Genomic DNA, 144,179 nt, shown 5'->3' with positions numbered 1-144,179 from the left:
CATTTCCTAAATGGCTAATATGCGTGTACGCAACAATATGTTAAAATGCCGTTATGTTTATGTGCAAATAATTATGCATAATTAGATGTAATCAACCAATTTCCGTTGATAGCCGCTGCTGCCACGGTAACCCACAAAGGCTCAATGGACTTTATGTTGTGCTCGCAATCGCAATCTCTGGTGGCCACACATAAACCACAAATTGCTTGTTCCTCGTTGTTGTTGTTGCGTGGCTGTGATAATAGTTTAGCTTAGGTTTAATCAGTTGTTAAATGTTTATTGTTCTTGCTGTTGTTGTTGCCTAAGTTAATATGTCTGTGTGTATAGAAAGTGTCATTGGTATATAAATTACACTAATTCAATATGTTTCATTAGTGGTTTTATTCAGTCATGATATTATTTTACCACATATTTTCTGTTTAGTATAAAACTAAAAATATTATGTATGTTTGTAATTGATTTATTTTAAATACATATTTGTCATTTTCGTTACATTTTAAACAATATAAGCTTGCACAGTGGATAGATAACTCCAGAATTTGTGGAGAGTGTCGTAGTTTGTCAGATATGAACAACATATTACTTACTTACTTAGCTGGCCCATTACAGAACATTTGTTCCATAGACCGAACTAAGAAAAAATCTCAAATTCTCTCTGATTAGTGCTTCGCTTTCTGGAATTCCGCGCCTTGTCATCTCTTCATCCACTTGTTTGTGCCATCTTTTCTTTGGCCTGCAAATTCTGCGTGCACCGCCATGTGGCTCGAATTTATACGCCTTTTTAGCGGGTTCATCATCGCTCATTCTTATGATATGGCCTAGCCAACGCAATCGATGTATCTCGGTACGTTTAACTATAATGATGCAGTTGTATAGCAGATACAGCTCGTGGTTCATACGACGTCGATATTCACCGTCAACGCAGATTGGTCCGTAGATCTTTTGAAGAATTTTTCTCTCAAACAAGCCAAGCACTGCCTTACCTGCTTGCGCAAGTACCCAGGCTTCGGAACCATATATCAGCACGGGTAGTATCAGAGTTTTGTAAAGCGTTATTTTTGTTTGACGAGTTGTGGCTTTGTTTTTGAAGTGCTTACTTAAGTAAAAGTAGCATCTGTTGGTCAATACAATTCTTCTTTTTATTTCACAACTGATGTTGTTTGTTGTGTTTACGGCGGTGCCGAGGTATACGAAGGCTTTTACTACCTCAAAATTATAGGAACCATCTTCAACAGTTAGTCCGATCTCAATGAACGCATTGCGCGTCGACTCCATCAACTTGATCTTATCTTCGTTTACCGCCAGACCCACTTTAGCAGATTCTCCTTCGACCTTCATAAAGGTATCGGTTACTTATTTTACTGATCGTCCCATGATGCCTATATCATCAGCATAAGCAAGTAACATGTGGCTATTGGTGTAGATTGTGCCACTTCTTTTGACGTTTGTTACTCGTATAACCTTTTCTAGCAGGATGTTGAAAAGATCACACGACAGGTTGTCTCCTTGCCTGAAACCTCTTTTGGTACAAAACTCTTCGGAGAGGTTCTTTCGTATTTTAACTGATGATCTTGTGTCAGTTAGAGTCATTTTACAAAGCCGACTGAGTTTTGTGGGGATACTAAATTCAGACATGGCATGGAATACCTTTGAACGTAGTGGGCTGTCGAAGGTTGCTTTATAATCGACAAAAAGGTGGTAGGTGTCGATCTGCATCTCTTGGGTCACCTCCAGGATTTGCCACAGGGTAAATATCTGGTCAATAGTGGACTTTCCAGGTCTAAAGCCGCATTGGTATGGTCCAATTATTTCGTTGACCATGGGCTTTAGTCGTTCGCACAATATCCCTGACACTATCTTGTTAGCGATAGGGAGAAGACTTATGCCCCTATAGCTGGAGCATAAAGTCTTATCTTCTTTCTTATGGACGGGACACAGGATGCTCAGGTTCCAATCGTCGGGTACGCGTTCTTCCTGCCAGATGGAGCTAACTAGCTGATGCATACACCTTATCAGCGTATCGCCTCCGGTTTTAAACAGCTCAGCTGGTAGGCCATCAGCTCCTGCTGCCTTATTATTAGACAGCAGAATCGTATGCAAATGCATATATGGTTTAGGATGGTCGTAGAGAAAATCTGATTAGACAGAAACTCGTTTTATCACAAAATAAAACGAATTAGGCCCAGACATTTTTGCATATGGTGCATATTTTGACATATTTGCATAAAATGAGCATATGCAAATATATATACAAGGATTTGTGGTCTAAAAATCCCACCGAAATGGCTGAAATGTGGTACTAAGTCTTCGTTAGGGGTGTGAAACTTTACACCTGAAATTTGTCAGCATGGTTCCACGTCTTCATATCTCCCCCACAGAACGGTACCTGCCGATTTCCAATATTTTGAAGTTTGTGTCCTCAACATCACACTTAAATGGCTGACATTTTGTATTAAGTCTTCGTTGGGAGTATAAAACTTTCACCCTGAAATTTGTCAGTATAAGTCCACGTCTTCATATAGCCCCCATAGAACGGTACCTACCGATTTTCGGTATTTTAAAAGTTGTAGCCCCAATATCCCACCGAAATGACTGAAATTTGGTATTTAGTCTTCGTTGGGGATATAAAACTTTCCACCTGAAATTTCTCGGTATAGGTTCACGTCTTCATATAGCCCCCATAGAACGGTACATGAGGATTTCTGGTATTTTGAAGGTTGTGGCCTTAATATCCCTCCGAAATGGCTAAAATTTGGTATTACTCGTAAGTCTTCCTTGGAGTCATAAAACTTTCCACCTGAAATTTGTCGGTATAGGTTCACGTCTTCATATAGGCCCCATAGTACGGTACTTCCCGATTTCCGGCATTTTGAAGGTTGAGGCTGTGGTTATGCATTTCATTTTATTGACTTGTCTGAAAAGAATTTTAAACAGAAAAATTGTACATACAAACATGTCTGTACCTATTATTGAAATATTTTTTGCATAATTTAATTTTTTCAATACCATCTTATGGGATTGGATCTGTGGTATCTTCGTCGACTTCGTTTCTATTGGATACCAACAGTTTGGAAAAATCAGTTATCACATTACCTTGCTGGTCTCTACAGGAGGATGTGCCAGTTCCAAAGCCATCAGTTTGATGCTTGACTATTTGGTAGAATTTTCGGACTTCATTCTGGTTCCTGTACATCTCGATTTGTTCACACTCCCGCTTTTTCATCTCTCTCTTATTCCTGCGGAAAAGACGTTTCTCCTCTCTCCTTTTCTCCCGATACCTCTCTCGTGCGCTACGCGTTGATACTGATTGCAAAGTAGGCATATATGCCGCATTTTTCTCTTCGGTAGCAGCACTACACTCCTGGTCATACCATGGATTCCTTGGTGGAGGTCACTGGTATCCAAGTACTGATTTTGAGGCTGTTTGCATGGAGTGGGCAATGTTTTGCCATTCTCCTGATATGTTATCGGGGCGAGGAGTGCTTTGATTAAGCAGTTGGGCCAGTTGTGCGGATTATGCTGTGGCTATCTGTTGTGATTGCAGCTTACCGATGCCCAACTTCCGTGTTGTGTCTGTTCGCACTTTGTTTGCTACGTTCAATGTGGTACGTACCTTTGCTGCAACAAGGTAGTGGTCCGAGTCTATGTTTGCACCTCGGATCGGTCGTACATCCAACATGTTTGATGCATGTCTTCCATCTATCACAACGTGATCAATTTGATTTCTTGTTCTTTGATCTGAATATCGAGATGATTAAATCTGGTACTGCTAACTACCATGTTTTTTGCCGCTGCAAAGTCTATCAGCCTCACACCATTGTCAGCTATTTCACTGTGGAGACTGAATTTTCCGACTGTTGGGCCAAAGATATTCTCCTTTCCAATTTTGGCATTAAAATCGCCTAGTATAATTTTAATGTCATGGGCAGGGCAACGGTCATAAGTTTCTTCTAAGCACTCGTAAAATATATCTTTGGTTTGTTCGTTCTTGTCTTCAGTGGGAGCATGAGCGCAAATAAAGCTGATGTTGAAGAAGTTTGCTTTTAATCGAATTGCAGCGAGTCTTTCATTCACTGGGGTGATGCTGGAGACCAGATGTTTTAACCTCCGACCAACTACAAATCCGCAACCAAGCTCATGCTTTATGTCAAGGCAGCTATAATACAGTGCGTCACCTTTAGGTGTTGTTGTGACGCCTTTCCCGTTCCATCGTATTTCCTGTATGGTAGTAATGTCGGTCTTGTACTTTTCAAGTACATCTGCCAATGCGTAAAATGCACCTTCTCTATAAAGAGTGCGAACATTCCAGGTGCAGATTCGCAGATCGTGGTCCTTAAAATGTTTGCAGGGTTCGGTTTTTTCTAGGGGAGGGTTACTAACCCGTCGCCCAAAACCCAAGTTTTTAACGTTCTTATGGGTGAACACGCGGCACATGTTAGCTCACTACATTTAACGGGTGTTAACGGCAATTCCCCGGGTGACACCACGGGGAGGTCAGTGTCCACTTGAAATGAAAGAGGGACCAAGATAAATCCTGGGCTTTGCCATGTTAAAGCCGGTCAGGGCCGTTCCTTGGTATCTTTCATCCTCTACGTCATCGATTTTTATTTTCTGCACGCTAGGTCTGTATTTTTTCCCACTGTGCATCGTGATATGTAGTGAACACATACGCTCTATAGTGGACGTCTTTGGTCTCTTACAAATTTCCAAAAATCCCTATTTGTGTTGTTGTCAATTCAACGTTAAAAAATCAAACCCGCTGTAAGCATCATTTCCATATGACTCTGATGAATAATAGGAACTATGAATGAATGCACTTTATCTATGTGTCTACTCCGTAATTTTTTTTAGTTCGAGGTTGCATTGAATTTTCTTCCATGTGAAAACTTTTTCCTTTAAACGTGATTATTAGGGCTATAACCAAAAAAATACCACCACATGGCCGTGTAGAGCATGGACATCGATTATGAAATACGGCGTCAATTTTTCTCTACCGCGAAAAAAGTTTCCGCACCAAATGCATTGAAGTTCAGTAATGCATTTTTTAATTTTAGCTGTTATGACAACATATTTGCTTTTAATTAAAATTTTTATTTTTTTGTAATCTAATTTAAAATCATTATCAAAGCGTTCTGGACCAATTTGATCTCAAATCGCGCCATTTCGGAGCATTTTATGAATTTTTGACACTATTGCAGTTTTTGCTTTTTCTTTATAAACTCGTGAATTTTATGTTTATATTTTTTGTACCTACCGGACAAAAGAATATGGGGTCATTTGCAACGAAGTCGCGAAAGTTACAGGCTGTTTTTGTTGACTTTGCCTGTGAGAATCGTATATGTTTTTTACAAAAATGCAACACCAGTACCACGTGGGGAATTTTGTCCTAATAATGAAAACGCGTTTCTAAGATCGATTCGGTGAAAAAAGTTTCCGCGCCGACTGTAATTACTAAAACCCTTTTGATATTTTTTCTACTTATAATTTTAAATTTGCTTTGTTTGAATAAATATTCATAGAAAAAAATACAATTCTCACAGGCAAAGTCATTAAAAACTGTCTGTAACTTTCGCGAATTTGTTGCAAATGACACCATATTCTCTTGTCCGATAGGTACAATAAATATAAACATAAAATTCACGAGTTTATAAAGAAAAAACAAAAATTGCAATAGTGTCAAAAATTCATAAAATGCTCCGAAATGGCGCGATTTGAGAACAAATTGGTCCAGAACGCTTTGGTAATGATTTTAAATTAGATTACAAAAAAATAAAAAATTTAATTAAAAGCAAATATGTTGTCATAACAGCTAAAATTAAAAAATGCATTACTGAACTTCAATGCATTTGGTGCGGAAACTTTTTTCACGATAGAGAAAAAATTACACCTTTTTTCATAATAGTTTTTCATGCTCTACACGGCTATGTGGTGGTATTTTTGATATTTGCAAAAAAGTGCAAAAAGTTATATCCCTAGTGATTATATTCCATTAAATTTGTAATTTTCATGACAACGCCAACGCCAGCAACCTTGCTGTCAATTTGGAGTCTCGCTTGCTCTCCTTCTCTCGAGTTGCAATTCTACGTAAATTCGTATATTTAAGTATTTTAATTAATAAAAATCATACGCATACTAGAAAGAAAAAATAAAAACAACAAGCGCCCTGGCTATAAGTTGATGCTACGAATGTAGGGAATAACTACTTATGCGTTACAACAAGGGCGTAGAAAAACTATTTTCAAAAAAATTAGATCTCCTCCTAGTAGGCAACACCAAAAAATTTAAAACGAAAGTAAAAAATCCGCACATTCTTCGAATGAACATTTCACGGAATAACCTCCCACGTCCATGTTTTGGTACTCTGGAAGAATCCAACAACACAGCACAAGGTATGTTAATAATCATTAACTATAAAAGTGCAATGTTCTTGCAGAGTTCCTAATAAACGGCCAAAGGCTGAGGACAAGAGCAATTCCGACAAAACAACAACTACAACTAGGAATTGTGCATATTCACCATTGCAGTCACAAGTACCTCACGTACTTGAAGCTAGGACTTACTTTACACTGAGCACCACCAGTAGTACCATAGATGAGTGGCAGTAACAGAAACAAAACAACCGGAGATGATGATTTCGACCATGTTGTTGATGAGCGAGCAACCACTTGGACGAACGCTTTTTCATTGGAACAATAGAAATGCAAACATAACAGCTGTCGTGCCGTTGCTGCTGATGCTGCAGCTTGAATTCTGAATAGCAAAAAACGAAACAAAAAACATAGTTTCTGGCCAAGTTGGAAAATCTGTTACAAAGTTTATGAATGAATAAGCAATGCTTAGCTCGAAAAAAGAAGAACAAGAAGATATTACCGAGCATAACAAAAGGCACAACATTAAAAATCCGTTTAACAAGGCATTAAATGCCTTAACAAAAGGTCTGTTGTTCGTAGCATAATGAGTGTTACGGACAAGGTTAGGAGGCTCTGTGAAAGTATTAACATGTAAAAACGGAAAAACACATAAAATTGTTTAGAAGGAAAACAAAGAGATGACTATGATGATAGTTGGTAAGCATAACTTCCTGTGGCATGACAACTAACATGAAATTACCAAAGCAAACCACAAAGGTCTAAACGTTACAATGTGTTGCTTTCAAATATACCCTTTATATCCTCTTTCTGTTTTAGCACAGCAATTTTGCTAGAGTTCTCCACAGAAATTCTATTCCTCCATCTGCTCTTACCCTAATATAACCATTAACCATAATAGAGCAACAACTTATTTCCATTGTTTCAACAATTGAAGCCAGAACCCCCACCTACAATCTTCATTCTTTACACTCTTTCAACATGACCTGAGCTTATTTCATGAATACCCCAGACTGATAAGTTAATACAAAAGAGACTATTAATATAAAATAATGAGGAGAAGCTGTTGCCGAGCAAACCCCAACTGCGTTGGGACTACGGTCACATTGTATCTGCCATCACGTGCATTGTTGTCTTATACAACAACAAAAAAGGTAACATCGCCTGAGGGCACTAGAACTTTGCTGTTCTTTACCTCCCTTTTTTCTCAATTCTTGCATCTCCTCGTTTCCTCTTTAAACTGTTGTTTTAATTTCTCACTCGCTCTAGGAATTTTGCCATAAATCAAGTTAATATTTAATAGCGCTAACGTGTTAGACGGTTTAAATGGTTCTACAGCGGAATAGACGAGGATTCGTGGCGACAATGTTGGAATAGAGTGGCTATTGGAACCGAATGCAGAAACTTCTAGAGATGGAAGAAAAGCTTCTAGTCGTCTAATATGAACAGAAGAGCTGTTAAAAGTCTTCCATGGGCAGAAGAGCTTCCAAAAAATTCTATGGTCACAAAAGCTTCTTCTATGGACAAAATAGCTTTCAAAAACCTTTTATGAACGAAGAAGTTCCTAAGGGATTTCTATGAACAGAAAAATTTTAAAGGTTTTCTATGGACAGAAGAGCTTTCAAAAGCATTTCTAAGGACAGAAAACCTTCCAAAGAACTTTAGACCATCAAAACCTCTTCTAAGGACAGAAGAGCTTCTAACTGTATTCTATGAACAGAAGACATTCAATAAATCTTCTAAGAACAGAAAAGCTTCTAAACGTCTTTTATGTACAGAAGACCTTCTAATGGTCTTTTAAGAACAGAAAAGCTTCTAAATGTCTCTTATGGACAAAAGACCTTCTAAAGGTCTTCTAAGGACAGAATATCTTCAAAAGTTCTTCTAAAGACAGAAGACCTTCTAAAGGTCATCTAAGGACAGCAGAGCTTCCAAAGGTCTTTGTGGACAGAAGATCTTCAAAAGCATTTCTACGTACAGAGAGCCTTCTAAAGCCTTGGAAGGACAGAAGACATTTAAAAGCTCTTCTAAAGACTTTAGGCCTTCTAAAGGTCATCTAAGGTCAAAGACCACAAAAAACTCTTCTAAGGATAGAAAAGCTTCTAATTGTTTTCTATGGACAAAAGAGCTTCCAAAAAATTCTATGGTCACAAGAGTTTCTGAATATCTTCTATGGACAAAATAGCTTTAAAAAGCCTTTTATGAACGAAAAAGTTCCTAGGGGATTTCTATAAACAGAAGAATTTAAAGATCTATGGACAGAAGAGCTTTCAAAAGCATTACTAAGGACAGAAAACCTTCCAAAGAACTTTAGACCATCAAACAAAAGCTCTTCTAAGGACAGAAGAGCTTCTAAATGTATTCCATGAACAGAAGACATTCTAAAGGTCTTCTAAGAACAGAAAAGTTTCTAAAGGTCTTTTATGGACAGAAGACCTTCTAAAGGTCTTCTAAGAAAAGAATAGCTTCTAAATGTCTTTTATGGACAGAAGACCTTCTAAATGTCTTCTAAGGACAGAATATCTTCAAAAGTTCTTCTAAAGACAGAAGATCTTCAAAAGCATTTCGTACAGAGGCCTTTTAAAGGTCATCTAAGGTCGAAAGAACATTAAAAACTCTTCTAAGGACAGAAAAGCTTCTAATTGTTTTCTATGGACAGAAAAGCTTCCAAAGGGTTTCTATGGAAAGAAGGCCTTCTAAAGATCTTCAAAGGACAGAAGTTTTTCCAAAGCTCATTTAAGGACAGATGACTTTCTAAAGGTCTTCTAAGGACTTTAAGCCTTTTATAGGTTATCTGAGGTCAGAATACCATTAAAAGCTTTTTTAAACAGAAGAGCTTCTAAAGGTCTTCTAAGGACAGAACACCTTCTTGTGGTCTTCGGTAGACTGAAGATCGTCAAAAGCATTTCTAAGGACAGAAAACCTTCAAAAGCTCTTCTAAGACAGAAGGCCTTATAAAGTCAGAGGACAATTAAAAGCTCTTCCAGGACAGAAGAGCTTCTAAAGGACTTCTATGGAGATAACACCTACTAAGAACAGAAAACCTTCAAAGGCATATCTAAGGACAAAAGAAACTTCCAATGATCTTCTAAGGCATAAGACCTTCAAAAGCTCTTCTAGAGACAGGCCTTCTAAAAGTCATCTCAGGTTAGAAGAACATTATACGCTTTTCTAAGGACAGAATACCTTCTAAAGGTCTTCTATGGACAGAAGACCTTCTAAAGGACTTCTATGGAAAGAAGACCTTCTAACGGTCTTCTATGGAAAGAAGACCTTCTAACGGTCTTCTATGGAAAGAAGACCTTCTAAAGTGATTCTATGGAAAGATGACTTTATAAGAGTCTTCAATGGAAGGAAGACCTTCTAAAGGTCTTCTATGGAAAGAAGACCTTTTAAAGGTCTTCTATGGAAGGAAGACCTTCTAAAGGTTTTCTATGTAATGAAGACCTTCTAAAGGTCTTCTATGGAAAGAAGAACTTCTAAATGTATTTTATAGACAGAAGAATTTCTTAAGGAATTCTATAGACAGATGATCTTATAGTATTAAAAATCTGTCCTTATAAGTCTTTTGGAAGGTCTTCTGTCCATGGAAGACCTGTAAAAGGTCTTCTCCATTGAAGGTATTTTGTCTATAAAAGAGCTTCGGAAGGTATTCTGTTTTTGGAAGAGCTTTGGGAATTATTCCTTCCTTAGAAGGGGAGAGCTTCACAAGCTTTTTTAAAGAGGTCTTCTAACCTTAAAGCTCTTTAATTAGATGGGCTTTAGAAGGTTCTTTTGGAAGTTCGTCTGTACTTAGTAGACCTTTAGCAGGTCTTCTGTCCACAAAAGACCCATAGAATGTCTTCTAAGGAGTTTTTCTTTCTTTAGGGGAGCTTTTAAATGTATTCTGTCTATATACGACTTTTATAAGCTTTTCTGTCCTTAGAAGAACTTTGGAGGGCCTTCATTAATTAGATGAGCTTCAGAAGGTATTCTGTCTTTAGAGGAGCTTTTGAAGGTTCTGTGTCCTTAGAAGAGCTTTGGAAGGTCTTATTTTCGTAGAAGACCTTTTGACGGTTTTTTGTCCCCAGGAGACCTTTAGAAGCTTTTCTGTCCTCAGAAGAGCTTTTGGAAGAAGACTTTTAGGACTTCGGTACAAAAAAATTAGAAAAGTCTTCTATCCTTAGAGGACCATTAGAAAGTCATCTGTCCATAGAAGATCTTTAGATGGTCTTCTGTCCATAAAAGACCTTTAGGAGGTCTTCTTTCCATAGAAGTTCATTGGAAAGTCTTCTGTCAATAGAAGACATATGGAAGGTCTTCAGTGCATGGAAGATCTTTAGAAAATCTTCTATCCATAGAAGACATTTGAAAGGTTTTCTGCCTAAAAAACCTTTAGAAGATCTTCTTTCCATAAAAGACTAGTAGAAGGTCTCCGGTCAATGAAAGATCTTTAGAAGACTTTCTGACATAGAAGTTCCTTGGAAGGTCTTCTTTCCACAGAAGTCTTCTGTCCTTAGAAGACCATTAGAAAGTCATCTGTCAATAGAAGATCTTTAGATAGTCTTCTGTCCATAAAAGACCTTTAGAAGGTCTTCTGTCCATAAAAGACCTTTAGAAGGTCTTCTTTCCGTAGAAGTTCATTGAAAAGTCTTCTGTCCATAGAAGACATTTGGAAGGTCTTCAGTGCATGGTAGATCTTTAGATGAACTTCTGTCTATAGAAGACATTTGAAAGGTTTTCTGCCTAAAAAAACCTTTAGAAGATCTTCTTTCCATAAAAGATTAGTAGAAGGTCTCCGGTCCATGGAAGATCTTTAGAAGACCTTCTGACATAGAAGTACCTTGGAAGGTATTCTTTCCGCAGAAGACCTTTGGCAGCTCTGCGGTGCATAGAAGATCTTAAGAAGATCTTCTGCTTATAGAAAACTTTTGGATGGCTTTTCTTTGGAAGGTATTCTTATTTTAGAAGGATTTTGGAAGCCCTTCCTTCTTAGAGGAGCTTTAAAAGATCTTCTTTCCATGGGATATAATTTTCTGTCTTCAGATAAACTTTTGGAATGTTTTATATCCTTGAGCTTTTGAAGGTCTTCTGTAATTATATGAGCTTTGGAAGGTCTTGCTTAGAAGAGCTTCTTCTTTTCTCCATAGGAGACCTTTAGAAACTTCGAAAAGCTTATTTAAGGATAGAAGTTTTCTTAGGCTGTCCTTAGAGCTTAGAAGGTCTTCTGTCTTTACAAGAGCCTTTGAAGGTTCTCTGTCTTTAGAACTTTGGAAGGTCTTCTATTGGTAGAAGTGCAATTTAAGGTAGTTTGTTCACAGGAGACCTTAAGAAGCTTTTTTATTCTTAGCAGAGCTTTTTAGGAGATTTTCTGTCTATAGAAGACCTTTAGAACGACTTCCGTCTTTAGAAGACTTTTAGAAAGTCTTCTGTACATAGAATTCCCTCAGAAAGTGTCCTGGCCGTAGAAGAATTTTAGAAGGTCTTCTTTCCATAGAAGACCAATAGAAGGTGTTCTCTCTATAGGAGATATTTAAAAAGTCTCCTGATCATAGAAGACGAAAGAAGTCTTAAGTATTCTGACCATAGAAGACCTTTAGAAAGTCATAAAATCTTCAAAAACGTTTTCTATGCACGGAAGACCTGAAATTCCTCTATAGACGGAAGACCTTATGGACTTCAATGGACTTCTATAGACAGAAGACCTTCTAAAGGTATTTAATCCAAAGTAGACTATCCAAGGGCATTCTTCTTCCATTAAAGTGATACATTATATGGAACCGGTTATAAATTCCACAACACTTTCCTATGCCGCCACAAAACCATAAAGTTAGTTGAACGGGTGCATATTGCTGCAGTGATGTTGTCTAAGATCTGCCTCATTGCGCCTCTAACAATGTGGTTTTATTTTAATAATGGCGAAACAGCAACAGAATAAACGGAACTATTTTTTGTGCTAAAAAAAACATCACCACCAAACACCACCACTGACCCAAATTTGCATTGTGGACATTCTTAAAGGGCCAGACATCAAATGGCGAAACCTGAACAAAATGGAAAAACCTGCACAAAATCTGCTGTATTTTTTCTCAAGTTTGTTAGGATATATAGGAAAGGGTAATGAAATGTAAACTGCCAGTGGCGTTGACGCTGACGTTTAGTTATGCTGTTGGTGGCATTTGTTCTCCTTTTGGTGTTTAGCTTCTTCTCCCCCATTCGTGAACGTGTGACCAGAGTGAAAAACGTGCTACATTTACAACGGCGGGTTGATTTTTATTAAGTGACATGTTTCTTTCTGCTAAAATGTCACTTTTAACTTTTTGACTTGTGGTCTGGCTATGATGACAATGATGATATTGGTGATGGCGGTAACAGTGGCGATGATGACAATGATGGTTTACGCGACGTAATGACGTTAGCGGTTGTTTGCGGTAGTAAAGAATATTGCACTATTGGCCCCAGCATATATTGTCACCCCTTTCAATGATTTTTACACTAAGTCATGTCAGTTTATACGCTTCTTGGTGACAAATAATGATGTTGTAGAAATTCATTAAAAACACAACATTGTTCAATGTCAGATGCAATCATTTATGTGAAATGGAAGCCGGGCAGTGAATATGGCCACAACATTTTTAACGAAGACATAATGGACTTATCATCATTAGACATAAGTGAAAATTTGAAAGGAATAGGGAAAACGAATAGGGAGAATGTACAGAGAATCTCTTCTTTACGCAACTTAAGCTTCGGTTTTATAGTTATTAAAGGGCAAACATGATAATTTTGATAGTAAAATAAGCAATTTACCATAGATCATCTATATACCATCCCTATTGAAAATGCCTACTTAAAATAATTTTTAATGTGCACTCTATTATACTCTAATATTTTTTTTTAGAATTTATTCCCAATACTCCACATTTTATAATCTTTCAAAATATCCTTCAATCTTACAAAAATAATTTAAATCTTAAAAAATCTTTAACATATTTAAAAAACATTTCTGATATATTTTTGTAATTATTGTTCCCAAAAAAAGTATTTTCAAAACAGATATTTTTCCAATTGCATTTGAAACTTTTTGTAACAACTGAAATGAGGTTAATGGTCCATTTAATAGTTCCCAGAATTGTGTAACTCTAGCAAATACCATAATGAATGCACGCATTACGCTCTTTGACCATTAGTGAATATGGTTGTACTCGTATGTGTGTGTATATATGCGTATGTGTATACAACTATGAAAATGCATATTCTACAATTCCCTAGAATACGTTTCAGTTTTGGTATCGACCAAATTGCTTTAATCAGCAGCTCAATTACATGTGAAAAGTGATCATCGTCATCATCAAATTATACGTTTTATAACCAAAAATTACCATACACTCAGGATCTTAGCATAGGATGCAGATGAGGCAGCGGCAGTGTAATATTATGGCAACCAAACTCACAACACTGGAACACGCATAAATACACACATTGTGAGTTGTTAGATTTTCAAGGCAAAGTGGCAAAATACTTAACAACTGCTCTTTTAAAGGGATTATATATTGATGGATGGCTAATGCAGATAGTGGGTGGGAGTAATCTGCTAATAGTAGGAAATAGTAATTACATTATTCCCTTATTAAGTAAGCTTTATTTACTCTGAGGAAAAGTTACTTTTGACTTACTTTTGTTTTAAAATTATTTTCTGGATATAAGAGATTATTTAGAGATATCTAAAGGAATAAGACTTTAGTATGCCTACAAGAGAAGGAAATCCTTCTAAAACCAATGATAAATGACTATGAATCTACCGTAGGTAGACAGAAGTCTTTCGATGGTTAAATTTACTTTTATTGCTACTTGGAAACATATGCCTAAAAATGTCCACATCGATCATACATACATATGTATGTACCATAGTTCCCTGTAACATTCCCGCAGAGATTCAGGGAATACCAAGAGCAGACAGATTGTTTTTTTAAATAATTTGCAGGAGCTCGTCTAAAGAAGCTCTTCAAAAAAGTCCAATTTAAAAAATTGTCTTAAAAATTTAATTCAATTTGAAACAAATATAAAAATCTTACCTTCAAAATTATTTTTGAAATTTACAAATATTTATCAAAAATCACATAAAGAAAAGAAACAAATATTTTTAAAAATCCACGTGAAAAAAATTTAAAAGTCTGAAAACATATTTAAAAAAATCAATGTTAAAAAAATATTTGGAAGCATCCCCTTAGAAAAAATATTTTTAAAAAATCCACGCTGAAAAAATATTTTTTAATATTCTAATATTTAAAAAACACTTTGAATAATATTTTTGAAAAAATCACGTTGAAAAAATAACTTTAAATATTTTAATATTAAAAAAGCCACATTGAAAAATATTTTTAAAAATTAACGTTGACTTTTTCTTTACATCCACGTTGAAGAAATATTAAAAAAAAAATCGACGGTGACTCTTTCCATCCAAGTTAAAAAATATTTTTAAAAAGTCCACGTTGACTTTTACTTTACATTCACGTCGACAAATTATTTTTAAAAAATTATTTACAAAAAATTAAAAATCCACGTTGACTTTTTTTAAATCCATGTTGAAAACATATATAAAAAAATCAATATTAAAAAATATTTGTAAACATCCCCTTTGAAAAAATATTTTTAAAAAAATCCACGCTGAAAAAATATTTTTTAATATTCTAATATTTAAAAAAAAAACTTTGAATAATATTTTTATAAAAATCACGTTGAAAAAATAAATTTAAATATTTTAATATTAATAAACCACATTGAAAAATATTTTTAAAAATCAACATTGAGTTTTTTTACATCCACGTTGAAGAAATATTTAAAAAAATCCACGTTGACTCTTTCCATCCACGTTGAAAAAATACTTTTAAAAAATCCACGTTGACTTCTTCTCTACATTCACGTCGACAAATTATTTTTAAAAAATCCACGATGACTTTTTTAACATCCACGTTGAAAAATATTTTTAAAAAACCACATTGACTTTTTCTTTACTTCCACGTTGATTTTTTTTTATTTTTTTAAATCCACATTATTTTTTTAAATCCACATTAAAAATTTTTTTTTTAAAAATTCACGTTAAATATATTTTTTAATATTTATTATTATGTAATACTATTTATAATATTTTGAAAAAAAAAATATTTTTTAAATATTTTTACATTCCACGTTGGAGAATGCTTTTAAAAAAACTGCGTTGCCAAAATTATTATTTAAAAATATTTTGACGTTGAAAAAAATATTATTTTGACTTTTTCTTTATATCCACGTAGAAAAAATTTATTAAAAAAAATCCATATTGATTTTTTCTTCACATCCACTATGAAAATATATTTTTAAAAATCCACGTTAAAATATTATTAAAAAACAACGTTAAAAAATATCTTTAAAAAACTATTTTAAAAATGCTATTTAAAAAAAAATATTTACAAAAATCCACGTTGAAAAAATATTTTTCAAAAATCCAGGTGGAAAAAATATTAAAAAAAAAAATTAAAAATATCGCCGTTGAAAAGTTCTAAAATAATCATGCTGAAAAAATATTTTTAAAATACACAGGTGGAAAAATTTTAAATACCATGATAAAAAATATCCGCGTTAAAAATTCTTTTGAAAAAAACGAAATTAAGAAAATATTTTTTAAAAAATCCACCTTGTAAAAATATTTGAAAAAAATCATAAAAAATTATTTTTAAAAAGTTCACGTTGAAAAAATATTTGAAAAATATCCACGTTGTAAAAATATTTGAAAAAAATTATGTTGAAAAATACATATTTAAAAAAATCACATTGAAGAAATTATTTTTAAAAATTTACGTTGAAAAAAACTTTTAGAAATACAAGTTGAAAAAATATATCTTAAAAACTTGACTTTTTTAAATCCATGTTAAAAAAATATTTTTACAAAAATAAAAAAAATAGTATGAAATATCCAAATTAAGAAAGCATTTTTAAAAATCCAAGTTTAATTAAAAAAACGTTGTAAAATAACGTTTTTTTATCCAGGTTGAAAAAATATTTTAGAAAAATACAGGTTAAAAAAAAATTTATGAAAAACCTGGTCGAAAAAAATGGGTGAAAAAATATTTAAAAACAAATCTTGGTTTGAAAAAAAAATACTTTTAGAGAATCCAAGTTGGAAAAAATACAGTTAAAAAATCATGAAAAAAAATACTTGTGGCAAATTCACGTTGGAAAAATATTGTTAAAAAAATCATGTAAAATATTTTTGAAAAATCCACGCAGAAAAAATATTAAGAGACACGCTCAAAAAATATTTTACAAAAATATACGCTAAACATATTTTTAAGAATCCATGCATATTTAATAAATCCACGTTAAAAAAAATTAAAAATTCACGTTGAAAAATATTTTTAAGAAATCCACACTAAAAATATTTTTAAAAAATCCAAGTTGAAAACAAGAATTTTAAAAAATTCAGGTTGAAAAAATCTTGAAAAAAGTCCAACCAAATATTAGAATTGGAAAAAAAATATTTTTTTATTTTTATTTTTAAGAATTTTTTTTAAAAAATCCTCATTGAAAGCATGTTTGTAAAAGATTCAGTTTAAAAGCATATTTTTAAAAAATCGACGTTGAAGGAATATTTGTAAAAAATCCAGGTTGCTTTTTAAAAAATCCACGTTGAAAGCATATTAGTAAAAAATCCACGTTGAAAGCATATTAGTAAAAAATCCATATCTTTAAAAAATCCAAGTTTATGCTTTCAACGTATTTTGAAAATATAGACTTTCAAAAATATTTATAAGAATCCATGTTTAAAATAGTTTTAAAAATCGGCTTTAAAAACGTATTTTTAGAAAATCCTAGTTATTTTTTTTAAATTTACGTTGAATTTTTTTTTTTTTTTAATTCACGGTGGTATTTTTTTAAAAAAATCTACTTTAAAAATATTTTTAAAACATCCAAGTTCAAAAATATTTTTAAAAATTCCAATTAGCAAAAAAAAAAATAAAAGCTAAGTTAAAAAATATTTTTAAAATATCCACCTTGAAAAATATAAAAAAAATCCACGCTCAGAAAAATTTGTTTTAAAAAGCAAAAAATGCGATAAGCTGGGGCGGGCAGCAAAAAATAACAGCCATTTCTGTGAGATAATGATACTGAAACATTAAAAATACCAAAAATCTGGAGGTACCGTTCAATGGCGGCTATATCAAACGTTAGACCTGCACCGAAAAATTTCTGGGGGAATGCTTTTTACCTTCAGCGAAGTCTATATATTACATTTCAGCCATTTCGGTTCGATGATGAGTCTATAACCTTCAATAACCCAAAAATTGGGAGATACTATTATATGGAGACTATATCAAAACATGGAGCTTTACATCTCCATGCCATGCTCTATGAAAATGTCTTATATCCGAACGAAGACTATGAACCAAATTTCAGGTATTTATGTGAAAAAATTTAGATTAACCTTCAAAATATCGAAAATCGGATGGCACTGTTCTATGGGGCTCTATGGGAGGTTATATCAAAAGGTGGAGATGTGCAGACCATCCTATGCCGGAATGTCTTATAACCCCAATCAAGACTATACACCAAATTTCAACTATTTCGGTTGGATAATGTTGCTACGTGGAACCCATAAAACGTTTTGAATAATCATTATGCTCGCATAACCTTTTTTAGAGTTTTTTATTAATCTGAATGTCGTTAAAAAATTATCCTACTTTTTCAATGGACAATTTCTCTCTCTTAAAAAAAAATCGGCAGTGAATTGCAAATCTTTGCAGAAATCGCAAAACAAAACGTTTAAATATCTACATTTCATGAAATTGCCATAAAAAATTTCCTAGCAAACTTCTCTCCCCACATTTGAGCATTTATTTTGTAACATTCTCCATTTTCACGCCAATATCCTCTTCCACATAATAGTGCTAATTTGTTAGATATTGTTCTTTATTCTCTGCTCAGGGTTACTCTACTCACTCATTGGATTTTGTCAATGCACTACAAACGTATTTTTGTTTCCATTAGCTTCGATATTTGACAATCGTGAACTCGACAAAAAATATCCTCTACTTATTCCTATTCGTTTTGTTTTAAGTTTTTCAATTTTCTGTCTCAAGTATTTGCCATTTATATCCTTATTTCGTTTTATCTGTGACTAGCAAAATGCCCGCCACTTCGTATGCGGAAAGGATATAAAAAAAAAACAAATAAACAATATATAATATGGAAATGGCAAACACTGAAATTTGGTTGCACTAATACTAATTTTAATCAATATTTATTTTTATCTTAGTACTGTACGTACACCTTAAGTTCGATTTTCAAAAAGATCAGCCTTATCTCACCCTTACGCATTAACAGCGAGATCAACGTCGCACACCAATACACACCCAAACTCCAAAAAATAAAGATTCCAGCATTGCACGATGGGGCCAATGACAGGTTTTTGAGGCAACAAATCACTGGGGCAAGCTAGACCTTCCAAATTTTGTACAGATGTTTATAATGGGCTTAGAAACTAATATGCCAAATTTGGTTCATATCGGTTCATATATACATATAGCTGCCGTATATATGTTCGCCCGATTTCAAGCAATTGATGGACCAAACACGCAAATTCTGCCCAATTTTTATGCGATTTGGAAAATACCACGGAATTAGGACTACAAATAAGTTTGCCAAGTTATATTGAAATCGGTTCAGATTTTGATATTGCTCCCATATATATTTTCGCCCGATTTTAGGTATTTGGTGCACCAATCCCGCTATGTATGTCAAATCTTGATGAAATTTAAAATGTGTCACGGATTTTGGTCTAGAAACATTTTTGGCAAATCATATTGAAATCGGTTCAGAATTGGATATTGATCCCATATATATGTTCGCCCGATTTCAGGAAAATGATTGACCAAGCATGCAAATTCCATCAAATTACAATAAAATTTGGAAAATGTTACGGAATTCGGACTACAAATAAGTTTGTCAAGTTATATTGAAATCGGTTCAGATATAGAAATAGCTCCCCTATATACATATGTTCAAATTTCATGGTTTTGTCTGTGGTTTGTTATAAGTTAATAAAAAAGGTTCCAAATTTAGTAAAAATCGGCTAAGATTCCGCCACAAAAGCCAAAGTTTGCGATATATTTGAAATTATATATTATTATTATTATATACGTCTATTAAATTTTTCCGAAATCCAATTGGTAACATTAATGGGTTTCCGATTATTAGCCAACAAAAACAAAAAATTTCCATATTTTTAAGTATTACGACATCTGAAATCAGATTTTTATGAAAAGGCGCAGATAGGCGCAGCTAATTTTTTCACAAAATGATAGTACACATTAATACCTTTCACCACATATATATAATATCCTAGATCTACCTAGATCTCAAAAGTTATACTCCAGAGAACACATGGATAACAAAGCGAAATACTCCAAAAAAGACATAACATCTTAACTCAAAAATACATTTACCACACATAACATTTTTCTTATTTGTTAACACTATCTTATTTTACATACCCATTAAAGAGCTTTCCATGTTTAAAAAATATAAAAATGTTGAAATGTTCTTTTTGGCGCCTAAAATACTTTCACTACTTATTTATAATGAATGTCGGAAAATGATGCATAAGAAAATATGTCACCATTGCCAGATCAGTATGTCGCTATGTGATGTTACCAGATTGATTTATTTTTTTATTTTTAGTGATTCAGAGTGTTGGCAATCGAAATCCGTTATTACTTTTTTCAAATTGTTCACTTCAAAAATTGACTTTTTGCCTCGAAAACCTGCTATTGGCCCCATCGTGCATTGTCCCTACACCCAAAAACAAATTGAGTACCATTAAGTAATTTTCGTTTACTTATGGTACGTATTTTTCAGCCATACACGGACATTAATACAAAATAATTACAGTAAATTCCATAATAATTACAGTAATTCCAAATCTCAAAATTCCAGCTGTATCCGTGCGTCCAATTCCAAATTGTACCAAACTTAGTATCAAGTCAACTGTTCGTACCCATAGGTAAGATTTTCCAAAATTACCTCAATCCTTCACTTTAGCAGTAATCTTACTTCCAAATTTCAGGATTCAAACTCTATCCGTTAAACCAAATTAAAATTGTACTAAATTTAGAACAATTTAGAATTTTCGTACGAATTTTCAAAACTTCCTCAACGCAACAGGGCTACAATAATCATAATTTCAAATTGCAGGATTCCACCGCTATCCGTTCACCTACATACAAATTGTACTAAATTTAGTACCATTTAGTACTTTTCGTAACCATAAGTTTGCTTTTTCAAAACAACCTGAATCCTACTCTTCGACTGTAATCGTAATTCCAAATTTCAGGATTCCAGCTCCATAAATTCACCCGAATCCAAATTGTATCAAATTTAGTACCATTTCTTTCCCAAACAACCTGAATCCTACACTTATACAATACTATTAATTCCAAATTTCAGGATTCCAGCTCTACCCGTTCACCCAAATCCATATTGTACCATATTTAGTACCATTTAGTACTTCTCGTACCCATACGTACGATTTTTCAAAATTTCCTCAATACTACACTCCAACAGTAATCTTAATTCCTAATTCCAACACTATCCGTTTACTAAAATTCACATTGTACCAAATTTAGTGCTTACTGTACCCATAAGTAAGAATTTCCAAAACTACCTCAATTCTACTGTCCGGCAGTAATCTTAGTTCCAAATTTCAGAATTCCAGCTCTATCCGTTCACCCAAATCCCCATTGTACCAAATTTAGTACCATTTAGTACTTTTCATACACATAAGTAAGAATTTCCAAAACTTTCCGATCCTACTCTTCATCAGTGATCCTCAGCCCAAATTTAAGGAATCAAGCTCTATCCGTTCACCAAAATCGAAACTGTACCAAATTTGTTACTATTTAGTATTTTTCGTACCCTATGTACGAATTTCCAAAACTTCCACAATACTAAACTCCACCAGTAATCTCTCCGTTCACCCAAATCCCAATTGTAAAAAATTTAGTTCCATTTAGTACTTTCCGTACACATAAGTACTAATTTCCAAAACCACCCTCACATCTCAATCCTACACTTCAACAGTAATCTTAATTCCAAATTTCAGATTTTCAGCTCTATCCGTTCACTAAAATCCAAATTGTACTAAATTTAGTACCATTTAGTACTTTTCATACACATAAGTACGAATTTCCAAAAGTTCTTCAATCCTACACTCCAACAGTAATCTCAATTCCAAATATCAGGATTCCAGCTCTATCCGTTCACCCAACTCCCTATTGTACCAAATTTAGTGCTATTTAGTACTTTTCGTACACATAAGCACGAATTTCCAAAACTACCCTCATATCTCAATCCTACACTACAACAGTAATCTTAATTCCAAAATTTCAGGTTTCCAGCTTTTAACGTTCACCCAAATCTAAATTGTACTAAATTTAGTACCATTTAGTACTTTTCGTACACATGATTAGTAATTTTCCAAACCATTTCCTTTTAGAAGCACCACTTCCCAACCTTGATTTCCATACCAAATTCCATGATTCTAGCTATATCCGTTCAAAATATACAACTGGTACTAAATTTTAGTACTTTTCGTACACTTAGAGGTTGAATTTCCATAAACCCTTTGTTACATCTTTCTAACTCTCCATCAGTTACCCTCATTCCAAATTTCAGAATTCTAGCTCTTCCCGTTTGCCTAATACAAAGGGTACCAAATTTAGTACCTTATAGTACTTTTCGTACCTAGGTCGAATTTCCAAAAACCCAGCCTTATCTCACCCCTACACACCGACAGCAACCCACAGTCAAAATTTCAGCTTTCTAGCTTCAGCGGTTTCGTCTGGGCGATGATATGTCAGTCACTCACTCCCTCACTCACTCATCACTAAGCTCTTTTATATATATAGATATTCAATAGCTTCTTATGTGAATGGAGTAGCTATGCTAACCATTTTCCTAACTTAAGTGGTATTTAACTTCATCTTCATTCCACTCATTGAGAGGCAAAGAATGCTGGTGTTCAAATCAGCAATGTGTATTGTACTGCAGCCAAGCTGCCAGCTAGCAAGGGCAAGACCAGACATCTTAGTGAACAAATTGCTAAAAAAAAAGTCGGTCGTCTTCTTCATCTTGAGATAATACTCCGTTCCAAGCATTTTTTCACTTATCCATCCATGCAGTCAAACACTTTTAAAATTCACACATTACAAACTTTTCTAAAAGAAAATCTAACATCTAAAATGACACAAGACATTGATGGGGAGTACAAGACACGTTGTGACTATGATGACGGGACCAGCAAATAATGGTGACGATGATGACGATGAAGTTATTTCACTGTTTGAAATTGTGTCACAAATGCTGTAAAAAGCATACACACACCCACATTAACAAAAGCATGTGTTTTAAATGTGTTTTTGTTGGTTTTTTTTTACTCTTGAAGAAAGCAAATGAAGATGTCAATATGTTTTCTCCTTTTGTTTTCAATGAAAATGTTTGCTTTTGGTTATGGATTAAATGTGTGTTGGATAGCAATCACACACGTAACATATACATATGCATATGTTACATAGGATATTTAACCCATTTTCTGTCACTATCCCATTCCACCAATAAGTGAAAACGTAATCGTGGTAGAAAGCTAATCCTTGTAAAAACAATAAAATGGAAATATATCACCGATTTCGCATTTTTAAGACGTTTCTATAGCCATTGATCTTCGCAGGTGAATAGGAACGTGTAGAAATACCTAAATAATAATTGTATACAACCGTTCCAAATTTCTTATATTCCCACCACTCCGTGCTAAAATTGTTTTTATTTCAGACAACCTGAGATCTTTAGTTATTAGAGTCAGAACAAATACGGTTATGCAGTAATATGTGTGTTCGTTTACTCAAAATTTGTACAAATTGTTACTGTATGCTGTTCGTTTACTCTACAGTACAATGTAAAAGACCTTAGCCGATTGCAAGAAGTTACAAATTGTTCAGTAAACGAACACACCTAATGTCAATCCATGACATAACAACAAACCAAACTCTGCTCTTATGTATTAGGGCCATTATTATATGTTTTCTTTTACTATCCGATGGATTTGATAACGCTAAATAAACCAATTTAGAGGCATTAAAAAAATAATTATACCCTACACCACAAAGTGAAAAGGGTATTATAAGTTTGAAACAGTTCTGCCTCTCAACTGGTACCGAAGAATTTAATTTCAAGAAAACACTTTAGGGTGACGTAGGGGATGGAAGATACCAAGGAACGGTCCTGACTGGTTTTAACATGGCAAAGCCCCAGGATTTATCTTGGTCCCTCTTTCATCTCAAGTGGACACTGACCTCCCCGTGGTGTCACCTGGGGAACTGCCTTTAACACCCGTTAAAGGTAGTGAGCTAACATATGCCGCGCGTTCACCCATAAGAACGTTAAAAACTTGGGTTTGGGCGTCGGGTTAGTAACCCTCCCGTAGAAAAAACAGCCTACTATGAAAAAACGAAAGAAAAGAAAAAAAACCCTCTAATGTTGACGAACCCCGCAAACGTTTTAAGGACCATGATTTGCGAATCTGCACCTCGAATGTTCGCACTCTTTATAGAGAAGGTGCAAAGTACAAGGCCGACATTACTGCCATACAGGAAATACGATGGAACTGCCATACAGGAAATACGATGGAACGGGAAAGGCGTCACAACAACACCTAAAGGTGACGCACTGTATTATAGCTGCCATGACACAAAGCATGAGTTTGGTTGCGGATTTTAAGTTGGTCGGAGGTTAAAACCTCTGGTCTCCAGCATCACCCCAGTGAATGAAAGACTCGCTGCAATTCGATTAAAAGCAAAATGTTTCAACATCAGCTTTATTTGCGCTCATGCTCCCACTGAAGACAAGGACGAACAGACCAAAGATATATTTTACGAGCGCTTAGAAGAAACATATGACCGTTGCCCTGCCCATGACATTAAAATTATTCTAGACGATTTTAATGCCAAAATTGGAAAGGAGAATATCTTTGGCCCAACAGACGGGAAATTCAGTCTCCACAGTGAAACATCTGACAGTTGTATGAGGCTTAAAGACTTTGCAGCTGCAAGAAACATGGTACTTAGCAGTGCCAGTGCATCTCGATATTCATAAGGGCACCTGGCTGTCGCCAGATCAAAGAATAAGAAATCAAATTGATCACGTTGCGATAGATGGAAGACATGCATCAAGTGGGTTGGATGTACGATCGTTCCGAGGTGCAAACATAGACTTGGACCACTACCTTGTTGCACCAAAGGTACATACCAGATTAAACGTAGCAAACAAAGTGTGAACAGACACAACACGGAAGTTGGACATCGGAAAGCTGGAATCACAACATATAGCCACAGCATATTCCACTCAACTGGCCCAACTGCTTAATCAAAGCACCTCGTCCCGATAACATATCAGGACAATGGCAAAACATTGCCCACTCCATGCAAACAGCCGCAAAATCAGTACTTGGATACCAGAGACCTTCACCAAGGAATCCATGGTATGACCAGCAGTGTCGTGCTGCAACCGAAGAGAAAAATGCGGCATATAGGCCTACTTTACAATCAGTAGCAACGCGTATCGCACGAGAGAGGTATCGAGAGAAAAGGAGGGAGGAGAAACGCCTTTTCCGCAGGAAAAAGAGAGAGATGGAAAAGCAGGAGTGTGAACAAATCGAGATCTACAGGAGACAGAATGAAGTCCGAAAATTATACCAAAGAGTGAAACATCAAACTGATGGCTTTGGAACTGGCACATCCTCCTGTAGAGACCAGCAAGGTAATCTGGTAACTGATACAGATAGTGTGCTAAGGATATGGAAAGAGCATTTGTCCAAACTGTTGGTATCCAATAGTAGCGAAGTCGACGAAGATACCACAGATCCAATCCCAGAAGATGGTATTGAATGTATACCACCCGGCCAAGATGGGTAAAGACAGCAATAAAACGACCGAAAAATAATAAGGCAGCAGAAGCTGATGGTCTACCAGCCGAGCTGTTTAAAACCGGAGGCGACACGCTGATAAGGTGTATGCATCAGCTAGTTAGCTCCATCTGGCAGGAAGAACACGTACCCGACGATTGGAACCTGAGTATCCTGTGCCCTGTCCACAAGAAGGGAGATACGACTGTAGGCTCTAACTATAGGGGCATAAGTCTTCTCCCTATTGCCTACAAAATCGTGTCAGGGATATTGTGTGAACGACTAAAGCCCATTGTCAACGAAATAATTGGACCATACCAATGCGGCTTTAGACCTGGCAAGTCCACCATTTACCCTGCGGCAAATCCTGGAGAATACCCAAGAGATGCAGATCCACACCTATCGACTACAAAGCAGCCTTCGACAGCCCGCTACGTTCAAATGTATTCCAAGCCATGTCTGAATTTGGTATCCCCCCAAAGCTCATTCAGCTTTGTAAAATGACTCTAACTGACACAAGATCTTCAGTTAAAATAGGAAAGAACCTCTCCGAAGAGTTTTGTACCAAAAGAGGTTTCAGGCAATGAGACAGCCTTTCGTGTGATCTTTTCAACATCCTGCTAGAAAAGGCGATACGAGAGGCAAACGTCAAAAGAAGTGGCACAATTAACACCAATAGCCACATGTTACTTGCTTATGCTGATGATATAGACAACATGGGACGATCAGTAAAAGAAGTAACCGATACCTTTATGAAGGTCGAAGGAGAATTTGCTAACGTGAGTTAGTGGTGTAGAGTATCAGATGGTCGGCCCCGTCCTTTCTTACTTGTTTTTACATAAAAATTTCATCATCACTTTTAACTTTAAGTTAACAATAGGAATTTATTATCCATTAAATCTGTCGCATGTAAGTTAAACATCGTTGCTATTATAATCTTATTTACACTTACACTTAAATAATTTAAGCAAATACGCCGGATATTAAATTCAAATAAGAATACTAAATGACGCATCTTACTGAAACATATTTTTATGAAACCTATCAAAATAATCAGAAGGGTATTCTTTTTCTCCGCCATAGAAAAAATGCTTTCTAATCTGTCAAGTCATGCATTTAACGGAAAGTTGTTAGATGTTGGCAACATAGATGATGGCAATGCCACGAAAGAAATCAGAGTTGTTATTAAAAGTAATCAATGGCAATGATATGTATTACGATTTCAACGTCTACTTGTTCTAATGACAAAAATAAACTGAAAAGTATTTTAATGAAGATGTAAATGAAAAGATATTTGTGTAGTACTAAATATGTATGTATAATTAAACGAAGAATGATAAAATAGTGGAAAGTACTAAATTAATAAATCAAGCAGAAAACAACATTAACAAGTAAAAAAGCCATTTTGTTCCCTCCACCCACGAATTGTAATGAAATAAAATGGAATAATTAGTTTCGCTTATGAAAGTCAAGGCTTATTCGCAGAAGTAGTAGAATATGTTAATTGATGATAGAACTTGATTTTAAACAATGTTTAATATCAATGATTTTATACAATGTTTAATATGCATTGAGAATCCGAAAGACCAAGTAAGATTTCAGTAGGAAATCGCTACAAAATAACTCACATCGGGCGGTATGATCCATAGCAAAATATAAACCTATTTTTGAAAATTTGACATAAAATCTTGAAATATGTACATGAAATTGTATAATACCGTTATAAGAGGGCATGGACATATACCGACAATTCTCGGTTGGTATGTTTTATACATCTAGCAAAAACTACGAGGGCTGCACGAAAACTTTCTGGTCTAGCAACACCGCGTGTTGCTTGTTGCGTGGTATTTTTTTTTTTTTTGCGGACCAGAGGCTTAGCAGCCGGCAACCAAAAAAATGAAAACGGAAATGGTAACGGATAGAAGAGGCTGTGAAAGGTGATGCCAGGCACAAGGCTGTATTGCCTTAGGTTATCCCTAATAATGCACATATGGCAGGATGCAACTCTGGGGGTACCAATAGTCTATCTTAGGTCGAGGGTGCATAAAATAAAAAATAAATAAATGTCGAATTACACTGTGCAACAAAATTCAATTTTTTTTCAAAAATGATGGGAAAAATCGAGTAGATTATGAAAGTAGAGCTAAAAATATGAGACACGTGTATCGGCGTTTTAAAAGTTTACGTCGGAAAGTAACCAAAAAAGGCGGGGCAAGTTCCGCCCATTTTTAATTTTTTCAAATTATTCGAGTTAAGATATCTTTGAATCCTTGCATTTTAGGTATATAGTGTCTTTGACAACTTTAGAGAAGAGGATGTGGGAAATATTTTTCTTAATAATGTTAACCCTCATGCGGTTCGTCAAAGAGGTCTTTTTGGTCCTTTTTTGAAAATCTTTCAAAAACTCCTTTAAAATGTGATCATATCAAATCCAAGTATTCTACAAAATTGCTTGTCATAAAATGTTGCTATAGGTCTTAGAATACACCAAATCTGAAAATCTGAAATTGTCTAATCGCCAGAAACCTCTAAAAATGAAAAAAAACCTATCAAAATAATCAGAAGGTATTCTTTCTCTCCGCCATAGAAAAAATGCTTTCTAATCTGTCAAGTCATATAACGGAAAGTTGTTAAATGTTGGCAACATAGATGATGGCAATGCCACAAAAGAAATCAGAGTTGCTGTTAAAAGTAATCAACGCCGATGATATGTATAAAGATTTTAACGACTACTTGTTTAAATGACATAAATAAAATAAAATGAAAAGCACGAATAATGATAAAATAATGGAAAGTAGTACTAAATTAATAAATGAAGCAAAAAACAACATTAACAATTAAAAAACGCTTTGTCAAGGCTTATTCGTAGAAGTAGTAGAATATGTTAACTGATTAATATAAATTGATTTTAAACAATGTTTAATATCAATGAAGCTTCGATGTTTTCTATCTGAAATACCAAATTGCAGTCATTCCAGTGTATAACTTTCGAAACAATCGAAAGGTACCAACATATAGATTAAAACCTCGAAATATGTACATGAAATTATATGAGTCCGTAATAAGAGGGTATGGATCTATACACGCAGAAAAATGTATGTTAGAAATATGTTTGGATCCAAAAATTTGTTTGGGACTGGTTGCAAACAAATATATGCTTGCAACATTTTGTAACATATCTCAATTTTATTTGTTTGGGTACCAACATATTTTTTATGTTACAACATATTTTTTATGGGTGGAGAGAGGATATTTTTCAAAGTATGGAACACTTAAGCCTGACACCAACGATTAGTGGAAGATGAAAATGCTGCTTAGAACATTCGGGCTTGCGACAAATGTTGTATTTATATCAGGAGGAGGCATTGTGACTCACAAGAGAGCCCATGTGCTCTAAGTGAGCGTAAATTTGTTATCGCTCACAGCCTGTGTAGATGCTAACACGTTGTGAACAACAACAAATTTGCGCTCATTGAGAGCACAAGAGAGACCCAAAAATGTTCTCTGCCTCACTCTGATTTATATTATTATTCGAAGATTGAACTTGAATTAAGAGGATATTGACACATTTTTTTACTAGGGATTTTTAAGATGAAGGTTTAGAGGTTTAGAGTCTGCAAACAAACTAGAAAATATTTTTCAAACGCTGTGATCTTTCCTTTTTCTAAAGGACTTTGTCGGATTTTTCCAGCCAATGATGCTATTTAGGATTGATAATCCCTGTTCCATGTCTTTATTTTAACGTAAAGTCGAATACTGTCGCCTATATATTTTTAGTTGTTCATTCCTGATGGACACGCTATTTGTAACGTTGAACTTTTAAGGTAATTTGTAAATATATCGTTTTTAACAGAAGATTTACCAGATTTATACGGCACATTCCAGAAAATTTCATAGAAATCATTTCGCTAGTTTTCGAGATATAACATATTTAACAATGTGGTTGTGGTGAGTACTTTTGACCCCAACTAAGCAAATTTGATCGGGGACACAAATATCGTTGTCTCGCAAAAACTTTTCCTCATCTCGAGCGTGGCAGGGTCTTTAGACCTCAAATAATTACATATGTACGTAAGTTCGTATTTACAACCACCAATGTCCCACAAATTCATTTTCAAACCGATACTGTAGTATTTTTTAAAAATATAGCGTGTTTGCAAATAGTGCATTATATGCTGTTTATATTAGAGCTTTTTGGGGGGGATAACCTTCTTTTTCAGAATTTGTTTGACGTATATGTAATAAAATTGACATTTAAAACCCAGTGGGTTTGTTAAATCCGGTTATACATATATAAACTTACTATAAGAGAGGTAAGGATCTTTTGATTTTTTTCCTTTTTATGTCCTACGAGTTTTAAAGATCATATTTCATATTTTCAGTTGTCCCTCATAATGCTATTGACAGATTTTTCCAATATTATAGTTAGGTAGGTATAGATTTGTTTTGTTCATGCTTTATGTATTTTTTAATATTCCTTTTATATGAAAAAAGAGTGCCGTCTACCTTCATAAATCATGACTTTTACAATTTGTTGCGTTGCATTGTTTTTTCTTCGTCCATTATTTTAAGATGCTCTACCTGTTGCATTTTATTTTAATCAGCCACCACTATCTTTTTTACTCGTTTTCCCAATAACCTCTACAACTCCCTTACAAATCGGAGTACACATTGAGGAGCCACTGAATTGCTCAAACATGACTTGTTTACACATTTTCAATTTTTATTATCTATCCATTTCTTCCTGATCTTCGGTAGTAAACAAATACCCATCTAGACAAATAAAAACAAACCCCTTAATGGTGGCAACAGGTGACTTTTCCTAGATAAATTTTCTCTCAGAGAGTGAGAGGTATCTTTTATTATTCTTGAATTAAATTGTGAAGACGAAATTGCCCACAACAATGCAGTGTCATTCAAGTAAATCTCACATCTTCTGATGTGAACTGTCTAGAGAAAATTGCCTATAACTCTTCTCACTCATGTAACATTGTCTAAAACTCTGTTAAAATATGGGCTAACAAGAAAACACCAATAACAAATTGTTAAAAGGCAAACCACCACATGCCTTTGGCTTGAATCAGTGGCCAAGATAGTTAAAATCTGTTGTACCAACTCAATGGTAACTGAATTTAATTGCAATATGTACCTCACTCCACCGTTGACCAGACAAAGAGAAAGACGTTTACAATTTCTTGTGTTGAATTTTATGTAAAACACAAACAACATGAAAAATTCAAGCCATTGACCAATATTCAGCTAAGAACAAGTTTTCAACCAGACTTAAGAACAAGAAACAAAAAACACCATGCACATGGGAGAGCCCAGTTCGGTTTAAAGTTTAAACCAAAACAGAAAAAATAATTAAAGTGAGCAGAGAATGCCTGCAGAGAGTGGTACAAACATCATTGAGGGAGTGAATGTGAGTGACTTCAAGAAGGCAAGAAACCCAATGAATTTTTGTTCAAATGTGCACAGAGTCTAGCTCAGTTTCAATCCAATAAGACGTGGCGTGGCATAACGTTCGGTTCGTGGCTGGTATTCTTTAATAAAACGGCAGTAACAAGAAACGGTGGTCAACAGGAAATGTAAAACACAACGGAAAATCTGAATACTTTTAAATATAAAAAAATAACAAGAACAAATTGTTTCATTTAGAAGTGGATTTTTACTTTATTTCAAAACTACATGGATGTGTGGGAAACTAGATGGGAAAAAGTGAAAGTGTGAACTAACCAATGCAACAAAATCCCAAAATATTTCATCAAAGATACATTAATAACAAGTTTTTAAGGCATTCACTATAGCTGATAAAAATAACAAAAACTTAAAGAAAGAAGGGAGTGTTCACGCATGTGTATTTGAGTGTAATCAACAACAAAACAAGTTAAAACTTCAATTTTAATGAATTTGCTTACATGCTGAATGGCTGGCTTAAAAGAAAGTTCATAGCCGTAACCTCTTCTTTTATGAATCTCGTATTTTCTTTACTAACAATTTCTCAATGTCTACAACTCCAAATAATACGGTGCAGAGGCGTAAAAATGCCAAATCCAAATCAAAACACCACAATGACAGAGATCAGCTAATGAACTCTGTCGCCGTCGCTGCAGCCACTGCGACAAACGAAAGACTTCAATCGGACAGAGAAAGTAACAAGCACCATCGAAGTAGGGGAACAGAGAGACCAACAGCAACAACCACAATTGCCGCACTCAATATTATACAAGCCCGGGCCCAGAGCTTATGCAATGGTGGCGGCTTAATAACTCCATTCATCAATTGCTGCCGTGATGTAAATTGTTGTCTAAATACTAATACTTGCCATTCACATACCTGCCAAGCAACACCGGTAAAAGATGTTAAACGTTCTCGTTGCGATTCCAACTCTCATTTAGAACAACAGCTAACAAATGAAACCCCCAGAGAACCTAGTCAGAGATTAGAGAAATCCTCAATAGAAACTAGTGGAACAAAGAAAGTAGTATTAGATGACGAAACAGCAACAAAAACAAATGATGTTCCCTCAACCCAAGAACAACAACAACTAGAAACACGTGAAATTACACCCGCCAATGATGAGAAAGAAGAAGACGAGAAACGTTTCACATTAACCATCCATTTGGATCTTTTTACATGGCTTTTATTTACCCTGGCATTTGTAACACGTTTTTACCGGCTCACCTATCCACGTAATGTTGTTTTTGATGAGCTACACTATGCCAAATCAGTGGCCCTCTATATGCAGAACAAATTCTTCTTTGATACTCATCCACCACTGGGAAAACAATTAATTGCTGCCGTTGCTAATTCAATTGGTTATGATGGTAACTTTACAGCCACGAATATTGGTTCACCATATTCTCCAACATTTCCCCTCTTTTGGATGCGTCTACTACCCGCCTTTTGTGGTAGTATGCTGCCAAGTGCAGTTTATTTGCTCATCAAGGAAACGGGCATCTCACGTTGGGCCTCCCTGCTAGGGGGTCTTTTGATACTTGTCGACAATTCCATGTTAATACAATCACGTTTCATCTTGATGGAGTCCATGTTATTGCTGTTTTGTACTTTAGGCCTGTACTTCTTGATGCGTTTTCACAAGTCGGAATTTATGCATTTCGGTTGGTTGTTAAACGGTTTGGCTTCGTCGGCATTTTTGACATTTGCATTTAGTGTTAAATATGTGGGATTTTTCACCTATTGTTTGGCAATCTATTTGATTTTGAAATATCTGTGGGATCTTTTGTTGGATGCAACTAAATCGGGTAAGTAATTAAATTGAAAATTGTTATAGATATCCGAACTGAGAAGAGGGTTATGTTGCTAATAGTGTTGTATGGTGAAACGAGAACTTTAGTTGTAGTGTACATAGAAGACTTTTCATGTAGATTATCTGTAGAAAGAATACCTTACTACTGTAGGGTAGACGGCTTCTTGGGTAATCTACTTAGGAGTAGATGTCCCCTTTGGGTCGTCTACTGTACACCAGATGGCCCCTTAGGTCGTCTACTGTAGAGTATATGGTCCCTTGGGTCGTCTACTGTAGAGTAGATGGCCCCTTGTGACGTTTACTGTAGACCATATGGCCCCTTGGGTCGTCTACTGTACACCAGATGGCCCCTTAGGTCGTCTACTGTAGAGTATATGGTCCCTTGGGTCATCTACTGTAGAGTAGATGGCCCCTTGGGTCGTCTAATGTAGATTAGATGGCCCTTGGGTCGTCTACTGTAGAGTAGATGGCCTCTTGGGTCGCCAACTGTAGGGTATATGACCCCTTGGGTCGTCTACTGTAGAGTAGATGACCCCTTGGGTCGTCTTCTGTAGAGTAGATGACCCCTTGGGTCGTCTTCTGTAGAGTAGATGACCCGTTGGGTCGTCTTCTGTAGAGTAGATGACCCGTTGGGTCGTCTACTGTAGAGTAGATGACCCCTTGGGTCGTCTACTGTAGAGTAGATGACCCCTTGGGTCGTCTACTGTAGAGTAGATGACCCCTTGGGTCGTATACTGTAGAATAGATGTCCCCTTGGGTTGTCTACTGTAGAGTAGATGACCCTTTGGGTCGTCTATGATAGAGTAGATTGCCCCTTGATTCGTCTACAGCAGAGTAGATGACCCCTTGGGTCGTCTGCGGTAGAGTAGATGACCCCTTGGGTCTTCTACTGTAGAGAAGATGGCCCCTTGTATCATCTACCGTAGAGTAGATGTCCGCCTTGGGTAGTCTACTGTAGAGTAGATGTCCGCCTTGGGTAGTCTACTGTAGAGTAGATGGTCCTTTGGGTCGTCTACTGCAGTTATACCATGTACCCCTTGCTTCGTCTGTTGTAGAGTAGATGGTCCCTTGGGTCGTCTACTGTAGAGTAGATTGCCCCTTGGGTAGTCTATTGTAGAATAGATGGCCCCTTGGGTCGTCTACTGTAGAGAAGATGGCCCCTTGGGTCGCCCCACCCTCATATATACTGTTTACACCGATCATTTGTAGTCCTTGCTTCCTTTGCAGATTTTTTGCCTTTGTCGTTCGGAAATCTTCTCTTCCTTTGCAGATTTTTTGCCTTTGTCGTTCTTCTCTCATCCTTCTTCTTGTGACCCTATATTTTTGTACAACAAAATCTAAAGCTCTAATTCCCATTATTCTTCTTCTTTCAGATCTCAACATAACACTACAAGCCTTTACCAGTATCATTCTCTTCATCGTTCTGCCGGTTGCAATATATTTATCAATATTCCATGTGCATCTCAATACTCTGTACAAAGCTGGACCACATGACGCCATATTGACAAGTGCATTTCAGGCTTCACTGGAAGGAGGTTTAGCAGCAATAACACGTAATCAACCGCTAAAGGTTGCACATGGTTCACAAATCACCCTACGACATACTCACGGTGCTCTATGTTGGTTGCATTCCCATGCCCACGTCTACCCGGTACGCTATCCTGACGGTCGTGGTTCTTCACATCAGCAACAGGTTACATGTTATCCCTTTAAGGATGTCAATAATTGGTGGATAGTTAAAAAACCGAAATATGATGATATTGTTGTGGGTGTAAAACCGGAATATATACGTCATGGTGATGTTATACAATTGGTGCATGGTATAACTAGCCGGGCCTTGAATAGTCATGATGTGGCGGCGCCAATATCTCCCACTTGCCAAGAAGTCTCGTGTTACATAGACTATGGTATTAAGATGAAGGGAGAACTGCTGTGGAAGGTGGACATTACCAATAGGCATATTGTAAGTTTTTTTTTAAAGAAAGGAAACACTTACTTGGCCAACATGTATCTATAATTATTTCTTTTTTTGTTTGTTTTGCAGGAGGGTCCCATTTGGAAAACCATAAAATCTGAAGTACGTTTAATCCATGTCTCCACTGGAGCTGCCTTGAAATATACCAGCAGAACTTTGCCAGATTGGGCATTTAGCCAACAAGAAGTTGCTGCTGATCGTGATACTTCCGGCAAGGATGTCATTTGGAATGTTGAGGAACATCGCTATACAATGGGTAACTACAAAAATGGATATAATTTAAAAATTTGATTTATTGTTGTTGTTTCATTATTTTAAAACAACTAATTTATTAGTGGAACAAGTTTGGCATTCTTCGCCAAGGGGTAAGGCAGGGAAGACTAGTTTCGATCCACGCCACTGGATCTCATCAATTCCCTTGTTTCTTGTTTGTGGATATTCTCCACCGAAGCTATTTTCAATAACTTCAAAAAAAAATGTTTATACCCAAACATTAATCGTCAGCTCGAAGTATAAAGGTGAACATAGAAAAAACTTCAATGAGAAGTTTTTCCTTTGGCAACTAAACACAACCCCGATGAAAGTGTTTACGAAGCAAACCAAACCTTTTCCACTATTTAAAAAAAATTGTATCAACTATCCCAATAAAAAACGACGCCACCAATGTTCTATTTTATTTATTAAATTATTTATTTTCTTTTTGCTACTTACAGATTCAGATAGGACAGAACGTGAACGGAAACTCCTTAATGCCGAAATGATACCCATGGGACCAACACATCTATCCTTCTTCAGTAAATTTGTGGAACTCCAATATAAAATGCTCAAACACAATACCCAAGTGGGAAATCATATGTACAGTTCGGATCCCCTGGATTGGCCTCTCTTAAGCAAAGGCATTGCCTATTGGGTATCGAATAAAACGAATGCCCAAATTCATTTGCTGGGAAATATTCTCATATGGTACAGCTGCACTTTGGGACTTGTGATATACTTGGCATTCTTCTTTTTCTATTTATTAAGACGTCATCGTCGATGCTATGACATCGATGAAGCGGAATGGAATCGTTTACTCAATGTTGGTCACATTTATTTTATTGGTTATCTAATACATTACGTACCCTATTTTACCATGGAAACTACACTATTTCTTCATAACTATCTACCTGCCTTTTTGTATAAAGTTCAATTGCTATGCTTTGTGGTGGATCACATTGAATATCTGCTCAGGCATTTTTATGGTTCCTCAAAATGGATATTGAAATCCTATCGTTTGGCGGTGCTGACTTGGTTTGTGGCCGTTGTTGGTGTCTATATACGTTTCCTGCCCATCAGCTATGGCTGGAAGGCGCTAACACTACCGGAATTATTGAATTTACGTTGGAAAGATACTTGGGATTTTGTAATACATGCCACAATTCGTAAGCCAATTGTTCCCTAAAGTCTCCTAATGTGCTTAGGGGACCTCAATGTAAATATGCTATATGAATTTAGTTAGTCTGTTTTTTAAATGGAAGTGAAGATGTTTTGTAGATTATTTTCGAATGTGTGTTTGTTTAGCTGTAAATCATAGCTAACCCATAGTGGTAGAATTTTGGAGTTTTTGTACAGATTAAACAATTTTGTTATTAGAAATAAATGAGATTTTGTAAAAATATACCTAAATACTCTAGCATGTTTGTTTTAATGCTAATGAACAAGGGAGCCTTAAAATATTCCATAATTTCAAGAATAGATATATGTATGAATGTAGGTGTTATTCTTAGTGCAACTCCAACCCAATAATATGTGACATTGATTATAAAAACCTTTTTGATTGTCTTCCCAACTGATGCTCTGTTCCTTTACGTGCAAGAATCTTCAAGTTTTACCACTCTTTACTCGAAATGCGTTCCTTTGCTGCAAAGGCATACAATTGATATGAGAACAGTCAATTTACAACTTTTACTTCTTTTGCCAGTTTTACCATTTTAAAAAGTAGAGGAACAGATCATGAGTGTTCTCTTTAATTTAACTTAAATTCTCAAATAATTTGTCAGAAATTTTAAACTATGATTTTCTTTAGTTTTAACCAAAATGTATTTACACAAAATGTTTGTTTTGTAAACATAACCTTAAATTAGTAATATCTATTTTTAAAACAAATAAATGTTAATGCAAAAAATATTTGCCTCTTATTCTACACATACAGTATAGGGGGGAGGAGATGTAAATTTGTCCAACAGCAACAGCAGCATCAGGCGTTTGGCAACTGTCATTAAAAATAGAACGCATAACCTCTTTGAACATAACTTAGTCCCATATCGGAATCCGGGGGAAAGTCATTAAGCAATTTTATATACTTTTGGGTTGACCAAAATGAGAGATTCTGTAAGAAAATGAAATTTATTACATTTTAAATACTACAAGGAAAAGATAAACGATAAAGATAGGAACTTCCTTATAAACAACAAGCAAGAACGGCGTTAAGTTCGACCGGGCCGAACTTGTTATACCCTCCACAAAGTGGTATTGAAGTAAAATAGAATAATTAGTTTCCTTTCTTGTATGAATAAGACTTAATACTAAATTTCAGCAATTTCGGTAAAACAATGTGACGCACCGTTCTATGGGGATATTTCAAAATGTCGATCTATACCGACAAACTTCTGACGGAAAGGTTTTAGACTCAAAGAAGACTAAATACCAAATTTCCTATATTTCGGTAAGTGAATGTGGCTAAAACTTAAAATATACCGAAAATCAAGAAGTACGCTTCTATGGGGATATAGGAAGACGTGGATATATACTGATAATACTCTTCTGGAATATTTTATAACCCCATGGAACACTTAATAATAAATTTCAGTCTTTCGGTGGGATATTGACATCACAACCTTCGGTATTACGAAAATCGGGACGTACCGTTCTAGGGGGCTATATCAAAACGTGGACCTATACCGACGAATTTTAGTCGGAAATGGAGGTGGACCTGTACAGACAAATTTCTGGGTAACAGTTTTTATCACCAACGGAGACTTAATACCAAAATGCAGCCATTTTGGTGGAATATTAAAATCACAACCTTCCAAATACCGAACATCGGGAGGTACCTTTCCATGGGGGCTATATGAAGGCGTGGACCTATACCGACAAATTAAAAGGGAAAGTTTAAATAACAAATTTCAGCCATTTCGGTGGAATATTGAGGCCACAACGTTCAAAATACCGAAAATCGGGAGATACCGTTCTATGGGGGCTATATGAAGGCATGGACCGATACGGAAAAAGTTCTGGGGGAAAGTTTTATACCACAAAGGTAGACTAAGTACCAAATTTCAGCCATTTCGGTGTGATAATGAAGCTAAACCCTTCGAAATACCGAAAATTGGGAGGTATCGTTCTATGGGGGCTATATGAAGGCGTGGACCGATACCGACAAAATTCTGGCGGAAAGTTTTATACCCCTAAAGAAGACTACGTACCAAATTTCAGCCATTTTGGTGGGATAATGGAACTAAAACCTTAAAAATACCGAAAATCGGGAGGTACCGTTCTATGGGGGCTATATGAAAACGTGGACCGATATATCCCATTTTCAATACCAACTATCCTGCAAGTAATAAAAACGTCTCTACCAAATATTGACTCTCTATCTTTAAAATTGCGAGCTGTATCTTGATTTCAACAGACAGACGGACGGACAGACGGACATGGTTAAATCGACATAGAATTTTATGCTGATGAATTATATATAAACTTTATAGGGTCTCCGACGAATATTTCGATGTGTTACAAACGGAATGACAAATTTAATTATACCCTCCATATGGTGGAGGGTCATGGTAGAACAAGAAAAGGTAGCAGCAATACCCAGCTGACTGAACTGGGTTGTAGTGTTAGTGTCAAATTCCATTCGACATTTTATGTATTTATTTCTATGTTCGATGTATATTAGGGATATATATTTTTGAAGAACAAATTTATTCATCAGAAAAAAAACTATTTCCCATAAAGACGGCTTCATATCATTGACATGTAACCTCCTCCAGGTCCGAACGACATGCCGCACACTAAAACACCGCTTATAGAGGCGGTACAATATTTGTTAATATGTGTGGTATTTTGTTAAACTTGAAAAGAATAAAGCCCTAATAAACATGTGCTTTTTTGTTTTCAAAAGCAAATGATTGAAACATCTTCTCTTTTTTCAATGAATTACCAGCGACCCGAAACATTTTTGCAAGTATTCTACTTTCTGCGAGAAATTATGCATTTAGTGGAATGATATGGAAACATTCAAATTGAAAATCTAACGAGTTTTCATTCATGTTTTCCAAAATATTCAATCAAATGTGAAAAATTATTAGTTTTTTAAATTCCAATAATTTATAGACATTTCCTTGTTTTGTTTACATTTACGTTGACACTAAGGTTTACAAACAAAAACAAATTCCTTTGTGGTTGTTGTTCGAGTTGTATTTGTTGTAGTATTAACTTTACCTTGTATTTGTTCTACCATGGTGGAGGGTATAAAAAAACTTCAAAGAAACTGAAAATGGGCGTTACCTTTATATCAAAACGTGGACGTGGAATTTTTGATAAAATGTTTTTTGACCTACAGAGACCCTAAATGCCAAGTCGTATCTTATCTGGTCTGAAAATGTAGCGAAAAACACCAAAATACCTCAAATCGGCAGGTACCTTTATATGGGGGCTATATCAAAACTTGGACCTATATACATACTTTTTTGTAGATATGTTTCTTGGCCTCCAGGAACCACAAATGCCAAATTATAGCTAATTCGGTCTGCAAATGTGGCGAAAAACGTGAAAATACATAAAATCGGGAGGTACCGTTATATGGGGGCTATACCAAAACTTGGACCTATATACATAATTTTTTGTAGATATGTTTCTTGGCCTCCACGAACCCTAAGTGCCAAATTATAGCTAATTCGGTCTGCAAACGTGGCGAAGAACGTCAAAATACCTCAAATCCGGAGGTACCGTTATATGGGGGCTATACCATAGAGTGGACCGATATAGCCCATCTTCGAACTTGACCTGCCTATGGAAAAAAGACCCTCAGGTGCAAAACTTCAGCACTCTATCTCAATTATTGCGGACGCTAGAGTGATTACAACAGACGGACATGGCTAGATCGTCTTAGAATTTTATTCTGATCAAGAATATATATACTTTATAGGGTCGCAAATGATTAGTTCGATGTGTTACAAACAGAATGACAAACTTAATATACCCTCCATACTATGGTGGAGGGTATAAAAAGTTTAATTGGTCTAATATGCCCAGGGATGTATACACAGAAAAGTCCCTGATACATAAGCTATGCCAATTGTCACAATCAAAATAGTCCTGAGCCGTACTAGTACAAAATCGGCCCCAAGTAATGTGAACCATTTTACACCCTTTTATCCCCAAGTAAACGTCGAGGCGTCACTGACTATTTACTCTTAAATAAAATCACCACTTTAAAAAAACAACAGAAGCAAAAACAAACTTGGAACTAGTACAATACTATCTACAGGTTATGTATAAAAAGTCAACTGTTTACTGTTAATGGCACAGTGAGGCGTCTAAAGTGGAACTAGTTACTGCAACCCCAAGAATCGACGAGTTTCCGATGCCGAACTAGTTCACCTGGCAAGCGGGTACCATATATACAAAGAAGACCTCGTGTAGGAATCTTCTGCTCTTAAACGAATGTTTCACACATAGGTTACCTGTTAAGAGTCTTAAAGACCATCTATAAAGATTTTCTGCACATAGAATAACTCCTATATAGATTTTTATACATTTAAGAACTCCTATAGAATCCTTTTATACATAAAATAACTCTTATAAGGTCAACTACCAATTGAAGAACTAATATAAGGATCTACTATGCATAGAAGACCTCCTACATGGGTCTACTATACACACAAAATCTATTATCTCATATAATAAAAGCGACTTTATGCATCGGCGCTATAACTATACCCATCTTCTCTCTTTCTTTCTTCGGATTATTACCTTTTCAATTTCCGCTTCGAGACCAGACATTCGATAATATACACACAGTGTATGTGACCTCTTTTCACTTTCCAAATATCTCGTTAAGGAGTTTAGCAATGATTTATCCAAGTTTATGCAGTAACTAATATCTAAATGTTTTAGTACAGGACACAAAGATAACATTTCCAAAATGGCCACAGCTTCTAAATTTTCTGAATGTCTCAGACACAATATCTCCAAATGGGAAAAATTGCAATTTTCATATTTTGATGTAGTAAAATTGTAGTTACACAATGCCAAAATTCTTAATTTTTCCGGCTTCAAACAAAGGAAATCAACATTCCACGTAGAGCTTACTGGTAGAAAATGAAAATCTACAGCCAAACCCTCAATGCTGGGACCTTTCTCTCGTAATATGTGATAATATTCACGTGTCTCATATATTTTATAGTCATAAGTGTCAACGTTTCCAATTAACGAAACATCAATATCTTGATCAAGCAAGACTTTTAATTGTTTTAGTTGAGGCAGTTTTAGCACACATTCCAACACATCCTTCAAGGTGTTTAAATTCAATTTTAATACTTGCAAACTTGTACATCGTAAAACTACTTCTGGCATTAACCGTAGACAGCTAGTTTCGAAATTCCTTATATCCAGCACACGTAACTGTCGTAAATTCAGTAATATATCCCTGAGAGCATCATCCTCCATTTCCTTTGGTTTTGTTTGCTCATCGTACAAATGTAGTTCTTCTAAATTTTGGAATTTTGTTATATTCCTTCCTGTAATCGGTACAGTTATTTGGAGGTATTTCAAATTAGGTACTAATCTGCTCAGACATTCGATATCCTCGTCGTTGGGATAACATTCAGTAACATCATCATGAAATTCACATCTCACAACATTTGGCAGACAATCTATACCACATTCCTCCATTTCCTTGAGGAATACATTCAAGCAATCATCGATTATTTGCAGTGTATGGAATTCCTCGCGCATCAATCGCAAATAATATTCTAGGAGTTCATAATTTTGTACAATTGTAGGCAGGATGTTGTAGGCTAATGTTCGATGTTGAGGTTTCCTTGTCCATAAGCTAAGCATTAAATTACGAAAACGTCTACAACACCTGGCTATTTGAATTTGACTGGGTAGATCCTGTATCCATTCAAAAATGCATTCCAGGCAGTCATTATTCAGGTCATTTATTGAAGTGGAGATGGTAGTGGAGGTTGTTGGTGTCACTAATCTATGGTTTTCTGTATAGTAGATAGAAAAGGAAATTGAATGGGAATATAATCTTTAAGATATAAAATCTCCTGGAACAAGTTGAATGTTTTCATTAAGCTCGGATCGGGACCAAATTTTTTTCACAAGTAGGTCTCGTCACTCTGATCATAAATATATATAACATCTATTGGGGAAGCCCATACTTCCCGTGATATGGGTCTCTGAACTTCGCTAATGATATGATATGGGACCTACTGTTTATCGCCGAGGCCGAACGGCGTGTCTTAAGACTCCACTTGTGGAGAAGTTTCTTCAATGCTGAAATACTCACGAAATGTCGCCAGCATTGTATTTTGCCACCGTTGAAAAATGTTTGATGTTGCCTGGCCGGGGAATCGAACCCGCGACCTTCTGAGTGGAAGGCGGGCGTGCATACCATTGCACCACGGTGGCACCCAACTCATTGATATGAGAGAAGTCTCCTTTGTCCCGTACGGGATGTTGTGGAACAATGTAATGATAATATGAGTACTATTGTAAAGCTTACGGAATATACAATTATTAATACATTTTACTATAAATAGCCGGCATTCGGGGTTTTCCTATGGACAGGTGCAATTCTCGGGAACAGGAACATTCAGATTCAGATTACATTATTCACATCTTCAGATGCCCATATCTCGGGAAGCAACAAATGTTATATATATTTGTGAAAAAATTTGGTTCCGATTCGAGCTCAACGAAAATATTCAACTTAAGCCAAATCCTGATACCTTCTTCTTTATCCATTGTAATTGCTATGTTGTTTGTCCAATTACCAAATCGTCATTTCATGTTTTCTTTTTTTTCTAATGAAAAAGTCAAGACTAAACAGCTGTATTGCAAAATAAAAGTATTCAAATTGCATTGATGACACTTTACAAAAAAAAACTACATTTCATGTTAATTTAAATAATTAATTTGAATTTTAATATAGTAATTATTGATTTTTCAATTTCGTTTTTGTTAATTGTACCACAAATTTTCTGTATCTTTGTAATGTAAATTAAGAAAAAAAACCATAGTGGTTGATATCACAGCTGGAACTCATGTTGAATTGATAACACAATAGCAAACGCGATTTTAAAAATAATGAAGTTCATAAAACAACTGGACAATTAATATAAGATAAAAATAGCAAGCTTTAGTTTTATTTATTTATTTGTTGCAAGAAAGTTTTCGGATATTTCATTTATTGTTGTAATAATAATTGCTTCAAAGCCTAATGACCGTTACATAAAATACAACTCTTGCTGTCAATGCGTTTAACAAATGTTTGACATCGTCCACTACGACCACGTTCATTAATAAATTTAAACAATAGCCAACAACAACAAACAAAACAACCTATGTCCATATCTATGCGAACTATACGCAGAAAGATCATCTAGCCAAAAATTATTTAGTTATTCAGTGTGTTTAGAGAAGTGTTAACATAAAAAAAATTCTACTTGTAGAAGCAAAGTAAAAAATAAAGATTAATTTGCATAAAATATAAATAAAAACTGTGACATCATGAACATTTCTCTAAAATATATTTTCATATTTTGTTGTTATTAAAAATATATTTTTTTTTGGAAAAAAGAAGAGTTTAAAAACTTTTGCAAGAGACTGCATAAATGTGATTACCTAATTAAACAAAAATAAACAAGAGTTGATATATTAATAAACATCTGTTCTGCTCTCTAAATGATGAAGCTCATTCGCCAAGAAAAGTGAAATTTATTGTTGCATACATATATTTTCAATTTTCTCTTTTTTAATTTTAGTTTCGTTTTCAGTTTAAATAAACATCATTATCAATTATAAATCATCATTATCTACAATTAGCTATTGTACCAGCCGAAACGAAAAAACAAAACCTAACGTCTCTGCGTCTCTCCCCGAAAAAAGTTCAACGAATTTTTTCTAAGTGCTCTTAAATTTTTAAACGCGAGTGTAAACAAATTCTTTTGACAGCTTTTGTGAAGTTTCAAGTTTTGTGAGAGAATTATTTGACGTGTGAGAGAAATTTGTTTCTTTCACAGCTCTTTGATTATTTTTCTCTGTGTTATTTTCATTTTAATTTTCAAACTGGCTGTTGACGGTTCAGGTCTTTTCGATATGCTGAAATTTTTGGTGAGTTAAAATTTACGGAATTATGTGAATTTCTATCTATATTTTGTGAACATCTTTGTGCAGTGAATACAAAATACGTGCAATTACTATGGACATTTTTGCAAATAATTGATTTCTCTCTGTTCCATACACCCATCATCTCCCTCCTCCCTGTTCAATTCGTAGTTGTCGCTTTTATTTTTGGTTTTATGATTTCATTTCTGATTCTCCCTCCCTTATATTAGGTTTTTTGTTTGTTCCAACAGATTTCACCTCCCTCCAACAACAACAAACATAAAAATTATATGCTAATTTCGCAAAACAGAACTAGTTTTATTATATAATTTTTAAATGTGTGAGTTTTTTGTTAAATTTTTTTGGAGCGGCCACATCGAGGAAGGCAGATTACCATACATAGATGAAATGCGAGTTCAAAGGGCAAACAATAAAATCGAAATCTTCAAATACCGGCTACAACATGGAAATTTATATGGGTTTCAAATGAGAAATACGATTTTTTACATATGTATCTTAAAGATACATTTCTCATATCCATTTTGATTTGTTCTAGAAGAAATTTGGAAAGTGTCTTTATCATAAGTAAACAGGTGGCGAATATAATACCATTTTGACTGCAACGAGATAAGCAAACGCCAGCTGATTATGTTTTTGCTACAATTTTTTTATAATAATCACCCAACTAGCTGCATACCCTGAGGGAGGAGGGAGAAACATGAACAGAATGAGCAACTGCAATGAAAGACTAAGATTTGAGGCCACTCACAAACTGGTGTTGTTTTTTTTCGGAGATAGGTCTTCAATAATGCTTATTATTATGCCTATGAACATTGTTGCGGTAATATGCTCATCCTTTCAAGAAATTTTGAACTATCCATAAGAGAAAGCTTAATATCCACAAGCGCAGCAAAGTTGCTGAAACTATTGGATTTAAGAACCTTTCGATTGAGCGAAGGAAGAATATCACACCTTGGACAAGCTATCGGCACTCAGTGAAGGCAGAATTTGACAACATATTCTTTTGATGAGACAGGTGTAGATTCGCCCCCAGATTCCTTTGTTAGGACAATGTACTTTGTTTTTCTTTTTAACTTTGAAGTTGAGTCAAAATAGTTCTGATAAAACTGTTTCTCAAAAATGTTAAGGCACTGTATTAACTGTCCACTCACACACACATAAAAATAGAATGTTATTCCGTATTTTACTCCTTCAATTTTTTCTTTTAAATAACATTTTTTTTTTACTTATTTCAGTTAACGTTTAGTGCTGGTATCTACACTGGCATCTACATCAGTCAAAATTATGAGGTAATTTTTGTAATAATCCAAAAATCTATAGCCAATATTTAACTTTCATTTCTTATCCTTTTTTAGGTTCCTCGTGTTGATGAGCCCAGTAAAATTATAGACAAAATTAAAGAACTTGCCGATGAACATCGCAAAAAGTAATTAAAAATTTGTATTTAGTTAAAACAAAAATCGTAACATAGTACATAATAATAAAAAAATATGAAGTACCTACCGTAATGTGTAATCTTTTAAATATAATGCTCTGTTCCAGAACCTACAAGAAGCTACTATTTTTTACTACGATAAAATTTTTTCCTTTATGTTATCGGAAAAAATAGTAAGAATTAGTAGATTCTTGCAGTACTGGAACAGACCATAAATATGTATATTAAGGTCTAATTAAAAAATGAAGATGGAATTTCTTGGACGAACATCTGCAGCCCAATTTCAAAATTTAACTTCTAGGAGATTTCCCATTTTCACTATCTCGCCCATTATATATAAACTGGGAGAAGGATATTATGTCAAAGTTTCAATAGAAGTAGACTCTTGAACGTTCTGGTAATGAGCATAAGTACCAGCTAGCATTTGGTCTGTTCCAGTACTGCACATTTCTACACATTTTTACTATTTTTTTCGATAACATAAAGGAAAAATCGGTTATCGGAGTAAAAATGTGTAGAAATGTGTAGTACGGGAACAGACCAAATGTTTCATATATTAACTATAAAACTTTTAAGTTTTCGTTCTTATTTTGGCTTACCCTATTCGATAAGTAGTTTTAGCTTTAGTAGTCCCTCTTTCAAAAGAAAACATTTTGAAGTTCTCTATTGAAGAACTTAAAAAGGTCCAACTGTTTTCAGAAAGATCTGTGAAAGACCTTTAGAAGATCTTCAGCCCATAGAAAGTCTTTAAAAGTCTACGTCTAAGATTTGGAACTTCGTCCGTCTAAAGAAGACATTTAGAAAGTCTTCTGCCTATAGAAAACCGTTAAAAGTTCTTCTGTCAAATTAAGACGTTTTGAAGGGTCTTCTGTCAATAACATAAGGGACAGGGGAGACTCCTTTCATATCAATGAGTGCACCTCGGAATGTGTTAAGACACATGTATTGATATTTTTCATGGCTGAAGCAATCAGGAAATGCCAACAAAATTACTTACGCTGAGGGTTATATTTGTCACCGTTGATAATATGATATCGTTCGGCCTGAAAATCGCACACCAGATGTTGCGTTTTTTATATGGTCTGCTCCACAACCTGCAAGAAGCTACGATTTTTTACTACGATAACATTTTTCCCTTTTTGTTATCGGAAAAAATAATAAAAATTAGTAGATTCTTGCAGTTCTGGAACAAACCAATAGATGTATACAAATTAAAAAAACGGATGCACATTTTCCTTCTTAAGAGTGCCAAAAATTTTTAAAAGTAAAATAGTGTCTAAAAAATATAACTAATACCTAATAATTAGGTGGTACGTCCTATGCGGGATATCGACAATTTTCTTCTAGGAGGAATTAAACCCCTAAAGAAGACAACATTTTAACCAAATACTGGTCTGTTCTACTCTTTCTTCAAATTTATAAAAATGATTATTAGATGCCGGCAGAGTCCGGGGTGACTAGATACAGCCATACACCCTCAGCTATTACGTTGCTTCCATGACATATTGGAATTTTTCTAAATTAGAATTTCATCTTCAGATTATATTAGACCATTAAATACATACATATATTCCAACTGTTAAAATATTTATTAATAAGCTGTTTTTATTGTTTTCTTTTTTTTATTTTCCTCAGATCGCCGGCTGAGCAGCTACTGCATGATGTAAAGAAAGGAGCCAAGAAAATCGTAGATTAAATAGTGGTTTATGTTCGACACATGCTGGATAGGGTGCAGCTATAGGCATTAACTATGCCCGGTTAATTGTAATTTTAATAGTCAATTATTTTTTATAAAAATGTTTTTTATGTATGATTTTTGCCAATTTTGTTTATCGAATAAAAATAATGTAATATTTGACTGAAATAAATGTATGTTTTCTATTAATCTTCTAGTATGATAGGTAATTCCCATGGTGTAAGAAAGAAGGTGATACAATAATAGCAACCTATGTCTTCATTTGCTGTCAAAACATATTTTTAATCAAAAATAAATAACAAATATTTCGCTTCTATAAAAAATATCTGTGTACAACATCTTTGTTTAAGCTTCGCGAATAATATTTTAACGTTTACTTCTAACTTTTGTGGATATTTCGCGCAAAAAAAAATTGACAGCAAATAAAGACTACAACCTAACGTCAACTATTGGATCACCTTGTTAAATTCGCCTTGGGTAATTCCTTAAATACAATTCCAATGTGGCCCAAATTCCTTATAAATAAATGTTTCAAAACTCTATTGAAACAGCAATATACATATGTTCAGAAAATACTTATAGAAAGTCCTTGATTATAGCTTTCTTCAGCTAGCATTAAAAAACACATCTAGTTATAAAAAACATTCAAAAAATATTTTTGAATTTGTCTTTAACGGCTGCAAATTACTACGATTTTGCTTCAGAAAATTCAATATTTTAACGACGATAATCTTTTAGAAAGCTCCCAACTATAATTTCAAAGAAGATTCTTATAAAATCGATACTCCTTTAGCAAATATCCTTAAAGGGAACATCATATCTGAAAAAGCCTTCACCATAAATCCTATCCTGGTTTGTAATATTTATTTCCCTCAACGTTTTTTTAAATAAGAATTTTAGGCCATGTTTATATTAGCCTTTTGCAGGGTTAAGGGTTAAGCAATGGGATTGACATTTAAAACCCAGTGCATTTGTTAAATCCGGTTATATATAAACGTACTATTATTGTGTTATAGCTAGGAAACTTCTTCTTTGAATTACTTTAAATTATCGAACTTCCATAAAATCCCTTTAAGAATGTTAAATAATACGCAAAAACTAGCATACCATTAATTATGATTAATTTTATTTCCAAATGCCATAAATCGCATTCTATTCCATCTTCATAGGTCGGTCATTCATTAAAATAAATCATTATCTAAAACAATATTAGAAATGCATAATCCATACATTTACATTTGTTTTTAATAATATTACTAGCACTTATACATATATGCACTGTACTCCATTTGCAACATCTAAATAAATGATACCCCACCACCATAATACTCCAAGCGGGTTTGCGGTTCCACAAATGCCAGCCAATCGGATGCATGTGTCGGTAACAGGCCCATACTATTACATTTATAAAGCGCCACTGCAACATTTGCCAAATTACCCAAGAAGTAAACCAGTTTTTGACCAGTACCCTGTGCACCTTCAGCCATTTTCGATGTAACTTGGGTGGAGAACATAGCCTTAATGGGACGTATTAAACTCATGCCAATCATCATAATGGGAAAAATGGAAATTGTGTTGCCGGACATGTACATAATAAACAAATTCATGGGTATCTGTAAAGAAGGGAATTTAATAAAATGCATTTTTCAATCGATAATAAAAAAATGTTGTTTTGCATACCTGTTTCAATGGTCCCAATGCCAAATCCCAAGATTTTTTCATAACCAAACGTTGATCTCTAACAACTTCCGTTTGATTGACCATTGCACTGGGATTGAATCCAATAGGGGCAGGTAAATCGTTGGATTTGCTTAAGTACAAAATAGTTCAGTTAAATGTATTTTTTATTTATTTTATTCATTCTTACTTGTTGTTGAAGTCCAAGGACCATTTACTCTTCTTTGATGCTTGTTTTGACATAATTAATATTAGTTTTTATTTAATTAATTTTAATAAGCTAAAATATTTTAGCTCTACGACAATCAGCAAGTATTTTTTCTCATGCACACACTCCAAATGTCATACTATGACAGCTTGTCATTATCAGCTGTCATTTGTTTTGGCTTATTTTGAACATAATAAAAACAGCAGCGTACGACGCTATTTTAGATATACGTTCTACCATAAGTCTGTCTGGTTACTCAAAAGTTTGCAACAATTTGTACCAATTGTTACTGAAAGTTGTCTGTTAACTCACTTTGTCTCTGTTAACTCTCTGTTATTCATTGAGAACTTGCAAGTTTTTGCTGGAGAAATTTCTTCTAGCAAGAACTTGCAAGTAACCAGACACACATCATGGTGGAATAAGAAGGTGTTACATCAAATCCATGGTGGAATAAGAAGGTGTTACATCAAATATGTCAAACGTCAAATTTGCTCACAATAATGCATTACTGTCAAGATCTATTTATCATCTATTTCATCATGATTACTGTGAAATGCTTGTTTACATTTTGTATGTGATTTTATTCACAATAACGCATTTTGACAACTCGTATGAAGATCAGCTGTTTTGGCGTTACACCTTAGCTGTGTTCCTTTACTTACCTGAGGTTACCATTTGTTGCCATTTTTAACCTGCAAAGCGTTCCTTAACCCCGAAAAGTGGCAAAACTGGAAGCAATTTTTAAGAGAGTGAGAGAGGAGGGGGAATATGGCTTTCTCTTCTACCACAGGCCACCAGCAAAATTTCTGCAGGTAAAAAATGGCAGAACTGATTTTTCGACTTTTGTTTGACGATTATTTCACAATGAAGAAGAAAATGGACGAAAAACAGAAGAAAAAGTCGAACGCTGACAAAACTAAATTAAAAACTGTGAAATAAAAGACAAAAATTGATTTTTTATGTTTCTTTTTGAAATTGCTGCCGGATCTACCATTTTTCCGTTCCTTTACTTTTCTGGTAAAAATGTTCATGAGAGAGCAATTTTGACACTTTTCACTTTTACCACTCTTACCGTTAAAAAAGTAAAGGAGCAATGCTCTTATTATTCCACCATGGCACAATCATACAGGTACTCGCATCAGCCCAGCTGATGTACTGCAAGCTGTCAAAAAAGTTGTGGTAATTGAAAACACAAAATTAAGAAACAAAAATTTAAAAGAAAATTTGTGAATTTTTGGTGGATTTTTGCAATAATGCGTTCATTAAAATTATCTGCCTAACAAAATTTTGTTGAAAAAATTATAGCTTTGTTTCAGAACTAAAAAGTTTTTACAATTTTTACGACTTTTACATATTTTACCCCAAAACCCGTTCCCGTACACAAAAAAGTTGTGAAATGTTCACTTCTCTTTAAACAGAAATTGCGCTGAATGACGCCCTCTTTAAAAACTTTTTACTCGACAAATTTGAGCGTGTAAAAAATAGTAACATGGATGCCGGCGTCTGATTGGCTGGTACGCCGACTTTGACATTTGTTCCAGCTTTTTTGACGTTATTTCCATTTCTGCGTTCCCGAACTTTTTGAAAAAACGTTTGTGTGACAACAATTTTTCTCTCCTCTCTTTTACGAGTTTTACTATTAAAAAGTACGGGAACAAAGCTTATGTGAATCGCTTTATTTTTGGAAAACATTTTTGACATTTCACAGTACTGAAATGGTTTTTGTTGTAGTTATAAGCTGATGCATTGACCTGGTAATTGTGCCATGACCTTATTATTCCACCATGAGAAAAACCAAACCTACAGTTTTTACCATCAAAATAACTGTTTGGCGTCCACGTTTTTGAAGTCGTTGTTGTTGTAACCCCTACAGGTAAAGTTGTATTGAGGATGTAGCAGTCCTTGGACAAGGTGTTCCTTGCGTCGGTCCCGGAACATAGATCCAACTGCTGTGAAGACCGTTTTTGTAGTCGTTGTCGTAGGGTTATTTTTTGGTATGACGATAAATTTACGAGAACGACAATTTTGTTGTCTTATAAAATTAAAAAAATATATATAATTATTTTTTTAATTGTAAAATAATTCGTTTGAAATCATCTTTTGAACAAGAACTAAGAAATTGGCTTTGTTTGAATCGTTATAGGAGGACTCTAACAGATTTTCAATAGAAAGTTTGTCATCTGATAAAAACACGAAATTTGTCATACGAAAATGATTAAAAGCAGTGAACTTTTTATTTTAGTTATTTTCCAATATATTTCATTAATCATAGCCAAAAATTCTTTTGAAATTGATTTGTCCTTAGTCCCTGGCCACACTACAGTAATTTCACTGAAATTTTGATATGAAATTATGCGTCTCTAGATCGACGTCCACAGTAGAGTAAAATCATAAAATTGCTGCAGTGGGGAATTCGATTTAAGAACACCTAATTTCATGAAATTTTTTAATGAAATTCACGCTAGTGTGGACCGGGGCTTATTTTTGTATGCTGTCGTTAAAAAAAATCGGTCAAGACTCTGTTCTCGTATTTCAACGCCATACGTGATACGATTTATCGTATCAAAATATAACACAAGAAATCCGTCCTAGGAATGATGAATATGTTTCTTTCGATATTTTATGGATGTAAGATGCTATAAAATAAAAAAATGTTCGTATTATATAATTTTCATCATATAAAAATGTAAACTACGACTACGACTACGCCTACGACACTTGAACGCATACGACTACGCCAACCGTAATAACCCTGCGTTTACACATGACAGGACAGTTGAGTACATGTATTGATTGTCAAAAACCCAAAACTTGCCTGTGTGACGTAGGCGTCCAGACAACTTCAAAAACAGTTGTAAAATTATGAATGAAAATTGTCGATTTCTTTTCGTTTTCCTTTCACATATTTTGTTTTCTTGCATTCCAGTCATGGTGCAAGAAAGAACCCCTAGTTTCATGCACATATACAAAGCAACTGACAATACGGAAATCGGCCAGTGTGTAGTACACCTCCCTATCGAATACTAGTATGTTCATTGTAAGAATGCTAACCCCTTTCAGCGTTCATAAACGCCGTTCCTAACGTAAATTTCCCGTAAGTATCAGCAAAAAGGAGCGAGTGAGAAACCCCACGGGTCATTTCATAATTAGGCTAAAATCAGTCTCTTCCCAATTGCTGATAGCAAAACGAATTCATTCGAAGCTACGTGGCGTGTTTGGGGAGTCTTGAAGTCTTGAAGTATTAACATCGAGAATTTGATACTTAAATTTTTGACTCAAGCCACCTATCAAAATTAGTGTAACGAAAGCCACCAGAAGACTACTTCAGACTTAAAAAAATGATAACGAAATTTGCAAGTAAAACAAAAACAGTTTCATGGCAATTGTATCTCTAAACACCAATGTCTTGGATAAGACAATATCCTTGATAATCTTCCGTTATGTAGTATAAAATTTGAAAAGATTATTAATTTATTATTACACAGTTTTTTATTTAAATTTTTATGTTTCTTCTTTCATTTTTTAATTATATTTAAATATAAAGTATGTGTTGTAGTAGTTGGTTGTTTTTGTTGTATGTAGAATGTTGTTGATGTTACTCTGTTGTTTTGTTTTTAGCAAATAAAAATATTGAGTTTTTCTTATATATTTTTGCTTTGATACACAAGTTGTTGGATTTGTTTGGTTGGAAAAATCAAGCAATCAATCAATATTATTTATATATGTATATAGACACAAACGAACAATATATTTGGACAATAAGTGGAGAGTGTGAAATAAAAGAAAATAAGGGGGGAAATGAGACACGAACAACACAGGCGATAAACTCTCTCGGACGGGGTGGTGGTGTGTTGGTGGTATATGGAGATACAACGCGACGAGAGAAATATAAGAAATAAAACAAAACATACACAATTATTAAAAAATTTAAAATTAAAAATATATTATATGTATAGAGATAAAATTATACTTAGAAAAAGTGTGGTTTTTTATATAATTCCGTAATTTTTTATAGTTAATGGATTTATCTTTTTTTGTTTGCTTTTGTTTTAACATACAATTATTTTCATAGTTTTGCGTTTTCATTTCAATTTGTTAAAATGTTGCTTTTTGTTTTTTTTTCTTCATCATCTTACTGATCGAGCAAAAACAGACTACAAACGATGGATGTGTTTTTATTGGTTGTCTTTGTTGTTGTTTAGTTTTTCTTGTTGTCTTTAGTCTAATAATGTAATGAATGAATGAAAAAAGTGGTTGGACTTTTTTTCTTCAAATTGCTGTCGACTGATGTTGTGTTTTAAATTGGGATACACTCAAGAGAAAATAATTATTGGAGTCTCTCTCTCGGTTTTAACACACCCCCTCCTTTTCAAATGAGGGGGAGTTGTTTGGTTCGTGGTGGTGGATGGTATATACTGAAATTGGTTGTTTGACGTTATTTTGTTTTGTTTGTTGTTTTGTAATAACTTTATTTTCGGGTTTTCTTTCTTCTTTTATTATTATTAAATCAAAATTAATTATTTTGTATGTTATTTGTTGTTGTTGATTTTTTGTGGTTGTTGTTTTTGCTGCTGCGGATGCTAAGTTAAAGAAAAATAAGAATTTCATTTAGCGATTAGCGTTCTTAAGCTGATTGGACAACCAATCAAGACCCTCATATAGACCATCGCCGCTGGTTGCACACGTCGCCTGAATATACCAATTGCGGTTTCTTAGTGAGTGTAGGCCGAGTTTATCGGTGATTTCGGCTGCATTCATTGCATTTGGCAGATCCTAAAAAGAAGAAGAAACAAGATGAAATTTGATTTTAATTAATAAACATTAAGTTACGTTAAGTCACAGATATTATAACAAATTTTTATATTTTTTATATTGCTCTCTGTATTTATTCAAAGGAGGTTACAAATTTACAAAATTAAATGAATTCTTAGTATTAAAAAACTACTGTCGAACTTCTCTATAACGTGACACCCTGGGCACCGACGTTATAGAGAAAATTCTTTATAGAGAGACTATTTTGTGGGAGAATTTCCACTTGTGCCTTTAAAACAACTAAAAAAGTATTCCTTACAGGGAAGTTCGTTATAGAGAAGTTCGACTTTATTTCCTACAAACGTCCTAGAAAGGATAAGGGGACATCCTTCATATAAATGAGCGCAGTCCTATTATATTTTACCTGAATGATATGAAAACTAGCTCATTCTTATTGCCAAGCGGCATTACATAATTTTGACATCGAAAATGCCGCAGAAATTTTTGATGTTGCCTTGTCGGTGTATCAAAATGCAAGCAAAGCCACAAAAACCATATTATTGAGCTGATGTGGCTGAAGTACGCCATTGATTTTTTTAATTCAAAATGTAACAAACAAAAAATTGCTTGTTTTTCCCACAATAAAGCGAATTTAGAAATTGTACCCTTTTGAAATTTCATATCAAAGTAACATTTTTTTTGCTTGATTTCTGCGTTAAAAGTCTCCAAGTGAGTAGTTTTGGAATTAGTTATTCTATGGCCTATTGGAATGAAGATAGCCATAATGAACATAACAAAATATTTGAAAACGGCATTGATTTTACATTTCGCACAAAACACATTGTGTGAACATTTCCTATTGTTCATACGGCATTCATTAATTGTTATCTAGACAACATATCTTATCAAATGTATAGCAAGCAAGTGTACATACAGACACGAGATAAGATGGCATAATATCACAAAAAGCATTTTTTAATTATAATGTAATTGTTACTAAGAATAATAAAAGTGTTTTCATAGAGGAATCAACATACCTGTTTGTTTGCGAATATAAGTAAAACAGCATCTCTGAGCTCATCTTCAGCCAACATACGCATTAATTCTTCTCTCGCTTCACCAATACGTTCTCTATCATTGCTGTCAACGACGAATATGAGACCCTATAGATAATGATAAAGAAAAATATTAATTATAGATGCAAGAAGAAGTAGGTTCCTAGTTTTACTTACTTGTGTATTTTGGAAGTAATGCCTCCACAATGGACGAATTTTGTCTTGACCGCCCACATCCCACACTGTAAAGCTAATATTCTTGTATTCTACAGTCTCGACGTTGAAACCTATTTAGTTGGAAAAAAATACAAATTGTTAGCATTTTTCTTGTTTTAGTTATTTTCTAAACAAATTTTACATACCAATGGTAGGTATCGTTGTTACAATTTCGCCTAATTTAAGTTTGTACAAAATTGTGGTTTTACCAGCGGCATCTAAACCGACCATCAATATTCTCATTTCCTTTTTACCGAAGAGACCTTTGAACAGATTTGCAAATACATTCCCCATGTTTGTTGTATGCCTTTCTTTACTAGTACTGTTGTCGTCGAGTTTTTTACTGTTATTGCAATAATATAAAAAAGATTTTTCTTTTTTATATTCTTATATATGGAATTCTGAAGTTTATGTTTTTCTTTACAATTTTCTGCTGTTCCGAGTTAGCCGATGTAAATCCTAGCTCCACTCGGATATTAAGATCTATATCTGTAAAAAAAGAAAGAAATTTATATTAGTACAAGAATGTATTAAAGAATTTGTTTAGTTGTCCAAGAAATCTACAATTTATTGGTTGGCGAGAATTTTCATACATTAACGATAAGTAGATGGCATATAGTCAGTCAGCAAAGAACGAAGGCAATTATTAGTTCCAACAATATCAAAACCACAAAAATATTGTTAGCCAAGTGCAAATATACTGATAACATGGAGGGGAGTTTGACCGCATCGATTTCGAGAAAAAATTACGGAAGAAAATTTTAGATTTTCTCTTCCACTAAATATTAAACTTCTTCTTCTTTATCTGCCAATTCGATTTTCGAATAATAGGCGAACAAAACAATATTACAAAAATTAACTATATGCTTAAGATATTATAATTTCATGTTTTTCATGATCTCTACAAAGGCATAAACCAAAATCTATTTAATGTTTTGTGATTTATTTAATATATTCTTGATTTATAATCAACAAAATAAAGAGAAATATTAACTAACCCAACATTTGAATAATATTTTGTTTTTAAATTAGATTCCCTAAACCCCTTGAATCTATAATAATGCCCATCCATGATTGATAAAAACCGGAAAAAGAAATAAGAAACAGGCCGAGATAAACGAAATTGTGTCATAACAAAAAATAGGCGCGCAGCACATACACAACCAGTAATAAGTAATGTGTGCTAACTATATGCAAACCTTTGAGAAGAGAGAAGAAGGAAAGTCAAATTATTATGACTACATACTACGCTTAAACCAACGTGGATAGATATTAGCACACAACACACATACAAAACGATATCGTCTCGCCAAGTATGTATGCCGACGTCTAACTATATAAACCAAAGTGACACAGATTTTAATTCTGTACTAAATAGCATTGGAAAAGGAAATTCTGCTCTCTGGAATGATGATTCATTTGAAATACAATTTTTTTTACAAACATCAAACATAAAAGCAATGAATCGCACACAGTAGAAATGTTGTAAAACACAATTCAAATTTCATTTAGTATTTCTTCATTTTAGTGTCTAAACAGGTTTCTTCTTCTGCCAATAAACCATGGATCATTATTATTTTTTACAGTTTAAATAATATATATTTTTATTTAGAAAGTATAAGTGAAATATAAGTGATCCGAAGTAACGAAATTGAGTGTTTTTTTTTTTTTTTTTTCTTTTTTCAGTTTACTTTTTAATTTTTGCTTCTGCAATGCTACATTCAATGACAGCGTTTTATGGTTAATGCATTTATGCTCTAATTAAACTTTTCATTTCTTTCTTCAGTCTTCTGTACTGGGCATCTGCTGATGTACATCATGTGGAAAACTTTAAATTATGTTCATTAAATTATCAGGAGGAACCGAGACAATGTATCCGAGAATATATTCTATTTAAGTAGAACACAAAATGACACATTTCAGCAGTGATGGGGAACAATTGGCGTAACAAATTTGCCTTAACCGACCCTGCGCAAAAAATATTCCGACCTTCTACCTGTCTGTCCCTTGTGGAAATTTCGAGGTTTATATCTCAATAAGGAAAATTTCGCTCGTATAACCGACTTTTGCTATAAACGTACATATTTTTGGAGCTAACAAACCCCATACGTCGAGAAGCATGGGCTTGCTCTTTAGATGACTGGATTTACTTAATCCAGTGGTAGTGATGCCACAATTGCCGATTTATTGGCATTTTGACGATTTTTAGTCATAACATCTCTTTCAAATAAAAATTTGCGCATTGCAATGTTTATTGGCTTAAAAGTTTTAATCGCAATAAATGTATAAATAAATAAAATTGCCTTTTGTATGAATATTGTGGTTGGTAGCACTGATCTCTGAAAGACAACTAGGTATACAGAAATTTGTCACCTTATTATAATAGTATGTGTATATATAACTGGATTTAATAAAGCCACTGGGGTTTTAAATGCCAATTCCATTGTGTATACGTCAAATAAATCCTCATTAACTTTATTAAAGGCTATTTAATAACCTCTTAAAACTATGGCTGACTTCATAAATACAATATTTACATTGCAAATATTGACAACATGATAAAAATACGAAGTAAATATTGCCACACATTGTCAAAATAAAGAGACATGTCATTTTACTGCATTTATGAACGCAAGCAAAATAAATAAAAAAGTCAAGTCAATCTTTTTTAAATTGGGTAGTTTTTTTAGCCAAAAACATTCAAAATTTGACACTAATACCCTAGACAGACGGCAAAGTTAATTTGCATTAAAAATTCCTTAATTTGAATTAACTTTTTATCCTGACAGACGATAGTTTCTGCATTTATGAAACAGCTGTTTTTGTTGTTTGTTTGTACCCAGCAGACCATTTTATAAAGTTTTACAAAGGTTCGCCAAAATATGCGAAACAAATATACTTTTGACTTTTTCACCACGATAATGCAAAAATAAATTTAATTTAATATTTTTGAGTCGTTTTTAATATTAAAAAATGTCGCAAAGCTCTAAAGGAACATTTGAAGAAGATATTATTTTCGATAGAATTGGTATGGTGGGTAATGAAATGCTTGTGAAAATAAAAATTTTAAAAATAGATTTGATAGAAGGCTCGAAAAACGATTAGCTGATTTTCTATTCGAGAAAGACCACTACTTATTTGAAAGAAACGCGAAAATTTCTGATTTGTTTTCCTTTTTATGCCCTCAGCCTTTAGGCTAAGGAGGGTATATACACTTTGATACGATGAAAATGTGCCTCATCGAAATAATGGTTTTAGACCCCAAGTATGTTTGGACGAAATGTGTTTCAGACAATTTGGAGTCGATCTAGCCATGTCCGTCCGTCTGTCTGTCCTGCTGGCTGGAGCGCACGATAACTCTCGAACGGATGAACCGATTCAGTTCAAGTTTTGGCTTTCGTAATATTTTGCCCAAACTTAGTTTAAGTTCGAAGATGAGCTACATCGTTCCACTCCTTCCGGTACCTCCCCCACATAAGTTCGAAAATGTTCGGAAAGTTTGTGCGCACGATAACTCTTGAAGGGATTTACCGATTTGGTCCATACTTTCTATTAGAGTAATATGAGGTTCCAATATGGTCTCAATAGGCCCACTCCTTCGGGTACCTCCCACACAAAATTTCGGAAAAGTTCAGTTTATGGCCATCTCGAGAATCGCTTTGATTTTTGTTTTAGTAACTTGTATTCACTGCCCTCCATACGACGTACAAGTTTCATCGGGGGCAAGTCCATACTTCCTGAGAAAATAGCATGAAAGTTGCAAAAAAAACCCCTATGACACCGCGTGAGGTGGTTGGAGCGCAAGAACGGATCTGCCGATTCTGTCCAAAATAGGGCCTTAGTAATATTTTTTTCAAACATAGTTTAAGTTTCAAGATAAGCCATATCAGTCCACTCCTTCAGGTACCTCCCCCACAAAGTTCAAAAATATTCGGAAAAATTGTTTGTACGGTAACTCTTGAAGGGAGTGGCCGAATTAGTCTATACTTTAAACATCCTAATATATCTACCAGATATAAATCAGGTTCAAATATGGACTATACTTGTCCACTCCATCCGGTACCTCCCACACAAAATTTCGGATAAGTTCACTTTAAGACCTAATATCGAATCACTTTGATTTTTGTTTGCGGCAACTTGCATTCGCTGCCTCAATTACGATTTTAAAAGTTTTTTTAGGGGCAAGTCTATACTTCTTGAGCAAACAGCCCGAAGAGTGTAAAAACCCCCTATGGCACCATATGATCCCTTCCTTTTAGTATCTCCTCCGCAATACCTTTGATCTTTAATCCTAATTAACATTTTTGTCGGTTCAAATGCCCAAAATTTTTACAACCCCCTAAATACATACGTATTTTGGGGAAAAATTGTTTCAATATACACAGGCTGAGGGTATATCTCTGTCGGCAAAGCCGACTGATACTTTTTTTACTTGTTTATTTTCTTATAAACATGGAAATTTGACAAAAGACAATTGTTTTTCAATGCGAATTGTGCCTCCGAGCTCTCTTTCCTACATGAATATGGGCTCTCTTTTACAGCATTGCCATATTGAAATACCTAAATTCAGTTTTAATTTCCTTTGATTTTGTGCATTAAGAATGTGGATAATGCACGAATTAATTTGAATTAAGGCAGTTAATGCAAATTAAGGAAGCCGTCTGTCTAGGGTATAACATTACATCCCAGTTCAGTCAACTGTGTATTGCTGTTACCTTATATTGTACTGACATGCTTATGTATATTAACCCTCCCAGTCAATTTGTCTAATATATTCGACATTTAGCAATGTTTTTAGATGGGCAGAAATTATTTTTGACACTCAAAGGGTTAAATATAGCAATAATTTTAACTGAAATACAACTTATTGTATATGACGATTTTGAAATACTATTTTGACGATTTTGCCACCTGAAAATTGAGCAATCGAACTGTTCAACATGAGCTGTGTATCCAAATATATCCTCACAATGACGCAGCTAAGCGTCACGTAGAAGAAGAGCGCATCATGTGAAGGAGACCGTCGCGAAATTTGGTGCCAGACGTCAGCTGGAATTCTATCCTAAAACAATCTCACTATTAGTGGCTCCCCACGCAAAATTTTAAATGTCAACCATTAGCAGATTGTTTTCGGTAGTTTGATTCTATCTTGAGTTGAGTTCTGAAGATTACAATTATACGAAATATTACAATTTATAAGAAAATGTTGGGCTTTGTTCGAAGTCCATACTAGAGTAGTTTCGTGAAAGAAATTCATGAAATTACTCTAGTATGGAACTCGATCTGAGAACTCATATTTCAATGGCATTTCCTTTAATCTCTTTGTTACGTGAGGATATTCTCTTTCAAATGTCCTCACGAACTTGAGGTTAGACCTTATCAAATTCCCTTATGCTGATGGTGTTGGGGTCCTTATTGGCATACCGATTCCAATAGTTAGTTGCCCTTCGCTATGATTTTTTGTCTCTTGCTTCCTTGGCTTTGATAGAGTTGGAGGTCTGTGGATACAGCGAATCATCCATCTTATCGATAGGTTCTTCGCTCGCGCCACTCTCCTCCTCTACTGCTTTTTGCCTTAGAAGCAGAGGTTTGTCGGGATTATCCGACACCAAAGCATCACAGGGATGGGGGGTCATTGGCTACACTAGAGGTAGGGACATGGATCACTGTCGTGTCCATATCTTCCTCCTCCTCAGTCAGCGACAATTTTTTCCAAATTTCATTCGGAACTTATATCTCGAAAAAATACGGCCTTTCCCTGTATAATATATTGCCATAATCAGCATTCTGAGACCAACATGTGGACAAAATTTCAAAATGTTCCGAGTCCAGCACACAACATTCATCCTATGCCATTAACATATGCGTCAATTCTTTACTAAACAATTTTCAAGGGACTGAACAAATTTCCTTTACCGACAGTTTGCATTTTTTTTTTTTCAAAAATCGTAAGTTTAATAGACCGCCTTCGGCCGGAGATTTGAGACTTTCTCCTATGGACAGGAGTCAATCTCGGGAACGGGAACATTTTCTTTTAGATTAAATTTTTTCTCTAAGTAGCCGGCCTTTAAACAAGGGAATTTTCGGAACTTCAGAGGCCCATATCTCGGGAATTATACATTTCCCCAACAATCATCATCAAAAGCACTATCTGTGGTAATTATTACATACATATTTTTCCGAATACTGTCGGTAGAGGAAAGACATGCCCAAGGGACATACAATTTCGGTTTTAGTTTATGTAATTTAAGATTTTGAAGTTGGCAAGTATCTTCCTAAAAATCTCACATTATCCAGAAAGATGAATGACACGTTTTGGAGGAAATCTTACTATTCCAAAATTCAAAACTTTTTTCTCCGTGTAATGCTTTACTTGCTTGCACGCGCAGCAGATGGTCGTGAGTTTGATTTCCCATTTTAGCTCCTAATTTTCTGTGTTTTTTCGACCATGTTGTAATACTGCGTCCAACATGATGCTCTGACAGAGCAATAAAAAAGAAACATTGAGTCAGACATAGAATCCCTTGTCCATTATGGGGATGTTCGTGTTTTGTCCGCCAATAATTTCAATCCCTAAAACAGGTGAATTACAAAAACTTAAATTATTGTTTCTGTTTTTAACATTTACCAAGATCTGGAAATTTTAACTACTTACTACTATGGATATAAAATATTCAAAAGAAAAGTATTTTTGTATACGGAAGCTTAGATTTGATGATTTTGGTTTTATCAAGAAAGTAGATAAAAAAGACAATGACGTTGAATAAAAAAACTACTGAAGACAGCAATGAAAACTTAACAAAAAGTGAACACACACACTACCACCCAGACCCAGCAGACCTAAAGTAGTAGAATGTATGATGAGGGAAAAAAGAAGTATGACAATAAGGGGGTTAATACGACGAACGAAAATAGTAGAAAATATGAAGTGAGTCAGCAGAGCAATGTATTATTTTGAAATTGTCGATAGACAAAATAAAGAGGATTAGTTAAATTCACTGGTTGTCTTTATTTACTACTTCTCCCCAGGCAAAAAACAAATTTTCCCAAAAAAATTTCCATAGGAGTATGAGAATACTTTTTCCAGTTTTAACTTTTTGCTTGCGTAGCTTATGATGAATAGAAGAAAACCGAAACGAGACAGCAACGCCGCCACCTTGTTTTTAGAACCAAATATTTTCTAGTAATTTCTCAAATTGTTTTCATACACACAATTTTACCATTTATACAACTTGTTCTCACAATGCACTAGGTTTACTTTTTTGTAATTATCAATAAAATTTGGCTAAATATTAATTATTATTTGCCAACAGCAGCAGCACCACCCTACCATACGTCCGTCCACCACGAATACGAAAAAAAGAAACTTAACTCAAGAGTGTGGTAGGAATGAGCAACACAAAACGGAGATTTGAACTAAAGTTGTAATGACAGCACAATAGCAACAACAACTACTAAAGGCAAGTCAGTAAATAATTCACCACAATTATATTATGATGACGGACGGCGGGGCGACGTAATTTTCTTTTTCATATTTTCTTGGATTTTCTTCTTTTATATGGAGGGTGTTAAATTAAGGAAACAAAGAAAAATCATAAAAAATAATTAAAAATTAATATTCCAAATCGGCATATCCATATGTCAATCAAAAAGATGAAACAGAATACTCGAGAGCAATAAATAAAACACGTATTAATCACAACACTTTTTCTCTTTTCTTAAAGACGAAAAAGAAACCGATGTTAAAATTTTTTAAGTCGTCCATATATTTTTTTCTAATTTTCTATGCACCGCTTAAAATTCTTTAGTTTTGTTATGAAAATAAACGAATTGTTGTAAAATTTTAGATAATTACTTTTGTTTTAGGAAAAATCGTCCGCTTTTCACAATTTTCTTTTTTCAATGTTAATTTTTTCAACTAGGAAGAAACAATGGTGAGAATAAAAAATGACTGACGACAGCGAATGAAAAGACAAGTTCAGTTGTCTCCGCAGGCTGGTGTTGCCATATTTTTAATCAGTACCACTGAAACAAGTGAATTGATTACAAACAAGGAGAAAGAAAGGAAATAAATAATGAATGATTAATAAATATAACTCTTAATAAGATACTATTATAAATTATATGCTCACAACTAATAAATTTAATAAATTAATTTACAATAATTAGTCATCTGGCATTACCACAATCGCAATATAAATACAACTCTGACACTACCATCCATTATGTTGCAAAATATTTTGCAATTTTCTGCCAGAATGAGACAGCACTACCTATTCAATATCTACGAATATGAAACATAAAATAAATTTGGAAAATTCACCACAAATGCCGTCAATATAACAAGAATCAAAGATCAAATGAGAAACCATGTTTTTCAAAGAAAATCCATGATTTTTTCAACACCAATAGCTTTAAAAATGAATTTCAATATAATTATAATACGCACCACTATGTCAAATTAAATGCACACAAAATTGTGCAGAAATTTTCTAAAAATCTCTACAAAAAATTAATCAAAAACCGCACAGCAATAATGGACTGTCTGAGAAAAAACTTCAAACGACGAGACGTCTACGAACGAATTCTTTTGCCGATAAAATTCATTATTTAGAAAGGAACAACAATATTGTCCATATCAAATAAAAAAGCTGCCACGTCGGTTCGAAGCAGTAATGATAATTCCTATGAGATGAAAAGAAACAAATATATAGTTGTTTGCCGAAACAGTGATGCCATACTTTTCACATCAAAAAGCCAACGCCACCACCATCAACACGACAACTTTGCACCAGATTCTTCTTCTAGGCTGCACAAAAAATCTCTTTTTTTCCTTCCATTTACACATACATACACGCCTTAAGTCAAATATGTTTTATCCAAAATCACCTTTTATACGTTATCCACTTGTTGAATCACAACTATGTAAAGGGAATGTAAGTATACTGGTTATTGTCACTATCACCAAAGATATTATTAACGATTTTAATTTAATATTTATCCGATGTGTCTTTCTTCCGTGAAAATAAACAACACGTACAATGCTTAGTTAGGGAGTTGCCCAACTGCTTGATTCCATCGAGTTAACACAGACGTTTAATAGTGGCGTCGTATAGCGTAAGGCGTACTTTGCAAGTTAAACTTATAGCATGTTTATATCATAGGGGTTTCGCCGGGTTAACCTTCTTTATGAGGATTTATTTGACGTATACCCAATGGAATTGACATTTAAAACGCAGCGGGTTTGTTAAATCCGGTTATATATAAACGTACTATTATAAAAACTCGGAAATTGATTGTATAATTACGTTTACATTAGGCCGCATTATCGTGATAATTTTAAACTATTCTACCCGTTATACTATGTTTACATTTACGAAATCCACTCGATTTCAACTGTCAATTCCATTGCTCAAACGTCAAATGAGATCCAATCGATTTCAGATGAGTTTTCATTTGACGAATACACAAAGGAATTGACAGATGAAATCGAGTGGATTTCGTAAATGTAAACCATGCATTAGTCCCGGTCCACACTAGAGTGATTTCACTGAACAAATTCATGAAATTTTGCGATCTTAGATCGAGTTCCATACTAAACTAATTTTCTGAATCTGCTGTGGTGGGGAACTCGATCTAAGAACGCCTAATTTTTTTGAAATTATTTCATTGAAATCACTCTAGTGTGGACCGGGGCTTAGAGGTATACCTAAATACGTCCATATTCCCAAAGCGTTTGTGGTGAAAAAAGTAGAACACATGTATTCTTATGAATTCTACCGAAATACGTAGACCGTATTATACTTAAAGTTTAAAAAATTCAACTTTGACAGAACGTATATGTTTTGTATTTCGAAAATAAAAGCCAAGCAAATCAGAAAATCAATTTATTGTGAAGGATTTGTGGTAATTATTCAATATAATAAATTTATTTTCAAGAAACGGAATTTTACAAAAAGTAAAGCGATGTGTGCGCTCATGAATGCAGCAAAATGACACGTCGCTTTTTTGACAATATCAGTGTTGCCACACATATTTACTTCAGCTCTGTTCCAGAACTAAAAAGTTTTTACAATTTTTACCACTTTTACACATTTTGCGTTCCCGTACACAAAATTTATATGAAAATCCTTTACGACTTTTACAACTTTTACGACTTTTACCACTTTATAAAGTACGGGAACAGTAGTTTCATCTTTTTATGATATTGTCATTTTTTGCAATGTAAATACGCACCATAAAGTCTTGGGTGTTGTTCTTGACAATGAACTCTCATTTAAACATCATATTGATATCTTATCTGGAAAAATTTGGGCTTCGTTAAGAAAAATCTATGCATCAAACTTGTATATGCCGCTTCATACTAAAAAACAATTAGCTCATGCCTTGTTGATGTCTAATATTCTATATGGTTTTGAAATTGTATCTGGTTGTATCGGTATCCACTTTTCTAGGTTACGGAAAATTATTAATGCAGTTGTACGTTTCGTATATAACATCCCAATGAGATACCACATTTCGGAACATGTTAAGCGTTTTTTGGGTTGTTCCTTTAATAACTTCGTTTCTTACCGAAATCTTTTAGTATTTTATAATGTAATAAAGAGTAACAAGCCTATGTCTGTAGCTAGAAATTTTTCGTTTTTCCATTATTCCAGAAACCCACAAGTGATTATACCAAGAATTTATAAGGATGTTTATGCAAGATCTTTCTTAGTACGGGTTGCACGGAGTTGGAATGTGTTGCCGCACGAACTCAGAATATTTTCCTATACTAATAATGTATTTAAGAAAAAACTCATTCAATACTTTGCAGCACGTTAAGAATTGATTCCTTCAAAGTCCCAATTTACATTAGGCGAGTTTACTTGCGGCAATTGTCAGTTTGTGGGTGAGAGAGGGTGTTGAGAGGTAAAGGGTTACCATATACCTCACCTCTCTCTCCTTCAAACTGACAATTGCCGCAAGTAAACTCGCCTAATGTAAATTGGGACAAACTATTTTGAACATTGTATTTAAGTTATTGTTTGCTAAGACATCTACTTATGTATTTTTAAAATAGTTTTATGGCTGAGGGGCCAAGATAACTAATTTTGGATGTTCAATTACATTCGTACTTAGTATTTTTTGTTTTATTAATGAATTAAATTTTATTTGTAATAGAAAATTGTATACGCTCAGGATTGGATTTGTAAGCTGTGTAATATTTTATATGGTCTTATAGGCCTTTTATTACATGAATGAAATAAATAAAAATAAAAAATAAAAAATAAAAAAAATACTGCACTTATGAAGTCAGCCATTGTTTTTGTGTAAACGCCAGGATATTTATAGTACATTTTGACTATGAATTTAGAAAATCCAATGGATTTTTTTTAATTGTCATTTTTTATTATCCGGATTTAATAAACCCCCTGGTTTTCAAATGCCAATTCCATAGCGCAAACGTCAAATAAATTCTCACAAAGAAAGTTAACCGGCAAAAAGCTCTAAAACGGCGTTTGCACTAGAGCGTTTTGTCGGGTTAAACTTCTTTATGAGGATTTATTTGACGTTTGCACTATGGAATTGACATTTGAAACCCAAACCCACTGGGTTAACCAGGTTAATTGCAAACGGGGTATAATGCAAATGCCGTTTTAAATCGAGACAATACACTTAATCATCATATAAGGGTATAGTCTAAAGGGCGTTTAAATTTTGCTTATAACCGGATTTAATTAATCCACTGGATTTAAAATTTAGTTTTTGATAGAGAGCGGGAGGAAAGAGTATAGAGGGGCTATTTCCTCTCCGCTCTCTCCCAAAAACTCAATTTTCATGACCGAAAATTTAGCACGTGTGACTACTGACTAAAAAAACAACTGAAAAAGTTCTGAATCGTAACCCTAAAGGTGAGGTCACATTAGATCGGCGATCGGCAGTGTGCGCTTACTGAAAGCAAGTGAGCATACATTTAGATGCATTATTTACGCTCACTTGCTTTCAGTAAGCACACGCTGCCGGTCGCTTCGCTGGTGCAAATATTTGCCTAATGTGACCTTACCTTTACGAATCTAGTAGTTGGTCCATATTTTTTTTCCATTCTAAAACCACATTCTTATTTCTTTATCCTTTTAGCTTACTTTGCTGGATGGGCTATTACCATGGTTATGTCGGACGCCATCTGTAACGACATATCGAGTAAATCTATTGAAAACAACTCAAGAAACATTTAAGGCCCAGGTTGAGCAATTGCTTAAACAACGTTATAATAATCCTCCGCAAGTCTTTACTTTATCAGACTTGCCAGAAGTTGTTTGTATATCGCCCGCGGATTACGCTTTGAATCCAATTTCAGAGCAAAAAGAAATAATTGTGGATAGCTGTTGTGGTGCAGCTGTACTCAGAGGAGCTCATATTTATAGTATTGGTGTAATAGGCATGGAAACCGGTACACAAGTTGGTGATTTGGTAAATGTTTATGCAGATTTATCGGGAAAGTGTAAAAAAGGTTCAAATATACGTTACGAATCTGACCAAAAGGTATATTTGGGTCAAGGCAAAGTACTGATGCAAAGATATCAACTATATCGAACTGAAGGTCCCCAAGCTGGTGTTGCAGTTGAAATGTTAAACACCATTTCAGGTGTGCCATCAATTGGTGATTTAAGTGGTACAGAGGCTTTATTGCAAAATTTACCATCCATAATTTGTGCTAGAGCACTGAATCCCCAAGCTAACGAAACTATCTTAGATATGTGCTCAGCACCTGGCAATAAAACTACTCATTTAGCAGAATTAATGAGAAATCAGGGTGTTATTGTGGCCTTGGATAAGACGGAATCCAAAATCAAATTGGTTCGAGAGAAAATCGTGAAAAATGACTTTAGTTGCATAAAAGCATATGCTTATGATTCTACAAAAGCTTATTCAGATCAGATAGTAGAAAATGATGTCGAATTTAAACCTCCTTTTAAAGCTGGATCATTTGATCGTATTCTACTAGATGCTCCCTGTAGTGCCTTGGGAAATAGGCCACTATTGTCGAGTAGTATATCACCAAAAATGTTGGAATCTTATGCCAAAGTTCAAAAACGTCTCTTTACAAATGCTGTAAAGTTATTGAAAGATAACGGTATCTTGGTATACAGTACCTGTACAATAAATATGGAAGAGAATGAGGAAATTGTAGTTTGGGCATTGCAAACTTTTCCCGAGTTGAAATTGGTAACTGTTGAACCTGCATATGGAGGAAGTGGTTGGAGCTGTGAGGGATTACTAGACGAGGATCGTAAGAAACTGCAACGGTTTGGTCCTGGCAATTCGGAAGCTGTAGATACCGTAGGTTTCTTTATAGCAAAGTTTGTCAAAAGTGTTTGATGTTTTTAATACTTTAAATTAATAAAATATGCATTTGTTGTTGGCTTGAAAAGTGTGTTTGTTTTCTTTATCATCCCATATCCGTATGGAATAAGGTGAAAAAATGATTGATGACATTAATCAACAGGAATGAGACGCAGATTTCATTAATAACAACGATTGTTTAAGAAATCTTCTCCATAATGTTCTCCGGATAAGTGATACCTACAACTCCATCATTTCGAAAGTATAACCTAAAATATTATTGTGGTGAACTTTAAGTATATCATAGCGATTATGAATCTTCACGTAGGGAGCTACTCACAAGTGAGTTGCAGTTCACTTTCACCTGCTCGAGCTATTACGATTGGGCAGGGAGGAGCACAAAAAGTGAACATGGGTTGACAAGTCGGAAAATGGAAAATAATGGCGCGACTTGTGAACCCTTGAAATAATAATTTGTGTTACCATACCGTCATTTTTTGCACAAATAACTTTGGGATTATTAAATTCTTATTTTTTGCATAAAAAGTAAATAAATTTTCAAATTAATAAACATTTCTAGCAAGAAAAATGTCGGTTATTAAAAATCCACTGTAAAAGAACATGAATATTGGTAAAAGAAAATACAACATTGAAACAACATGGCAACATCTGTAACAGCTGTTCTTTTGTTTTGACAGATATGTGAAAATTGTTTATTTACACTGAAGAATTCGTGAAATTTATTGGAAAATCGTAAAAAAGTGAACAAATGTCGTTTAAAAACGTCATTAAATGGCTACAATAAGTAAATGTTTAATGTTGCATTTTGGGTGATAACAGAAATGGCAAGTTCTGAGGAATACCAAGGAAATGGAGTGGAAGCTGTACCAGCGATGTTAGGACATCACAGGAGATCAATGATTGGTTCAAATGAGGTTCAGCATTTAGCCAATTCCAAGAATTGTAAATACAATTCGTGAAACATCCGATATTTTCTCCAGTATAAGAACCAATTCTATGAATGCTAAGTATAATTCCTAATGCTTTCTTCAACACTTACCCCCAGTTTTTGTAACTTATTTTTGTTCGTTCGTCTATTTTCGTAATAATTTAGGCATCCATAGCTCAGCCCACAGATGACATACAGATTTTTTTTCGTAGATGAGTTCCATATATAGTTAAGAATTCCTCATTTAAAAATCAGCGCTCTACATTTGCGCTAAGACGAATAAATCGATCTACAAAATTTGACAATTCGTGTGAGAAGAATAAATTGTTTTACAAAAACTGGGGGTTAAACCAATTTAATGAATTTTAAATACAATTTCAATAAATTTCAATTGTAATTCCAATTTTTTTTTGTTCATGGCATATAACAACCGGTAATTAAAATACTATTCCAGGAAATTGCTTGGTGTAGATACCATTCCACTGGGTTATCGACGATGACGTGATTAAGATCTCAAAATGGTTTGGATCTTTTTGGGGCAGCGGTCTGGACTTATATTCCATCAAAATATTTGATTCTATTCAAGCTTGAGGGCAAGTGATTGGACATGTCATCTTTTTAGCACCAGCACCCATTTTTTGCAAGACTGCGACCCCAAAAGTTCCAAATCGTGTACATTACATTTGGGGTTTATTATAAACTAACCCTATAATTTATTGCATATTTACAAAATAAACGGTAGATGTATTCTTTAATATGTTAGCTTATAAATTAATGTTTATCTTTATTAAGGTTTTAATTTTAATCATTTTAATTAAAAAATAAACGAAATGTAAATTCTATGTTTGCGGATTTTTTTTCTTCTATTTTGTGTGTATGTGTGTGGTTGCCATTTAGATCCCATAAATGGTTACATAGACTTATTTATGGTATATCCATTAAATTGGATAATTATGCAAAGTTATTCTACTAAAAAGGAGAATGAATATCTCAATCTGTTGCAGGATCTATCCGTGAGTAAATTAAAAAACGATAAGATAATGTAAAACAACTTAACGACAAAACGAAATTTTTTAAATAATTTACAGTATTTTTGTTTATAGAGTAGAGTGTGGAGATTAAACAGTTTACAAATGTTTACCTTCAATACAAAAAGTATGTTAATAGGGGGAGAGACTTATAATAAATGACGGTCTTGCAACATTGTATGTGTTTCTTCTTTACAACATTAGCGGCATCGCGTAGAGTGGTGGTAGTAATGATGACTCCAAAGCGTAAAGAATTATGGTTCCTACGAAATTAAGCTGCAATATTTAGAGCCTTAAACTCATCGTCGTGCATTTCGGTCATCATAAATGTACCGTCCTGAAGCAGTAAAACAACTCTTCGAGTTCCACCTAAAAAAATAATGTTTGATTATTATTAATGTTTAATGGTAGACGAATCCGTAGGATGCAAACAAGTACAATTAGGATTTTTATAGAAAAAAAATTCAGATGTATTTTCTATTTCAATTTTTTACTGAAATAAATCCTCAGGTGCTGAGGTCCAATTTTATTCTATAGAATAAATCCTCACATGCTAGACATTTTGTTCCTATAAAACAGCTAAGAACGGGGTTAAGTTCGGCCGAGCCGAACTTGTTATACCCTCCACCACGAGATGTATTGAAGTAAAATGGAACAATTAGTTTCCTTTCGTTACTGAAGAAGACTACCAAATTTCAGGAAACTACGTCAATCTATACCGACAAATTCCTGCGAAATGTTTTCGATATTTCGGTAAGATAATCTGGCTAAAACTTAAAAAATTCCAAAAATCAAGAGGTATGCTTCTATGGGGGATAAAGGAAGACGTAATTATTTTCAGGAATGCTTTATAACCCCCGACTAAATAACAAAATTCAGTCATTTCGGTGGGATATTGACGTCATTACCTTTAGAACAGGTACCGTTCTATGGGGGCTATATTAAGGCGTGGACATATACCGACAAATTTGATATGGAAAGTTTTATAACCAAAATGGAGACTAAACACCAAATTTCAGCCAATTCGGAGGAATATTGAGGCAACAACCTTCAAAATACCGAAAAATCGGGAGGTACCGTTTAATGGGGGCTATATGAAGGCGTGGACCTATACCGACAAATTTCATATGGAATGTTTTATACCCCAACTGAAGACTAAATATCAAATTTCCGCCATTTCTGTGGAATATTGAGGCCACAACCTTCAAAATACCGAAAATCGGGAGGTACCGTTCTATAGGGACTATATGAAGACGTGGACCTGTACCAACAACATTTTGGGGGAAAGTTTTATAGCCCAAATGAAAATACAAAATTTCAGCCATTTCAGAGGAATATTAAGGCCAAAAACTTCAAAATACTGAAAATCGGGAGGTATCGTTCTATTATGGCTATATGAAGGCGTGGACCTATAACGATAAAATTCTGGGGGAAAGTTTCATACCCCCCGCGAAAACAAAATACTAAATTTTAGTCATTTCGGACGAATATTGAGGACGCAACCTTCAAAATACCGAAAATCGGGAGGTACCGTTCTATGGGGCTATATGAAGGCTTGGACCTATACCGGCAAAATTCTGGGGGAAAGTTGTATACCCCCAACGAAGACTAAGTACCGAATTTCAGTCAGTACCCCCAACGAAGACTAAGTACCAAATTTCAGTCATTTCGTAGTGATAATGAAGCTAAAACCTTAAAAATTCCGAAAATCGGGTGGTACCGTTATATGGGGGATATATCAAAACGTGGACCGATATTGCCCATTTGCAATACCAAACATCCTAGGAGTAGTAGAAACTTCTATACCAATTTACAAAGCTCCATCTTAAAAATTCGAGCTGTATCTTGATTTCAACAGACGGACGGACATGGTTATATCGACTTGGAATTTTATAGGGCCCCCGATGAAAAATTCGGTGTGATACAAACGGAATGACAAATTTATTTATACCCTCCATATTCTGGTGGAGGGTATAAAAATCCTCATTTCTATACAAATCTATAGAAAAAATCCTCAGCTGAGTATAATTTTTTCCATAGAAGGAATTCTCACGTGCTGAGTTCTAATTTTTTTTTATAGAAAAATCCTTAGAAGCTGAGGACCCTTTTTTCTATAGAAGAAAACCCACATATTCGGAGGACCAATTAGATCTATAGAAAAAATCAGCACGTGCTGGCGAGTAATTTTTTCCCTATAGAAAAAATCTCAGGTTATATAGAAACCCCTTCATGAACTGAAATTGTCAGTAGTACAAATTTTTCGTTATATGTAAAGGACAACTTTTTTCTATAGAAATACATTTTCTCATGAAAATTTCAAACTGTTCAAAGGGGTGTACTGTTCCAAGATTCTTTGTATTCGGCGAATAAAACAAAAAAAAAAAAAACAATTTCGTTAACTTACCCGGTGATGGTAATTCTGCTTGTACCACCTCAGCTGGTATATTAGCTTGTCCATCTGAACCATCTCCAGTTTGTATACACAATTGATTGGTTGCTGCTGGAGCAGCATTAGCTGCTGCGGCTACTGCTGCCTGATGTTGTTGCAGTTCAGCCTCTGTCATTGTCACCACCTGTGTTGTACCATCTTCTTGTGTTGTCTTTACCAAATACTGACCACCACCATTACCAGCCTCAACAGCAGCCAAAGCTTCAGCTTGTTGATCAGCTGGTAATTGGGCTACAGCTTCTGCTACTGCTGCATTGTCTATGGCAAAAGCTTGATTCTCATTTTCACCTTCAGCCGCGGCAACATAGGCAAAGTGTTGTTCACCATCTGGTCCTTGTGTTACTAGAATTGTCTGACCTTCGGCATTTTTACCGGCAACTTGATAAACGGTGCCATCTTCACCTGTGACCAAGAGTGGGGTGCCATCTTCATTGGTAAGCATTTGATCTTGGGTAAGTAAAAGATTTGGATCAATATCATGTAATTGTTGCTGCTGTTGTTCTTGTTGCAGAGTAATTTGATGCTGTTGCTGCTGTTCTAATTGAGCTTGCTGCACCTGAATATTCTGATGATCATCCTGCTGCTGGTGACTGCCACCTATAATGTTACCCGTTATGGGACATAATCGAGCTTGATGCTCTTCTTCCTGCTGTTGTTGTTGCTGCTGATGATGTTGCACAACTTGATGATGTTGTTGTACTTGTTTTCTTTGAGCCATGGGTGTGTTTCGTTGGGCAGGACCAGATAATTGCTGAACTTTTTGTATATGAACTTGTGACTGTTGTCGTTGTCTCTGTTGCAACTGCTGATGTTGCTGGCGTTGTGCGACCACATCTTCCCGTGTCATTACCTTTTTGGTAACTTTCAGATCACCTGACTTGGAAAGTTGTAATATTTTTTGTTCAGGTGTCACGGCCTTTTGTTGTGCCAAGCGAGGGGTACTTGTCGCTGACATTCCTTGTCGTGGTATAATCATTCTACCAGATGAGGGCGAAGACGACTGGGACATCATAGTACGTGACTGAAGAGTACCACCGGGACCTCGTTGTATTGAATTTGCTGCTGTTGGCACAGTTTTGCGTTGTATGGTTGTACCGCTAGGCGTACGTACGATTTGTTGTTGTACCATTGGTCTGGCAGGCGTGGGTGTTGAACGACCAGTGGAATTGGTTGCTGTGCGTACGTGTGTAGTTCTTGAAATCAATGGTTGGGTTTTGTTTTCGGTGGCAACGGGGGTAGTCTGGGGTGAAGGTAAGGGTGATGATGTAGCAGCGTTTAAGTCATTCGAACTACCAACACGCACTATGCCAGAGTTAGAGATAGCAGACTCTCCTTTGGAAAGAATACGAACCTGAGCCTCAGGCTTGTTATTCTAGAAATAATAGATAAGCAATTCGGTTAAATTCTTTATAAAGTGAGTTGCATTATTCCTTCCAATAACTTACAGTACTTGTACCAGTGAAACCTGGTTTTTTGACAACTCCAGAAGCGCTTGTGTCTTGGGTAATGATCACCTCTGCTGATGAGGTGGAAGTGGTTGTAGATGTTTGACTCTCGCTACGCGATGCAGCGGTGGCAGTTCCATTCACTTTAATTTGCTTGGTCTAGAAGAAGAGAAAGTTGTAATTAGTTTTTGCACCCAGTAATTTCGCTTGGCCCATAATACTTACCACATCTGTCTTGGTTTTAACTTCTACCGACACTGAATTACCATATTTCATCTTTTTTAGGGTATGTGAAGGTATAAGATCCTCCTCCAAGTCCTCCATAGTATTTGTTGTGCTTGGTGGCATATCTTCAGCATTGGAATCATTATAATCGGAATCATCCAGCTTACGCTTAAGGCCTCCCATTTGACCGGAACCTGTGCTGGTGTTCAAAGGCCAGTCTTTATCGTTTTCGTTTTGATGGGAGGCCGCATCCGAGTTTGGGGAATGGGCTGAAGATACTGAATTTCCTGCTACCCACTGTTTTACCTGATCCATAGCTTTGGTTTTAGAAGAACGATGTGGTCTATCGGAAGGCGAGCCCAATTGCGATCTTTGATCTAGGGGTGATGATTGCTGCAGTGTTGGAGACTCCTTTGCAGCTACTTTTAATTCACCAAGTTTATTGCCTGGTGTGGGAGTTGTTCCCGCGGCAGCTTGTTGTTTTGCTTGTAAAGCTGCCCGTGTTTCTTTTTGACGAGCCAATTGTTTTTCGAACGTTTCGAGCCTACCAACAAAAAAATATTTCAAATCAAAATCTATTAAAAACTAAATCGGCAAAATTCATAATTTTTGAGGTTATGTACAAAGGGAAGTCTATCAAAATTTGGACCTATGGTTACACTTACAGATGGGGAACATTTTCCAAATGTGAAGCAGGTTCCCAAGTGTTTTGCTCCAATGCTCGATTCTCCCATTTGACCAGATATTCGTGCATTCTTCGACGAGGATTAAAACGTTTGGCCACAATCTTCTCAACATTCTCCTCGACGACTTCATCGCTGTTTGGTACTGAACGTTTGGCACGACGCCTATGTGAAGAAAAATTATATATTAAGAAAAGATCGTGATACTTATAACTATGTCGCACATATAAGAAGACCGACAGAAGTCTCGTTTTACTTACGTCAAGGGCTTAGCAGCTACGGGTGTGGCGGCAGTTGTTGCTGTGGTTGGTGGTGTTGGAGCACTAGCTGGTGCAGACTTGTTGGTCAATTGTGGTGAAACAGTTATTGGCTTCTTGGGCATTATTTTCTGTACGCTGTTATTTGCCAAAGGGCTTTTAAGCGGTGATGTTTCATTTTCTGAATCTGCTGTTGATTTGTTACTTACATTTAGCTTAACAGGTGGCTTCAGATTTGCCACTTGAGGCTTTGTTTGCGCTAATGGCTCTAAAAAGGTACACCAATATATTGCGATTATAGTAATTACATACATATTTAATACAATTCATTATAAAGCATACTTCTTCCTGGTGATATTCCATCACTATTATTGCTGTTGTTATTCACAACGGTCTTTGTTATTTTCACTGGCATTTCTTGTAGATTTCCTTGTGATACCTTGGCAAAGGATTGTATTGTTTTACCAGCTACAATCCAAGTTTCCCTAAGACTTTCATCCATTTTAACCCATGTTTGATAGAGAGCCCAAGAATTTGGACTGGTGATGTTGTTATCTTTATTATTGTGAAGCTGTGTGGCTTTCCAAAGCAAGAAAGCCCATATTTTGGGTTTCGTATCATTGCACTCTCGGACATTATTGTTTTCTTTGAAGCATGTCTTTTGTTTGTGCATCTTGAATTCCTCAATGAAATGAAAGACATTTAAACACCGGCCACAAACTAAAACATCCATCGTGGCCATTTCTTCTTGAGCGCCTGGAAAAGGGAGACACATTAGGAAACTGATTACCATATTTTTGATAAATCTCTTTATCTTACTCTTTATTAATTTGGCATGTTTGCCAATTTCGGTTGGAGAAATTTCCCGACCCACCATCTCAGCAATTTTCTTCTGTAGGAGACAGCTGAAATAAAAAGAACAATAAATATTAGTCTGCAACGGAAACGACAGCATTATTGTTAATCCGCAGATGGATCTAGGAGTTCAAACAGTGAATAAGGAAAATAAAACGAAGAATTGATCCAAAATTCAGAAACCCCCAGTTAAGATCTTTCTTGATGTTAATCGATGTATTTTTCATGAAACAATCTAGTATGTGGAGGCAAGCAATCTTACCGCCAAAAAATGGATATAATCTTTAACACTGTGCACAATGCCCTTCGATTTTGTAAGACTTGTATCATATGATTGTGGTTTTCGTAAATGTTTGGCCCCTTGCATAAATTGGGTTAAAATTAATAATTTATTAGAAAAAGGATTGATCATAAAGATCAAATACCAAAACAACCCACAGAGTCCCACTAACAAAAACAAATTCCTACAATTCAAATACAACATTTTTCAGTGAATGACTGAGTCGAGGTACAGTTGCACATAAATTTCTCTCTCTCACTCTCTGCATGCAAAAAATAAAATCAAAAATAGAAAAGGAAAAAGGGAGAAATCGTGAAAACACAATAAATTTTAAGCGCAAAATGAATAGAAGACATGAATGCAAAAGAGTTGTAAAAAAGTTTTGAGGGACTCCTCGAAGAAAAATCGGCGCCAAAACTGAAAAAAAAACTATTTTGGTACCAGAGCAAATATTTTAACTCTATTTCATATGTTCCGCGTTTTTGCTGATAAGACTTTCACAGTCAGTCATTGATGTGGACGAGCGGTACATTTATACATTTACTTCCCCAATGTTGGACAGACCGCGCTCCACCAACTCACTAACTAAATGCCAAATTATTATAAACATTTAACTAATTTATATAACAAAGTAAAAAGTATTACCTTTAATCTATATAAAAAACAAACTTTCGTACTAAATTGTTTTAAAACACTTTTAAAATGTTCTCAGTTTACAGTCACAAATATTCACTTCAGTATTTGCTTTCTTGTTAAGATTGAACTTTTAGCTATAAATTTATTTCTGGCAACACATATCCAATTTCACGTTGTCACAATCAAATTTACTTAAACTTCTAAATGCATTTTAGTTGTTTTTAACGCATTTTAAATTATTTTAATACAAAATTACCAAAATAATTCACCGATTCTTTTGAAGAATTAAAGAGGAATGAAAAAACTCAGAAACTCGTACAGCAAATGAAATTTTCCGTTCGCTACAAAATGGAAGCAGTTTTTCAACCAATCACAGCCTATCATGTGTGGTTTGCAGTTTTGCTCTCGCAACAAAAGTTTGACAGTTTGTCGGAATGAGTTGAGTGTGTGAACCGACCTATATGTATGGCGAAAGTTGTGAAAAAAAATTACAATTATGTGGAAGATTATAAAATTATCTTTATTTACATATAAGATTACGCTAGAATTAAATTCATTGGATAATTTAAACCCATAAACAAGAATTTTTAATTAATTGTTTTGTTTCTGTTAATAATTCATAATGAATTAATACAACCAGGTGTGCACCTTTAATATGCGCGGAACTAATACTTTTTTATTTAATCCATATTTACATTAGGCAATTTTCCTTGCGGTAATTGTCAGTTTGTAGGTGCGGGAGGGTGTTGAGAGGCAAAGGGTTACCCTATGCCTCACCTCTCTCTACAGCAAACTGACAATTGCCGCAAGGAAAATTGCCTAATGTAAATATGGACTTATTGATAAATCCACAGTTTATATCCAGCAAAAAGGTTTGGAAGTAGTGCAATGCAGAGTTATGATTTCAATACATCTTTCGATGCATCCACACGGAGTTATTAAAATGCACTCCGTTCGATACATTTTAGAAGCACTCGCTTAAAGATCCCTAGCCAAGCAATCCAATTTTTTGTTTATATAATAAAGTTCTTTGTATTCTTGTTTTAAACAAATAATAAATGCATTTTATTTATTCTGGGATATTTCGCAATGGCTTGCATTTTTATTGCAATCCGAAGAGTGCCTTTAAATTCAATCCAAAACACTACATCAAAAGCTGTGATTTGGATCGAAAATGGAGTGCATCCTAGCTGTGTGCTGTGGAAGCAAAATTGAGTGCATCCTAGCTGCGCGCTCCCTTGTAAAATTCATAAGTGAATTCATAGGAAAAGATGTACTCCAATGGCAAATGTACCGTACTCTTGTAGTGATTCAACTGCATCCGCGGATGCAAACTTTTTGCTGGGGTGGAATAAGAAGGTGTTACATCAAATCATGTCAAACGTCAAATTTGCTCACAAAGTTGCTTGCAAAAAGTTTGCATCCGCAGTCATTTGCATCAGTGCAGGTGTACAGTACAAATGCCGTTGGAGTACATCTTTTTCTATGAATTTTACAAGAGAGCGCGCAGCTAGGATACACTCCATTTTGCTTCCACAGCACACAGCTTGGATGCAGTCCATTTTCGATCCAAATCACCGCATTTGATGCAGTGTTTTGGGTTGCATTTAAATGCAGTCTAAAGATGCTATAAAAATGCAAGCCATTGCAAAATATCCCAGATTAAAAAAATGCATATATTTGTTTAAAACAATAATATTACGAACTTTATTACATAAACACCATGGTACAAATACACAGGTAGCCGCATCGACAATTGTTGGCAACATTAGATGTCAAAATTTGACATAAATTCAATGCAATTGACACATTATGTTACAATCAGCTGTCATGATAATGCTACCTGTATTATTGTACCATGATAAACACAAATTCTCCGTTAAATTTAATCGTGACCGAGTTTACTTCCTCTACTCTGCATTTTATGTCATCGCAATTGATTTTGCTTCATCATCCAAAGAGTATTCTTTTTATACATATTGTCCTCCCACTCCAGCTCAGATTTCGAAATTTACTCTAATACTATGTTTACATTTACGAAATCCACTCGATTTCATCTGTCAATTCCTTTGTGTATACGTCAAATGAAAACTCATCTGAAATCGATTGGATTTCATTTGACGTTTGAGCAATGGAATTGACAGTTGAAATCGAGTGGATTTCGTAAATGTAAACATGGTATAACTCCACTCCAAAACTAATTTCCATCTCGTGAATTACCGCAAAGTTCGCAAACAAGCAATTCACAATAATACATTATTGTGACCAAATTTGACGTTTGGTATGATTTGATGTAACACCTTCTTATTCCACCATGGAGACAGCCATGGTACAATTACTTAGAGGTAGTTTACACTATATGCAAATGTCATATGACATGAAATTTTTCATCGTTAAATATTCACTAATATGTGGAATATTGGAGATTTTCCATACGCCATTTATTCTGTGCATCCACCCAGACAAAAATATAATGAAAATAACGTCTCCACATTGCCTCCGTGGGTAGATATGGAATGTTTTTATTTCGTGTCATATGACATTGATAGATAGTGTAAACTACCTCTTAGGTAGATGCCTCAGCCCAGCTGATCGAATCTAAAACGTCAAAAAACTAGGAATTCGCTATGAAAAATCAAAACAAAAAACCATATGATTCGGTAAGTAAGAGATAGCATGTGTTCACTTCACTGTACAAACACAAGCGATAAAAAGAGACAACAAGAAACCATTTGGCGAAAATTTTGACAGTTTACATTACAAAAAAAGTTGCTTTGTTGTAGCAATTCGCCGATGCATCTACCTTCCTAATTGTATCATGATTACAAAAAAAGTTGCTTTGTTGTAGCAATTCTCCGATGTTTCTACCTAAGTATTAGTACCATGGAGACAGCCAATAAATGTATGTATGTGTTAGTAAATCAGAGTTGTATTTGAAGGCAAATTGTCTAGTGTAAGCGCCTAGTAAAATTCTAAGCATTAGTTAAATATGTAAGTCCGTGTTTAGACATTCAAACTGGAATGGCAAATTTTCTTCCCATTTTTTTTTTTAAATTTCCTTGCAGATTAGACACGCAAATAATAGCTTCGTTCCAGAACTAAAAAGTTTTTACACATTTAACACATTTTGCACATTTTTGCTCAAAATGCGTTCCCGTATACCAAAAAAGTTGCAAAATGTTCACTTCTCTTTGAACAAAAATGGCGCTGAATGGCTCTCTCTTTAGAAACTTTTTACACGACAAATTTGAGCGAGCAAAAATGTGCAACATGTTTGCCGGCTTCCGATTGGCTGACACGCCGACTTTGACATTTGTTCCAGTTTTTTGACGTTTCAGTCATTTTTCCGTTCCCGTACATTTTGGAAAAGTGTGTATGTGCAGCTCATTTTCGACGGTTTCCTCTTTTGACAAAAAGTACTGGAACGAAGCTAATGTTTGTATCAAATATCGGATTCTTTTTCACACTCATTTTCTAGTTTGATCATTCAAAGGTAATACCCCGTTTATATATAACCGGATTTAACAAACCGACTGGGTTTTAAATGTCAATTCCATTGCTTATATTTCAAACAAATCCTCATAAAGAAGGTTAACCCTGCAAAAAGCTCTAATATAAACAGCATGTAAGTCCCGATTTACATTAGGCGAGTTTACTTGCGGCAATTGTCAGTTTGTGGGTGAGAGAGGGTGTTGAGAGGCAAAGGGTTACCATATACCTCACCTTTCTCTCCATCAAACTGACAATTGCCGCAAGTAAACTCGCCTAATGTAAATTGGGACTAATACTAAGGCGATAATGCTTATAGAAATTAAATTAATGGCCTGTTCCCGTACTTTATAAAATGGTAAAATGGTAAAAATCGTAAAAGTTGTAAAAGTCGTAAACGATTTTCATATAAATTTTGTGTACGGGAACGCAAAATGTGTAAAAGTGGTAAAAATTGTAAAAACTTTTTAGTTCTGGAACAGAGCTTTAATGTCATTTAAAATTAAATAAGTACATATGTATATGTTTACTATTAATTTTTACAGATAATTTTTTGTTCCATTTAATTTTCATCACAAAATTGTTTAATTCGAATGTATGTGTAGTTGTTTATTTGCCGGCGGAGAAAATAAAATGAAAGAAAATGCAAAAAAAAATCTGCAAGAATAAAGAAACAAAACAGAATTTGCGAGTACAGGGGTGTGTGTGTGTACCCCCTCTTATTCCTCTCTACTCCCTCGTCCATAAACTCAATTTTCTTTTCTAATAGAGTTGGGTAATCTAGTTCCTAGTTCTTTGTACTAGTTCTAAAACGTATGAGGAACATCATGAAATGTAACGTGTGATATTAAGTATACGCAGTTTGTTCAAAGCAAAAATGTGGGCCATTGGAACTGCGAAGTGAACTAGATAGTTCCATATAGTTCCTTTGGCACAACTCTATTTCCTATTACTTTGAACGTCTAAACATCGACTAATAAAGAAATACAAGAAATATGAATTTGCCTTGAAGGGAACAGAGTTAGTATTGCCAACAGAGGGCGTCATTGTCAACCAGCGGTTTTGTTTTGGCCACTCATCTTTATTGGACATTCTCGTTTATCTTCTTATTCGTATGTTCCATGAACTTTTATTCACCAATGTAAACCAAATTGAAAACGTTTTTATTTTGTTAAGTTAATCAAAGAGGTAAATAAAAAATAATGGATCATCATGGAGAGGAAGAAGATCCAAAAGAATATCGCTGGGAAACTGGCTACGAGAAAACCTGGGAAGCAATCAAGGAAGATGACGATGGAATGTTGGACAGCGCCATTGCGGATATTATCCAGAAGGCCAAAAGGAAAAGACAGGCCCAGAAGACAATGCAAAATAAGCTTGGAATGATGAGACATTTGTATCTTATGTTAGATTGCTCCGAGTCAATGTCTGTTCCAGATTTAAAACCCACCCGACTTTTGTGTACACTTAAGGTATCTCATGATGAATAATCTTTCCATCTGTTCCAATGTTTACACAATGATGCCTCTGTTATCCTTATAGTTGTTGGAAAAATTCATTGAAGAGTTCTTTGACCAAAATCCTATCAGTCAAATGGGTTTGATAGTGCTCAAAGGTAAACGTGCCGAAAAGGTAACAGAGTTGACGGGAACAGCTAAACTACATTTGAAGGCCTTAGATGGGTAAGTATGAAGATGTGAGGTTTGTTATAGAGATTTTTAACGAATCTTTTTATTAGTTTGCAAAAAATCAATCTAGTTGGTGAGCCATCTCTGCAAAATGGTTTGGATTTAGCATTGAAAACATTGAAGGTGGTGCCCTCTCATGCCTCTAGAGAAGTATTAATTATCATGGGTTCCCTCACTACCTGTGATCCCATTGATATCAACATAACAATAGATGCCTTGAAACAGGAGAGTATACGATGTTCGGTTATTTCATTGTCCGCTGAAATCCATGTCTGCCGCCATTTAACACAACAAACTGGTGGAACCTATGGAGCTGTTCTGGATGATTCCCACTATCGCGATCAATTACTGTCACACGTTGATCCACCACCAGCTGCCCAGACACAGGAAAATTCTCTTATTAAAATGGGTTTTCCTCATGCACGACAAGATGAAGGCAAAGAAAAAGATCCACCATTATCAATGTGTATGTGTCATATTGAAAATGCCGATGAGCCAAGTAAAATTACCTCAGCTGGATTCCATTGTCCACAGTGTTATAGTAAATACTGTGAATTACCTGTTGAATGTCAAACCTGTGGATTGACTTTGGTTTCAGCACCACATTTAGCCCGTTCCTATCATCATTTATTTCCCGTACAAAATTTCACGGAGCTTGTTTATAATGGTCAAGCGGCCATATGTTATGCTTGTCAGAAACCTCTTACAGAAGCCACGGATAAAAATGTATACCGGTGTGAGGCGTGTTCTCAAATCTTTTGTCTAGATTGTGACATTTTTATACACGAAACCTTACATACTTGTGTGGGATGCGTTACAATTCCTGGTGCAGCAGCTCAAGTTCATGCCCGAAAGCCGCAGGCGCCTCCAATAGGAATGATGTTGGGTTCATCATTGGGTCAAAGGTTTTGAGAGGGTTTGTGAGAAGACATTTTTGAAAATAAAGACATTTGAAAAATGCATTGTAACAGTTGTTGTGTATAATTGTGTTAAAAATGAACTGAGTCCAAAGCGAATCGTTTCACTAAGAGAAAAATATTCATCAAGTTTTAGTCTATATTAAGAGAAAGACTCAGATTCTCTTTCTGTTTATTGTTACAAATCAGTTCAAGCTCAAGTTCATTATCTCTGGCAAATATTTGCAAACACGTATGCTAGTTGTTTGTTCTAATGTGTCGTGCTGAATAGCTTTGCAAAAACTTCCCATTAAACTAACACCACAAACATTCTCTGAAATAATTTGCACTATTTTTTGCATGCCTTTGTCTATTTTGAGAGATCAAATGAAATTTTAATTATAATATTGCTACCAGTATGATAAACGATATCGCTTAGCTTCCTACGAACGAGCAGAGGTGGCAGTAAACGGGTTTAGGTTTCATTGAAGAAAACATTTAAAAACATCTGCGGTTCTGTTACTTGCAAATATCAAAATTGTGGTGCGTTTATAAAGGTAGGATCACCTAACGATTTTAAATAATAAAAGTGTTTTTAATTTAGTTTGAAAATTAAAACAGATTAAAAAAAAAAACAAGTGAATATAAAACAAATTCAATACATAAACAAATTTCCAGTTTTTCTAACAGATTTGTCTTGTTGTAGTAGGTCATGTTTATATTTAAGCCTGGTGTATATTAGATCTTTGTGTTTATATAAAATCGAATATTTCCACTTACACTTGTATGGGCTAGAGATTATCCAAACACCCACCCACATAAAATAAGATTTCATTAATATTGTCCAAAAATAAACAGATTTATTATTTTGTCTTTAAATAGTTAAAAAAAAACATAATAAAAAAATCACTCAAAATGGATAAACGGAAATGTTTTGATTGAAAACGATTAAATGGTAATTCCTCTTTTAAAAGTTTATGTTATTTGTGTGTCTGACAAAACAAAATAAATAAACTTAAAAGATAAATGAAGACATATTCAGTTAGTTTTCTTCAAGCATTAGGTCTACTCGATAACCCAAAAATTTGTACAAATTTTTACAAAATGCTGTTTGATAATAATCTTGTGTAAAAAAAGAAATGAGATGTACTTGCATGTAGTTTTTACGTGCGAAGTTCTAACAGACCTATTGTCTTCAATTGAAAAAAGTAGAAAGGCATCAGTCATCGTTATTATAATACAGGAACAATCGTAGCTCACTATTAAAAAAAATCGTGGGTAATTTGGTATTTTGTGTCTTCAGAGGCCAGAAAACATTGTCCACCTTGACACTGGTTCTTATTTTGAGAGTCATTCCTTTCGTCCTTATGTCAGGAATGATCCACGTCATTATGTCGTTGCAATCAGAATCACATGAACTATCTTCAATGAATGTTTTCAAATTATTCTCGAACAGCCCTTAAATTGTACTTACGCAAAGTTTTGAAATTTTGTGAGAGAGGTACCCGAAGGAGGTGATGTCCGATATTGATATTTTTGATGTACGTTTGAGATAAACAGTCACTTTTTATATCCTCAGATTTTTTTAGACCTTTTGGAATCATTCGCTTGCCTATGAAACGGATTATGTCACCGTAAACAGGACTATACATTCAGTAAAAATTTCGAAACGATACTCGAACATACCTTAAACTGTGAAACGGTGAAAATTGTTAAGGGGTACCCGAAGGTGTTGTCTTATATGGACCTTCTTGGAACGTAAAATACGTTTGAAAGAAACACGTAAGTAATCGAATAATCCCAGAATTATGGACTGCCACCGGAAAAAATGTACTGTAACGATCCCAGACATGCCCTTAAACTGCATTTGGGCGAAAATTTTTAATTTTTGTGTGGGAAGTACCTAAAGAAGTGGACGGATGTAGTCCATATTCGAACTTGAGCGAACTATGGACTAAATTCGTTGATCCGTTTGAGGTTTAATGTGAGCGATGGCGTCCAATATCTATTCGAACGAATCTAGACGATGGTTAACGGCATTGAAAGCCTCCTATAGGTCAGGTGACGTATCTGTTCTGGGTTTCTCCTCGAAATGGCGTGTAATACTGTTGTCCATTATTAAACCATCCCATAGTATGGAGGATATATTAAGTTTGTTTTTCTGTTTGTAACGTATTGAAATAATCATTTGAGGTTCTTAGTGGCCACGAAAGTTCTCCACCAGAATTTGTCAATACAGGTCCATGGTTTGGTATTGACCCCATATAACGGTACATCCAAATTTTCGGTATTTTGATGATTTTAACAACAAATTCAATAATTTGGCATTTGAGGTTCTCTGTGGTCAAGAAACTTCTCCAATAAAAATCGCCCCGATTTTCGGTATTTTGACGGTTTTCGCCACAATTTTTAACCGAACTAGATCTAATTTCACATTTGAGGCTCTCTGTGGTCACGAAACTTCTCCACTAAAAATGGTCAACATAGGTCCATGTTTTGGTATAGACACCCATATAACGGTGCCCCCGATTTTCGGTATTTTGAGGGGTTTCGCCACATTTTTAACCGAACTAGCTGTAATTTGACATTTGAGGTTCTTTGTGATCAAGAAACTTCTCCACCAAAAATCGTCAACATAGGTCCATGTTTTCGTATAGACCCCATATAACGGTACCTCCAGATTTTCTGTATTTTGAGGGTTTTAGCTACAATATTTAACCGAACTAGCTGTAATTTGACATTTGAGGTCCTCTGTGGTCAAGAAACTTCTCCACTAAAAATCGTCAACATAGGTCCATGTTTTGGTATACACCCTCATATAAAGGTACGTCCCGATTTTCGGTATTTTTAGGGTTTTAGCTACAATTTTTAACCAAACTGGCTGTAATATGACATTTGAGGTTCTCTATAGTCACGAAACTGTTTTGGTATATCCCCTATATAACGGCACCTCCTGATTTTCGGCATTTTGAGGATTTTAGCTATAATTTTTAACTGAACTATCTGTAATTTGACATTAGAGTTTTTCTGTGGCCACGGAACATCTCCACTAAAAATCGTCACCATAGGTCCATGTTTTGGTATAGACCCCCATATAAAGGTACCTCCCGATTTTCGGTATTTTGAGGGGTTTCGCCACAATTTTTAACCGAACTAGTTGTAATTTGACATTTGAGGTTATCTGTGGTCACGAAACTTCTCCACCAATAATCGTCAACATAGGTCCATGGTTTGGTATATCCCCTATATAACGGCACCTCCTGATTTTCGGCATTTTGAGGATTTTAGCTCTAATTTTTAACTGAACTATCTGTAATTTGACATTAGAGTTTTTCTGTGGCCACGAAACTTCTCCACTAAAAATCGTCAACATAGGTCCATGTTTTGGTATAGACCCCCATATAAAGGTACCACCCGATTTTCGGTATTTTGAGGATTTTAGCTACAATTTTTAATCGAACTAGCTGTAATTTGACATTTGAGGTTATCTGTGGTCACGAAACTTCTCCACCAATAATCGTCAACATAGGTCCATGTTTTGGAATAGCCCCATATAACATATAACGGTACCTTCCGATTTTCGCTATTTTAAGGGTCTTAGCTACCTTGTTTGACGGAACTACCCTTAATTTGACATATGAGGTTCCCTGCAGTTACAAAACTTGTTAAAATAGGTCCGCACTTTGATAAGCCCCCATGTGTTGGTTGAACACATTTTTTGGATTAGTTTAGATTAGATAATTTAGGAATTTGGAGAATCCAGAATCCGTATCGAAAAAATTTTCACTTAAAATTGTGAACAGGAAAGGAAACAAATTATTCCATTTTAGTTAAGAGTATTTTATAGAGGAGTGTATAAAAATTCCGGCCCGGCAGATCTTTACGTCTTTTTACTTGTTAGAGGTTCATATAAATGGATACAATTAAACTGCGGCAATATTTTTACCACAGGTAGCTCTTTCTATCTTGATTCCAACGATTTATAATTTATGTCCAGGAAATGTGTACTTTCCGAGCCATAATTGGACGCATTTACCATTAATTTTACCAATATTTTTACCACAGGAAGCTCTTTCTGTCTTGATTCTTTTCGAGCCATAATTGGACGCAATTACTATTCTATAGTTTGTTTTACTATAACGTGTAGGATATTGCCACGGTTTGGCCTGAAACCAGTTTGCTCATTTTTCGGGAAGCTTTATATTTTTCTTTAAAGTCTTTCTTAAAATGAGGGAAGTCTCCTCGCAAGAAATAGTATAGTGGATTATTTGTTCTTAAATTACAATCTAATTTTTTTTAAATTTAGTTCATCACCTTCCTTCATTTTCGATAAACAAATTTTTAAATTGTGTTTATTCGCTGCCCCAGAGTTTAAATTTCATAAGCCAAAACTATTTTGTTTGTGGTTTTTATCAAATTAAATGGGATTTTTCATTGTAACTAAAAAAACATTATTGACAATACACAAATTTAATATATTAGATGTGATGAGTTTGTGGTTTCTATGCATATGGAAATGCAAATTAAACTAACAAAATAAGAACATTTAGAAAAGAAGAGGGAGAGGGTGGAATGTACATTTAAATTTTCAAAAAAAAAAAACTACGTTTTAATGGTTCTGTTTAAAACTGGTGTAGTATTTCTCAATAAAATGCTTGCTTATATTTTATAGCAATCGCAAACCTTTTGAATAATTATTTTATGCCTCGATTATGTATTGCAACCAAACTCCAGTTGCATTGTCAGTTACCACGGCAACCAAAGTGAAAATTTTTATACGGAAAGCCAACAACATCGGTTGCCGAACGGAACGATTTTTCTTTAGTTTGGCCAGTAAAAAACGTAAACAAACACAAGAAACGGAATATTCAGTTCGTTTACATTTACGAAATCGAGTGGATTTCAACTGTCAATTCCTTTGCGTATACGTCAAATAAAATCTCATCTGAAATCCATTGGATTTCATTTGTTATCGTAGTAAAAAGTTGTATATTCTTGTAGGTTCTGGAACAAGGCATAATTTCTTCATGTGAGTGAGGGTGGCATATTTGAATGTGTGATTTATTCAACAAAGTTTCATGCACTCATAACTGGCAAATAGTTTTTGTATTTTGATGCCTGCCTGTAACTATGCAAAGCGAAGCATTAAACTAAATACGTACTTTGTTTCAGCCATAAAAATCATTGCCAAGGTTAATTATTTGGACATTTTGCATTCGAATACATTTGAATCAACCCCTTACATAAATTTGTATTCAAACAGCCATAGCGACATTTCTTCCGCCCCTCTACTCGCTATGTTGCAAATACATGTGCTTAATTGCTCTGTAATTTTAGTCGTCTGCTTAATTTGAATTGAGTCAGTCAGTCACACCTCCATGGGACAATTTAACGGAACTGATTGCTCTTGTTGTTTCTGTTTTTTATTTTTTACTTTTGTCATTTCATAATGATCATTATGCCAGCTGTTTTTTGTTTGCAACAAATTAGCAGATACCCTCTAATGAATGTATTTTAACATTTAATTTGTATTATTTTAGCAGCAATTTTATTTAAAATAATATTTATGTAGTAATTAAAGCAAATTTGCCGATGATGATGACGACGAAGATGATGTCGGCTCCAGCCATCTGGCTGACTTGCCGACAGAAGTTGGTTAAACATCAAGTGACTTATTTAAATTGGCCCTGTTAAATGAAACCGGTTTGAGTTGGAAAGTAAATATAATTTTTGTTTGTAGTTGGCCTACTAAGGAAATATTTATTAATTAATTAAAACGTAATCACTGTTGAGGTCATAGTATGATAATAGCTGTGTCTTTTTACGTGATAATTAGTAATAATTATTACTAATGTTGCAGATTTTGACAGTTGTATAAAGGAAAAGTTGCTGAAAAAAATGTTTCGGCAACATTTAGTAAGTAAAAAGACACCCCTATTAGCCCTGTTCCTTTACGTTCAAGAATCTTCAAGTTTTACAACTTTTTACTCGAAAAGCGCTCCTTTACTTCAGACACAATACAATTCATATGGGAGCAGTTTTCAACTTTTACTACTTTTGTCGGTTTTACCATTTTCCGAAGTAAAGGAACAGACCAATTATTAGTAATGTTGCAGATTTTGACAGTTATATAAAGGAAAAGTTGCTGAAAAATTTTTCAGCAACATTTAGTAAGTAAAAAGGCACAGCTAATAATAACTTTGTTCCTTTACCTTTTTTGATAGTAAAAGTAGCAAAAGAGAGAAGTTCTCTCTTCTCTCAGAGAACTGTGAAAATTGTTCTCACGTAACAAGTTTTGCACAAAAGTAAAGAAACGGAAAAATAGTACATCTGGTAGCAATGTCAAAAAACACACATGGATGTTTAAAAAAAAACAAACAAAATAAAATTTACCTACTCGTTTGGTAATTTCTACGTGCCATTTACCGAGGCTTGTAAATTTTGAAAACGAGTGGTAACATTGGTGATTTTCATGAATCCTCCTATTGAGTGGATTTGTTTTAAATCTGGCATAAATCCTCGTATACAACTCTGTTTTTGCAACATGTTGCTAGAAAATACAAAATGTTGCATGCTGGCAGAAGAAACAAGGTAGATGCATCGGTGAATTGCTACACTAAATATAATTTAAAATGTAAAAATTTGTAAACAAGACGGAAAAATTAAATTTTTTTTGATGTACAAAGTTAATTTTAATCAACCAAGACTAATATTTATGATGTGTAAACGAAAAAATAATTCGTTTATTTATTTTAGATTGGCAAACTGCGATAAAATAATAATTTATTTGCTCTTTAGTTAGCATTAGTAACATGATGTGCTAACATTTTCAGTATTAAACAATACATTTGTAATTTTACGTATGTTTTTTGAGACGAATTCAATTTACAAAAAATTCTTTTCACGTTTCACATTCGTTCAGATGGGCTGATGCATCTACCTTGGTAATTGTGCTATGAACAAAAATCAGCTGACTGCCATTTAAATCCTTCAAAATGTATATCTAAATGCAATGAGATTTGTACTGGATTTATTAAATCCAGTCGAGGATTTATGGCTAGTCTAAATGAGCTATAAGACCTGGAGAAGACTAAATACCAAATAACAGCTACATTGGTTGTTTAATGTGGCTAAAACCTTGAAAATACCGAAAATCGGGAGATACCGTTCTGTTGGAGCTATATCAAAACGTGGACCTATGTACATAATTTTTATCGGAAAAGTTTTTTGGGCCATTGGGAACCCTAAATGCAATTTCGGCGTATTTGGGCGTGAAACATATGTAAAATCTTCAAAATTCCGAAAATCGGGAGGTACCGTTATATGGGGTCTATATCAAAACGTGGACCTATGTCCATAATTTTTATCGGAAAAGTTTTTTGTAAAGTGAAAACCCAGCATCTCAAAATTCAACCAATTTGGTTCATAAGTTTAGCTAAAATATTCAAAATACCGAAACATTAAGAAGTACCGTTGCATGGGGACTATCCCAAAACGTGGACCGACCTTTCCATTTTTTTGCTCTCGACATTGTCAGTGAACTATAAGTATTTATACCAAAATTTATCTGCCAACGCCAACTCCTTTTATATTTGGCCACCGTTTATTTGAACTCGGGACATAGTGCAGCGTTTTTTGAGGTTATGCGCCATTACCTCGGGATCTATGGACTTGCCCTCGAACCTGATGTATGCCTAGAGGTAGTATTACCATATGCAAAGTTTGGTTCAATTCGGTTACTCCCTTCGAGACTTATCGTGCGCACAAGTTTTGCGACAATTTTTGAACATTTGTGGGGGAGGTACCTGAAGTAGTGGACCTATATGGCCCATCTTCGAACTTAAATCAAATCTGGACAAAATATTTCGATACCCAAAATTTAAACCGAATCGACTGATCCTTTCGAGAGTTATCGTGCGCACCAGCCAGCCAGACAGGCAGACAGACGGACGGACATTGCTAGATCTACTCAAAATTGTCTGAAACGGATATCGTACAAACATACTTGGGGTCTAAAACCATTATTTCGATGTGGCACATTTTGGTCGTATCAAAGTGTAAATACCCTCTTTAGTCTAAAGGCTGAGGGTATAAATATGGTAAAACTGGTAAAACTTGAAGAAACTGTAACGTAAAGGAGCAAAGCTAATTATTACTAATGTTGCAGATTTTGACAGTTGAATAAAGGAAAAGTAGCAGATAAAATGTTTCGGCAACATTTAGTAAGTAAAAAGACACACCCAATGCATATTTATATAAGGTAGACGTGACAATCAGCTATATTCTTACTTTTTTTTTGTAAATTTATGGTCTGTTCCAGAACTGCAATAATCTACTAATTTTTACTATTTTTTTCGATAACATAAAGGAAAAAATGATATCGTAGTAAAAAGTAGTAGCTTCTTGCAGGTTCTGGAACAGAGCATTAGTTTTCAAAATGAAATAGGGTCTACTCATGAAATTTGAAACTTCGAAATTTATTACCATAAAATACTGCATCTCATCCTAAACGTATTCTACGAGAGTTCTGAATGCGTTATATTTACATTTTGATTCAAATTTGTTCTATTTTAGAGGATTTTCAAAATGTATTCATGTTTTCGCGAAAAAAATTTTTGGAACGACTCTATTATTCAATATTTTCTTTGACAATTAATTTTCAATAACAATAATGTTGTTTTTGTAAATTTGTTAGTTATTGTAATTCATGCATATACCTTATATACATTTATGCATTTTGGTTATTTCGTGTGCCCCTATACCTTGTTTTAAGTTAAATATCGGCTTATGCCAAGTTTACACTTGCGCTCTAAAATCCACTGGATTTCACGAAATCCTGAAATACATCCCGGTGTTTACACTTATTTTTTTGTTGATTTCAAACATATCACAATGATCAAGGTAGATGCATATGCGCAGCTGATCGAACATGAAATTTCATAACAATTTGTTGCAAATTGAATTAGTCATCAAAAATATACAACAATATAGAACTTTACAACTTTATTTCGAAAATTATCGTAAAACTATCTATATATCGTATTAATAGTGTATAGAACCCGTTCCCGTACTCCGAAGTCTAGCAAGACTTACACTTCGCTTTAAACAAAAATAGCGCCGAATAACACCCTATTCACCTGTTTTCTGCCATACAATTTTGGCATAGTAGAAACTAGCAACATGTTCTTTATCATCTAAATACGGTAGCTGATACGTTGATTTGCTGCAGTTTTTGCAATTTCCGTCATTTTTTCGTTCCCGTATTTTTTAAGAAATTTGTATGGGGAAGCAATTTTAGACATTTCGCTCTTTTTTCTAACATTACCATTAAAAAAGTACGAGAACGCAATGAAAAATAGAATTGTAACAAAGTAATCTAATATTTTTTCACATTGTTTACAAATTTTGATTCTAAAATGTTTTGTTGCAGCAATTGACCATCTACCTTGTTTATTGTGATACGTGAAAAGTGTTGCAACTTTTGGTACTTTTTCAGTCACAAACAGGGTTGTATATCATGTGTACTGTGATTTCGATGTTGATTTCGCTGAAATCACGAAATGAGATGATTTCATTTTTGTATGCGAAATCATGATAATTTTTGCTTGATTCCGCACGAAATCACGAAACGCCTTCGAAATCACGAAAAGACGCCGAATGTAAACCAAACATTACAGTAGGTCTGTACGCTGTTACTGAATGCTGTTCGATAACTAAATTGTCCAGTAATTGAGAGCCAGTTGACTGAGAACTTGCACATTTTTGCTGGGAAAATTTGTCGGGTAAAAATTTGTTAGTTTGGCCAGCTGACTTTCAATCAGCTGTTCAAAGTTAACAGCTTGAAATGTTAAATTTTTTGTTCAAGAAAATGTCAACATTTCACATTTTTTTTAGATTCTATTAAATAAGAAAAATGCAATTTTCAAATTTATGATTTAGTTCCATTTTGTTTAAAATATAAAAAGAAACAAAAACAATTTTCATACATTTTGGGAAACAGCTGACTTTCTTACAAGTTTTTACAAAATGTTGTTCGATAACTTTCTGCAATTTTTCTTGCTTGAGAGAGTAAAATTCACTGAGAGTAGTTGCTGGAACTCGCTGAGTAGTTATTGCTGGGAAGCTTTTTATCGAATCACTTTATAATTAAGATTTTATGTAATCTTAGGTACGAGGTCGTAAAAAAATCATAACCCTAATGCTGACAATAGGTCTGTCTGGTTATCCAAAAGTTTATAACAATTTGTAAAAAATTCTTGTCGGTTAACACACTTTGTTGACAGTTCTTCACTGAGAACTTGCAAGTTTTTGCAGGAGAAATTTATTCTTGCAAGATCTTGTAAGTCCCCGTACAAACTAGAGTGATTTCATTGAAAAATTTCATGAAATTATGCGTCTCTAGATAAAGATCCATAGTAAAGTAATATTTATCATGGAATTGCTGTAGTGGGGAACTCGAACTAGGAACATGACAGTTTTTAATGAAATCAGTCTAGTGTGGACCGGGACTAAGTAACCAGACGCACATAATGCAAACTATGGAATCTGAAGCATTGAAAGTTGGAGACACTTTTTGGTTGCTAAATACTTCGGCACTAGATTGAATATATTCTATGTTCATTCCCTTGCATCCTTATTTGGCTACAAACCTTCAAAATTTACTTCTTTCCACAAGGTGTACGTGTGAAATAGCCTATCTTTATGGCAGCTGCAGCTCCCTTAACCTAACCTTATTGAATTAACTCCCTCAATAATTAAAATAATTCTGTTCCGTGCTCCTCCATTACCCCACAGTCCAAATAATAGCTGTTGCTTGGTTGTGTTTGACTAATGCAATTAATGACCGAAACCACATGATGTCGTCGTTTTTTTTTTTTTTTTGAATATTTACCCGCTATTAGCTCTGTCAACCAATAGCGTGAACCGGTGTATGTTCATTCAAGTGTTTTGTTCGGTTGGTTTCGGTTAGTTTTTTTGTTGTTGTATGGATATTCTGAAATTATTTCACATGTGTCAATTAAATTAATTTCTATTTTAAACACCAGTTAGTTATTTCCGAAAAAACCTCAACATTACATAAATTATTTGTAATGTTTATTTATGGCAATTAAAAATCAGCACATTAACCACAAATGAAATTTAAATACACAGCATGTTTTGATGTTGTGTTTGTAGTATGTTCATCTATTTAATAAAATTAATGATCGAGGACTTTATTGAATTATTGATACACAGTATTTGTTTTTTTTTCTTGGTTAGAGTGAAGGAATAATGTTAGATTGGGATAAAATAATATTTTTTTAATGGATTTACAATGCAATATTGGTAGAAATGTTTAATGTTTGTTTTGTTTGTCTCGGTCCACACTAGAGTGATTTCATTGAAAAAATTGCATGAAATTATGCGTCTCTAGATCGACTTCCATAGTTGAGTAAAATCATAAAATTGCTGTAGTAGGGAATTCGATTTAAGAACGCCTAATTTCATGAAATTTTTTAATGAAATTCACGCTAGTGTGACCGGGACTTTTGGTTGAAGTTTCAATCTCATTTGATTGTTTTTAAGTCTGGAGTATTACCCAGTTTAAGTTTATAATTTAAGTTTATAATACATACGAAATTCAAAATCGTGGCGCAATTAAGGTATCAAACAAATTTTTCAAAATTATTTTTAAATTCATATCAGGATTTGTTTACTTTTTCTTTACTACCTATATGCTGATCGGTTCATCTTGTTTGGGGAACCTCTTTGTTGTCCCTATCATGCTCTAAAACATCCATAATATGAATAAATTGTTTTTATATAGTTTTATTGAAAATATTTATATGTATGTATTTCTTGCCATGTTTGTTTTGCTACAGTTATTCATTTGTAGTATTTTGTTTTGTTGTTTTTTTTTTATTACAATTAAAAGCGTTTTTTATAATTATTGTATGCTATGGGCCCTCAACAACAAAACAAAAAAGCTGAAAAGAAACAGCTACTTCAAGTTGTTTACCTTGATGACTGTTCCACAACCTGAGGTTTCCGTCTGGTCTTGTTGTCTTGTCTAAAAAAAGTGAAATGAAATGAAAACACTTTGTCAGTATTTATTAATATGCACTTTCAATATTTACTTATAATTGACCAAGATTATAGGATAGAAAAAATAACAACTACACTCGTTCTTAGAAGCAATGTCGAAGCTATTTGTGGAATGTAAAAGTTTTCAGAACTGCAACAAGTTCTGGTAATAAATTGTGATTGAAATGACTACTATTTAAAAATGAGAATTATAGAGTTTTTGCAAACATCAATGAAAGTCAGATTGTAGTAACTTACGAAAAATAAACCGATCTCGGCTTGACGTGTAGCCCCTACTCTCAAATATTTTGAAAACTGCAACTCAAAATAACTCCATGTTAAAGTATTCGGTTTTTGTTTAACCGTTAGTTTTATTTCTTTTCTTTTCGTGCTGAAAGAGGAACAGCAAAATAACATGTAATCATGACTTTGTTATTCTCTTTTTTGATATTTAATTCTTTGTTTTTGTGCAACTCATTAGCATTTGTTTTAAAATATACAGACACATAAAATGTTAACAAAATAAATTGAAATAATATTTAATGCATTTTATTTTACGTGTTTGCAACAAATTATAATTTCTTTTGTGTGTTTTATTGAAAAAAAAGTGAATTTTATTTTACAAAGTTTTGATTTGATTGTTTGTGATAGTTTTTAAAGCAATATCTGAGCGCTAAGCTACTTATTACGTCAACAATTTATGTCTATCACTTGAAGATTTTATTGGGATTTGATAAGATTGTCTGGTGAGTTACCGTCCAATTGACTACCTGTGTTGGGAACAAAAGTGGGAAATCCATTGTTACAGGTTGTTGCTGATTTATTTCCCTTCATTGAGAAATGTTGTTAATGACGCCGGTTTCTCTCTGCTGCAATAAACAATAAAATTAGTAAATTGTTTTAATTTGTAGTTGTTTTTATGTCAAGTTTAGACATTTTAATCGCTTTGATATACGAGGTTGGTTGGAACATTTTGAGAAATAAAAGTTTATGGTACTTTCTTGCTTTCACAATATCTCAACTAAATCAAATGACATGAAATATCGACCATTTCTATTGTGACAACTGATAAGTCAATAGGGTTTATAAAAGTTTAAAATAAAATGTATTTATAATATAAGATTAATAGAAGCAAATAATTTTGTTTTATATTCTGTGGCGTCAAAGCTAATCTCTTCCTTATTTTTTATTGGCTAAAATGTATGTATGTATATACAAATGTGTGTTTGCATTTGATTTGTATAGACCATTAAAACGGCAATAAAGTAGTTTTGCCATTTTTTATTGGAATTAAGGAGGCACGTGATAAAGTCTTTAAAGAACGTACTTAAAAAAAGCGTTGAAGATAATATTTGCAATCATTCAAGGAATTGTTTTATTTTGGCAGTTAAAAAAAATGGAATTGTTTTAAAGAATTTTAAAATCTGAAAAAGAGTGATTGTTGTCTATAACGTATTTGGAGTGAATTTCTTTAATAATAGGTCTGTACGATAACTCAAAAGTTTGTACAAATTTGTACAAACTTTTACAAAATGCTTTTCGATAACAAGCTTGTTCAGTAAAAGTGAAATGAGAAGTACTTGCAAGTAGTTGCTATCGTTCCACCTTTTCAAGTAGATATTTTATGCGTGCATTTTCATTTTCAACATTAGTTTTAACTAAAGATATAGTTCTTTCCAAAGATATAGTTATGCTGTGACGTTTTTAATTTATCTGCTCCAATTTTGACAAAAGTTAATCAATGTTAAATTCAAAAAACCAACCGCCATTATTTTATTTCATTGTTAGTATGTCATTGCTGTTGTGCTATCGTTCATTAGCATTTGCCATTGGACTATATTGAAATTACATAGTACCTACAAAATCTTTATTGCATTTTTTTACAACAAATAAAGGTTGTTTTTTATAGCCAAGATAAGAATTCAGCAAGATAATACGGATAATTTTAATTGTTTCACTATCTTTTTATTTAATCTAGATTGTTAATCTGGCAACTCCAGCTCACGTACTCGTGTGTGAAGGTTTTTTTCTTCAATATAATTATAATCAAATTAAAGTACAATAAGTCCGTGGTTAGACACACAAATTTCTCGGGAAAGTAGATTCAGTTTTTAGGCAATAGGTGGTAGGAAAGAGTATTGAGGAGCTCTTTCCTCTCCGCTCTCTCCAAAAAAACTCAATTTACTTTCCCGAGAAATTTGTGTGTCTAAACACAGACTAAAGGGTGTAGGGTTAGTGATGTAAAAATCGTCATAAAATGTATTTAGGTTTATAGGAGAACATGTACATACATACAGTGAGTGTCAAAAATATTCGGTTTTAAATTTCACCAATAATAACACCTCAGTATTTTAGAAGCCCATGCCCAATATCCAAAAAACCAAATACTTAAAAAATGTTGGTCCTGTGGCAATTAAAAAGTGTATGTAACATGGATCCATGGCAACCCTATAAGCGAGAATAACAAAGAAAACGTTGTTAACCCTGTTTTCTATGCGTCAAAAATATTCGGTTTTTGTAACTTTTGTTAAATATTTTGCCAAAAAACATGTAATTATTGAACTTTTTCTGCAATATTAGTATACATTTTAATAATTGCGAACAGAATCTTTGTTCCTGTGCGCAAAAATATTATATTTTATTGAAAATTATTAAAATTTTGCGCTAAGAGAAAACTGGTCAGAAAAGAGAAAACTGGTCATATTTCATTATAAAAATAGCAGAAATAAAAGGAAATTTCGCTTATTTTTGAATATTTAGTCGAATATAGCTGAAATAATGTGCAAAAGTCACGAAAATATAGAAATAATCGATTTCGTGAAACACATAAGCCAGCCAAACCCAAGAATTGGAATGGAAGGTAGAGCAATCTCCTGAAAAATTTCGGCTAAACCGCCCATAATTTTCTTGAATTTGGTCACTGAGTCCTAAATGACTTTCAGAAGATAGAAAATATGCACTTACATTACAAAAAAGTCGCAAGGATAAAGCCTTTCATTTTAATATTGCAGAAAAAGTTTGATAATGGCCTGTTTTATGGCAAAATATTTAACAAATATTTTTGACCGAATATTTTTGACGCATAGAAAACAGGGTTAACAACGTTTTCTTTGTTATTCTCGCTTTTAGGGTTGCCATGGATCCATGTTACATACACTTTTTAATTCCCACAGGACCAACATTTTTTTAAGTATTTGGTTTTTTGGATATTGGGCATGGGCCTCTAAAATACTGAGTTGTTATTATTGGTGAAATTGAATACCGAATATTTTTGACACTCACTGTAAATATGTACCGAGATCTATTTACCAGTAGTGCTATTCTTTAATCCATTTTTTTAGTTACCGACAAAAATCGGTAACATTAAACACACAAAATTATGAATGAAAACACTGTTGCTTTCGATAGAACTTTAATATGCCATTTAGATATGACACCATTAGCCGGATTTAGCGCATTATCAGGTTTTATTTGCCAAATCCAGCCAAAATCTACCAGATTTCCCATACAAAAATAAATCCTCCTATTGAGTGGATTTGTTTTAAATCTGGCATAAATCCTCGTATACAACTCTGTTTTTTGCAACATGTTGCTAGAAAATACAAAAAGTTGCAAGCTGGCACATGAGACAAGGTAGATGATGCATCTAAATTGCTACACTAAAAATAGTTTAAAATGTAAGAATTTGTAAACAAGGTGGAAAAATTAAATTTGTTTTGATGTACAAAGTTGATTTTAATCAATCAAGACTAATATTTACGATGTCTAAACGATAAAATAATTCGTTTATTTATTTTAGATGGGCAAACTGCGATAAAATAATTCTTTATTTGCTCTTTAGTTAGCATTAGTAGCATAATGTGCCAACATTTTCAGTATTAAACAATACATCTGTAATTTGACGTATGTTTTTTTGAGACGAATTCAATTTACAAAAAATTCTTTTGACGTTTCACATTCGTTCAGATGGGCTGATGCATCTACCTTGGTAATTGTGCTATGAACAAAAATCAGCTGACTGCCATTTTAATCCTCCAAAATGTATATCTAAATGCAATGAGATTTGTATTGGATTTATTAAATCCAGTCGAGGATTTATGGCTAGTCTAAATGAGCTATAAGTCTACTCTTTATTGGTCGCTAATAGGCCATTTAGATACGGTCTCATTAGCCGGATTTAGCGCATTATCAGGATTTATTTGCTAAATCCGGCGATAATTTACCAGATTTCCCATACAAAAATAAATCCTCCTATTGAGTGGATTTGTTTTAAATCTGGCATAAATCCTCGTATACAACTCTGTTTTTTGCAACATGTTGCTAGAAAATTCAAAAAGTTGGAAGCAGGTACAAGAAGTAAGGTGGATGCATCGGTAAGTTGATACAATAAAAATAATTTAAAATGTCAAAATTTGTATACAAGCGAAAAAATTAAATTTGCTTCGATATACAAAGTTGATTTTAATCAACCAAGACTAATATTTACGATGTCTAAACGATAAAATATGTAATTCTTTACTTGCTCATTAGTTAACATCAACGCAAATTTATAGAAGGTATATGCATGAATTACAACAACTAAAAAATTTACAAAAACAACATTGTTGTTATTAAAAATTAATTGTCAAAGATAAATATTGAGTAATAGGGTCGTTCCAATTTTTTTTTCAGGAAAAACATAAATACGTTTTGAAAATCATCTAAAATAGAACAAATTTTGAATCAAAATGTAAATATAACGCATTCTCGTAGGTAATTTTTATTACAAGTTTATGATCAAAACAAGTATTTTTCGGTAGCAAAGTTCGAAGTTTCAAATTTGAGTGAGCCTATTACATTTTGAAAACCAAATTTACAAAAAAAAGTAAAAATACAGCTTATTGTCACTTCTACCTTTTATAAATGTGCCTTGAGTTAACATTAGAAGCATAATGTGCTCACATTTTCAATATTAAACAATAAATTTTTGATTTGCCGTATGTTTTTTGAGACGAATTCCATTTACAACTTCTTTTGACGTTTCAAATTCGATTAGATGGGCTGATGCATCTACCTTGGTAATTGTGCTATGAACAAAAATCAGTTGACTGCCATTCAAATACTCCACAGGTATATCTAAATGCAATGAGATTTGTACTGGATATATTAAACCCCGTTCAGGATTTATGGCTAGTCTAATGGGCCAAATACATACGGTCCGTTGTGCGACGCGTTGCGCGTTGAAAACAACAACCACATGAAAAATGTGTAAGTGATGCCAAGTTTGTTCTTGAAGTTTTCATGTGGTTGTTATAACGCAACGCTCAACGAGCCGTATGTGCAGCGGCCTGAAATGAGCTATTACGCCCGCCACCTTATAATTTATAGGGAGAATAGGCGGCATAGATAAATAAATCTTGAAACCGATGTACTCTTTGTCCGTAGAGGTTTTTAGTCTTTTGGTAATTGGGAAGTTAATTTTTTGAAAATTGCCAAGTATTTAATTTAAACAGGTGCCCGCTATATAACTATAACTCACTTATCTTTGGAAAATTTTTTATTACATAAACAGTTATGAATATTCGTTTAATTTGAATGCGAAGACCTCTATTGAATATTTTTACATTTTGCATCTCTATTGTTTATTTTTTACAAAAGACATAAAATGTAGTAATAATGATAAAATATTAAAAACGTCCAGAAAAATTATTGCTGTTTAAATACGTTGACATACACATGTGTGCATTCTGCTGCTACTATATAGTTAAATACAAATATTTAAACAAACTTTAGTTAAACTTTTGATTTAACAGCTTTGCATGAACGGTATACTTATATTCGTGTATAAAGGCAATACAATTTGAATAAATCGAGTAATATATTCGTCAGAATTCCCATTACAGTCATGTAAAGCTATAAGATATATATGTACATATGTAAGACAATACCCCGTTTGTACTTAACCGGATTTAATAAACTCACTTGGTTTCACATGTCAATTCCTCATAAAGAAGGTTATAGCTGGTTTATACTTATGCTCCGAAATCCACTGGATTTCACAAAATCCTGAAATACACCCCGTTGTTTACATTTATGCTAGGTTTACATTTACGAAATCCACTCGATTTCAACTGTCAATTCCATTGCTTAAACGTCAAATAAAATCACATGGATTTCAGATGAGATTTCATTTGACGTATACGCAAAAGAATTTACAGTTTAAATCGAGTGGATTTCGTAAATGTAAATGTACTATTATTTTTTGTTGATTCCAAACATATTCAATAATCAAGGTAGATGCATATGTGCAGATGATTGAACATGAACAAGTTTTTGCAAATTTAATTTGTCGTTAAAAATATACGATAATATACAAATTTGCTGCATTATTTCTAAAATAATCGTAAAATTATGCGTATCAACATATTTTATAATTAATGTGTATAATACTAATAAATGTACCATTTTTTATCGTCGAAGCATCATAATTGGACATTTTGATTGATAAAGTTGTGTTCCAGAACTTGCAAAATAGTACGACTTGCACAAATTGTTCCTGTTTTGTGCTAGAAATGCGTTTATGTACTAAACTCGCACATCTCTTTATACAAAAATGGAGTAGAATAATATTTTCTGCTATACAAATTTGGCCGAGTAGAAACTAGGAGCTTGTTTGCTGGCATCTGATTGCCAAATTCAGTGATTTTACATTTCTGTAAGAGTTTTTGCAATTCCTGTCATTTTTCCGTTTCCACTCTATTTCAACAAATTTGTATAGGAAAGTATTTTTTGACATTTCGCTCTTTTGCAAACGTTACCATGAAAAAAGTGCAGGAACACAATGAAATATTAATATTGTAACAAAGTCCCAAACTTAGGGTCTGTTTCACATTGTCGAAAGAAAATGAATGCGAACGAAAAAACCTAAACTTTGCTTTTCATGGTAATATTGACTTTGTTTTTGCTTCGAAACAACTATAACATTTGAAAATCATACACGAGTTAAGTAGTTTTTCTTTCGTTTTCATTTTCGTTCGACATAGTGAAACAGGCTTTTAATAATAAATGTCAGCTATTTCTAATTACCAAATGTCATTTCGATGGGATATTGAGCAGCAACCTTCAAAATACCGAAGATCGGGAGGAACTGTTCTATGGGGGCTATATGAAGGTGTGGACCTATACCTAAAAATTTCTGGGGAAAGTTTTATGCCCCCAAACGAAGACTAAATACCCAAATTTTAGCCACTTCGATGTGATAATGAGGCTAAAACCTTCAAAATACCGAAAATCGGGAGATTATCGTCCTATGGGGGCTATATTAAAACCATGGTAGAACAAGAAAAGGTAGCAGCAATACCCAGCTGACTGAACTGGGTTGTAGTGTTAGTCCCAATTTACATTAGGCGAGTTTACTTGCGGCAATTGTCAGTTTGATAGAGAGAGAGGTGAGGCATATGGTAACCCTTTGCCTCTCAACACCCTCTCTCACCAACAAACTGACAATTGCCGCAAGTAAACTCGCCTAATGTAAATTGGGACTTAGTGTCAAATTCCATTCGACATTTTATGTATTTATTTCTATGTTCAATGTATATTAGGGATATATATTTTTCAAGAACAAATTTATTCATCAGAAAAAAAACTATTTCCCATAAAGACGGCTTCATATCATTGACATGTAACCTCCTCCAGGTCCAACCGACATGCCGCACACTAAAACACCGCTTATAGAGGCGGTACAATATTTGTTAATATGTGTGGTATTTTGTTAAACTTGAAAAGAATAAAGCCATAATAAACATGTGCTTTTTTGTTTTCAAAAGCAAATATTGAAACAGCTTCTCTTTTTTCAATGAATTACTAGCGACCCGAAACATTTTTGCAAGTATTCTACTTTCTGCGAGAAATGATGCATTTAGTGGAATGATATGGAAACATTCAAATTGAAAATCTAATGAGTTTTCATTCATGTTTTCCAAAATATTCAATCAAATGTGAAATATTATTAGTTTTTAAATTCCAATAATTTATAGACATTTCCTTGTTTTGTTTACATTTACGTTGACACTAAGGTTTACAAACAAAAACAAATTCCTTTGTGGTTGTTGTTCGAGTTGTATTTGTTGTAGTATTAACTTTACCTTGTATTTGTTCTACCATGTATTAAAACGTAGACCTATATAAAAATTTTATGGTAGAAATGTTTCTTAGCCTCTGGAAACACAAAATTCAAAGTTACAACCGATTCTGTGGTCAAATGAGACTAATACATTCAAAATATCTTAAAGTGACGCGTACTATATATGGGGCGTTATATGGGGGCTATACCAAAACGTGGACCTATATAAACAAACTTTGGTAGACATGTTTTATCGCCTCTGGAGACAGAAAATACCAAATTACAACCAATTCGGTGGTAAAATGGGATAAATATCTTAAAAATTCTTTAAAACGACGACGCATCACGCGTCACTTTGTATGGGGGCTATACGGAAACGTGGACCTACATAGCCCGTTTTCAATGCCAAAAGTCCTACGTACATATAATAGATTCTACCAAAATTTCATCCAATTCGTTCGGACGCTAGAGTGATTTCCGCAGACGGACAGACGGACGGATATGGCTATTCAATGTAGAATTGCACGCTGATCTAGATTATATATAGTTTGTGGGGTCTACAATGATTATTTAGAGTAGAATGACAAACTTAATATACCTCCCATCTTATGGTGGAGGGCATGGTAGAACAAATATAAGGTAAAATAAATACTACAACAAACACAACTCAACAACAACCACAAAGGAATTTGTTTGTAACGTTACTGTCACCGGTACATGTAAACAAAACAAGGAAATGTCTATAAATGTCTGGAAATTCATTGAAAAAGGAGAAGCTGGTTCAATTTTTGTTTTTGAAATCAAAGAAGCACATGTTTATTAGTGCTTTATTTTTTTTTTTCAAATTTAAAAAATACCTCACATATTAACAAACGTTGTACCGCCTCTATAAGCGGTTCTTTATTGTGCGGCTCGTCGTTCGGACTTTGAGTAGATTACATATCATTGATATGAAGAAGTCTTTTTTTCCTCAAAAAATATATATCCCTAATGTACATCGAAATAGAAATAAATATATAAAATGTCGTATGGAATTTGACACTAACGTTACAAACCAGTTCAGTCAGCTGTGTATTGCTGTTACCTTTTATTGTTCTACCATGGGTGGAGGGTATAAAAACACACTCAAATTTGGTAGTTTTTCTTAAGTGGGGTACACACGATCAGTTTTAACTGTCAGTTTTGCTCAAATAATCGGTAGCTTGCCGTGTGGCCGTTCATTTTTGTCAGTCATCAGGCAACCACAAAATATTTTCTGGTTGGTGGACGGTTTGACATTTATCGATATTTCCGAAAAATCGACAGTCAAAACTGATCGTGTGTACCCCGCTTTACGCATTCATTTTCTTATCGACATACATAAACAGGCCCTAAATTTTTTTGTTGCAGCAATTCGCACATCTACCTTGTTTATTGCGATACGTGAAAAGCGTTGCAACTTTTGGTACTTTTTTAGGCATGAGTACCGTGATTTCGATGAAATCACGAAATGAGATGATTACAGCTCTGTTCCAGAACTTAAAAGTTTTTACAATATTTACCACTTTTACACTTTTTGCGTTCCCGTACACAAAATTTATATGAAAATCGTTTACGACTTTTACCACTTTATAAAGTACGGGAACAGGCCATTCGTTTTTGTATGCGAAATCATGGTACATTTTTAGTAAGTTTACATTTACGAAATCCACTCGATTTCAACTGTCAATTCAATTGATTAAACGTCAAACGAAATCCAATGGATTTCCGATGAGTTTTCATTTGACGTATACCCAAAGGAATTGACCGTTGAAATCGAGTGGATTTCGTAAATGTAAACCAAGCATTTGCTTGATTTCGCGCATGGTGGAATAAGAATGTGTAACGCCAAAAACAGCTGATCTTCATACCAGTTGTCAAAATTCGTTATTGTGAATAAAATCACATACAAAATATAAACAAGCAATTCACAGTAATGCATTATTGTGAGCAAATTTGACGTTTGACGTGATTTGATGTAACACTTTCTTATTTCACCATGATTTCGCGCGAAATCACGAAACGATGCCGAATGTAAACCAAACATTCACCCGGCAAAAAGCCTCTAATGCCTACAGAACTCCAGCTCAATTTACATCTAACATCTTTTTAAAACATGAGTTATTGAAGTTTTAAATTCAATAGAATACCTGTCAAATAAATGACGTGTTTGCCCTAAAGCGGACCTCATAGTGCGTTTGCATTTAGCCGGATTTAATAAACCCACTGGGTTTCAAATGTCAAAATCCTCATAAAGAAGATTATCCAGGCAAAAAGCTCTAATACCAAAGCCTTTTATTGTGTAAGTAATTCCCATAGTGCAATAAGGGTGAAACAGTAATTGAATTTGGTTGTCATTTCTGGTATGCATGAAGTCTCCCTCTGCCCATCCCTAGATATTTTTGCACACCTTGCGTCAGAGTTTTTCTTCTCTTCAAAAGAAAAAAAGATAATATCTCTTGAGTAGTTATTAAAAGTTTGACGTTTATTTCAAACTGTCGATTTGATGATGATCACTGCGGGTACACGGAACATTCTGATAAGATTACGGTGTGTCTGAAAATATGCCATAAAATACGTCTAACGTTTTTGTTTTCTAATCGAAAAGTTGATGAAGTAGGGAAATTATCATATCTTGTGTTATGTCTGGTACTTGTATTATTTTATATTTAATTAATAATGTGATAAGGAAACCTATTGAGATATAGTATTAAAACAGGGCATTATAAAGGTATACTACTAGCGATATTTGTTGAAGGATTTTTCCATAAAACATGGTTTATCTTGGGAAAACATCCAAAAATAAACATGGCATTTTTTCTAGGAATGATTTATTTTAGCTCTTCTTCTATGAAAAACAAATCGTAACGGAACTGATGAGTAGAGATTTGATCTCTAACTAATACTATGTTTACATTTACGAAATCCTCTCGATTTCAACTGTCAATTCCATTGCTCAAACGTCAAATGAAATTCAATCGATTTCAGATGAGTTTTCATTTGACGTATACACAAAGGAATTGACAGATGAAATCGAGTGGATTTCGTAAATGTTAACATAGTATAACAGTACGTATGCGTCAAATAAAATCCTATTTATTTATGACGAGGATTTTGTTCATTGTAATTGACGTTTTAAATCCAAGGGATTTCGTTAATCTAAACGCAGTATTGGTACAACATTTCAATTACATAATCTTTGTTCCTTTAAGTTAAAGTTTCTTAAAGTTTTGCGTTTAAAATGCATTTAACATTTAGCATGTTTTATAAAACATGCGTAATTTAAGTTGTCAATTCCATACAATATCTGTCAAATAAATGAGGTAAACTCCCAAAACACCTGTTCTAAGAGCAAGTGTAAAATTCGTTTAAATATGCAATCTCAAATGATACACTCAAGATGTATATACCAGGTCACGTAAGGTGCACAACAACAACTCATTTTTGGTCAAAAATTCTTCAATATGTCAAAATGTATATCTACGTTTTCATACAATTTATTCACAACAACAAAAACATTGTCCGATTTAAACCACGACACTGGGGTTTTATGAAACCTTACAATTTCATCATAGATAAACTCCCCCCTTTGCTAAAAAAATAAATATTTTTTTGCTCTATGTAATTCAATTAATTATCACCTCATTTTCATTATTGATTTATTAATTTAACAGCTAGTCTTTTTGACATTTCTGCTAATTGTCTGTCTGATTATTACAAATCAATGGAATTCTTCAGTTATGACGTTTGTTTTGACCGCTTTTTCTTTCCATTTACCCATAAAACACACAATGCTGTGACAGTATTAACTGTAAAAATATTTAGCAAAATCATTAATAAAGATAATTATGTTATGTTAGCAATTGACATTTTTAGAAGTAATATGACGTAAAATATTTTAACAAATATTTATTAACTAATTTGTTATGATTTTTGTTGTTGGTCATGGTGTTAAAAGTATAACAAGCGCAAAATTTGTCAATAGTAGTTAGTTTCTGTGACTATAGCAACAAACTCGCTCTTCACATCTCATTCTTAGCACCGTAATTGTTATTGTTAATATTTGCTAACAACATACATATGTACATAAATATACGTATATGTATGTAAATTTGTTTGTGGTATAGTTTTCAAAATAAGTCAATAATAAACTAGGTGTCAAATGTAAATACCAAAGATTTGATCTATGTGTATATACACTTTGATTTATTTGATGAACCATGTTTTCAACAAACGGGCTTTAGTAAAAATAGTCTTTAAAACACATGTTTTTTCTCTGAAACATGTGTTTTACGCTCCACTGATTTTTATAGTCCATTATTTTGGTTTTTTGCAAATTAAATTAGGATTAAGAATTTTCTGGTCATTTCCAGTTATCTTTACCGTCTTTAATAAACAATAACAACAATATGTTATGTATTTCTGCCTATATTTTAGTTAAATAATTCCGTAGAATGCATAAGTATTTTAAATTGCATTATTATGTGTTGTTTTTGTTTGTTAACTTGGTCAAAAGCTCACGTGAATTTTTCAACACTTGCCTCATTGTGACAACATATTTGGTTTGTTAGTTTTTTTTTGATTTTACTTGGCTTAAATTGAAATTTAGTTATTGTTGTTTTCTCAAGCTGAAGTTTAATATCAAAACTGAAATTAAAAGCGACTTCTAACAGTGTCCGAGTCATTGATCTTTGTTAAGGCCAAATCTAATTGGTATGTATGTTAAGTTTGGAATGGAATGTTTTGAGAACAGCCCCTTGGTTAGTGATCTAAAGCTTATTTACGCTGTCAACTTTATTAACAGTTTTATCTAAATACGTCATTAGAAGCGGCAACGTTAGAAATGGGGTTTGTTCAAATCTGTTTGATGTAAATACGGCATAATGTGTGCTCCCGTACTTTTTTAATGGTAAAAGTAGTAAAAGAGCGAACTGCGAAAAATAAGATACAAATACAACTTTGTTCAAAATGTACGGGAATGGAAAAATGAAAAAAAAAAAAAAAAACATTAAAAACACTGGACAAATGTCAAAGACGGTATACCAGCCAATTAGAAGCCGGCAACCACGTTACTATTTTTAGACACTCAAATTTTCGTGTAAAAATATTTTAAAGAGATCGTCATTCAGCGCCATTTTTGTTTAAGGAGAAGTGAACATGTTACCACTTTTTTGCGTAGGGGGACAGGTTATGTGGTAAAATGTTTACAACTGGTAAAAAAGTGTAAAAGCTTTTTAGTTCTGGAACAAAGCTATATTAATATCTAATGAAACAGTTTTAAGAATATTTATAAACAAGAATGACTGTACTAGATATCAAAGACATAGAACAAATAAGACTAGACAAAATGCATGCATCAAAAAAATGTGTACGAAACTATGTATAGAAACATTACCCTTAACAGGTTGCAGTTAATTCAAAATCGCAACCAAGGAGGAACATTTCATGTAATGGTATTAGAAACGAAATTTATGAATTCAAGGATCTATTCAAGAATAATTCCATGTCAATTGGATCGGTAAATTCGGTTAAATACGTAAAATGTATAAAAGAAAAAAATTTTATTTCACCATATCGTAACATAACTTACTTACTTAGTTGGCCCATTACAGAACATTTGTTCCATAGACCGAACTAAGAAAAGATCTCCATTCCTCTCTGTTTTTCGCTTGACTTTTTGGAATACCGCGCCTTTCCATTTCTTTATCCACTTGTTTGCTCCATCGAAGCTTAGGCCTGACTATTCTGCGTGCACCGCCATGTGGCATGTATTCATACGCCTTTTTAGCGGGTTCATCATCGCTCATTCTCATGATATGGCCTAGCCAACGCAATCGTTGCATCTCGATACGTTTAACTATATTCATGTCTTTGTATAGCTTATATAGATCGTGGTTCATACGACGTCGATATTCACCGTCAACGCAAATCGGCCCGTAGATCTTTCGAAGAATTTTCCTCTCAAACACACCAAGCACTGCCTTATCTGCTTGCGCAAGTACCCATGCTTCGGACCATACATTAGCACGGGTAGTATCAGCGTTTTGTATAGTGTTATTTTTGTTTGACGAGATGTGGCTTTGTTTTTAAATTGCTTACTTAGACCATAGTAGCATCTGTTGGCCAATATAATTCTTCTTCTTATTTCACAACTGATGTTGTTTGTTGTGTTTATGGCAGTGCCGAGGTAGACGAAGTCTTTAACTACCTCAAAATTGTAGGTACCAACTTCTACAGTTGGTCCGAGCTCTATGGACGCTTTGCGCGTCGACACCATCAATTTGGTCTTTTCGCCGTTTACCGCCAGACCCACTTTCGCAGATTCTGCTTCGACCTTCCTAAAGGTATCAGTTACTTCCTTTACTGATAGTCCCATGATGTCTATGTCATCAGCACAGTTTATACAGTTGGCCATTCAGAGTTCTGTTAACAACATTTGACAGCAAACATAATAGATTGTTCATTATTGTGATTTGATTTCCTTTGTATTTTATGTATTTGACAGCAAACTAAATAGTCAGGGCTAACTAGTTTGGGCTGAATGGCCCAGTTGGCCATTCAGAGTTCTGTTAACAACATTTGACAGCAAACATAATAGATTGTTCATTATTGTGATTTGATTTCCTTTGTATTTTATGTATTTGACAGCAAACTAAATAGTCAGGGCTAACTAGTTTGGGCTGAATGGCCAACTGTATAAACTGTGGTCATCAGCATAGGCAAGTAACATGTGGCTATTGGTGTAAATTGTGCCATTTTTTTTGACATTTGCATCTCGTATTACCTTTTCCAGCAAAATGTTGAATAGGTCACACGAAAGGCTGTCTCCTTGTCTGAAACCTCTTTTGGTACAAAATTCTTCGGAGAGGTTCTTTCCAATTTTAACTGAGGACCTAGTATCAGTTAAAGTCATCTTACAAAGCCGGATGAGCTTTGCGGGTATACCAAATTCAGACATTGCGTGGAATACCTTTGATCGGAGGGGACTGTCGAATGCTGCTTTATAATCGACAAAAAGGTGAAATATGTCGATCTGCATCTCTTGGGTCTTCTCTAGGATTTGCCGCAGGGTAAATATCTGGTCAATGGTGGACTTGCCAGGTCTAAAGCCACATTGGTATGTCCAATTATTTCGTTGACCATTGGCTTTAGTCGTTCGCACAATATCCCTGACACTATCTTATAGGCAATAGGGAGAAGACTTATGCCCCTATAGTTTGAGCATACAGTCTTATCTCCTTTCTTGTGGACGGGACATAGGATGCTCAGGTTCCAATCGTCGGGTACTCGTTCTTCCTGCCAGATGGTGCTAACTAGCTGATGAATACACCTTATCAGCGTGTCGCCTCCGGTTTTGAACAGCTCGGCTGGTAAGCCATCGGCTCCTGCTGCCTTATTATTCTTCAGCCGATTTATTTCTGTCTTTACCTCATCTTGGCCGGGCGGTATACATTCTATACCATCTTCTGGGATTGGATCTGTGGTATCATCGTCTTCGCTACTATTGGATATCAGCAGATTGGAGAAATGTTCCTTCCATATCCTGAGCACGCTATCTGTATCTGTTACCAGATTACCTTGCTGGTCTCTACAGGAGGATGTGCCTGTACCAAAGCCATCTGTTTGATGTTTCACTCTTTGGTAGAATTTTCAAACTCCATTCTGTCTCCTGTACATCTCGATTTTTTCACACTCCCGCTGTTCCATTTCTCTCTTTTTCTTGCGGAAAAGCCGTTTCTCTTCTCTCCTTTTCTCCCGATATCTCTCTCGCGCGCTACGCGTTGCTACTGATTGTAAAGTAGCTCTATATGCCGCATTTTTCTCTTCGGTAGCAGCACGACACTCCTGGTCATACCATGAATTCCTTTGTGGAGGTCTCTGGAATCCAAGTATGGATTTTGCGGCTGTTTGCATGGAGTGGGCAATATGTTGCCATTGTGTTGTTATGTTATCGGGACAAGGAGTGCTCGCGTTAAGCAATTGGGCTAGTTGAGTGGAATATGCTGTGGCTATCTGTTGTGTTTGCAGCCTATCGATGTCCAACTTCCGCGTTGAGTCTGTTCGTGCTTTATTTGCAACGTTTAGACGGGTACGTACCTTTGCTGCAACAAGGTAGTGGTCCGAATCAATGTTTGCGCCTCGGAACGATCGTACATCCAACACGCTGGATGAATGTCTTCCATCTATTACAACATGATCAATTTGATTACTTGTTCTTTGATCTGGAGACAGCCAGGTGCCCTTATGAATATCGAGATGATTAAATCTGGTACTGCTAACTACGATATTTTTTGCAGCTGCAAAGTCTATCAGCCTCATACCATTGTCAGATGTTTCACTGTGGAGACTGAATTTCCCGACTGTTGGGCCAAAGATATTCTCCTTTCCAATTTTGGCATTAAAATCGCCTAGAATGATTTTAATGTCATGGGCAGGGCAACGGTCATATGTTTCTTCTAAGCGCTCGTAAAATATATCTTTGGTCTGTTCGTCCTTTTCTTCAGTGGGAGCATGAGCACAAATAAAGCTGATGTTGAAGAATTTAGCTTTTATTCGAATTGCAGCAAGTCTTTCATTCACTGGGGTGAAGCTGGATACCAGAAGTTTTAGTCTCCGACTAACTACGAATCCGCAACCAAACTCATGCTTTACGTCATGGCAGCTATAATACAGTGAGTCACCTTTAGGTGTTGTTGTGACGCCTTTCCCAATCCATCGTATTTCCTGTATGGCAGTAATATAGGCCTTGTACTTTTCAAGTACGTCTGCCAATGCGAAGACTGCACCTTCTCTATAAAGGGTGCGAACATTCCAGGTGCAGATTCGCAGATCATGGTCCTTAAAACGTTTACGGGGTTCGTCAACTTTAGAGGGGTTTGTTTTTCTTTTCTTTCGTTTTTCATAGTAGGATGTTTTTTCTAGGGGAGGGTTACTAACCCGACGCCCAAACCCAAGTTTTTAACGTTCTTATGGGTGAACGCGCGGCACATGTTAGCTCACTACCTTTAACGGGTGTTAAAGGCAGTTCCCCAGGTGACACCACGGGGAGGTCAGTGTCCACTTGAGATGAAAGAGGGACCAAGATAAATCCTGGGCTTTGCCATGTTAAAGCCGGTCAAGACCGTTGCTTGGTTTCATTCATCCCCTACGTCTTATCTTGTTGTATTTACGTCTTTGTAGATATGAAACATTAGGGGTGTCTTTCAAAGACATAAATACAACTAAGACTAGACAAAATGCATGCAACAAAAAAATGTTTACGAAACTTTGTATAGAAACATTACCCTTAACAGGTTGCAGTTAATTCAAAATCGCAACCAAGGAGGAACATTTCATGTAATGGTATCAGAAAAGAAATTTATGAATTCAAGGATCTATTCAAGAATAATTCTATGTCAATTGGATCGGTAAATTCGGTTAAATACGTAAAAATGTATAAAGGAAAAAAATGTTATATCACCATATCGTAATATAACATTATGCTAAATTCAAAAGCCATTCACTGAAGAATGATAGCAAAAAAATGTCTTATCTTGTAGCATTTATGTCTTTGTGTCTTTTTACAAAGACAAAGACATAAATACAACTAAGACTAGACAAAATGCATGCAACAAAAAAATTTTTACGAAACTTTGTATAGAAACATTACCCTTAACAGGTTGCAGTTAATTCAAAATCGCAACCAAGGAGGAACATTTCATGTAATGGTATCAGAAACGAAATGTATGAATTCAAGGATCTATTCAAGAATAATTATTTGACAAAGACATAAATACAACAAGATAAGACATTTTTTTGCTATCATTTTTCAGTGAATGGCTTTTGAATTTAACATAATGTTATTTCACGATATGGTGATATAACATTTTTTCTTTTATAAATTTTTACGTATTTAACCGAATTTACCGATCCAATTGACATAGAATTATTCTTGAATAGATCCTTGAATTCATAAATTTCGTTTCTGATACCATTACATGAAATGTTCCTCCTTGGTTGCGGTTTTAAATTTACTGCAATCTGTTAAGGGTAATGTTTCTATACAAAGTTTCGTAATGCTAAGTTTACATTTACGAAATCCACTCGATTTCATCTGTCAATTCCATAGCTCAAACGTCAAATGAAATCTCATCTGAAATCCATTGGATTTCATTTGACGTTTAACCTATGGATTTGACAGATGAAATCGAGTGGATTTCGTAAATGTAAACATAGCATAAGCATTTTTTTGTTGCATGCATTTTGTCTAGTCTTAGGCCATGTTTATATTATAGCCTTTTGGCAGGGTTAACCTTCTTTATGAGGATTTATTTGAAATATAAGGGGTAGTTTACACTATATGTAAATGTCATATGACATGAAACTTTCCATCGTTATATATTCCCCAATATGTGCAATATTGGAGATTTTCCTTACGCCATTTACTCTGTGGGCCCACACCAGCAAAAATGTAAAAAAACTGCGTCTCCACATTGCCTCCGTGGGTAGATATGGAATGGTTTTTTTTCGTGTCATAAGACATTGATAGATGGTGTAAACTACCTCTAAGCAATGGAATTGACATTTGAAACCCAGTGGGTTTGTTAAATCCGGTTATATATAAACGTACTATTAGTTGCATTTATGTCTTTGCTTTTTACTTTATAAATGTTGCTGAAACATTTTTTCAGCAACTTTTCCTTTACACAACTCTCAAAATCTGCAACATTAGTAATAATTATTACTAATTATCACGTAAAAAGATACAGCTATTATCACAGACTTGGAAAAAATTGATGACTTCACTGAGAACACATACATACATAAGTACATATATCCTTAGACCACAATCAGATCAGAAAAAGAAGCCTACGGTTAATAAGGGAACTAATTATAAAAAATTGTGAAAGAATTATTCACGCGTGCATAGGTATCTGTGTTGCTGGTGCTTCCGCAATGTTATGTCCATCAGGGTTTTATATATATAAAAAAAACTTGCAACGAATAACAAGAAGAGGCAACACAACAAACACAGAAAACCATGTACATGGGTTTCACTACGTCATACCCCTCGCCTATAAACTTGACGTCGCCATGTTGAAATCGTGCTAGTCGGACCATCGACTTACCAGTACGTTTATACCCAGCAAAATAAATTGGAAGTAGTGCAATGTAGACTAGTGAAAAAGCACTCCAATTTTTTCCATTTTTCGTTTTAACAGTTAAACTTGGTTTAGACTATACACTTATACGACGATTAACTGCATTGTCTCGATTTATTTGACATATACGAGGGGCACTAGAAAACCTTCTGGCGTAGGCAACATGCAGTGCAGCCGGGCGTCATTTGTCTTTTTTTTTTGGAAAGTTTGACAGTTTTTAGTCTAAGCGTACTCAGCACAGTTTGACATACGGCCATGTGTTGTAATGTTTACAGTGGCTTGATTGAGACACCTCCAAAACATGGTTTTTGAAAGCTTCTACAGCATATTCTGGCGACGAAAATCGTTGAACTCGCCTTTTTTTCTGGATGTGCTGGAATAAAATGAAGTCATTGGATCCCCAGTCAGGGCTTTACGGCGCATGACCCATCAATCCACGTTTTGTCCGGTCAAACAGGCGCAGGTTTGAGTCGATGTGAGAGTGCTCGCGTTGCCATGATGCAGAATGATTCGTCTTTTCTCGTTCGTTTTTCTTATTTCTCTAGATACTTTAGGCAAAAAATTGTAATGTACCACTCAGAATTAACCATCCAACATTTCTCAAGCCGTACCGATTCTTCGGATAAACTAACCGAGTGGAGACTGGTTAGTTTTTCCGAAGAAGCTCTTTGACTCGAAGTGCTTCTTATACGAACAACTTTAGTTCGATTTGGCTCGCTTTCGAAATACCTAGACGGTCGATCCCTGTTTTGTTTCGGGCTCCTAAGCAAAGATAAACAGATTCGTCGTCTGTGACGAGCTTATAAATGTCGTTTGAAGCACCATGATAGTTTTTATTCACAATTTCTTTTCACCAATTCACAAAAGCCTTTTTTGACCAATTTTGCTGGATCTAATGAGAAAAATCCATTTTTGCGGCCAGGCGTTCATGCAATGTCAAATGTTAGTTGGTGGGAGAAATGACCAAAGATGCCTCTATCTCACGGTATATAACATGGCGATCTTGCATTATCATTTCATGCACGGCTTAATTTTTTTCTGGCACAACGATTTTGGGCAACCCACGATTGGCCACGATTGAATTCACTAAACCAGTTGTTTATAGTGACAAAGGATGTCCCATTATCGACATACAAAGAATTAATTTGATCGATGCACTCTTGCCGTAATTATCCACGTGGAAAGTTGTGGAAAATTATCGAACGAAAATGTTCACAAGTAAATTCTATTTCTTGCAAAGGGATTTTTTCAAGTCACTATGCCTGTTCGATAATTTCGCAAGTAAAAAGTATTTGCAAGTTATTGCAACTACTTCTCATTTCTCTTTTATAGGCCATTTAGATATGACCTCATTAGCCGAATTTAGCGCATTATCAGTATATATATAATTATTCCACAAACATCCCAGATGGGACAAGGGAGACTTCTCTCATATCAATGAGTGCACCCTGATTCATATTAGCTTAATGATATGGGACCTACAGTTTATCGCCGAGTCCGAACGGCGTGTTTTGAGACACCACTTGTAGAGAAGTTTTACATGGCTGAAATACTCAGGAAATGTCGCCAACATTACTGAGGGTTATTTTGCCACCGTTGAAAATTGTTTGATGTTGCTTGGCCGGGGAATGGAATCCACGACCTTCAGCGTGCAAGGCGGGTGTGTATACCATTGCACCACGGTGGTATTATCAGTATATATATGCTAAATCCGGCGAAAATCTATCAGATTTTCCATACAAAAACAAATCCTCGTATTGAGCGGATTTGTTTTAAATCCGCCATAAATCCTCGTATACAACTCTGTTTTTTGCAATATGTTCCTAGAAAATACAAAAAGTTGCAAGCAGGTACAAGAAAGAAGGAAAACTTGTGAACAAGGTGGAAAAATTAAATTTGCTTTGATATACAAAGTTGATTTTATTCAACCAAGACTAATATTTACGATGTCTAAAAGATAAAAATAATTCTTTATTTGCTCATTATTTAGCATTAGCAGCATAATGTGCTAACATTTTGAATATCAAACAATTAATTTATAATTTGCCGTATGTTTTTGAGACGATTTCAATTTGCAACAACTTTTTTTGACGTTTCAAATTCGATCTAATGGCCTGATGCATCTACCTTGGTAATTGTACTATGAACAAAAATCAATTGACTGTCATTTAAATCCCCCAGAGGTATATCGGCAATGAGATTTGTACTTGATTTATTAAATCCAGTTGATGATTTATGGCTAGTCTAAATGAGCAATTATAGGTCATTTAGATATGACATCATTAGCCAGATTTAGTGCATTATCAGGATTTATTTGCTAAATCCGGCCAAACTCTACCAGAGTTACCATACAAAAATAAATCCTCGTATTGAGTGGATTTGCTTTAAATCAAAGCAAATTTATTTTTTTCGCCTTGTTTACAAATATTGACATCTTAAATTGTTTTTGTTGTAGCAATTCACCGATGCATCTACCTTGTTTCTTGTGCCAGCTTGCAACTTTTTGTATTTTCTAGCAACATGTTGCAAAAAAACAGAGTTGTATACGAGGATTTATGCCGGATTTAAAACAAATCCACTCAATACGAGGATTTATTTTTGTATGGGAAATCTGGTAGATTTTGGCTGGATTTAGCAAATAAAACCTGATAATGTGCTTAATCCGGCTAATGAAGTCACATCTAAATGGGCTATAAATGAGCTATTAATTTTAACGGTGTTTGAAACTGCAGTAGTGGGAACTCAATCTAATAGTACGTTTATATAACCGGATTTAACAAACCCACTGGGTTTCAAATGTCAATTCCTTGGCGTATACGTCAAATAAATCCTCATTAATAGCTCATTTAGACTAGCCATAAATCCTCGACTGGATTTAATAAAACCAGTACAAAACTCATTGCATTTAGATATACATTTTGGAGGATTTAAATGGCAGTCAGCTGATTTTTGTTCATAGCACAATTACCAAGGTAGATGCATCAGCCCATCTGAACGAATTTGAAACGCTAAACGAATTTTTTTAAATTGAATTCGTCTCAAAAAACATACGTAAAATTACAAATTTATTTTTTAATACTGAAAATGTTAGCACATTATGCTACTAATGCTAACTTAAGAGCAAATAAAGAATTATTTTATCGCAGTTTGCCTATCTAAAATAAATAAACTAATTATTTTATCGTTTAGACATCATAAATATTAGTCTTGGTTGATTAAAATCAACTTTGTATATCAAAACAAATTTAATTTTTCCGCCTTGTTTACAAATTTTTACATTTTAAATTATTTTTAGTGTAGCAATTCACCGATGCATCTACCTTGTTTCTTGTGCCAGCTTGCAACTTTTTGTATTTTCTAGCAACATGTTGCAAAAAACAGAGTTGTATACGAGGATTTATGCCAGATTTAAAACAAATCCACTCAATAGGAGGATTTATTTTTGTATGGGAAATCTGGTAGATTTTGGCTGGATTTAGCAAATAAAACCTGATAATGGGCTAAATCCGGCTAATGGTGTCATATCTAAATGGCATATAAGAAGGTTAACCCTGCAAAAGGCTATAATATAAACATGGCCAAAGTCCCGGTTAAGACTAGAGTGATTTCATTGAAATAATTTCATGAAATTAGTGGTTCTTAGATCGTGTTCAACATTACAGTAATTTCATAAAATTACTTTAGCTTGGAACTCGATCTAAGAATGCACAATTTCATGCAATATTTTCAATGAAAACACTCTAGTGTGTATAGGGACATAGGAGAGTAATATCATGAAATTCGCTGTAGTGTGAAACTGAATCTATGAACGCCAAATGTCATGAATTTTTTCAATGAAATTACACTAGTGTGGACAGGAACTAACAACGCATATTATAATGATATTTCTTTTATGAAACTACTCCAGGGTAAGATCTACTTACCAGGTCACGTAAGTAGCACAACAACAACCTTTTTTTGGCCGAAAATTCTTCAATATGTCAAAATGTTTCTTTATGTTTTCATACAATGTATTCACAATAACAAAAAATTGTTAGATTGAAACCACGACGCTAGCGTTTTACGCCACCTTATAATTTCATAATTAGTGTGGACCCGGACAAAGCCAACTGGCTTCGTGAATGACATTTATGATGCCATCAGTCATTTGCCGCCTTCCTCATGTAATTGAAAGGGAGAGAGTACCTTAAGAACAAAACGCTTTAACCCATCAGGAAGAATTTCCAATTGGAAGTTCCTAACTCGCGTAGCAAGTCTGGTTGAAAAAAGGGGCTTTATACGACATTATGACATGACCCTGGAATTCTTCTGTTTGAGGAAATAGATAAACTCGGCAGAGAACTATGAACGCCTTCTAATTTTGGAGATGGCTGAATGACGGTCTCTTCTCTATTTTCTGCTAGACAAATTTAGCTGATTGGAATCTAACAGCATATTTGCTGTCATTTGACTGATACGTTGATTTCGACGTTTAAATTTTTGCCATTTTTCGTTCTTTGATTTATTTGACTTTTGCGCTATGGAATTGATATTTGAAACCCAGTGGGTTTATTAAATCCTGTTAAGTGCAAACGATGTATATCATAGTTCTGGAACGAAACAATAATTTCAGCAAATTAAACGGCGTCTGCACTAGAGCCTTTTGATGGGTTAACCTTCTTTATGTGGGTTTATTTGACGTTTACGCTATGGAATTGACATTTGAAACCCAAACCCCCTTTTTAATCCGGTTAAGTGCAAACGGGGTATTGGCAAATATTTGCTCCAGTTACAGTCAGTGTGCGCTTACTCATAGCAAGTAATCCTAAATGCCAATGCATTATTTACGCTTACTTCGCTGGAGCAAATATTTGCCTAATGTGACCTTACCTTTATGTCTTTTGATAGTTTTACATTCAAATAGTACTTGAACGAATCAAAAATTTCAGCAAGTTATGTTGTAATACAGTATTAATTTAAGCCACGTTTACACTAGAGCTTCTTGCCGAGTTAACCTTCTTTATGAGAATTTATTTAAAGTATACACAATGGAATTGACATGTGAAATCCAATAAATTTATTAAATCCACTTACTTGGTTATACCTCGTTTAGCCTGTGCTTGGTTTAGCAAATCCAGTGGATATAAGTTGTCATTTTCATACAATATATGTCAAATAAATCGAGATAATGCACTTAATCATAATATAAGTGCATAGTCTAAACCAAGTGTTATAAATAGAATATTTTTTTCGTAAAACCAGCCTTTCCAGAACCACAGAAGGGTTTGTTCATTACATTAATGGGAACGCTAGAATACACAATATATAATTATAGGGTTACCTCCCGTCGCAACGGCAAAACATAAGTTATCTTTCGTTAACTGATTTCTTATTGTTTGAATCTTAACACATAAAATTCCAGTTAAAATCAGTTAATCGGTTATCAGTTCTACTCTGGTATAACTCAACAACGCACTATGGTCTCAAGCCCAAATTTTCTGGCCAAAACTATTTCAACGTCCATTTTGTATTGAAAATAATTATTATTTATAATAAATGTGTAAAAACAGCAATTTTTACGTTTTATCGGCCAAAATTACAAAAAACTGCGAAAAGTATTCGTTGAACAGGGTGGTCCCGTTGTGTGGGGTCTAAACCAAAACATTCATATTTTAATCATTTTTAGTGTGAAGAATTCATACCTTTCAACAGTTCGAAATACCAAATTTGAGCTGAATCGGTTATAAAACGACGCTAAAATCCCCAAAATATCTAAAATCGGACGGCACCGTTATGTGGGGGCTATGACAAAAAGTGGACCTATTTTCAAGAAAATGATACGTACTTGTTTTCTATACTCTAAATTTATACACCCTTAAGTATAAATTTTAAGGAAAATCGGTTGATAAATGTTGGTATTACCTTTATATTTCAATTGGATACTAAATACAGTCACAACAGGTGTTTATAACAAAATCCACACATCTTAAAATCTGTGAAAAAACAGGTTCAAATTTAGAAACTTCAAAAAAATTGTTTTGGCCAACAATTTTTTGATTGATACCATAGTGCAATGTTTTCCAGTTGGATTCTCTGGGCCATACAATTAACAATTGTACTTAACCTCATGATAACAAACATAACGTAGTACAAAAATTAATTATTATCGATCATGATCATGATTTGCAATACGAATTAAGTATTGTAAAGTGCGTTGTCGTTAATATGCGTTTATTGATCGGCAATGACCCAATGAATTTATTGGGGTGGCGTATTGTGGTTACCACGCTACAAATGTATAGACAAGGGAATAAGCCGCAGCACGATAGCGGCTAATGATAGCGATAATCAGTTTAAACCGCCTTTAAGTGATTTGGTCAAAAGTGTGTGAAATACACTGGCAACTCATGTGGTGAGAATGATCGACAAAAAAAAAAAACAACAACTACAACCAAAACAAATTAAAGCGCCAAAAGAGTATTGGAACAGACTCTGGTTTCCGATATATAGTATATTTTCTGTTATTTATAACTAACAGTGTTGTTTAATGACCGAGCGGACGAGAGTGTGTTCGTGAGAGTTTCCATGTATTTGTGTATTTTTGTTGTTGTGGTTGTTGGTGGTTTCTTTTGGCTTTTTAACAAATACCAGTTAAGAAATAATCAAGAATTATTGGTAAATTATTGTATTTGAATTGGTTGTTAACTTTGTTTTGTAGTCTGGATTGTTGTTGCTTTTGTTGCTGTAGAGTTTGTTGTCTGCCTGCCAGCTCTTTTGAGCTTTAATGCCAACAAAATCAGTTGGTTAACGTTCAGAACGAGTTGAGATCGTGTCGCGTGCGGTCGTCTATAATTTGAACTATTAAACGTAGCCGTTAAGATCATCAAGTTCGAAACGTAACTAAAAACGTAGAAAGGCAAAGCAAAAAGCGAGACAAATTGTGAAAAGGTGAATTTTATTTCTTAAAACCAAAGAAAAAAAACTTATGTGAAATTTGCAAACTTAAAAAAAGAGAGATTGATGATTTAAAAAAATATTAAAAAAAAATTGAATAAATAAATGTGTGTAAAGTAAGAGAAAACATGTATTGTGAATATATAATTAAACCTTGTGGATGTTTTGGAAACAAAGACAAGTATTTTGTTTTTTAACTATGTTTTTTCTGTATTGTGTTATTAAAAATTCATTTATGCTTAAAGGGAATTTCACAATGCCCCTAATTAATAATAGAAAATTAATTGGTACAAATATTTATTTTGACATTTTTGTTTTCTTAAAAAGGTTGTTGAACTGTGAATAGGCTGAGAAATATTAAAAGTAAAAAAAAAATGTGGAAAATTACGTCTTTTGAAAAAAGTCATGGAAAAAACCTACCTTAAGGATCCTCATCACGGTGCACTGATATCCTGTAAACACTTTAAAAACATGGACTGTGGTAATAGACAAGAGTTCTTCTGAGTTCAGTGCGATTGTATCCACAATATTGAAAAAAGTCAGTGGATTACGTATATTGATCATAGTATCATATCCGGTGCTAGAACCTTTAACAGTAAAACGTCTTTTACTATGCTCTTATACGATGATTAAGCTTTATATCGATTAATTTGACTTTTATTGTATGGAAATGTAAGTAGTCTTCCATCCATCATCCATCCATTGGATTTTTTCTAAATTCAGAATATTCTGAACGTACTGTAAGTTTACATATAACTGGATTTAGGGAAACAAGTGGTTTTAAATTGTCAAATCCATTGCATATACATAAACAATATCCCCGGCAAAAATCTCTAATGTAAACATGACGTAACGCCTTCTTTTTAAGAGAATTAATTTGACGTATACGTAATGTATTTGTCAATTGGATGAACAAAATCCAGTTATATGCCATCATCGAGTTTGATCGTTTCTATATATGATATGGTCAGCCGACTTTCTGATTTCACTTGATCAATATAATTATAAGGTGTCCGATCCATTTACGACTTTTTGGACAATTTTACTTTTTACAGGAATATCCTCATCATACTCTGACCTGCCGAGGTTTTCCTCGAGAAGTCTTAAGATTTCCGAGCATAAAATGCAATGTTTTCCCAAACCACTGGACCTAACTGTTGCTTTGAATAGTCCAATAAATAGATGGATTCTTTTCTGTCATCTCTAATCTTCAATAAATAAAAAAATATTCACATTTATATGTTGTAGATAGAATTCAATATAATTCTGTATGTAATCATTCAAATGTTAAGTCGCATTTTATGTAAAGGTTTAATATGTCGGGTCATTTAAGTTGGCTATTCTCTTGAATAACTGTCCAATAAATGGCATATTCACCCCAAAAACACTTGGTTTAGGCGTCAGTGTAAACACATAATTACAGAAGGTTTACCTTCATAATGGAAAGACCCATATAAAATATATTCAAATATACGGGCATATCATGAGACAACTACATTCTAGTTTTATATTTGAACAAGTTGACGTACTTATTTTATTTCTTGTTCGCAAGAAATATTAACTTTGTTTTCAAGTGTTTGATAATGTACGTCGTCAGGGCGGGTAATACCCCTTTGTAAATTACATTTATTTAATCAGCTTGTGATAAGGTTTATTGGATCATAATTCTTATACTATAACCATTGAGATATAAGTTGATCCCACGCCTTGTTTAGAGATACACCTTGAACATATAGCATAGTTTATTCATAAAATTTAATAATAATGTCAATGATTGATGTGCTGAATTTTTATTTCCTGGTGTGATTTCAAAATACGAATTGATTAGAAATTTTCCAAAAAAGGAAATTTATTGATAAAACATGGATTTGCAATTCATATTGGAAGCTTTTCAGATATACCAATTCTACAGATCCCAATTTCAGTTGCTTTTAATCTGCTGTTATAAGTTATGTACGATAACTTTCCAGCACTAATTACACAGTAACTTCCAGGAACTACTCTCTCAAGCTAAAAATTTGAAGAAAGTTATCGGATAACATTTTTAAAACTTGTAAGAAAAACTTTATTACTTGTTTTAACTCTCAAAAATACAAATATTGTTTAGTCTATATAATGGTTGAATAAGAAAGTGTTACATCAGTTGCTCAAAATCAGTCTAAACGTCAAAACTTTTTTTAGACTATGCACTTATACGATGATTAAATGCATTATCTCGATTTATTTGACATATATTGTATGGAAATGACAACTTAAATCGATTGGATTTGCTAAACCAAGCTTAGTCTAAACGGGGTATTACTGTAAATGTAAACTTAGCATAAAAACGGTAATCAGCTGTTTTTGGTGTAGTACCTGTATTATTGACGTTTATGCTAGGTTTACATTTACGAAATCCACTCGATTTCAACTGTCAATTCCATTGCTCAAACGTCAAATGAAATCTCATCTGAAATCCATTGGATTTCATTTGACGTTTAAACAATGGAATTGATCGTAAACGTGTAAAACACGACAAACTCTGTTGCAAAAACAGTTGCAACTTTTGGTACTTTTTGAGAAGAGTTGGATTTTTTTGCAGAAATACCGAATACAACACTGTATTTTTGGTGGATTTGTGCCGGATTTAAAATAAACCCAGTCGTGAGAGGATTTAATTTTTGTATGGCAAATGTGGTCAGATTTGACCAGATTAAGCAATAAATCCGCATGAAGTGGGTTAACCCGGCAAAAAGCTGTAGTGTAACCGTTCTATAACCTGGCGAAAAGCTCTAATCTTATAGTACGTTTATATATAACAGGATTTAACAAACCCACTGTGTTTTAAATGTCAATTCCATTGGTTATATGTCAAGTAAATCCTCACAAAGAAGGTTAATCCGGCAAAAATGCTCTAATGTGTTCGGAGTTTTGTATTCTAGTCCAACAATCATTACAAATGGCAGAATGTAATTGTACCTGTTTCAATTCACTTGACATTAATGACCAATATTTTACACTTGGCGTTAAGTATTGAGACATGTGTGCTGATTGACATACACATAAAGAGGTTTTTGAACCCATTGCTTGATGTTATTGTTCCTTTTTATAACACTGAACAAGGTAATCATGAATAACGTTCATTCTTTGTACTTGACAATTAAGAAATCAGGTGGGATTTTTTTGGTGGAATTTATTAAAAACATTTTAAATAAAGGCAAAAGTACTGATAAGTGTTTGAAAGGGGGAATCAAGTAACACGTGCCAGTGTAAAAATAAAAGATTGTTTTTGCAAACTATGGGATAACGATCAGGATCCTTCAGGTAAGAAGTTAACGTTATAGTACGTTTATACTTCTTTATTTAGCAATTCCAGTGGATTCAAGCGCCCAGTGGATTAAAGTGCCACACCGCGAAATAAATATGTACTAGAGTATGTTTATTAAATTGCTGTAGTGGGTAACTCGATCTAAGAAATCCTATAAAATGGGAAAGTTTTTAGTGCAAGTTTCAGCGTGTGGCATTAGACTTAAAACATGAATCATTTAAGTTGCCAATTTCATAAAATATATGTCAAATAAATGACGCAAACGCCCAAGACACCTGTTTTAACCGCATTTTACACTTGCACTTAAGACAGGTGTTTTGGTAGTTTACGTCAATTATTTGAAAGATATTGTGTGGAATTGACAACTTAAATGATTAATGTTTTAAGTCTAAGTCCCGGGCCACACTAGAGAAATTTCAGTGAAATTTTGACATGAAACTTTGCTTTTTTTTGGGAAAAACACATAATTTCAAGAAACTAGTGTACACGGTTTCATTTGTTCTGCAATTTTGCTTTGTTGCAATATTTACATTTTCTTTTACTTTCATATCAAAATTTCAGTCAAGTTGCTCTTAGTGTGGCCCGGGACTAATGTCACACGCTGAAACTTGCTCTAACAACTTTCCCATTTTATAGGATTTCTTAGATCGACTTGACATTTTTTGCTGTTGTTGACATTATGCAATAATAAAAGTAGATGCATCGGTGAATTGTTCCAACAAAAACTTCTGCTACATATTAAAATTTAAAACATTTTTATTCACAGTGCAAAATTAAATGGTTGACTTTTTAATAGTAACACTTGCGAAATATCTATTTGTCAGATATTGATATTAATTGAAATTTGTTTAAAAGTGATTTATTATGAAGTCTAAAACACATTTTACACTTAATATGTTTTATAAAACATGCATCATTTATGTTGTCAATTCCATACAATATCTGGCAAATTAATGCCGTAAAATCCCAATATACATATGTATGTCAAATAAATCGAGATAATGCACTTATAGTACGGCTATAGGCCATTTAGATCTGACATCATTAGCCGGATTTAGCACATTATCATGTTTTATTTGCTAAATCGGGCCAAAATCTACAAGGATTTCTCATAAAAAAATAAATCCTCGTATTGAGTGGATTTGTTTTATATCCGGCATAAATCCTCGTATACAACTCTGTTTTTTGCAACATGATGCTAGAAAATACAAAAAGTTGCAAGCTGGAACAAGAAACAAGGTAGATGCATCGGGGAATTTCTATAGCAAAAATAATAGCTCATTTAGACTAGCCATAAATCCTCGACTGGATTTAATAAATCCAGTACAAATCTCATTGCATTTAGATATACATTTTGGAGGATTTAAATGACAGTCAGCTGATTTTTGTTCATAGCACAATTACCAAGGTAGATGCATCAGCCCATCTGAACGAATGTGAAACATCAAAAGAATTTTTTGTAAATTGAATTCGTCTCAAAAAACATACGTCAAATTACAAATGTATTGTTTAATACTGAAAATGTTAGCACATTATGCTACTAATGCTAACTAAAGAGCAAATAAAGAATTATTTTTATCGCAGTTTGCCCATCTAAAATAAATAAACGCATTATTTTATCCTTTATACATCGTAAATATTATAGCTCATTTAGACTAGCCATAAATCCTCGACTGGATTTAATAAATCCAGTACAAATCTCATTGCATTTAGATATACATTTTGGAGGATTTAAATGGCAGTCAGCTGATTTTTGTTCATAGCACAATTACCAAGGTATGCATCAGCCCATCTGAACGAATGTGAAACATCAAAAGAATTTTTTGTAAATTGAATTCGTCTCAAAAAACATACGTCAAATTACAAATGTATTGTTTAATACTGAAAATGTTAGCACATTATGCTACTAATGCTAACTAAAGAGCAAATAAAAAATTAATTTATCGCAGTTTGCCCATCTAATAAAATAAACGAATTATTTTATCGTTTAGACATCATAAATATTAGTCTTGCTTGATTAAAATTAACTTTGTACATCAAAACAAATTTAATTTTTCCGCCTTGCTTAAAAATTTTTACATTTTAAATTATTTTTAGTGTAGCAATTCACCGATGCATCTACCTTGTTTCTTGTGCCAGCTTGCAACTTTTTGTATTTTCCAGCAACATGTTGCAAAAAACAGAGTTGTATACGAGGATTTATGCCAGATTTAAAACAAATCCACTCAATAGGAGGATTTATTTTTGTATGGGAAATCCGGTAGATTTTGGCTGGATTTAGCAAATAAAACCTGATAATGCGCTAAATCCGGCTAATGGTGTCATATCTAAATGGCATATTAGTCTTGGTTGATTAAAATCAACTTTATACATCAAAACAAATTTAATTTCTCCGCCTTGTTTACAAATTTTTACATTTTAAATTATTTTTAGTGTAGCAATTCACCGATGCATCTACCTTGTTTCTTGTGGCAGCTTGCAACTTTTTGTATTTTCTAGCAACATGTTGCAAAAAACAGAGTTGTATACGAGGATTTATGCCAGATTTAAAACAAATCCACTCAATAGGAGGATTTATTTTTGTATGGAAAATCTGGTAGATTTTGGCTGGATTTAGCAAATAAAACCTGATAATGCGCTAAATCCGGCTAATGGTGTCATATCTAAATGACATATAAGTTAATATGTCAAAATGTGTAAACAAGGCGAAAAATTAAATTGAATGAGGTTAACCCGGCAAAAATGCTTTGGTGCAAACGCCGTTTTAGGTACACTTTAAAGTATACTATTAAATTTATTAAGCACCGCCATAGCTACAGATCGTTTGAAATCCAGTGCATTGGTCTAACCCAGTTCTATGTGAACATACTAGAAGTTATACATTAAACTTGGTTTAGACTATACACTTATACCATGATTAAGTGCATTATATCGATTTATTTGACATATTTTGTATGAAAATGACAACGTAAATCCACTGGATTTGCTTAAGCATAGTCTAAACGGGGTATTATTCCAGTGTTTGTCTCCAAACGGGTTAAAGAATACCCAATACCCCCAAATTTGAGGTAGGGTATAAATTTATTATTTATAAAATCTTTATTATCAACACAAATACACCACCTTCGGATAAGACTGTGAATATTTTTAACACAATTATGACTGCCATGATAAATTGTGCCATTAGGTCTACTAAAATAATTTATATCACATTCTTGATATGGCGGAAAGAGAATTTAAACAGCTCAGTTAAGTCATGAATAAATAAATATAAACAATACTAGACAATGTTATATAAATATGTGTGTATACATACAACGTATTTGTATGTTAAGGTAGAGTTACATTAGGCAAATGTTTGCTCCAGCGACCGGCAGTGTGCGCTTACTGAGAGAATAAATTCAATGTATTATTAACACTCACTTGATCTCAGCAAGCGCACAATGCCCGTCGCTGGAGCAAATATTTGCCTAATGTGGTTTGAACTTTAAAAGACAACAAACATTGTAATTTTTTTTTGTTACAGATCATTTGGGCGGGTAAGTTTATGAGTAGGAAAAAGTTATGTTAAATATATGGTTCTTGAAATGGATGGGGTTGTAGTAAGATGCGTCATTTTAGTTGTCAATTCAATTCCTGTCAAAACAGTTATATGATGAGGCAGTGTAAATTAGGTTTAACAAAATATAACAACTATGTTTACATTAGTCCCGGTCCACCCTAGAGGGAATTTCATTGAAAAATTTCATGAAATTAGGTGTTCTTACGTCGAATTCCCCACTACAGCAATATTATGATTTTACTCTACTATGGAACTCGATCTAGAGACGCATGATTTCATGTCAAAATTTCAGTGAAATTACTCTAGTGTGGCCCGGGACTTAGAGATTTTAGCATAGTAACGCCCGAAACATATATAACGTTTCAGTCAGGTTGAGCGTCAATTCTGATAAAAGAATAAAAGAGCAAGGTGAACATGGATTGATTTTTTTCTGTATTCTTTTATTAGAAATGACGCCCAACTTTACTGAAACGTTGGATGTCTTTACGGCTTAAAACGTCATACACATTAGAGCTTTGGGTCGGATTAACCTTCTTTATGACGATTTATTTGACGCAATAGAATTGACATTTAAAATCCAATAAAATATACAAGTAATATATACAAAAAATTTCTCAAAAATTACAATTTTGGCAATCAACTTTTCCTCAAGATTAACTGTTTCACCATTTTGTGTGTGGTGTAGGGTATAAAAATCCCAACCTGACTGAATTTAACTTCATTTTGACTTGTTAAGAGTTTTTTATAAATAAAAAACAAACAATTATTATAATAATAAAAAATGAAACAAATGAAATGTTCATAATAATTTGCATTGCATTATGCAATTGGTAAACAATGGCAGCAACAACAACATCCTATATTAATTATAAAAAACATCAACTTATTTTATTCAATAAACTATAGAAATCCAGTTCAATATGAAAAAGACATCCCATTGTTTTTTTCAATACCCATAAATAAATAAAAAACACGTTCGATGATTCGACAAGTGTAATAATGTAAAATACTCCAGTTACATATAGTATCGAACAACAAAAGTTACAAAAACAATAAGAGCGTTACTATAATGCGTATTGAAATGTAAATTTTAATGAGTTTCAAATTAATAACAGGTCAAAAACAGTGAAAAAATGTATTTTTTGTGCGTGCGCTAACAATGAAATATTTGTTTTTTTTTATTCTTAATACTGCACTAAAAATCTATATAGCAAACGACCTACCTACCTATCTGCATACTTATAAACATATCTAACCATGTTGTATACACAAATAATCGAAAAAATATCGCCTTAACTACGTCAATTGAACAAACATGTTTTTACTTCGTGTTAGCAAAGAAAAAAATATTTTCATTGATAAAATAAAATACCATAATTGCTTTCGATTTGTACTCATTATCGTTGATTTAATAAATACCAAACATCAAACCGACGACGGTGTGGTTGTTAGAGGCATGTCCACCACCACACTTCTTAATTAATTTATGATATGTTTTGTTTGATCGGTTGCCTTTAGTAATAAATTTTTAAGAATTACCACCTCTGGGTCATAGATTAGTGTGGATTTTTTTCTGGCTAACTGGCGTTTGACCATAATTTTTTTTACGATTTTCCCATGTGATTTGGTATTATCGATTTACTATATTTTGATAGTAAAAGAACCGAACCAATCATATTTAACCTTCAAAGATTATAAAATTGCCGGTTTTATTGTCCATTCCAAAGAAATGTGTAGTTATAAACTAAAGCAGATTGCAATAATTTCTATTCTAATTCAGGAGATCATAAAAATTGAAATTAAAGGTTGCAGTCATCGTGAGAAATAAAAAAATTGGGGGAATTTTTATAATATATGTTTATAAAGAAGAACCAATATGTAGTGAAAACGATCATCTAATTTAGAAGACGGAACGTTGATTGTATCACCGTGACAGAATTTCTTTTGATCTTTGTAGCTCTCAATGTTCGTTTCATTATAACCGTGTCACTTGTATTGTGTTATTTAGTCCCGGTCCACACTAGAGTGATTCATTGAAAAAATTGCATGAAATTATGTGTCTCTAGATCGACCTCCATAGTAGAGTAAAATCATAAAATTGCTATAGTGGGGAATTCGATTTAAGAACACCAAATGTCATGAAACTTTTTAATGAAATTCACGTTAGTGTGGACCGGGACTTATGCCCGTAATTTCTACGCGTAGTTATCTATGAGTTCATAGATATCCCCCGTGTAAGCAAAATTTCAATCCATAGGTAACGTTACCGGGTCGAAAACGGCCGTCTTACTTACACCAAGGATTTTGCCTGGTTGATCGTTGCCAATGTGTTAAAAATTGTAAAACACTTATATGTGGCAATGTTGTTACGAAATCATGAATGAAAATCACCAAATCACGTAGAAATTACCAAGCACGTAGGTAAAGATAACTAATAAGTAGCTACCTACCCGGTTACCTAGGGCTAGAAATTACGGGCATTAGAGTATAGTGTATCATTTGAATTGACGCTTGGACCAATTTTTTTCCAAACCAATTAATATTGCTGAATTGCTGAATTTGTATCAATAAAAGCCAGAACTCGATCTTCATACCAAATAAAAAACACACCCCGACACCACTTTCGTATTACTTCGAGGTAGCTTCCAGGTCACCTTCTACATTATACTTGCGTTTAAGTTCAGTTTTCTCCTCTTTAGCTATCAATGTTTGCGCTATCCAGATCTTTTTTTTAATTCTCAGCAGTTCTTCACAATACCGGGCCATTTCTTTTCGCTCAGCACAATTTTCTCCTCTACGTTTGTGAGTTGTTGTTTTATAAGTCCCGGTCCAGACTAGCGTGAATTTTATTACAAAATTGCATGAAATTAGGCATTTCTAGATCGAATTCCCTACTACAGCAATTTCGTGATTTTACTCTACTATAAAACTCGATCTAGAAACTCCTAATTTCATGCAATTTATTAATGAAATTCACGCTAGTGTGGACCGGGACTAAGTGAGCTGGCTTAGGGGCCAAATACATACGGTCCGTTTTGAGTCGCGTCAGGCGTTAAGAACAACAATCACATGAAAAATGTGTAAGTGATGCCAAGTTTGTTCTTGAAGTTTTCATGTGGTTGTTGTAACTCGGCACTCACCGTATGTATAATGCTTGGTTTATATTTACGAAATCCACTCGATTTCAACTGTCAATTCCATTGCTCAAACGTCAAATGAAACCAATGGAATTGACAGTTGAAATCGAGTGGATTTCGTAAATGTAAACCAAGCATAAGGCCCCTTAGATAATCGTCTACATAAAAAGAATGTATGTTCTGCGTTATCTGCTGTATACTCTTCATCATACAGACGGAAGGGGGAGTTATATTTGGTATAAGACGGTGGATTTGTGTAGTGATGTTGAGTGGATTTCGTAAATGTAAACCAAGCATTAGAATTCTTAAAGCCGAAAACACATTCAATGTTTGAGTAAAGTTTTGCGTCATCTCTGGTAAAAGAATAAAGAAGGGCAGAGACAAATTCGAACTAGTTTACCCTTTGCCTTTTATTCTTTTAATAGAAATAAGTTAAGCACAGCATAAAAAATAAACAAAAAACTGAATGAGGTTTGTCCTTTAAGCCGAAACACATCCAACGTTTCAGTAAAGATGGGCTTCATTTCTGATAAGATAATAGAAAAAAATCGATCTATGTTGCCCTTGCTCTTTCATTCTTTTATCAACAAAGATGCTCAACAATGTTGAAACGTTGGATGTATTTATCGCTTTAAAATGCCGAAAGCTCATAGTTTTGTCGGCGGTTTAGAGCGGTCTGAAGTCCAGGAGATATCAGCTGTGTCTTTTTACGTGATAATTTGTAATAATTATTACGAAATGTATTTTTAAACAAATGTTCAGTAAAAGAGAGCGAAATGAGAGAACAATTTTGACAGTTGTTTGCTGAGAAATTGCTAAAAGTTGCTGAAAGAATTTTTCCCAGCAACATTTAGCAAGTTCGATCAGCTGTTTTTAATCATCTGCTAATGGTCAGCTGCTTAATGTTTATCTGATTTTTGTGGAAAAATACTATAAATATTACGACTCAGCTATATTTATTGACTATTTTAATAATATATTAAATATTTTTTATTTATTTTGCTTAAAATTGAAGAACTTTTTCATTGCTTTGGTGTTAGTTTTTCTTTCATGCATTGGCGCCAATGTTTTTGTTTTGGTAATCAACTGTTACCTTGCTAAAGTTTACTAAATGCTGTCTTTTACTTTTTTCTCTATTTTTGTATCAAAGAGTAAAATCTCTCTTACTCTCTGAAAAGAAGTTACTGAAAAAGTAAAAAGACACAACTGTCATTTCTACGCGTCTGTTGTGGGATTCTGTAACTCATTTTTACTGTTATCGATAATTGTCGGTAAAATTAAAATGCTTATAATTTCGATAATTAACGAAATTTTCGGTAAGTTAACGATGAATAAAAAGTAGTCGCTAGCCTCTACCGACACAAATAGTGATGCCAACTTTACTTTATATTTTTAGTCATAATTTTGAGATTTAATTTTACCGATTTTTGTCGGTAACAGCAAAAATGAGTTACAGAACCCCACTACTGTTCAGCTAAAACGTTTGTCATTGCGCTTTTTCCGATGTCACACGTACACATTTTTCGGTAAAGTAAGTCCCGGTCCACACTAGAGTGATTTCATTGAAGAAATTTCAAGAAATTATGCATTCATAGATCGAGTTCCCTACTAAAGCATTTTTTTAAATTGCTGTAGTGGAGAACTCGATCTAAGAATGCATAATTTCACGAAATTATTGCATTGAAATCGCTCTAGTGTGGACCAGGACTAAATTGAGTTTCGATCTTTCGTTCTATCGATTATTAACTGGATTATCCACTGGATTTACTAAATCGAATACAATGTAAACGTACTATTAATACTTAGTAGAAAAATCTATAGTGAATTTTATAGCCCATTTAGTTATGACTTCATTAGTCGGATTTATCACATTATCAGGTTTTATTTGCTAAATCCTGCCAAAATCTACCAGATTTCCCATACAAAAATAAATCCTCGTATTGAGTGGATTTGTTTTAAATCTGGCATAAATCCTCGTATACAACTCTGTTTTTTGCAACATTTTGCTAGAAAATACAAAAAGTTGCAAGCTGGCACAAGAAACAAGGTAGATGCATCGGTGAATTGCTACACTAAAAATAATTTAAAATGCAAAAATTTGTAAACAAGGCGGAAAAATTAAATTTGTTTTGATGCACAAAGTTGATTTTAATTAACCAAGACTAGTATTTACGATGTTTAAACGATAAAATAATTCGTTTATTTATTTAAGATGCGAAAACTGCGATAAAAAATTCTTTATTTGCTTTTTAGTTAGCATTAGTAGCATAATGTGCTAACATTTTCAGTATTAAACAATAAATTTGTAATTTGACGTATGTTTTTTGAGACGAATTCAATTTACATAAAATACTTTGACGTTTCAAATTCGATCAGATGGGCTGATGCATCTACCTTGGTAATTGTGCTATGAACAAAAGTCAGTTGACTGTCATTTAAATCCTCAAAAATGTATATCTAAATGCAATGAGATTTGTACTGGATTTATTAAATCCAGTCGAGGATTTATGGCTAGTCTAAATGAGCTATTAATTTTAAAGATTTTAATAAACAAAAGCATCGTATGCAAGAATCTACAAATTTGTTATCGAAAAAATTAGTCGATTCTTTACGGTGTTCACTTTTTTGTCCTTTCACAGATAGCTTCTGATCAATTTAATTCACTTGAGGTGGGCTTATATTGCTTTCAACTTTTCAAAATCTTCATTTTTACCTTAAAGTTTATTTCCTGACATGATATTCCATTATATACATATAGTCTGGCATTGGCCTTTTTGTTGTTGTTTATGTTATCAATTAATAGGTACCAATGCCAATTTCGAAATCACTGAAAGGAGATTCAAAGTACTTAAGATACACTTGAAACTTTGATGATATTGATTTTTGGGGGGAAATAATTAAAATAATGATGTTAAAAACGAAAAAATATGAATTATGGTACGTTTAGATTTATAAATCCACTCGATTCCAAATGTCAATTCCATAGCGTATCCGTCATATTTATTTGAAATTACAAATCCACTGGATTTTATTTGACGATGGAATTGACATTTTAAATCAAGTGGACTTCGTAAATCTAAACGTGTTATTACAATCGAAATGGCTTTTAACGACAAAATCCAAAAGTCCAGAATTTATCCACAAACTCTCACTTAAACGGCATTTGCACTAGAGCTTATTGCGGGTTAACCTTCCTTATGAGGATTTATTTGACGTTTACGCTATCCGGTTAAGTGCAAACGGGATATTAAGCTGAAAACATATTAAACGTTTGAGTACAGTTTTGTGTCATTTCTGGTAGAAGAATAAAGAAAAAGTGAAATTTGTTAGCACTTTGTTTTTTTATTCTTTTACCAGAAATGACACTTAACTTTACTCAAACGTTGGATGTGTTTTCAGCTTTATAGCTTGACCGTCTCTATAAGCGATTTCGAATGTATTTGTATTTCTATTTCCAGTATTAATCACCGTAATTGATAAATCAAGTTTTCTTCAAGAAATCGTTAAAAAGTTAAGAAATTTTCGATGTTCGGTCCGATGAGACACTGACCTTGGCCAATAAAATAGTTTCAACTCACAAATACTACACGTTTATGAAAATGAGATAAGCTAGGCATAAAAAATACATTTAACCAAAACTTCCGCTATTGCCTATTTGGTATTATAGCCATTTTCGTACAACTTTTGCATACACAATTTTGTTTGTTTTTATGAATTATGGAATTACTATGTAAGCATTGCAAGACTTAAAAGTAATACAACTAATATTTTTGTTGTTTTTTATCTTTCAGATCCACTACAATTAATCTCCCACATCATAACCTCCTTCCCCTCTCTCTCTTTCACACACATAAATCATGGTTAATCTTTGGAAAGCCATAACTCGGCGAAAAACTGATGATGTCCACGAAGAAGAATCAAAATTAGCACGTGTTTTGGGTTTGCTCGATTTAACTGCCCTGGGTGTGGGTAGTACCCTGGGTCTGGGTGTATATGTATTGGCTGGTTCAGTAGCATATAATATTGCCGGTCCCGCCGTTACTCTGTCTTTTCTTATTGCCGCTGTTGCCTCTGCCTTTGCTGGCATTTGCTATGCGGAGTTTGCAGCTCGTGTTCCCAAGGCGGGTAGTGCCTATGTTTACAGTTATGTGACAATTGGTGAATTTGTTGCCTTTACAATTGGTTGGAATTTAATTTTGGAATATGTGATTGGTAAGTGAGAGATTAAACTTACAAATGGAATGCAAGCAATAAATCATTTTTACTTATATTTAAGGTACTGCATCAGTGGCCAGAGGCCTTAGTGGATATTTTGATTCTTTGATTGACAAGAATATGTCCAGCGCATTGACTGAAGCCCTGCCCATTAATGTCAGTTTCCTGGGTGATTATCCTGACTTCTTGGGCTTTGGCATGGTTTTGCTATTGACCTGCATTTTGGCCTTTGGTGTTAGGGAGTCAACCTTTTTGAATAACATTTTCACCAGTGTCAATATTATTACCATTTTGATTGTATTGGTTGCTGGTGGCTGGAATGGTAAGTTGCGTTGGAATTTTTCGAAGAAGTACTGTATTAAAATAAATCTACAATTTTACAGCTGATCCCAAAAACTGGTCCATTCCTGAATCTGAAGTACCTGAAGGTTTTGGCAAAGGTGGTTTTATGCCTTATGGCATTGCTGGTGTCATGGCGGGTGCGGCAAAATGTTTCTTTGGCTTTGTGGGTTTCGATTGTATTGCCACAACTGGTGAAGAGGCCATTAATCCAAAACGTAACATCCCCTTGGCCATTGTTATTTCTTTGATCATTATTTTCCTTGCGTATTTTGGTGTATCCACGGTATTAACCATGATGTTGCCATATTTTCTACAGGTAAGCAAGCAATTAAAGTCAATTGTAAATGTTTGATTACTTAAGTCGATTTTGTGTGTTTTTTTTTAGAATGAAAATGCTCCCTTCCCAGATGCCTTTGAAGCCATTGGTTGGACAACTGTTAAATGGATCGTAACAATTGGTGCCATTTTTGCTTTGTGTACCAGTTTGTTGGGCGCCATGTTCCCCTTGCCACGTGTCCTTTATGCCATGGGTAATGATGGCATTATTTTCAAGAAATTGTCCAAGGTTAATAACTACACAAAGACTCCATTGTTGGCCACCATTTTATCCGGTATTTTGGCATGTAAGTATGGGGAACTTTGGGAAGTCTTAAATATATTATTCAGGTGTTGGAAAAAGCACATAGCACAGGATATTTTTATTCTGAGTCTAGATAAATTATTATTGCAAGTATTGAATCTCCACGCTATGCCTTCGCAATACACAACTCACAATGCTAAGTAACTGCAATGACAGATAGCACACACAAGATGTGCATGTAAATATTCGTAGCATTAAGCCGAAAACACATCCAAAGTTTGGCTAACGTTTTTTGTCATTTCTAGTAGAAGAATAAAAGACAAAGTGCAGTCAAGTTTGAAGTTTCCTTTATTCTTTTACCAGAAATTACGCAAAACTTTACTCTAAGGCTGGATGTGTGTTTCGGTTTAAGTTCTCATTGTTTGTACAGAAGTTGTAAATATTCCTATCCAATAACTCTGAATAATGCAACCATCACAAGAGAGGGGTGACATCCTAATTTTACCATCGGCAGCAAGAATAAAAAAAATAGTTACAATAGGTTATGGGCCCAGGATACTCGCCAGAAAAAGAAAAGTAAATTTGTAGTGATGAAGATACTCCTCAGGACAACTCTAAAGGAAATCGTTTTCAGAATTTTGAATTGGAAAAATTATGATTTTATAATTTATGAACTGAACCGATTGAAAATTTGTCCGAGGATAACTACGAATCCTGGAACCGCCAAATAAAGTGCGTTCTTATTCACCAAGATCTATGGGAGATTAACAGCGACGATGTAACAAGTAAAACGGAACGTCGAAAGGAAAAAGAAGGATGAAAAAGCCATGACAACAAAAATTCTATGCATCTCCCCAGAGCAATTGTCGTATGTAAAGAACACCAAAACTGCGAAAGATGTGTGGAATTCTCTGAGCGACATTTATCGATCAAAAGGACCAATGCGAAAGGTATCATTGTTCAAACAACGGAGAGAATGGAGGAAAGTTAAAAGGACCAATACAAAAGGTATCATTGTTCAAACAACTCCTCAGTCTGAGAATGGAGGAAAGTTACAGCATACAAGAATACCTGTGCCAATTCTTGTCTGTCACTGATAGTTATAGGCAGGTATTAAGCTGGGTGAGGACTTATTAGTCATTGTGGTCCTCGCCAGTTTGCCGAAATTCGAAAACTTCGTGGTTACTCTTGAGTCGAGTTAAGTCAAAGTGAAATTATCTGAAGAAATTGGGAGGAGAAAATTTGCAATGGGGAGAACAGAAGACAATTCCACGACAGTGCTTACAGCACACAACAAAATAAGTCCCAACAACAGAATTGCTTATCTCTTAGTTATCCACAGTTTGGATAAGTTGGATAGCTTCCTAAACGTCTGTTAGACTATGCACATATAACATGTTTAAGTGCATTATACCCCATTGGCACGTAACCGGATTAACCCAATGGGTTTGGGTTTCAAATGTCAATTCCATAGCGTAAGCGTCAAATAAATCCTCGTAAAGAAAGTTAACCCGGCAAAAAGCTGTAGTGCAAACGCCGTTTTATCTCGATTTATTTGACATATATTGTATGCAAATAACAAATTAAATCGACTGGATGTCTGGCACAATCGGTTCGTTGTGAGTTGCGTCACGCGTAAAAGACAACAAGCATATAAAAAGGAGTAAAGGCCGCGGCACATACGGCGCGTTGTGCGTCGCGTTACAACAACCACATGAAATGTTCAAGAACAAACTTGGCATCACTTACACTTTTTTCATGTGGTTGTTGTTTTTAACGCGTGACGCGACGCACAACGGACCGTATGTGCCGGGGCCATTAGGAAAGGAAACATGGCATCACTCACACACTTTTCGTGTGGATTTTGTAACGCGGAACTCAACGGAGCCAATGTGCAGAGGACATGATGAAATTAAATAGATCTTGCTAGAGGCCTTAATGCTTGGTTTACATTCACGAAATCCACTCGATTTCAACTGTCAATTCGTTTGCGTATACGTCAAATGAAAACTCATCTGAAATCTATTGGATTTCATTTGACGTTTAAGCAATGGAATTGACAGTTGAAATCGAGTGGATTTCGTAAATGTAAACTTATTATAAGGCCGCGGCACATACGCTCCGTTGTGTGACGCGTTGCGCGTTGAAAACAACAACCATATGAAAAATGTGTAAGTGATGCCAAGCTTGTTCTTGAAGTTTTCATGTGGTTGTTGTAACACGACGCTCAACGCGCCGTATGTGCAGGGGCCTTTAAAGACCAATGTGCAGAGGCCAAGTGATGCCATGTTTTCTTTTGAAGTTTTCATTTGGTTGTAGTTTTTAAATCGTCAATGACACTCAACGGACCGATAGTCCTGTTTATATTATAGGGTTATGCCGGGTTAACCCTCTTTATGAGGATTTGTTTGACATATACCCAATGAAATTGACATTTGAAACCCAGTTGGTTTATTAAATCCGGTTATATGTAAATGTAATACTATACCAAGTTTACGCTTGCGCTCCAAAATCCACTGGATTTCACGAAATCCTGAAATACATCCCGGTGTTTACACTTATTTTTTGTTGATTTCAAACATATTACAATAATCAAGGTAGATGCATATGCGCAGCTGATCGAACATGAATTTTCAAACAAGTTATTGTAAATTGAATTAGACAAAATCTACGACAATATAGAACTTTACAACTTTATTTCGAAAATTATCGTAAAATTATTATTAACTGTGTATAGTGCTAACCATGGTGGAATAAGAAGGTGTTACATCAAATCATACCAAACGTCAAATTCGGTCACAATAATGTATTATTGTGAATTGCTTGTTTACATTTTGTATGTGTTTTTATTCACAATAATGAATTTTGACAACTAGTGTGATAACCAGCTGTTTTTGCCGCTGTACCTGTATTATTGTGCCATGGTACATACTAACAAATGAAAAAATAAAAAAAGATTTACCATTGAAAAAGTACGGAAACACAATGAAAAATAGCATTATAACAAAGTAATTTAATATTTTTTCACATTGTTTACAAAATTTATTGTTGCAGCAATTGACCATCTACATTGTTTATTGTGATACGTGAAAAGTGTTGCAACTTTTCGTACTTTTTATGCAAAAACAGGGTTGTATATCATGTGTACTGTGATTTGGACGTTGATTTCACGAAATGAGATGATTTAATTTTTGTATGCGAAATCATGATATATGTTGCTTGATTCCGCGCGAAATCACGAAATGACGCCGAATGTAAACCAATCATTAGTAAATTTCTTCAAAACTTGAGCATTTTTAGAGTAACAGTACATTTACATTTAACCATATAAAGGAGATTAATCAATTAAAAAGCTTTAGTGTAAACATGACGTAACTTAAATTATGTATCCATAATGATGGTAATATTTTTAGCACCTTGAAGAATTTTTTTGCATCTAAACTACTATCCACAAAAGTGAATTACTTTAATTTTTCTTAAAATTTGTAAATAATTCGTTATTTCCCCCTCCTCCCTTTTTCAGCTATTATGGCCCTGATTTTCAACTTGGATCAACTGATTGACATGATGTCAATTGGCACGCTTTTAGCCTATAGCATAGTTGCCGTATGTGTGCTAGTATTGCGCTATCAAGATGAAGATATGTCCGGTCGTGAGGTTACCATACGTCTACCCACAGTTATTAAACAATTTTTCAACGGCAATTCATATCGTGAACCCAATAGCCTCACTTCAGCTATAACAAAAATTGGTGTAGTCCTATTCGGTGTGATGGTCATTCTATGGTGCAGTTTGGATAAAGTTTTTGAATTTGGTTCTACTGATTCTATTATTGCATTGAGTGTATTGGGTGCTGTGTTGATTATCATATTGGTAATTATTGGCTGTCAACCAGTATCATCGATTGAGTTGACCTTTAAAGTGCCACTGGTGCCATTCATTCCCTGCCTCAGTGTATTTGCCAATTTGTATTTGATGTTCCAATTGGATTTGGGTACCTGGATACGATTTTTGATTTGGGTATTTATCGGCTATGTCATATACTTTGTATACGGCATTCGTAATTCAACCCAAATTTCACGTAATAAAAATCATGCTGCAGCTGCTTTGGATATGCAACGTACCAATGAAGCATTCGAACCAGACTGGAAGGTGGAAAATGGTAAAAGTATTAAAATGTAAGCGAGGAGAGTTTTCTTTTTTTAAGTGGCTAGAGGAGGTTAAAATAATCCATTTTTAATGAAAGACTTAATAACCTAGTATTGGAGTTGATTAGGAACGGACATAAAACGGACTGTCATATAATAAGGCGCAATGTAAAGGAAGTATAAGTATGTCTTGGTAAAACGGCAATACAATTTTAATTGCCACAAGTCCCATTGCATATAAGAGAGAAATAAGGAAAAGTGAATCTTTTCATAATAAGAAAGTGCTGCAAGTACAATTAGCTAGTTTTATTTAAGACTAATGCTAAGTTTACATTTACGAAATCCACTAGATTCCAACTGTCAATTCCATAGCTCAAACGTCAAATGAAATCTCATCTGGATTTCATTTGACGTTTAACCTATGGATTTGACAGTTGAAATCGAGTGGATTTCGTAAATGTAAACCAATCATAAGAGTACGTTTATATCGGCTTTTATTTTGTTGAGCAAATTACAGCAGTTTTCAAGTTTTCAATGATACATCTGGTGTAAAAAGACAATATTCAGTAACATTTGGTAACAATTATTACAAATTATCACCTAAAATGACAAAGCTAATACCTACATTAATATGTCAAAAAATGTTTATTATGATATAATTGCTATATAAACGTACTTTAAAAGAGAAAGAGCTTTTATATTGACAGTCTGCGTTCTTCGTTCGTTCAACTCCTCCAAATAGACTCTCGTATAACATTGGTGTGAGAGTAAACATAGTGTGTGAGAGAGATTTCTGATTTTTGAGAGTCTGTTTTTATTTTATCAAAATATAACTTCTTTTTTTTAGTTTTTTATATATTATTTTGTTAGTGCAAAACTTTTATGCATTTTGTTATTGTTGTTTTTTAGCCAGTTAAATTATGAAGAAATAGGGAAATGGCCTTTATAATGAAAAGAGTATTAAATGTTAAGTACTTAAATGACATTTTAGCAGCTGTCATAAACACGTGAGGGATTAACCGAATGGACGACTGTCATTTATTTGTGGCAATCGTCAATGTGGCAATAAACCATGTACATACATACATATTTTTTTGTTGTAAATATTTATTAAAAAATATACACAAAACCGTTATGTGTGTCATGCCATGTCCCAATAATGGCAGTTACTAACGCTGTCTATAAACGTTGAAATGGTATTACAAATAATTTAAATTAATTGAAAAATCGTGATTATTATTTTATACTATTAAACAATAACATAAAATGTCATTTGGAATTAAGAAAACAACAAAAAAAGAATCCCTCCTCAGAATATTTTATGATGGAAAAAACAGGTTGAGATTGGGTGGTAAAGGGAAGTTAAGCCATTAACAATGGTGGGGTTAAGTGCTGCAATAACCTGTAAAACACATTTTTTAATGCTTAGCTTACCTTCTCCAAAACAAAGCCCAATATTAATATTTTTATTAAAAAAGAATTACGCCTAACTCATTTAATATACACACACAAATGTTTATTTTAATTCCCTCTTAATGCCAAGCATTTCCATGTCTACTATTTTTTTTGTTTTAATTTTTATTATTTTTTATTTTTATTTTTAATGTATATTTTATTGTAGTATAATTTGTTGTATTTTTTTTAACATACACGCACACACTATATGTACATTCCCATTTTATTACCATTGTGATATTTGTAATATACATACTTACATTTATAAAACTAATTGCTCCAACAACACTTTGCCATAGTTATAATAATTTTGGCAAAATTCGTTACATATATTTAAGAACCCAACTACAGTTTAAGTTATAGTAGAATTTAACAGTTTATTGTATAAAGTATGTGCTAGTTATTAAGTGTGTATAATTTTTAAATATTTGTTAATTATTGTTTTTAAATATTCAAAGAATTTTTATTATTTTTTATACCTAAGTCGAAGATTTTACGAATTTATGTATAAAAAAGTTTGTAAACAGAAAATAAAAATTAAAATTTTAAATAAAAATAAAAGTTTTTTATTATTTCTTAAAAATGTGAATTTTTCAATAAACTTCTATTTACACTGCCCACTTAAAAAATCATACTTCATTTATTTGACAGATTTTCCTTGCCAACTTGAATAACATGTTTTACCAGTTTGTTGTAAATGTGATATAAGTGTCAAACTACTACGAATGAGAGAAATAGACCTTTCCGAACAAACGGTCTCTTGAATTGAAATTATGAGGATTATACTGTAGCTAATACGGCCCGTAGATCTTTCGAAGAATTTTTTTTCTCAAAAATACCAAGTAGTGGATAATGTGCCTGCACAAAAAACAGTGCTTAACATTGATAAATTAAATTTAATTTACACTTGCTATTAAAACAAGTATTTAGGAAAATATCGGCAAAGAGATGTACTCCAGGATATAGGTCCAACATAAGCCCGATGTGGGGGGCTATATATAAACGTATTAGAATTAGCGAAGAGTGTCATAGTTCGCCCGATATAACCAGTCTGATAATTGACGTCACCCCATAATTGCCTCAAACGGCAAAACGACTGATTTCACCACCTCTGAACGAAACACTTTAGTTAATCATCGCAAAGCTAATTGGCGTGTTTTCAGAGAGTTCACTTTCCTTTCCCTATGAAAGGGTGCTTTAACAACCCTTTCTCTAAGAAAGGGTGTTTCTATAGACCCATTCTGAAAGGAAGGGTGCTTCTATAGACCCATTCTGAAAAGAAGGGTGTTTTAATAGACCCTTTCTGTAAGTAAATGTGTTTCTATAGACCCTTTCTGTAAGAAAGGGTGCTTCTTTAGACCCTTTCTTAGAGAAAGGCCCTTCCTCTAAGAAAGGGTGCTTCTATTAGAGAAAGGCCCTTCCTCTAAGAAAGGGTGCTTCTTTAGACCCTTTCTTAGAGAAAGGCCCTTCTTGTAAGAAAGGGTTCTTATATAGACCTTTTCTCTAAGAGAGGCTGCTTCTATAGGCCCTTCCTCCAAGAAAGGGTGCTTCTGTAGACACTTTCTGTAACAAACGGTGCTTCTATAGATTCTTTCTCTAAGAAAGATTGCTTCTATAGACCCTTTCTGTAAGAAAGGGTGTTTCTTTAGACCCTTTCTGTAAGAAAGGGTGCTTCTTTAGACCCTTTCTGTAAGAAAGGTTTCTTCTTTAGACCCTTTCTGTAAAAAAGGGTGCTTCTTTAGACCCTTTCTGTAAGAAAGGTTGCTTCTTTAGACCCTTTCTGTAAGAAAGAGTGCTTCTTTAGATCCTTTCTGTAAGAAAGGGTGCTTCTTTAGACCCTTTCTGTAAGAAAGGGTGCTTCTTTAGACCCTTTCTGTAAGATAGGGTGCTTCTTTAGACCCTTTCTGTAAGAAAGGGTGCTTCTTTAGACCCTTTCTGTAAAAAAGGGTG

At 34.2% G+C, this 144,179-nt stretch overlaps 9 protein-coding genes across 28 annotated transcripts; 5 read left to right on the top strand and 4 right to left on the bottom strand.

Annotated features, from left to right (window-relative positions):
* The first annotated feature begins 30,238 nt into the window (after window positions 1–30,238).
* On the top strand, window positions 30,239–36,250 carry rt (Protein O-mannosyltransferase rt). Its single transcript, XM_073980865.1, has 4 exons — window positions 30,239–32,600; window positions 33,979–34,568; window positions 34,650–34,836; window positions 35,294–36,250. The coding sequence occupies exons 1-4, from the start codon at window positions 31,340–31,342 to the stop codon at window positions 36,019–36,021; spliced, it is 2,766 nt and encodes a 921-aa protein (XP_073836966.1). The 5' UTR covers window positions 30,239–31,339; the 3' UTR covers window positions 36,022–36,250.
* A 385-nt stretch (window positions 36,251–36,635) lies between these two features.
* LOC141401048 (uncharacterized) lies at window positions 36,636–42,857 on the bottom strand. The gene is made up of 3 exons (XM_073980866.1): window positions 42,584–42,857; window positions 40,596–41,839; window positions 36,636–36,948 (listed from the first exon to the last, which is right to left on the bottom strand). Exons 1-3 carry the CDS (start codon window positions 42,597–42,599, stop codon window positions 36,838–36,840), a joined length of 1,371 nt encoding a protein of 456 aa, XP_073836967.1. The 5' UTR covers window positions 42,600–42,857; the 3' UTR covers window positions 36,636–36,837.
* Window positions 42,858–43,159: 302 nt separating this feature from the next.
* On the top strand, window positions 43,160–47,285 carry LOC141403676 (uncharacterized). 3 transcript variants are annotated; one of them, XM_073986451.1, is made up of 5 exons: window positions 43,160–43,313; window positions 43,619–43,967; window positions 45,218–45,271; window positions 45,338–45,408; window positions 47,053–47,285. In XM_073986451.1, the coding sequence occupies exons 2-5, from the start codon at window positions 43,953–43,955 to the stop codon at window positions 47,111–47,113; spliced, it is 201 nt and encodes a 66-aa protein (XP_073842552.1). In that variant the 5' UTR covers window positions 43,160–43,313; window positions 43,619–43,952; the 3' UTR covers window positions 47,114–47,285. The 3 variants fall into 3 exon arrangements, with proteins under 3 accessions (XP_073842552.1, XP_073842553.1, XP_073842554.1); XM_073986452.1 differs by having other exon boundaries at window positions 43,163–43,313; window positions 43,631–43,967; XM_073986453.1 differs by lacking the exon at window positions 43,160–43,313 and adding an exon at window positions 43,438–43,470.
* Window positions 47,286–48,212: 927 nt separating this feature from the next.
* Window positions 48,213–49,144, bottom strand: EMC4 (ER membrane protein complex subunit 4). Of its 2 annotated transcripts, XM_073980780.1 has the most exons (4): window positions 48,981–49,136; window positions 48,794–48,923; window positions 48,371–48,726; window positions 48,213–48,311 (listed from the first exon to the last, which is right to left on the bottom strand). In XM_073980780.1, exons 1-3 carry the CDS (start codon window positions 49,031–49,033, stop codon window positions 48,412–48,414), a joined length of 498 nt encoding a protein of 165 aa, XP_073836881.1. In that variant the 5' UTR covers window positions 49,034–49,136; the 3' UTR covers window positions 48,213–48,311; window positions 48,371–48,411. The 2 variants fall into 2 exon arrangements, with proteins under 2 accessions (XP_073836881.1, XP_073836880.1); XM_073980779.1 differs by having other exon boundaries at window positions 48,213–48,726; window positions 48,981–49,144.
* Window positions 49,145–52,468: 3,324 nt separating this feature from the next.
* Window positions 52,469–64,092, bottom strand: Arf1 (ADP-ribosylation factor 1). 6 transcript variants are annotated; one of them, XM_073986447.1, is made up of 5 exons: window positions 63,911–64,092; window positions 55,168–55,510; window positions 54,983–55,092; window positions 54,788–54,913; window positions 52,469–53,771 (listed from the first exon to the last, which is right to left on the bottom strand). In XM_073986447.1, the coding sequence occupies exons 2-5, from the start codon at window positions 55,313–55,315 to the stop codon at window positions 53,607–53,609; spliced, it is 549 nt and encodes a 182-aa protein (XP_073842548.1). In that variant the 5' UTR covers window positions 55,316–55,510; window positions 63,911–64,092; the 3' UTR covers window positions 52,469–53,606. The 6 variants fall into 6 exon arrangements, with proteins under 6 accessions (XP_073842548.1, XP_073842545.1, XP_073842546.1 ...); XM_073986444.1 differs by lacking the exon at window positions 63,911–64,092 and adding an exon at window positions 63,471–63,627; XM_073986445.1 differs by lacking the exon at window positions 63,911–64,092 and adding an exon at window positions 62,877–63,043.
* Window positions 63,892–68,571, top strand: LOC141403674 (tRNA (cytosine(72)-C(5))-methyltransferase NSUN6). 3 transcript variants are annotated; one of them, XM_073986443.1, is made up of 2 exons: window positions 63,892–63,957; window positions 67,142–68,571. In XM_073986443.1, the coding sequence occupies exons 1-2, from the start codon at window positions 63,892–63,894 to the stop codon at window positions 68,381–68,383; spliced, it is 1,308 nt and encodes a 435-aa protein (XP_073842544.1). In that variant the 3' UTR covers window positions 68,384–68,571. The 3 variants fall into 3 exon arrangements, 2 of the variants coding, with proteins under 2 accessions (XP_073842544.1, XP_073842543.1); XM_073986442.1 differs by lacking the exon at window positions 63,892–63,957 and adding an exon at window positions 64,790–64,927; XR_012412878.1 differs by lacking the exons at window positions 63,892–63,957; window positions 67,142–68,571 and adding exons at window positions 64,803–64,927; window positions 65,680–65,918.
* A 1,470-nt stretch (window positions 68,572–70,041) lies between these two features.
* Chro (chromodomain-containing protein chromator) lies at window positions 70,042–77,568 on the bottom strand. 3 transcript variants are annotated; one of them, XM_073980248.1, is made up of 9 exons: window positions 77,411–77,568; window positions 76,203–76,288; window positions 75,726–76,139; window positions 75,387–75,651; window positions 75,109–75,291; window positions 74,444–74,987; window positions 74,219–74,377; window positions 72,729–74,145; window positions 70,042–70,693 (listed from the first exon to the last, which is right to left on the bottom strand). In XM_073980248.1, exons 2-9 carry the CDS (start codon window positions 76,258–76,260, stop codon window positions 70,596–70,598), a joined length of 3,138 nt encoding a protein of 1,045 aa, XP_073836349.1. In that variant the 5' UTR covers window positions 76,261–76,288; window positions 77,411–77,568; the 3' UTR covers window positions 70,042–70,595. The 3 variants fall into 3 exon arrangements, with proteins under 3 accessions (XP_073836349.1, XP_073836348.1, XP_073836347.1); XM_073980247.1 differs by having other exon boundaries at window positions 77,164–77,542; XM_073980246.1 differs by lacking the exon at window positions 77,411–77,568 and adding an exon at window positions 76,501–76,723.
* Window positions 77,569–81,737: 4,169 nt separating this feature from the next.
* Ssl1 (general transcription factor IIH subunit 2 Ssl1) lies at window positions 81,738–83,291 on the top strand. Its single transcript, XM_073987690.1, has 4 exons — window positions 81,738–81,755; window positions 81,820–82,115; window positions 82,186–82,325; window positions 82,382–83,291. The coding sequence occupies exons 2-4, from the start codon at window positions 81,846–81,848 to the stop codon at window positions 83,241–83,243; spliced, it is 1,272 nt and encodes a 423-aa protein (XP_073843791.1). The 5' UTR covers window positions 81,738–81,755; window positions 81,820–81,845; the 3' UTR covers window positions 83,244–83,291.
* A 139-nt stretch (window positions 83,292–83,430) lies between these two features.
* On the top strand, window positions 83,431–142,790 carry slif (cationic amino acid transporter slimfast). Of its 8 annotated transcripts, none has more exons than XR_012412981.1 (7): window positions 95,507–96,036; window positions 135,281–135,701; window positions 135,766–136,026; window positions 136,088–136,362; window positions 136,432–136,669; window positions 140,150–141,100; window positions 141,292–142,790. XR_012412981.1 is itself a non-coding variant. In XM_073987685.1 (6 exons), exons 2-6 carry the CDS (start codon window positions 135,347–135,349, stop codon window positions 140,806–140,808), a joined length of 1,788 nt encoding a protein of 595 aa, XP_073843786.1. In that variant the 5' UTR covers window positions 83,431–83,784; window positions 135,281–135,346; the 3' UTR covers window positions 140,809–142,790. The 8 variants fall into 8 exon arrangements, 5 of the variants coding, with proteins under 5 accessions (XP_073843786.1, XP_073843787.1, XP_073843785.1 ...); XR_012412980.1 differs by lacking the exon at window positions 95,507–96,036 and adding an exon at window positions 121,321–121,477; XR_012412982.1 differs by lacking the exon at window positions 95,507–96,036 and adding an exon at window positions 121,342–121,599.
* Window positions 142,791–144,179: the final 1,389 nt, after the last annotated feature.

This window comes from Musca autumnalis, unplaced genomic scaffold, assembly GCF_047663935.1.
Source record: "Musca autumnalis isolate F117 unplaced genomic scaffold, ASM4766393v1 scaffold_4, whole genome shotgun sequence".
NCBI lineage: Eukaryota > Metazoa > Arthropoda > Insecta > Diptera > Muscidae > Musca > Musca autumnalis.
Note: the sequence above shows the minus strand (reverse complement) of the source record. Positions and strands in the feature narration are given on the sequence as shown.

Bases quoted from the DNA above. Each gene is read 5' to 3' on its own strand.
- rt (XM_073980865.1), top strand. From the start codon at position 31,340: ATGTCTACAACTCCAAATAATACGGTGCAGAGGCGTAAAAATGCCAAA. The intron at 32,601-33,978 runs GTAAGTAATTAA...TTCTTCTTTCAG, and splicing joins GTTGGATGCAACTAAATCGG to ATCTCAACATAACACTACAA. The intron at 34,569-34,649 runs GTAAGTTTTTTT...TTTGTTTTGCAG, and splicing joins ACATTACCAATAGGCATATT to GAGGGTCCCATTTGGAAAAC.
- LOC141401048 (XM_073980866.1), bottom strand. The intron at 36,949-40,595 runs GTAATAATCCGA...ATTTTCTTACAG, and splicing joins TCGAAGCGGAAATTGAAAAG to AATCTCTCATTTTGGTCAAC.
- LOC141403676 (XM_073986451.1), top strand. The intron at 45,272-45,337 runs GTAATTTTTGTA...ATCCTTTTTTAG, and splicing joins ACATCAGTCAAAATTATGAG to GTTCCTCGTGTTGATGAGCC. The intron at 45,409-47,052 runs GTAATTAAAAAT...TATTTTCCTCAG, and splicing joins GCCGATGAACATCGCAAAAA to ATCGCCGGCTGAGCAGCTAC.
- EMC4 (XM_073980779.1), bottom strand. From the start codon at position 49,033: ATGTCAAAACAAGCATCAAAGAAGAGTAAATGGTCCTTGGACTTCAAC. The intron at 48,924-48,980 runs GTAAGAATGAAT...TTTGTACTTAAG, and splicing joins TCCTTGGACTTCAACAACAA to CAAATCCAACGATTTACCTG. The intron at 48,727-48,793 runs GTATGCAAAACA...CCTTCTTTACAG, and splicing joins CATTGGGACCATTGAAACAG to ATACCCATGAATTTGTTTAT.
- Arf1 (XM_073986447.1), bottom strand. From the start codon at position 55,315: ATGGGGAATGTATTTGCAAATCTGTTCAAAGGTCTCTTCGGTAAAAAG. The intron at 55,093-55,167 runs GTATGTAAAATT...CCAACTAAATAG, and splicing joins AACAACGATACCTACCATTG to GTTTCAACGTCGAGACTGTA. The intron at 53,772-54,787 runs GTATGTTGATTC...TCTTCTTTTTAG, and splicing joins TTATATTCGCAAACAAACAG to GATCTGCCAAATGCAATGAA.
- LOC141403674 (XM_073986443.1), top strand. From the start codon at position 63,892: ATGTTTTATCCAAAATCACCTTTTATACGTTATCCACTTGTTGAATCA. The intron at 63,958-67,141 runs GTAAGTATACTG...TTATCCTTTTAG, and splicing joins CACAACTATGTAAAGGGAAT to CTTACTTTGCTGGATGGGCT.
- Chro (XM_073980246.1), bottom strand. From the start codon at position 76,568: ATGATACAAGTCTTACAAAATCGAAGGGCATTGTGCACAGTGTTAAAG. The intron at 75,652-75,725 runs GTATGCTTTATA...GTACCTTTTTAG, and splicing joins TGGAATATCACCAGGAAGAA to AGCCATTAGCGCAAACAAAG. The intron at 74,378-74,443 runs GTAAGTATTATG...CTCTTCTTCTAG, and splicing joins TTAAAACCAAGACAGATGTG to ACCAAGCAAATTAAAGTGAA.
- Ssl1 (XM_073987690.1), top strand. From the start codon at position 81,846: ATGGATCATCATGGAGAGGAAGAAGATCCAAAAGAATATCGCTGGGAA. The intron at 82,116-82,185 runs GTATCTCATGAT...TTATCCTTATAG, and splicing joins GACTTTTGTGTACACTTAAG to TTGTTGGAAAAATTCATTGA. The intron at 82,326-82,381 runs GTAAGTATGAAG...TCTTTTTATTAG, and splicing joins CATTTGAAGGCCTTAGATGG to TTTGCAAAAAATCAATCTAG.
- slif (XM_073987685.1), top strand. From the start codon at position 135,347: ATGGTTAATCTTTGGAAAGCCATAACTCGGCGAAAAACTGATGATGTC. The intron at 136,027-136,087 runs GTAAGTTGCGTT...ACAATTTTACAG, and splicing joins GGTTGCTGGTGGCTGGAATG to CTGATCCCAAAAACTGGTCC. The intron at 136,670-140,149 runs GTAAGTATGGGG...TCCCTTTTTCAG, and splicing joins TTTATCCGGTATTTTGGCAT to CTATTATGGCCCTGATTTTC.